The 110,760-nt window shown below is 47.9% G+C and overlaps 1 protein-coding gene across 1 annotated transcript; it reads right to left on the minus strand.

Moving 5' to 3' along the window:
* Positions 1–10,427: 10,427 nt before the first annotated feature.
* On the minus strand, positions 10,428–110,189 carry IQSEC3 (IQ motif and Sec7 domain ArfGEF 3). Its single transcript, XM_016142634.2, has 14 exons — positions 109,535–110,189; positions 78,792–78,875; positions 59,944–60,223; positions 47,465–48,588; positions 45,261–45,422; positions 31,484–31,606; positions 30,798–30,964; positions 26,902–27,041; positions 25,576–25,701; positions 23,516–23,615; positions 23,219–23,380; positions 19,921–20,013; positions 17,855–17,898; positions 10,428–14,343 (listed from the first exon to the last, which is right to left on the minus strand). The coding sequence occupies exons 1-14, from the start codon at positions 110,086–110,088 to the stop codon at positions 13,909–13,911; spliced, it is 3,594 nt and encodes a 1,197-aa protein (XP_015998120.2). The 5' UTR covers positions 110,089–110,189; the 3' UTR covers positions 10,428–13,908.
* Between the last annotated feature and the right edge of the window lie 571 nt (positions 110,190–110,760).

Raw genomic sequence — 110,760 nt, forward strand, 5'->3', positions numbered from 1 at the left:
GTGGTCTGTTTTAGATTGGAAGGGCACTTGACCAGGGGAAATTGTTCCTTATCTAGCCTGCTACCTCACTTTTATACCTTCTCCCACCCTGCCCTATGCAGAGCCCCATAAAAGAGGGCCTGGCTCTGGTTTTGGGCTTCCAGAAATTGCTCAACCTCCAGTTGACCTCCCAACCATCCTCTCTGTCCAGGCCACCTTGTGGCTGACCCTTTGCTTCTAGTCAGGGTCTCGTGTCTCTGCTGCTCCCAGACAGGAAGCATTAGATGTGCCCTTCTGTTCTGTCCCAGTGCTTCCCAGGGATACAGGCCTTGATCCCCAGGTCAGAATTGCCCCCACCCAGTGAGAGAAAGGGAGAGAATGTAAGCCGCTCAGCCAGTCAGCCTTGTAAGCCCTTAGCTACCTAGGTGAGAATCCGGGTTATGGAAATGGGATTTAGGACAGGAAGAAGGAACAGAATCATATGAGTGCCAGAGGGACATAGATTAGGATGCCTAGAGGAGAAAGGTATGGATTTGGGAATAAGGAGCCAGGACTCAGATTTGTGGGGAAATATAATCAGAGGGCTAAAAACTCAGCTCCTGGAAAGGCCAGCACCTTATCCTAAAATAGCCAGGGGCACAGAGGAGCTCCATGAGTAAACCTTCCAGCTCCATGGATAAACCCACCACCTACCTCCTTCTCCCCTCACGGCCCCATGATCCTCACCTCCTGGTGTTTATCCCCTCGATCCACAGTGTATGTAGTGGATGATGGTGAAGGACTTTCACCACTAGGTCGTAGAAGAACCTTGATCTCTTGGATCACTTGCTTTGGGGGAAGCCAGTCATCATGTCATATGAATACTCAAGCCTCCCAATAGAGAGGTTCACACAGAAGTTGCTGAGATCCCTGGCCAAGAGCCATCACCACCAGGTGAATGACCCTGTGGCAGTGGATCCTCCAGCCCTGGTCAAGCCTTCAGATGTCTGCAGGCCTGGCTAAAACTGACTGCGACCTCATGAGGGCCCCTGGACCAAAAACACCCAGCCAGGCAGGCCCTGAATTGCTGATCTCCAATGAGAGAGAATGAATTTATATTGTTGTTTAAACCACAGAGTTTTAGAGTAACTCGTTAAGCAGCAGTAGATAACTAATATAGACCCTTGGCTTCCCTGAGTACAAGAATCATCCTTGTTTGAGGGTCAACTGTGGCCCCTCATCAGAGTGTCCCTCAGCACTCTGGAAAGGGGAGGCCCGTTGCTGTGCTTCCTGTCTGTGCCCTTTGCCTTTCTCCCACTCTGACCCCTCCAGAGCCCTCCCAACCCTGGGCCTTGCTCTCTTCTCCCTGCTCAGAGGCTGGTGAGGACTGCCTGCCTCTCTCACGTGCCTGCTCTCTGGTGACCCAGCGCAGGTGGCTTCCCTGCTCAAGGAAGTAACAAGGGCTGAATGGACTTGACAGGGATGAAAAGCTTATTAACCACCTATCAATACAGAGAGGCGAGAGGAGGACAGCAGAGGGCTGATGTGGGGCACGCCTGGCAGGTTACATGGGGCTGAAGAGGGTTGGTGCCCTGGGCCCTGGAGCCTTGCATTCCAGCATGCTCTGCTTCTAGTGTGATGACCAGCGGCCAGGTCACTGCTCATGTGGTCCGAGGAGCCCTTCTGGCACCTGACGGGTCGGAGAGGCAAGTACAGATTTGCCAGGTGACGCAATAGACAGAGACAGAGGGTCCTCAATGGCCTGGGGCCCTCCACAGGATCAGCGCCCAACCCCATAGCTGAAGCAAGAGTTCAGCCAAAACTTCTGATGCAATCACGCTCCGCGGCTTTCTCTGCCTGCACCATGTCACCGACCTACTGAGGGCAACTGCAGTGGAGCTGAAAGGGCCCTGGTCCTGAGGCCGGAACTCCTGCGTTCTGTGTCAGCAACACCGTAACTAGCAGTGGACAAGTCCCTCCCAGTGCCACTCAGTTCCCTCAACTCCACTCAGACTCCCAGAGTGGGAAGGTGGCCTGCCTGCACCCTCCCTGGCCCACCTGGTCCTCAGAAGGCACAGTTGGAATCTGGGTCTGCTGTTGAGAAGTTCCCAGAAGAGAGTGGGGATGCAGGCCGAGCAGCCAGACAGGCTCGTGGGGCAGAGGAGAAACAGCTCCTAACTAGCTACAGGCTTTTCCTTTGAATTAATTCTAATGTTCTTTTTCCTCTTGATTCTTTAGGGCTTTTTTATGTAGATAATCAGACTGTAAATAATGACAATTTTATTTCTCTGATCATCATTCTTTTCATTTTTTTCTTGTCTTCCTTCACTCAGTAACTAGAAGTAGTGGTAGGAGGCATCCCCACCTCCTTCCTAATTTTGAAAGGAATTCTTTCACTATTAAGTATAATAGTTGATGTAGATTTTTTTAAAGATACCATTTATTAGACTATGAAGTTTTCTTCTGTTTCAAGGTTGCTGTTTTTTAAAAATCAAGAATGAGAGTTGATTGGATATTAACTAGACTTATTGTGTTGATCATTTTGCAATATATACAAATATTGAATAATTATTTTGTATACCTGAAACTAATATAATGTTATATGTCAATTATATCTCAATTAAAAAAGAGTAAGTGTTGAATTTTATTGATTGCCCTTTATCCATTTATTGAGGTGATCATATTGTGTTTCTCCTTTAATCTGTTAATGCGGTAAATTATATTAATAGATTTTCTAATATTTAACTATCTTTTAATTCCTGGGAAAAACCTAATTTGTTAAAGTGCATCATTTTTTTTGTTGTTATTCAACACTAAATTCAGTTTCTTAACAATTTGTTTAGAATTTTGTATTTATGCTCATAAGCAAGGGTGGCCAGTAGTTTTCCTTTCTCACATTGTTCTTGTCTGGTTTAATTTTTGCTTTTAAGTTTACACTAAACCTATTAAAAGGAGTTTGGGAATTTTTCTTTTCTTTTTTTTGGGAGAAAGGCATGTGAGTTGATTTTTTAAAATATTTTTTATTTTTTCATTTATAGTTGGCATACAATATTATATTAGTTTCAGGTGTACAACATATTGATTAGACATTTACATAACTTATGAAGTGATCGCTCTGATAAATCTAGTACCCATCTGACACTGTACATAGTTATTACAATATTATTAACTATATTTCTTATGTTATGCTTTATATCCCTATGACTATTTTGTAACCACAAATTCACACTTCTGAATCTCTTCCCCCTTTTTCACACACTCCCTAACTCCCCTCCCAAGTGGTAACTCTCAAAATGTTCTCTGTATCTGTGAGTTTGTTTCTGTTTTATTTGTTTATTTTGTTCTTTAGATTCCACACGTAAATGAAATCATATGACACTTGTCTTTCTCTGTCTGACTTACTCTATTCAGCACAATACCTTCTAGGTCCATCCATATTGTTACAGGTGTAAAGATTTCTTTCTTGCTTGCTGTCTTTCTTTCTTCCTTCTTTTCTTCCTTCCTTCCTTCCTTCCTTCCTTCCTTCCTTCCTTCCTTCCTTCCTTCCTTCCTTCCTTCCTTCCTTCCTTCCTTCCTTCCTTCTCTCTCTCTCTCTCTCTCTCTCTCTCTCTCGTTAGTTTTATGGCTGAGTAATATTCCATTGTATATGTATACCACCTCTTCTTTATCCATTCATCCATTGGTGGACACCCAGGTTGCCTCCATATCTTGGTTATTGTAAATAATGCTGCAATGAACATATGGATGCATGTGTCCCTTCAAAATATTTTGAGTTTCTTTGGATAAATACTCAGAAGTGAGATTATTGGATCCTTCTTTATCTCTTGTTATAAACTTTGTTTTAAAGTCTATTTTGACTGTTATAAATATTGCTACCCCAGATTTTTTTTGTTTCCATTTTCATGAAACATCTTTTTCCATCCTTTCACTTTCAGTCTGTGTGTCTTTTGATCAGAAATGAGTCTTTTCTAGGCAGCATATGTCAAAGTTTATTTTCTTATCCATTCAGCCACCCTAATCTTTTGATTAGAGCATTTAATTCTTTTTTCATTTCAAGTACTTTTTAATAAATATGTAGTTATTGCCATTTTATTATTTGTATTTTTGGTGTGTTTTGGTATAATTTGGTGTATTTCAGTATATTTTTTCTTCTTCTTAAAGAAGTTTCTCCAACATTTCCTGTAATACCGGCTTGGTGATGAACTCCTTTAGTTTTTCTTGTCTGGGAAGCTGTTTATCTCTCCTTTGATTCTAAATGATAGCTTTGCTAGGTAGAGTAATCTTGCTTGTAGGTCTTTGCTTTTCATCATTTTGCATGTTTTGTGCCAATCCCTTTTGGCCTGAAAAGTTTCTGTTGAGAAATAGGCCAACAGTCTTTTGGGAGCTCCTTTGTAGGTAATTGCTTTTCTCTTGATGCTTTTAAGATTCTCTCTTTGTCTTTCTATCTTTGGCATTTAATTATGATGTGTCTGGGTGTGGGCCTCTTTCAGTTCATCTTGTTTGGGACTCTCTGAGCTTCCTGGGATTATATGTCTATTTCCTTCACCAGGTTAGGAATCTTTTCTGTCATTATTTCTTCAAATAGGTTTTCAATTTATCTTCTCCTTCTGGTACCCTTATGACGTGAACATTGTTATGCTTGTTGTTGCCCCAGGGGCCCCTTAAACTATCCTCATTTTTGGGGGGGGGGATTCTTTTTTCTTGTTGCTGTTCTGATTGGGTGTCCTCCACTACTCCATTTTCTAAATCGCAGATTCGATCCTCTGCTTCATCCACTCTGTTGAGTCCTTGAACGTACTCTTTATCTCAGATATGTATTCTTCATTTCTCTCTGGTCTCCTTTAATGTTTTCCATATCTATTTTTCTGTTTTCTGTCTCTTGGTTAAAGTTACCACTGAGTTCATCTACTCTTCCTTTAAGTTCATTGAGCATCTTTATAACCAGTGTTTTGAACTCTGCATCTGGTAGATTACTTGTCTCCATTTTGTTTAGTTGTTTTTCTGGAGCTTTGTTATTTCATTTGGGACATGTTTCTTTGTCTCTCCATTTTGTCTGCCTTTCTGTGTTTGTTTCTATGTATTAGGTAGTGCTCCTAAGTCTCCTGGTCTTAGTAGAGTGGCTTTATGTAGTAGGCGTCTTGTAGGGCCCAGCAGCACAGTCTTCCCTGGTCACCTCAGCCAGGTGCTCTAGGTGTGTCCCTTATGTGAGGTGTGTGTGCCCTCCTGTTGTAGTTGAGGCTCAGTGTCGTTTGCACATTGATGAGAGGGATTGACCCTTGGACTGATTGGTTGTGAAGACTGGCTGGTGAGGGGCAACTCTATGGAACAAGATTCACTTTAGCAGGGCTCTGGTCCCTGCCCAGTCTTCCTTTCGGGTGTGTCCTCCTCAGATGCAGCCCTGGGTGGTGCTCCGACTCCAGCGCTGGTTTACAGAGGCCATTGGGTATGCTGGCCTAAGGGCCTCCTAGGAGGGGCCCAGCTGCAGGCCAAGTTCTGCAACAGCCTGTGCACTTCCAGGACTACCTGGTAAGAGTCACAAAGCAATCCACCTGTGCTGGGCTTATTGGTCCCTCGAGAAGCCAAGCCAGGAACTGAGGCCAGCTGCTACTAGTGCTGGGGTTGGGGCTGCTCAGCAAGAGGTATGGGCATGCCAAGGCCAGATAATGGTTTTTTAGGTTTTGTGAGCCTTTGAGAGATTTTAGGAAAGCACACAGCATGAGCCAAGACAGGTCATTTGTATGGGAAAACTACTAGAGGGAGCTTGGGTAGGCCCACAAGTTTAGAGAGGCAGAGTCTTAGGCAATCACCCGGGAAGAACAACCTATGTTAACCAGATTAATGGGGACTCAAATATGGTGGCCACCTGCATCTGCATGCTGGGAGATGGGAGGGCCAAGTAAAAGAACAATGGATACTTCTGTGCAGGGGAAAGCCTCCCCTCCAGCCCTCTCCCTGAAGTTAGACAATTCAGTTCCTCCTGTATGTCCCTGGCTCTCCTCAAGCAGCTGCCCCAGCTCTGGAGCTCAGAGTGAGTGAGTTCATCACCAAGTAAATCCGTGCTTGGGCCCTTCAAGAGAAATGTCTGCAACCCCTGAAGCACTGTGTTTTACGTAGCCACAATTTCCACTGGCTTTCACAGACAGAAGTTGTGGGAACTTCTCTTCCTGGCACTGAAACCTGGGCTGGGGGAGGGGGGCCAGTGTGGGGCCGGAGCTCCTCACTCCTCCAGGGAGGCAAGGGGGCTCTATAGTTAAGATAGCCCTCCCAAGTCTTGACCGCCACACATGGTTGTGGAACCAGGCCATTTCACGTCTCTGCCCCTCCTACCAGTCTTGAAGTGGCCTCTTATGTATGTCCCCTGTGGTAGGATATCTGTTCAGCCAGACCTCAAGCGACTCCCGGTGATGGTTGTTCTGTAGTTTTGTTGTAATTTTGATATAGTCATGAAAGGAGTTATGCACAGTGTCTACCCATTATGCCATCTTGACTGGAAATAATCACATGTGGGTAGATTTTTAATTACACAATTAAATTTCTTTAAGAGGTATATATCTCACATTGTCTATGTGTTATTGAGCAAGTTTTGGTAAGATATTTTTCTAGGATAGTGTTCATTCTGTGAAGGTTTTGAAATTAACTGTCATGAGTTTATAGTTTATTTGTAGCATTCTATTTAAGAAACATCTCCACAGTATAGATAGCATGTCTCCCTGTTTATTTATCTGGTCTCTCTTGTCATGATTAGTCTTGTCAGAGGTTTATAAGTTTTTAGTCATATCTTGGAACTAACTTTTGGTTTTGTTAATACTTTCTATTGTACATGTATTTTCTTTTTCATTGTTTCTGCTTTCACCTTTTTTCCTTCCTTCTATTTACTTTTGGATTATTTTGCTGTTCTTTTTGTAACTTCTTAAGTTAAATAGTCCTCTTATTCATAAAAGGAAGCAGTTGGACTAACAAACCTGTCTGTTTTCAGGTCTGACATTCAGGGACTCTGTGGTTCCCTGGGACTGTGGACATGGCTCCTTCACACCCTATCTTCTATTCCCTCTGGGGTTAGGGACAGAGGCTACTTCTTAGCCCAGATGTCATAGAATGAAAGGGAGTGGGGTTTCTTGGTGGAGAGGGGAGCATCGTGTCTGTTTGGGGAAGCTGGAAATATGGGAATGGGAGCAGCTCTCCTGGTGATCTCTGGCCTTCTCTGTGGCTTGTTCCCACAAGTTTTCCAGGGCCTGCTTTGAGGTTCTTTAGGGTCATGGGAGCAGGAAGTACTGAGGTGCTAGGGGCTGACTAGTGGCTTTAGGGCATTTGGTTCTCTAGGGAAAGAAGCTGTCCAGACCTGAAAGGGGGGTGAGGAGGAGGAAAAAGTTCCCATCCCTCCTCCTCATCTCCTGAGCCCAGTTCCCTCATCCTCCAGCCACTTCCGGAATGGAATTTTCCTGGTAGGACTCCACACTGGGGTGTGGAGCCTATCCCTGGGCCCTGCTACCTTCCTGGGAAGGCGTAGGGAGCACATAAAGACTTGGGCCACTGGGTTCTGTCTGAGCCTCACCTTTTCTTGAAGGGAACACCTCCCCTGCCCCATGAAGGGTCTTTTCCAAGGCCAGAAATACCTGGTTGTGGCCTCTCTAGGTTATACTTTGCCCTGGGATGAAGAGTCTTTCTGAGTACTTTCTCCCATGGCACCACTGATCTGCATCTGTGACCTCAGTGGCCATCTTGTACCTCAGCGGCTCAATCTGTGGGTCAGAAGAGAGGGAGTTGGTGGGAGGTGAGTAGAGCAAATGAGGGGATTCCCTGGACAGGGAGTTGACAGGTTGCCAGAGCAGTGTGGAGTCCTCGAAAAAAAGCAGTCCATGATCACAGTTGATGCAGAATGTTGGTAAAGAACAAAGTGGGCATTCCTTTCAGAGATGTTTCCGCAAGCAATCTGAGAACAGTGGGCCGAGCATGAGCAGCCCCTACCACGGGTCCTCACGGAAGCTTTCTTCCCAGTCCCAGGGTCTCACAGCCCACAGCTTTAGCCCATGCCTCCTGCTCTAAAACCACCTCCATCTGAAATGCCTTCTTTTAAGGTGGCTCAACAAAGACCACAGGGCTGGGTGGCAAGTTAATTTCATCCTGGGTGTTGACATTCATTGATTGATGATGACTTCTGGAAAGCTTTGATCAATTAGGCATGTTTGTCAAGGCCAGGGAAAGGAGGAGAGTCCTGCCAAGCCCCACAGCAGTGTGCTGCCAGCCTGCTATAGGAGAAATCAATCTCACTACAGTTTTATGTCGTTCATGCTGAGGTGGGAAGGGTTGTCAACCCCAGGACCAGGTGGGGAATAGGCTATGGGGCCTATCCTGTTATTCTTTTAAATAGTAAATCCGAGTTCATTTGGATTATAAGAGGCCGACCAGGCCCTAGGGTGGACCCCTCCTCACTAGGAGCTTTTCTGGGTACTTTTCCTGGTTGTTTGTGTTTGTCTTCCAGGGTCTGCATCGGTTGCCTGGGGCCTCCTGCTGTGGCCCAGCCCTTAACATTACCCTCACCCACCCTGCCTTCTGGAGCTATCAGACTACCTGCTTTCAACCCACTTCTTTTCCTACAGATCATGTGACCATCTGTCCTGGGTTTTCTAGAAGCCCAGTTTTATTGTTTCCTTAATAAAGGTGTTTTTTAAATGCATCAAAATAAGATTTAGTAAGAATTTTCACGTAAGCAAATTCATATATCAGGTAATAGTCCTTTGCAGACTGTCCCTGTAGAGGTGGTCTCTGAATGGCTCACCTGCCCTCAGACCTGACCTTAACCTTGTTGAATCTGCCTCACTGGAGAGGCCTTCCTTGGATATTCTCTCTAAAACAGCCCCTCCCCATCTCCTCTATTGCACCACCATCTGCTATGTGGAAATGGTTTGGCCATTCATTGAGTTTTGATGGTACCACCCCATGGGAACTCCTCAAGAACAGGAACGTTGTTTGTCTCATTCACTGCATATTCCAGTACCTAGATCAGAACCTGGTGCATGCCAGGTGCTCATGAGTTTGTTGAATTTTCTCTGATTTCTCTCACTGGCATCTTGTTCCGGCCCATTACTCTCAGCCAGAAACCCATAAATTCCAGCCGCCTTACTGAAAATATTCCAAGTCAATGGCTGATGATTTTGAGTTTCACCATCTAAAGAGTCACTACAGGGAAGCTGTACTGACTATAGCTCTGCATCCCTATGGCAGATGGACCCAGAGGGGCCTGGAACACCACAGGGTTCTATCAGAACAGGATGGCCTACCTCTCTTACTGGACAGGTGGCCCTTCCTTCTAGATAACCTGAGGGACCAGAAGACTTGGAGAATGGTGGCACCGCCCCACATCCTCAGACAGCAGCAGGCCATTTTGGCCTTTGGCCCTCTCCCAGGCCTGAGCTGAGCTGGGTCCCCTCAGGGATGCTCTCAAGGGGCCAGCTCTCAGCTTCCTGGGTCAAAGAGTTCCTGAGATGGGACAAGTCATAGCTGGCCCCAGACTTCTTGTGGAATTTCCTGCTTCCTGGAAGGAAGGTGAGGTCATATTGCTTTTCACTTAGGGAGCTGTCGAGATTCCTGGGTGTTCAGAGTTTTGGTCCCCAGAAAAGCTGGACACTCTCTTCGCAGGTGTCCCTGGACCAGCCATTCTGGCCAGTTGCTTTTCTCCCGCAGCCGTGCCTCTGATGCCTTAGCTTTGTTGGAAGGTTCTCTCCTCTCTCCCCTGCCAGAAGTCATTCTGTGTCAAGCCCCTGTTCATGGAACCTGATGTGAGTGTTGCACATAACTATGGATGCTTGCCAAGCACCTTGTGTCTCTTTCTAGCTCTGATTTCAGTTTGCTCTCCTGCATCATAGCCACTTGGCTGTTGCTGTATCCTTCTGCAGAATCTTGGCATTCCTTCCAGCAACCAGCAAGTACCTGGCACACTGTGGGGCTCACTAAACATTTGCTCCATTGCACTCTATGGCTCCATGCACTTTTCTCAGCAATATTCCCCCAATCCTTGCACCTGAGTCTGACGCCTCCTCCGTTGCAGGAAGAGTATACCCCAGGGCTTATTAGACCCTGTGATTAGGTCAGGCTTTGGGAGCTGATGTCTGGTGAAAATCACCTGAGGCTGATAATCAAACATGGTCAGTGGAATCCTGAGCCCACGGCACACTCACTCTCTATTACAAAAAGCCAGGCGGGTAGATGGGGTCCTAGGCCCTTATCTCTCACTCTGCTGGATGTACAGTGGCACATGGTGCTTCCCCCCTCCAAAGCTGACCCTGGTCTCCATTGTACCCTGCTGTCTCAATTGGCTCAAAGCTGAGTGTGTGTGTGTGTGTGTGTGTGTGTGTGTGTGTGTGTGTGTGTGTGTGAGAGAGAGAGAGAGAGAGAGAGAGAGAGAGAGAGAGAGAGAGAGAGAATGAATGAACTCCCTGGACCAGTACCCCCAGCTCTGACCCAGTGCCCACCATCAAATGATTCCCTGTACACAAGCCTCATTAATTTAAGACAGAGCTTCCTAGTCTTGTCACATTGTGGCTTAGAAGTGCCTCCTTCTGGGATGAAGAGATGATGTCACTGTGGCCAGAGAAGAGCAGCCGGGAAGCCCAGCTGCTCCTCAAACACCACAGGGAGGAGGGCATCACAATGTCCTCTTGCTTCAGATTCTCACCAATTAGACACGTGGAGAACAAAAGAAACACAACCGACACAGTTGGCTCAAGTGACATATTTCAATATAATCTCTAAAACTCTATGAATTGAACAGATAAAATACCTCTGGGCTATTTTGTTACAAAATATTTGCCATTTGGATTAGTCGCTGGGTACAGCCACCCTGCCTTTCCCTAGAGAGGTTTCTCTCCAGTGGGGTAAAGGGGTGTATGCAGGGAGGAGGGGTACAGCAACAAGGTATGTACAGCAGAACATAGGGACAGACAGACAGACAGACGGTTATCAGGGAAGCCTATTGGGCACAAAGAGACATCCTGGCAGGCTGTGGGGAAACACATGGGGTTGGGGGTTAAGAATTTCAAGGGTCAAGGGCCCAGGGCTAAAAAATGAATGTGCTTTGGACACAGGTAGGCAGGCAGGCTTCCAGGTCAAGCTGCCCAGGCAGGATCTTGCTCCAGGTCTGGAGGTGGGATTTGCACAAAAGTGGGTGGGAAAGCTAGTTTCATCTCCACTCTTGATTCTGGAAATGGGGACAAATTAGTAAAATTGAGGGAGGGGCCCAGGTCTCCCAAAATAAGGCCTAGAAAGTTGATAGAGTGGGGCCATGTTAGGGTTGGGCACACACCCAGGAGGCTGTGTCCAGGGACTCAGCACTCTACTGCCCCTTAGCTTTGGGAGAGCTGGAGGGCCCATGAACATCTCCAGCCGGCCCCTCTGCAAGGGCTGGAGGCCCTGACATGGCTGCTGCCATGGGAAGGGCAGGCGGCTCGTCCCAGGTTTCTAGGGGTCAGGCCCTGGGCATGGGTACAGAGTTGAGTTCCAATCTTAGGCTGTTGGCTGATCAGGGGAGGAAGGATGCAGACAGTGGGAACTCTTGCTTCCCTGACAGTGAGGCAGGCCAGCTCTACCCTGCCCCAGGCCACTGGGGATTAAAAGCCCCTCACAGCTCAGGCTTGGCCCCATGGGCTGCTGAGCACAAGCTGGTCTGCACTCTCAGCCAGAACTCCCATTGCTGCCGGTGGGGCTCAGGGGAGCCACCGCAAGACCCGGGGGTAAGGCCCTACTACCTGAGCGTTCGGGTCCTCTGAGACAGACTCCACACGCGCCAGTCCTAAGACTCTGCTGGTCCCCATCTGAAAAATCAGGGCTGCAGCAGAGGTGGGAGGTAGGCGCCAGAGTTGCCATGCCCATAGACAGGGAGGAGGGCACAGGTGACAAGGGTCCCGGTGGGCGAGACTACACTTTCCTCACCAGCCCCTGGCATTCGTGGTCCCCACCTCATAAGCATGTTTACCCACCTCAAAACCCCTCTTCCTTCAGGACTCATACTCCCCGCTGCCCATCCACAACTTCCACTCTATTACCAGTCCCCCTCATTCAAGATTTATTCACTCCCATGCCCGCAACTACACTCTTGCCGCCCCGCTGTCACCCTTTAGTGGGGATTCCTGCCCTGAGCAAGGGTCTGAAGTGTCTGAATTCGGGTGACCCCTCTGTCTGCCACTCCGTTCAGAGAGTCTGACTGGAGTGTCCCTCTTACACAACAGACACGGGAGAGGCGCCCGGGCAGACAGGGCAAACGCGGATCAGCTGGGGAGCCACAGTGGAGCAGACAGCAAACTGGTTACCAGGCTGACAACGACAGGGCCAGAGATAAACTTGCTGGGTGACATCATGATATGACATCTGGTGACCACACACGTACAAAGGAAACTAGGTCATCTGGAAGTTCTGAGAGTGGAAGAATCAGGGCCTCCTAGCTGGCCCAGGGGGCTGCAGTTGGGCATGTGGTAGGGGTCACTTTAGACCTGGCCCACATTCACTTCCATCTCTTGGGATGCTTTGCTGTTGGGTTCCAAGTACGAGGGGGATCATAATGAAGGACGGCAATAAGCTGATGGCACAGGACTGAAGAGCCCAGCCCGCCTTGGGACAGACACTTCCCAAGAGGGCACGATTGGGGCCCTGGTACCTCCTGAGGTCTTTGATGGGTCTGTCCATGCTCCATGGGGTCATATAAAGGTTGACTTCCCAATGCTGCTTGGCCCTGAGGAGGTCAGCGATCCCCACTTTGCTCTCCTCTGCAACTTTGAGGGTATAGGGACTCTTTTAACACCCCCAGCACGAGGCAGGTCCAGTGCCTTCCTGGGAGGTGAGGAGGGGGAGATTTAGAGGCTGAGGGGCGAGCTCGGGATGGCAGCTGGGGAAACGCAAGTGCCTGCAGAGCACCTGCTTCTCTCACCCACTTCTGCACCCAAATCCCTCATGGAGACCACAGAAGTCATGTAAGAGGGAGCCCTGACTCAGTCCCAATCCTACCTCTGCTGGTTGCATTAGCCTCTGGGCTGACCACCCATCTACTCCCTGTTTCCGCTCTGCAGTGGAAGAAATTAACCTGGTTCTCACGTGTGATATGTTTATGTTTATGCCCTGTGCACACTTTGCATTGGCTGCATATTACTTGGGTCTAGGGAACTAAAACTCTAAAAAGGTGCATTTTGTAGATATATGACCTCATGATTCCGCAGCCCTGTTGAACTGACCTAGAGAGAGCTGAGTGGTCCACCTTCCCTCCTCCCTTTCTCAAAGCTTTTCTGGAGTCTGGGTAGCCCTGGGCAGGCAAGGCCCAGCTCCTGAGAAAGCGAAGGCCCTGGGAGGAGAGAGAGGATGTGGTCAGCACAGCCAACATCCTTGGGGACAGACAGGCAGTCTCCCGGGACTGCCAGGTTTGGGAGGGGGCAGCAGAGGAAGCCCCCTCCCCACATTCCCACGCCCCTGGTCCTTCCAGGTATCCAGGGCCACCCACTGTGGCACCTAGTGCTGAGCAGGAAGCCAGACCACCTTCTGTCCAGTGCTCAGGTGCTGGCCCCCAGCCTCTCATGCCACCCTCCTGGCCTGAGGCCCAGGGCCCAACAGACTCAGGCCCCAGCAGCTGGGCAGGCCCTCAGCTCCTGTTGTCTCCTATCCATGGTCCACGAGGTGAGCGGTGGCAGGACGACGAGGAGGCCTGGCCACGTCAGGCTGTGCAGGGCCTGGAAGGGTGCAGTGGTGTCTCCAGGTTTAGGGGGAGGGTGCTCGACTGAGTGAAGGAAGCATGGTTGGGCGAGGCAAGCCCAGGTGCCAGGGATTGGGGTTCTCCTTCCCAAACGACGGTGATGGTGGCCAGGAGCGCAGCGTGCCAGGGGGTGAGGTGCAGCGAAGGGGCAGTCGGGGCTGCTGGGTGCAGTCCAGGGACCCTGGTGGCAGCCCTCCTGGGACAGCAGCACGGGGCCGAGTCTACACCAGGCTCCTGGAGCCGCTGGAGTAGCGGCGCCGGTGCAGCAGGGAGCCCGGCGGGCAGTACTGGTGCGGGTGGTTGTAGGGGGGTGGGGGCGGGGGCAGCGGGGGCTGGTGGATGACCTTGACAGGAGAGCCTGGGCCACCCAGGGGTGTGGAGCCACAGGAGTCGGAGGAGGAAGAGGCGTAGCAGGAGAGAGCCTGGCTTAGCAGGGGCTCCATGCGGGCCAAGCAGGGCTTGTCCAGGACAATGACCTTGACAATTTGCTGGCACTGCACCAGGGTCCCTGGGGGTGTGGGTGGCGGCGGCAGCAACGGCGGGAGCTGCTCTCTCAAGGGGCTAGGCTGCGGGTCTGGCAGTGGCACCGGAGCTCCCCTCTCGGCCCCCAGCCCGGAGTTGTGCTGGGACGTTTGAAGCCTGTTGTGAATTGACACCTAGTTTAGAAACAGCCAGAGAAGCATGAAATGTTACAAGACTAATTCCCAGCTACTAGGACTGGCTACTCTGAGCCTTCCTTCTTCCCATCCCTGGCTCCTGTGCCCGCCATTAGGGGCTCTCAGCCCTCACCTTGACCCACTCCCCATCTCTCTACAAGGAAAACTGGCTGCCGACAGAGGTTCCAACCCTGGGTGTGGTCAAGAGACCGATGTGTTCTGCCACCAACCGTGAGCAGCCTCAGTTCTCTAGGCCTCGGTCTCCTCATCTGTGAGATGGGTGGTTGGACCAATGACTCTCAGGTTCTGTACAGCTCTGCAGTCTGACTTCATGAGCCTGCTGGGCGGCTTTGGGCCATGGACAAACTTCACCCCCACCTTCCTCTCTACCAGCCTCAGAGCTTGAAAAGCAGGGTCTTTGCCCTCTCCCTGAATCTCAGGGATGAATCGAGGACAAAGGGAGGACATGGGGACAGAGTCGAGCACCCCTGAGCCTTTCCAGCCCCTCTCCTCCCACTGGTTTGGTTAAAGGGGAGCCTCATAGTCACTGCTGACATCACTAAGGCGTCCAAACCCTAGAATGCCAGAGACCCCTGAGGGGTGGTCTGGACCCACCCCATCCTGCCAGACTCCTTAAAGCCATGACCACACATTCAGGAGCAGCCCCGAGAGCCCAGCTGCCTTTCTGGCCCAACCTGAGTTCTGGTTAAATTTGTTCTGCTGTAGGAGGGGCTACCCAGAGAGGACTCTAATCTTCATCCCCTAGGTGGGGCATGAGGAGGTGGCTCCCTCTCTCAGACCGTGAAGGTCACTGTGAACCAGCTTGGCCTCCTCTTGCTAGCAGGGGGAGGGGGAGAACATGGGTAGAAGGGAGGTTCAAGATTCTGGAAGGAGAGGGGTTTAATTCCTCATCCCCAAGCTCCGAGCCTGTAGAAATGACATACCGTAATCCCCTTCTGACACCTGTGCCCTCTGGGGGTGGCCCCTCCCTCCGAAGATGCTGCCTACTGTTCTTGGTACGACCACCCAGTACTAGTCGCTCAGAGCATGGGCTAGGGGTGGGGTGGATCCAGGCAGCAGGGAGGGGACCTTATTCCCAGGCCTAGACCAGGATAGCTCATCCCCAAACTATCTCAGAGCCCTAAACGAGCAGATCCTAACCCTATTTGTTGGCAAAAGGTGCAATTGCAAGGACCACCCCCACCTCCTTCCTGGGTGTGTACACTCCCAGTGGACTGCACCCCTCTCCACAGTGCCTCAAGCCCCCATTCTTTGTCTGCTCTTCGATATTCACAAGCCATCATGCCATGCCATGCTCCGCTTGTTGCAGGCTTTACTTTTCATTCTCAACCTCTAGCCTTCGTAGCACTGAGATTTCACCAAACCAGTGACGGAGCCCCTGAGCCCCTCCCTGCCCTGGCCAGACACAGGGAGAGAGCATGGCCGGGGCCCACCTTCCTCCCAGGGAGCCCTCTGTGGTCCTCATTCAGGCAGAGCCCTTTGTCCACTGCTGTTGGAGGGGATAGGCTCCTTTCCCCACTTGCTTGTATTCTGAGTTATTCCCCAGGAGAAAAGTGGCTGAGACAGCGGGGGCGGGCTCGTGTCCCTTCTGCTCTCTACCCCCAGACTCTACAGCTGTCTCTCCCTGGGCAAATGCCTAGCGGCCCCAGCCCAGATTCTGAGCCTTCCTCCTCCTCTTCCCCATGTAGCCCGCAGCTTTGGCCTCGTCCTACACCTCCTCTTCACCTCCCACTTTCTGATTCCGCCTCCTCTGTCTCACCTCCCTCCTCCCCACCTCAGCCTAATCTTTAATAGTTAAGTGAAAGCAGGAAGTGATAGCAAAACATTCTCTCATTCTGACCCCCTTCTCACCTCCCTGCTGATGAAGGAGGGGTTGGGGGTGAGAGGGGGGTGGAGAGGGGGGGGGAGAGAGAGAGAGAGAGAGAGAGAGAGAGAGAGAGAGAGAGAGAGAGAGAGAGAGAGAGAGAGAGAGAGATTTTGAGGATGGAACATGAGTAGCAGCTCAGAACGGCTTGGAGAAGATGGAGAAGCGCCTGCCAGAGGGGCTTGGCCAGGCAATGACACAGAGAGGGCAGAGGACAAAAGAGCTCAGGTCTAGGTGAGAGGCTGGGGCGGCAAGGCTGCCCTCTGTGCAGGGGAGCAGAGGCTGGCAGGGCCCTGGGGCTAGCTGGGCGTGACAGCCTTGCAGATAGTCACATGGCCCACCGGGCAGGGTAGAAGGGGAGAATGGGCCCTCAGATTGCTTGTCCTCCCTGTGCAGGTCAGGCTAAGGCATGGGCAGGGCTGGCAGAGCAAACTGGAGGCCTGGTAACTCTGTGTTTATCTGCAAGGCTAGAGAATGGGCAGCTGCAGGAAGATGGGGAGTGGAGGGGGCAGGGAATGGAATACCCACCCTGGGGGCTTGTCAGCTGCTGGGGCAGGAAGCTCCTCGGTGTAAGGTGCCTCCTCCAGACACAGGTGTGTGAGGGATGGGGGGCCATGGAAAGAGATAAAAACTGGGCTCCCCTGGGGTATACTGGGGCTTCCCGGGAGCTTAGGCTGATGGGCAGGGCTCCTCCCTCAGACCTCTAAGTGGAGGCTCCTCCAGCTTGGAGAGGGGTTTGGGAAAGAAGGTATGAGCAGCTAGTAATCCCTGGAGGCCTGGCAGAAAAGGAGTGAGGGGGCTTACTGGGATTTGAGGGGAGCCAATGCAGGAGGACCGGGTCCCATCAAGGCTTGTAGGGGCAACTATGTGCCCCCAGGTGACACTTTTGGGGCCTTGGAAGGACCAGCTGTTGCTGCTACTTCCCCAGTCCCTTCCTATGTAGCTTGAGGATAGGCCGCCTTTCCCTGCAACCTTAACAGTCTTCAAACAGATCAGCTTTCTGTCCAGGAAACCCCCTAAGACAACCCCAGCCCCACTCTGCCTCATTTTCTCTGCACACATCCCTACCCCATGGCTGGCTTTCCATCTGTTCCAGAGAGAAGCACCACCCGCCCCGTGGCTCCCACTCTCAAGTCTCCAACTTCCCCAAGAGGCATCTGGGAGGGCAGGGTCCATTCTGGAAGGGGTGACTCCCGGAGGGCATGCAGGCTCCCTCATGGAGGATGGAAGGGCACGGGGGAGGAGAATCTGGGCCCTCTGATACAGCAAGTATTAGGGGATCCATGAGCAGTGTGACATGGGTCTGTGTGGGAGAGATCACTGTGGAGGTACATGGGCTTCGTGTGTATGGTGTCAGTCTGGGCACTGGACCTCGGGGGGGGGGGGGGCAATCAGCTGGGACAGGCCAGGCTGCGGGATGGGAGATAGTGTTGCAGCTAAATTAGGTTCTGGAACATTACCCATGCTAGCAGTAACTTTTAATTGTATCTCTTGAAATTGGTAAAATGGTGAGTCGGGCTGGGGAGGCATTGATTAATACCTGAGAAGAGAAACAACAGAGACGGTGAGAAGAAGGACAAGCGGGGGCACAGAATCACTCACCTGGGCAACCAGGCCTCCACTTACCTCCACCGTGCTCTCTGTAGGCCTCTCCCCCAGCGCGGCTTTGGCTTTGAATGCAAAGAGCACAGGGCTCATTCTCCACTTGTCCCAATATAAATCCCTGCCTTCCACCCCTTCCCAAACTGAGTACGGCCGCTATTGGAGGGTGTGGGAGGTAAGACTCTGGGTGCCATGCCACTCCTGACTGAGACGCAGCCGGGGTCAGTGGACTAGCAGTTGGAGCCCATTCTTTCACTTAATAGCTATGTGACCTTGGGCAAGATGTTACACCTCTCTGGGCCTTCACAGACTAGAAGATCTCTGCCATTCCTTCTAACGCAGAAATGTCATTACTGAGTCTAATTTACCCATAGTCAAAACCTTCCTGACGTGGACTGTGCAAGCTGGTTATGAGCTGGCATTTGCTCTCGGCTCCCAGAAACACAAGGTGGCTCTACTGGGTGTTTGTGGGCTCCATGTTAATGTCTTCTTCAAACACAGGCTCCTTGAGGGAGGAGCCACTTTCTTTTTTTGTTCCTATCCTTGCTGTTTAGGCAAGTGGTGAGCGTTCAGTGAGCTGAGGCCTGTACAGCACTGACCACAGGGCCCGGCCCTCATCAGAGCCGATAATGGCTGTGTAATTGCTACAAGGGTGTTCTGATTGGCCCGGCTCAACACCAGGGACCCTTTGGACACCAGGGACAGGCTGATAACTTTCTCTGGCTCAGTCACCCCCCTCCCACAGGCACCCCAAGGGCCCTTTTGCTGGAAGCCCTCTGATTTCTTGCACACCCCAGAGGGTGCTGGTTCCCAAGCTGTGCTCATACCCTTGCTTTCTGTAGCAAAGGAGGGGGCCATGCCAATGTCTGAGACCAAGAAGCCCCCATGTGGAGGCCCCTGACAGACAGGGCCCTAGAGACCCATATCCTGGTCTGACCGGGGGCTGCAGCTTAAGAGAGGCAGGCTGGGGTGCAGAGTATGTGGTGCGCTGTCAGGGAATCAATCACAGCTGAGATTTGGCTCTGAAGTTTAAACAGCTGTGAAAACAAGCAGCGACCCAAGTACTGTGACCTGATAGAAATGGAGGGTTTGGCTGAAAAATCAGGTGGGGGGCTGGGGGGAGCAGAATTGTGAATGTACGCTGGCTGGTCAGACCCATGCTCAGAAGATGACACCACAGCGAGACTCTCCATACAGTGAGAGAGTCCTAAGTCCAGCTTGGAAAATGAATCACATCTCCCAGCGGTGTGACCCATCCCGTGATGCTGTCCGTTGCAGCACTGTGGCCTCCTGGACGTCGCTGAGGGTTGTGGACCAGCATGAAACCCACTGGAGCTTCTCGGCTCAAGCCGACGTCTCGCAAGGACCCTCGCTTCCCAGTGCTTAGCACGTGGTACACAGCAGGCACTCAGTAAGTGTTTGTTAAATGTAAGAAAAAATGCCTGAGTTAATTAATGAGTGCACAGTTCTGGGTAGTTTGCTGGGAATTTGTTGGGAGGGGATTTAATTCTTATGCCACCTCTCCTATTTCTTTTTCAGTTTCGCTTGGGATTGGTAGCATGAAGGTGGAGGTAACTCTTCCCCACCGCCCCGTGCTCCCTGCAGGTAGGGGTCAAGAGAGGGCCAGGGGTAGGATGTCAGCGGGAGGATGGAGGCAGGTGTGGAGAGCATGGCCGAAGTGGGTACAAAGCCTGAAGCTGGCTTCTTCCTTTTCCTGGACTGAATAACTCCATCTCTTCCAGTGAACTGGAAGTCTTCAGAGAGCCCAGGTGTGGGAGGGTACAAGACATTCCCACTGGGGCAGGAGTATTAGGACTCTTGGCCTGACTCCTCCAGGGTGGATGGTTCTGTTTCGCGTGGATCCTGGGCATTGGTGCAGTTTCTTACCTTCCTCCTCACCCCGACTACTAAAGCCCATGAGGTTAAGCGTGGGGCTCCTCAGCAGGAAGAAAGGGCCATGGCAATGAGCACTTCCCTTACCCACGTCTTCCAGGAACCCAAGCCCAGGGGTGGTGAGTGGTTTCCATGTGGCCCAGGCCCTGGCCATCCAGGCCTGGGGTCTGGGACTCTGGTGCGGAGCCCAGGCTCACCTGTAGGTGATCCCTGCTTCGACTGTGGGTCCACCTGGGCTCCTCCAGACTTGAAGGAGAGTGTCTTTGCTCCCTGCTGCTTCTCCAGCTCCCCTAGAAAATACAGAAGCTCATGAACAGAGAGAAACCTTAACCTCAACCACACAGAAGTGATGAAGAAACGAAGAGACAGACAGAGCAGGAAGAGAACAAATTCCTAACACAAGCTACAAAATGTGGGCCTCGGAGCCTGATACCTCACCTCACGGCAAGCTAAATACCCTCTAGGGCCTTGATTTCTTCATCCATATAAGGGGATGATGATACCTGCCTGAATGTCAGATGGTAGAAGAAGTTAAGAAGAGGAAGGTGGGCTGTGTGGGTCGAATCCTGGCTCTAATAATTCCTAGCTGTGTAGCTTTAGGCAAGTTACTTAACTTCTCCACGCCTCACTTGAGGGACAGCAGTGCCCACTTCAGAGTGTCATTAAGAGGATTACATGAGGAAATACATTAAGGCACTTAGAATAAGGCCTGGTTTGTGGCAAGTGCTCAATAAATATTAGCTTTTATTACATTGTGTAAGAAGCACTTGGCGCAGCACACCTTAGCGATGGCTGGTGACATCTAGCCTGCCCACAGCGCTCCCCACGGGGCTGAGCCCCCCCACCCCTGACCGCTGCACTGCCACAGGGCGACCAGAGCTCCCCCCAGAAGGAGATCCCACGTGCCGGAGGGGCTATCGGTGCTGCACTGCCCGTGCAGCCAGGGCATCTGTCTCGGTCCTCAACTTGAATTTCTCACTAGACTATAAACCTGTTCCTTTTTGTTGTTGTCTCGGTGCTGCTAGAGAACTGCCAGCTACCATCCTCGGAGATTTGACAGTCATTATTAAATCACTCCTTCAGTGTCTCTTTTCCAGGAGACAAAACTCAAGTTCCTTTATTAAAGCTACTCTCCTGGGCCCCATTTTCTGCCTCTCTGGTTGTCTATAATCCAGGGACACCAGACTGCAAACCCCCAAACTAAAACAATTTATCCTGATTGCCTGAATCACACCATCAATCAATAGGAAGTACTCGTACAGAAATAAGAGTCATCCCTCTCCCCGCAGAGGGGCTTTCTTGGTTCTGGAGGAACCAGCATCCTAATTACGCCCAAGGAGTCCAAGAAACCTGGATGCAAATCTTGTTTTGTCACTGACTGGGTAAACCTAGAAAACTTCCTTAAGGTCTGTTAAACTCAGTTTCCTTATTTGTAAAATAGGGATAATGCTACTCACCTGATGGAAAGTTGTGGCAAGAATTAAATAACACAATAGGTTCAGCATTCAGCCTGGAGCTCACAATCAGCACTCAATAAATGGTAGCTGTTGCTGATTTGCATTTTCTCCTTTGTCCCTGCCTCCCTGACCAGCCCTGTATCTTTCCTCAGCTGCTCCTTCCTTTTCTCTCCATCTGAAGAATACGAGTCAGACGTGAGCCTCCCTCCCTGCTCCCCTACACTCTAGACCAGGGGTCCCCAAGCCCTGGGCCACAGACTTGCACTGGTCCATAGCCTGTTAGGAACCAGGCCACACAACGAGCGAAGCTTCATCTGTATTTGCAGCCACCCCCAGCACTAGCATCACTGCCTCAGCTCCACCTCAGATCATCAGGCATTAGATCCTCACAGGAGCACCAGTTCCTGGTGCCAAAAAGGTTGGGGACCGCTGCTCTAGATAGAGAGGATATTCACTTCTTGACATACAGATTCTGGCAATATCTACTCCTTTGTACTTTGGGGAGCGATATGATGTGCTACTCACAAGCTGATGGAGGAAAGGGTGTCTCTTCCAGCAATACTGGTGCCCACTGGCCCACTATGGCTCCCTTGGGCTGTGTGGAGCCACATGTGACATTTTGACAATGAGAGAACTGAACCCATTTCAGGGTGTGTCCTTGAGAATGTTCAAGATCAACAGCCGAGGCGGCATCTCTGAGCATGCAGCCCGGCCCTTGAAAAGACTCTGTTTGTTATACTGCCGAACTCACGTAGGTCTATTGAGTGCAGAAAGGGAATTTACATGCCCCCTTTACCCAGTTACCTGTTATACAGAGTGTTCTAGTGGGTTTTGTTTTAACCTGATTATTTGTTTTCTTCGGAAACTATCAACAAAGCCTCTTCCCTCACTCTCAGAATGGAAACCAAATGAATCTTGAAATCAGACTTAAATGCGAATTTCAGCTCCTCTTCTTCTGCTGTGTATGACCTTGGACATAGCCCTTAACTTCTCTGAGTCTTATCTGTCCAATGGGGACAATGGACCTACTTTGCAGCATCACTGTGAAGATTAGCGGAGTATAAACAAACTGCCTAGCGCAGAGTAGGTGACCCAAAATGCTGCTTAAAAAGCACCACTGTCATACTGGCTCAAAAACTCCCACTGCCTTTCCTGTTGCCTAATGGATTTACATGAATTCAGAAATACATTTTCAACTAAGTGGCCATATAAGGCAGGCCTGAAGTCTACTTTTATTTTCTGTTTTACTTTCTGAATCCATTCTTATTTAATTGGCTAACTGGAGCATTAAAGTGCTTAAGCAGTAGAAGCTTGCAAATGGGCAGAGGCTGCAGGTCATCACTGCTCTTAAACTGAAAAGCAACCGATAAACCACCCAGACATATGAAGAGACCCATGTATTTTCTAACATGCCTGAATTGGAACAATCAAGAATCAAGGCATTCCTTAGAGGAACAGAAAGGCCACGGTAACATGAGGGATAGACAGAAATCCAGCCTGGGCTCTTCAGAAAAAAAGTTATGAAAAATGAAGTACGAGGGGGCTACTATTCAAAACTGAAAGAGATGAAAGAAATGAGGCAACCAGATGTCATATGTGAACTTGGACCGGGTCCAGGGGAAGGGGCTGTACAAGGCAGCTTGGTGAGAGAGAAGTGCGTGGGCCCAGACCTGCTTGGTCTGCATGCCTGCCTTGGTTGGCTTGCTCAATTGTCTTGGTCAAACACAGTGGAGGTCTCTGTTCCAAGGTGCCCACAGGCAGTGTCATGGCTTGGCTAGGTGTGCACACACGTGTGCATGCTCTGGTCTACCTCACTTTGAGAAGAAATACAACGAGCAGAGTACCCACACAGGACCATGATGGCGCAGTGGGCTAGGGGAAGGGGAGGGCTTGGGATGGCAGGAGGGTCCTTGGTTCACCCCACACGCACTCCAAAGTGGGAGAAAGAGTCAGAGTTGTGTCTGTCTATCAGCAACTGGGAGCTGGTCTACCCTCCCCTTCAACCACCTCAGAAAGGCTGGGAAACACCATGTCTTACACTCTATCCGGATCTGCTCCAGCTCTGTCACCTCCGCAATGGACTCCTTCAGGTCCTCCACAAACTTCTGCATCTCGTCTGAGCCCAGGGCACAGAAATGCAGCACCTGCTTCTTCTCGGAGCCCGAGAGTGAGGTCACCAGGGTGATGCCATGAGAGTAATCTGGAAACCAGATCCCAGGCCCCACAGGCCGTGAGCAGCAGCAGGTGAGGCTGGAGCCATAGTTGCCCCTTCCCTATAGCCCTCAACTTCCCCCAACCACCCTCCGCCACATCTCCAAGTCCCACTGAGACTCACATTCATTCTCAAAAAGGTGAAACTGCATGCCCAGCAGGCCAACCGACTTGCAGAAGGTGTAAGTGCAGGAGCTCTTCTTCTTTGGGCAAAGTTTGAGAATCTGTCCGAGAGAGAGAGAGAGATGCACTGGTGGGTGATCACATGGTTGTACACACCTGGATGCATGAACTCCCAGGGGCAAATGTGAACATGCAGCAAACACACAGATACTTGCATACTCGTTCACACTTACATACTTAGGATACGTTCACACACATACAGATACATGAATATGCACACACGTGTGTATTCACTGTATCAAACTGGTTTTTTGTTTGTTTAACTGCATAAAACCCTCCAGTAGCTACTCCCACTGCACTTAGAAGAAGCAAAGCCACTCTTCCTGCCCCGCCTGGTCTCATCCCTGGCTTACTCTGGCTGATGCTCAAGACATAAGCCACAGCTTGAACAGAGCAGGCTCCGTCCACTGCAGGCCCTTTGCACGTGCTATTCCCTTTCCACAACTCTCACTACAGCTTTTTACGTGACTGGGTTACTCTCATTACTTAGATCTTGACTCAGATGCTAATTTCTTCCTTGACCATCCTATCTAAAAAACAAACAAAAACAAAATAAACAAAAAAGTCAGCTTTAACACCAGTCGCTCTCTATGCTATCATCCTGTTTTATTGTCTTCATAGCACCTTCCTCTCAATTTGATATTATCTTGTTTTCTCAATTCTTTTTTTTATCTTCCTCCCCTTCTAGAATGAAGGCTCCATCAGCCAGTAGCTCAACACGTAAATATTTCTTCAGCACCTTCTATGAGCTGGACCTGAGAATACAGGAGAATGGGAGACAGAGAGGGTCCTGCCCTCAGGGTGCTTATGCTATAGTGGAAGAAGACCATCGGGGTAGATAAAGCATAAGAAACAAACAAACAAAACAAAGTGAAGAAATGGATAAATAAGGTAATTTCCAGAACTGAGAAGTGTTTTGAAGCAAATGAAATAGGGTAAGGATTAGACAGTGACTGGGTAGTCTCCCTTGCTAGGTGGACAGGGAGGGCCTGTGAGAGGAGGTGATGTTTGAATTGAGATCCTAATGAAGAGAGGAAGGCAATAGGGCAAAAGTGGGTAGGGGGTGAGGAGGAGTGTTTCAAGGAGAAGGAGCAGCAAGAACAATGGCCTTAGATGGAATGAGCCTGGCCCACGGGAAGCAGCTTGGGGGGCAGGGTGCCAGTGCAGCCAAGGAGAGGAGTGAGGGAATGACGCCAGAGGTCCTGGAGGTCCCTAAGCAGGGAGGCAGGACTTCCTCCTCCTGCACAGGAAGCCAGAGTAGGGTCATCGTGGCAGACAGGCCTGATCTGCACTCTGAAAGGATCACTCCTGGCTCTGTGGAATGTTCCTTGGTTTGGGATCATTATATTTGGGATAATTTTAGAGGCTGTGCCAATACGACTCATGGATAGAAAGGATGTGGGATACGAAGAAAAGACAGACACCAAATCCTGTTCATCACTGTTTCCCGGCACTTAGAACAACGGCTGGTACACAGCAGATACTCATTAAACATTTGTGGAATGGATATCTATTTTCAAAGAGCAAAGAATGAGTCTCACATAGATGTTTGTGCGTGCACATGCACACGCACACGTACACACGTACCCCTCCCAAGCATCGCCCCCAGGCCCAGGGACTCTCCCCCCACGCCCAGCTGTGGAGCATGAGGCACATCTCTGTACCCTCCGTGCCCCAGGTTTCCTATAACACCGGAGAGGAGGGGGATCTGGTGTCTAGTTCATGTCCACTGTGACTGTGGAACCATGAACAGATAATTTAACCTCTCTCTGCTTCGTTTTGTAACTTATAAAGTAAGACTGACTCTATTTGCCTGAGCTACCTCATATCCCATGATGTGAAAGTACTGTGAAAAAGGTAAATCAGCCACTAAGTAGACAGTATTTGGTGCGAAATCTGGGCAGGCCCCTCCCTACTGCTACCCCTGTTCAGGGTCCCGCTAAGCCTGAGCCGGGCAGCGAGCACCTCAGCCCACCTCAGCCAACTGACTCATCCACTCACCACCAGCAGGTCGTTGAAGAGAAACACCTCCCTCTGATGTGCGGCCTGCTTCTGCAGCTTGTTCACGTCTGTCACCTCAAAGAGCCGGCTGCAGCAGACTAGGCGGCGATGGGGCACTGACAGCACCTGGAATGAGACACGCGCTCAGAAGGAGAAGCCCCAGAGCTCACGGCCCTCCCCACCCCACAGCACCCAACTCCCAGAAGAGCAGATGGAGGCCCAAAGCACCCAAACCTTCTCTCCTCACTGGGGCTCTCTCCCCTTCATCACGCTTCTTAGGGAGCAAGGCTTGGGGAGAAGGGCTCATCATTATGCCGGAGTAAATGAGGAGATAAAAGCATGTGGAAAGACAGCTGGCAGCGCTCTCAGACCGTGCACATCTGGTTGCTGTCAACCTGTTTCCCTCGAAGACCTTGCTGAGGGAACTCCGCATCCCAGGGTGTGGCCTGCCAGATAGCCCCCGACCCCTTTCTCTGCTACACACCTAAACACAAGTGTACAAGAGGGAGGAGATAACAGGGACACCTCGAATCTGCTCCAGGTTGTAAAACAATCTAGTACCAGTGGTATCTGTAAAACAGACAAACGCTAAAACCTCAGCCATACAGGCTGTGGGCAGAAAGGGCCACCCTGCACAGACTCGACAGAGGGGCCAGTGCACAGCCTCAGATGACGTCCCCAAACTGCCCCTGAGTCAGCAACTCAGGGAGGAAGATCTGGAGATGGATCCCAGAACCCTCCCCACATCCTTTACGGTATAAAGAGCCTCTGCTGACATATAAGTAGAGGAGTAAACTATAAAGAACACTCATCTTAAAAATCATTGCAAACTTGGAACATAGTGCCTGTGAGACAGGTCACAACTAAGGGGCATCCCAATGGTTTAAGACACCATAGTCTAGAGCCTGCTTGAGCCTACTTCCTGTCTTCTGTTCAGCAGGACCATCCAGGAACACTCAGTATTCATCCCATCCTAAACCTCCCTATCTGGCCATCCAGATGCTTCAACCCTAGAGCACTGGGTAGCGTTTCCCAACATCTCCCCTTAGTCTCTCCTGCTGTAGTAGCTAGGAGCAAGAGGCAATGAGGAATTTAGGCGAGGGAAAAAAGAGGGTGCAGTGCACGGTACAACATAGGGACTTGGTAACTCTTAGGTGGACAAGTAATAGAAAGGTGTTTTTGAAAGGCTTGGAGGAGAATAGGAGGAAAGCCCACCAGTCAGGAAGAAAGAAATAAAAAGATAGGAGATGGTGAGGGCTCAGCAGCCACAAGAGAGGAAGGAAGTGACCCCCACGGGGTTAGTCCTGTTCTGTAGTGCGCACTTACTGTCTTCATGCCCACGATGGACTTCTCCACCTTGGTGACATACGTGACATGGTCCTCATTGGACTTGAGCTCCTTCTGCTGTATCCTTTCGTAGATGCCTACTACAAGCTCCCTGGGGATGTCGGCGCCATCATCCACACCTAGAGTGTGGAAAGGGAGGTGGGGGAGGTGTCAGAGGTCTGGAGCCAAAGAGGGGAAGCCCCCTACCAGACTGATGCTCCTAAAGGGTGGCCTTGATTTTGCCCTGTCCCTGTTCCAAAGCCTTCAATGGCTGGTACTCATAGCCACTAAATTAAGGACAAACTCCCTAGCCAGGCACCAGAACTACTAAAACATGGCCCTGACACATATTTCCAGCTTCGTCTTCTGCTGGTCCATAACCAGAGCCTCTACTCCCACCTCCCAGGCCTCTTTTCTCAGCTCTAAATACGGCCTCCATGTTCCTGCTATGCGCCTTTGCTGCTGCAGTTCTCTTGCCCTCTGTGTGTGTGTCTAACCTCCCCCAACCCCTGCTATTAGAGCATCTCGAAGTCCAAGGTTCTGTCTTGTTCTCTTTCGAATATTCGCGCTCTCGCCCCTCCCCACTTCCACTAGGGAACATGGTCCTCAGTGATTAGTTATTGACAAGGTGACACGACTTTCCCTTCACTGGGAGTGTGGTGGGAGTTAGAGGTTCAGTGGAGTGTTGTCCCCTGTGGCAGTGCAGGTAGGGAGACTCTCTACCCACCTCCTACTTCATAGTAATAATAAAACTCTGGTAACAAAAATTACTGGGAGAAAATACACCAGTATGAAAACAAATTTCTTTGGAAGCAGAAGCATAGGTAATAAAAATGTCTACTTTTTCTAAATCTTTCTTTAATAACTATATGTTTCTTTGATAAAAGGGGAAAATTGAGAATAAGGCACCTTTGGCAAGCATCCTCAAAGGAATTTCCTAATGACTGAGAGGACATTCACATTCTATGAGTAACTCTTTGTACTGACCCTGTTTCTTTCACGTTTGTACTTGGTTCTTACAGGTAGGCAAATGAGTCATGCAGCACCCCTGGGGGCCTGAAAGAAATCAGGCTAAAGGCGAAAAGAAGCAGGGATCAAGTCTGAATACATAGAGACTCCCAGTTAAAGACAGCATGCTGCACACTTGCTCTTTCCAAATACCCTGATAAAAAGGAATTTTTAAGAGGGGCTATACCCACGAGGACAAAGAGAACAGGGGAAGAGGCCTGGAAAATGGATCAGTGAGTGGATGGGTTAGCAAACTGAAGAGTGGACACTGAAGCCAACAGAGAGGTCAGAAGCCACTCGACCCACTACAGAACCACGAAAGGGCTCTGGAATTAGTGGCAACGGGGGATCCCTCAGAATGAATGAGAATGTGGACTGGAAACAGGGAAATAGGTCGAAAATCAGTAAAGAAAGCATTTAGATTTCCCTATCCTTTCCTCTACTCCAGCAGAATGGTAGGGGTTAATCCTCTGGAAGTGATGAACTAGAAACTCTGGGCTGGGAGACCCCCAAACCCAGGCAGAGGTGCGAATCTATGCTGAAAACTAGGGGATGGAGCTGATGTCTATGTATTAAGAGACCTCTCAACTCTGTTTACCCACAAAGATCTCAGAATGTTGGCTACCAAACTCATACCCTCTAGGGAACAGATTGGACATTTCTCTTCTAGGGAATCAACCAGCACAAGAGAAAACATCTAAAGATACTGCAGTAGGGGCCCCCTGATGAAACAGCTCTACTAAAGCACCCTATGAGAAAGCCTACCGTCAGCAAGCCCCATCCATACTCACAGGGTATGAGCCATTTAGTGGACAACAAATTTTCATCATGTAAAAGTCTATAAAATGAAAGAGAAAAAAGTATGGGAGAAATGAAAAAAAGGAAGCCACAGAAATAGAGGCAAACAGGAAAACGCTAAAATAAACAAACAAATAAAAACATATTAATATCATCAGGGATACAAAATAAGATATTGCATCTACAAAGCAAGAATAAAATGCTGTAAAAGAGGAACATTTAGAGAACAAAAGAATTACTGAAAATGAAAAAAAAAATGACAACAGAAATGAAAAACTTAGTAGGAGACTTGAAAGATAAAGCTGAGGGACAGTGTCAAGAAAGTCAAAAAGAAGACAAAGATGGCAGATAGAAAATTTTAAAAATTGGAGGATCACACTAGGAGATCTAATATCTGAATAACTGGAGTTTCAGAAAGAGAGCACAGAAAAAATGGAAGGGGGAAATGAACAGACAAAATATTAGAAAACTTCCCACGACTGGAGGACTTGTGTTTCTAGACTGAAGGACCAACCCAGTGCCTAGTACGCCAGAAGAAAAAAGAATCATAACAAGGCATATCATCATGAAAATTCAGAACACAAAGGACAAAGAGAAGAAACTATAAATTTTCAGAGAGAGCAAGAAAAAGTAATAGTAAAAGGTCCGGAATTGCAATGACAGAGCATTCTTCAGCATTGACAGCTAAAAGACAATGGAGCAATGACTTCAAAATTCTGATTTCAGTGTTTGCAATCTGAAATCCTATTCCCAGCCAAACTGCCAATCAAGAGTGAAGATAGAAAAGGATAATGTTCAGACACACGAGTTCTCAAAACATTTGCCTCCAGTGTACCTTTTTTTTCTGGCAAAAGGAAGTGTACTTTTTCTCTCTCAAAGAGAAGACTATGAAATGTAGGAATCTAACGCAGGAGCAAGGAGATCCCCAGACGACGTTAGAGGGAGATACCAGGGTGACAGCTGTGCAGCTGTACAGATCAGAGCAGAACTGGAGTCTGTGGGAGAGACAGCTCCAAGAAGATGAAACTCACGGTATACCTCCCAGGGCTCAATGTGTTGAGAGGATCTTGGCACTTAGGGTAGAGGGGCTGGAGGTGAATTAATGGCAGCAAATAGACCAAGAACACGAATATTCGCTCCAAGGAAAATAGAAATAGAAAGGGTTTATAATCACTATGCACTTCAAAACAGCTTTGGATTTTGTTTACCTAGTCTTAATTACATAAACACTGATGTTACAAAAATGATGCTACAACTATACTGTTAAGCATGGGGCTGCAATGTGACTTTAGGGGAGATGGATTGGGGAAGGTGGATTATACAGGTGGATATAAACATAAACATTCATCGAGTTCTCAGGTTTATCCACCTTACAGCATGTATTTTTATACCAATAAAAAGGAATAGGAAAAAAGAAGAAGCAGAAGCATGTTATTTAGCGATATAGAGGACATACAATAAAGAGCAAAAAAAGTTGGAAGTAGTTGTCTCTAAGGAAGGAGGATAATGAGAGGCGCAGAGACTAATTTTTTGTGGTAGGCCTTGTAGAATTATTTGATTTTATTAAATTATGTTCATGTATAGCTTTTATTTTTTAAATGCTAAAAAATAAAAAAATATCACACCCTGCCAGCTTCCTTTGATCCCTGTCAGGTGATGTACTATATGAAGGACTTGGCTGGTAGATGCCAAAAGTTATCTGCAAGGCTGACTTAAGTGGACCCAAGACCTAAAAGCCCTCATAAGCTGTGAAGTGGGAAGGGCTGGTACCACCTGGGCAGCAGCCGTGGTGCCAGGGGCCTATAGGTCAACCAGTGGAGGACATTCCAAGTAGGGCAAGGGGCATTGCCCAAAGGCCCTTGCCGCTTGGTGCAGGGCAGTGGCAGCAGCTCTTGGAAACTCCCCAAATGCCTGGCATGCAAGCAACTTTCCCAGGCTGCCACTGTGACCAGGCCCAGAGAGCAGTGTCTAGTGCCCTTGGACTCTGGATTGACAATATATAATTGGGTTCAGACTCACAGAACCCAGAATTAACACTGACCAGAATGGGCCCAAGCAGAGGCCTCGCCCCTCCTGCCCCCACTCCTCACCTCGCAGGTTTCGAATGAAGTCCTCCAGCATCATCTTCCGGTCAGGCTTAATGTTGGGGCTGTACATATCGGTGTTGAGGAGGATGATGGCGAAGGCCAGGATGAAGATGGTGTCAGGGTTATGGAACTGCTGCACCACCTCGGGGTTGCACATGCAGTAGCGCTGGCTGTGTGGGGGACACAGAGTAGAAGCTGATGCCCCTCCCCACCCTCTCCAGTTCCAGCAATGGGGCGCTTGTGGGAGGTGGTATACTTGCTCTCTGAAGGCTTTAGGTCCTGGGAGGTTGCCCCCAACACCTGTTGATCTGCCCCACAGCATGGTCCTCTTCCCCAATGAGGAAACAGGGCAGGTGTCACACACCATGGATCCCCTGTGGCACCAGCCTTACACAGATGCTCAGTAAAGATTTGCTCATTGACAGGGATGAATGAGATGCATGCAGTCCACCTGAGGACCCAGTGCTACTTCAGCTTGGAGAGCTTGAGGAGTTCTTTTTCCTTTCCTTCCCTCCTCTCTATGCAGCCCACTCCTCTGGCCTCAGTAGGAGGGCTTCTCCCGGCCCCTGGAGGACCCTCCAGCATCCCTCAGGCCCACAGCAGGTCTGCTTTCCTATCCAGGCTTCCCCATGCCCCAGGTATGTGTCTCGGGGCATCTGAAGGGAGGAGGCTGCAGGAGTGGGTCCTACCTGAAGGCCTCTATGAGCCGCTCCACCTTCTGGGCTTCCCCCTGAACACGGATGTGAGCCTGGAACTTACGCAGGGCCTCGTCCAGCTCCGAGCTGGAGAAGTCCATCTCGTCTACCACGCAGCTGAGGGCAGGTAGGAGAAGGGGCATGAGGGAAGGTCGGCTCCCAAACTTCCTTCAACTCACTGGAGCTGAGGAGTAGGGGGCAGGCCACTGCTGGCTGGAGCGGGGAAGGGAGGGACTTTTGATCCCTGGGGCCAATTAGGGGACCGGCTCCTGCCTCCCAGGCCTTACTCACCCACCAGGGGTCTCCCTTCAATAGCCTAAGAGACCCTTTCTCATAGCTCTCTTCTAACGCAAAGACCTGTGAGGCAGATGGCTGACTGTTGTCTCTAGTTCACAGCTAAGAACCTGAGGCCCAGAGAGGCTAGCTGGTTGCTCGAAGCCAAGGAGCTAAGAGCAGGCTAAACCTGCAAAGCCCAATTTCTTTCTTCCCAACCTCGGAGCATCTCAGAGTCAAACAAAGGTTTAAGATGTGCATAAATACAATTTACTCTTCTATCCTTTCAAAGACCTGTTAGGAGCCTGCACGTCTCCCTAGCTTCCCTTTCCTGGTCCCATTTTGGTTTCTAGGTGATGGACTCTCCTCTACTGCCCTCCCAGATCTTTTGCAGCCAAGGAGCCCCAGCTCTCAGGGGAATCTGTGGCTATTGAGAGAAAACGACGAATCTGCTTAACATGGGAGAGGGCAATGTGAAAAACGCTACCAAATTCTGGGCCTGGGTTAACCACTGAATTTTTCATGACTTTGGGTCACAGACTCACCTCTTGGAGCCTCAGTATCTTCTTCTGAGAAGGGAGGAGGTTAGAATCCTGCTCCCTAAAAGCACTTACACCTCTGAAATGCCACCTCTAACCCTGGAGAGTTTGCCTTTGAATGTCTCCCTTCAGTGTGTGGGGGGAGGAAGAGATGGGGGAACATGCCAGTCACCCCCATTAGGCAGTCTCATTTTTCTGGCTTGGCCTGCTCCTGGAGGCCCACCCTTCCATAGGATCTGGGGCCGGGACCCTTCCAGCCCCCGCCTCATCCTGCCTTACCCTCCTTTGGGGTGCCTGTTCCCAGAGGTGTGAGTAGTGAGGCAAGAATCTTGGCCCAGCAAAGTTGCAGACCTAATTCTTACTGAGAATCACATGGGCCAACAAAGCTCTCCTTCTTCCCCTTTTTGCACCCACGCTTTATTCCCATCTCCTCTCTCCTGGTCATTTTATACCCAGCCCCTTCTGCCCCTGGGGATGAGCAGCTCCCTCTCTGCTCCCACGACCCCTGAAGACTCTGACACAGCATCATGACCCCAGGCATCAGTGGCCTGTTCACTGCGTGCCTGCCAGCCCACGAAGGGCCCAGCACACTGAGGGACTCGGGAAACATGGGGCCCCTGAGTAGGCCCCACTTCTGCCATCATTCCCGCTCCTATGCTGGGCCTGCTGCCTGTGCAGAAATCCCGACTCAACGCTGGCTCTGTTGTCAATTTTTAGGAGAATGCAAGGGAAGACACCCATATTGTGGTGGTCATGGGCCTGGTGGTCCATGGGCTCTGCCTCCCCCACTCCTTTCAGGTGAACCAAGCGGGGAGAGCATCACTGGAGACTCCTAGAGAGGGAAGGGTTGGTAGGGACTCTTCTCCCCCCATACCTGTAAGGGCAGGGAGAATGGCCATCTTTAGGCTAGGAGCCTATCCTAGGTCTGGTCAAACCCAGCCATCTCTTAGGCTTATCCATCTGGATAGTGAGTGAGTGAGAGGCTGGGGCTGGGAGGCGGAGGCAAGAATCTGGCCCAAACAGGAGAATTGGCAATGTCAGTGTCTGAACATCTGAGGTGGACAGCTGGGTAGTAGGGGCCTGTAGGTTTAGCTGGCTTTCTTGGCAGTTCTTGCCACCTCCTCCCCAAACCCCTCTTTAGTGGAATGTGAGCTCTGAGATCAGCTTCATGGGGCCCATATCTGCGTGTCCCCTTAGCTCAGCCCAGTTAGGACTTACGGATCTGGCACGACTGAGCCATGCAAAGATGCTACCTGTCCAGAGGAGGTGAACCAGTGTGGTCTTCTTGAGCCAGTGAGACAGGAGAGGTAGAGAGGGAAAAGACAGAGACTCAAAGACAGTGAGAGACACAGAGGACTCAGAGACTCAAGCGAGAGAGAAAGAGGGAAAGAGACAAAGAGAGTGAAAGAGAAGAGAGACAGACCAACAAAAAGGGGCTGGGTGGGGGAGGCGCGGAGAGAAACAAGAAAGAGAAGACCACAGGGGCGATGAGGGGCGAGAACACCAAAACCCGGACCGGGTGGGCCCGGATGTGGAATGAGGTGGATTTGGGGGAGCACATTGCAGCCTCTCACCCCAGGGACCCCCAGTCTGAGTCTTGCAAGGCCAAGGGCACAGGCAATGAATCCCAGCCGGCACAACCCTGATCAAGAGGCATGCCTCCTGGTGGACCCCAGAATGGTCCCTGGTTCCCCTGCTCTGGTGTCCAGCTGCTGCCCATGACTTGCCCCTACTAGTCTACCTACTCCCTACCTGGCCCCTGCCCTCTCCCTTCGGGCCCCTGAACCCTGAGGTCTTGGACCCTGCACCCCTCATCAGTGTCCCTCCGGGCATGCACCCGCTGCCTCAGTGCTCTGGACCAGGCTTCATTCCACAGTGATGGCAGTGGTGCCCGAATGCCCGGGTGCTGTAGGCAGGTGACAGAAGGAGGCGGTGGAGCAGCTGGGAGAGGGTGGGATCTGCTCGACCAAGCATGATGGCCTAGTTTCCAGCCCTTCACTCAGGTGACACGTAGCCTGCTCACGCTCACGCTCGGGGCTGTGGCTAAAAGCTCCCGTAATGAGCCCAGAGCCTGCGAGTCAAGGACTGGGACGGGAGATGCAGCCGGGTGGAAACGCCATCCCACAGAAGGCGGAGAGCTGAATTAATCAACACAGCTGTGAGCAAGGGGAGGACTTTTAGGTCTGTGGGCAGTAGGGCAGGAGAGTCTCTACATCTCATATCTTCGAGGACCCCAGAGAAGAGCTGTGAGGAGGCTTGTTAAAATGTAGAACCCAGAACCCCACCCTAGACCTACCAAATAGAATTTCTGGACTCACATTTTAAAAGCCTCTACTTGGGCCAGATCCATCTCCTACCCTTGCATTAAGCTCAGCCATTTGTTTTCAATTTTGAGAAAAGCCTGGAGAGCTTGTGGAGAATGCTGACTCCCAGGCACACAGAGCCCGCAACAAGGGACCAAACCCTTGATTTCCTACCTTCTGCTTTTTGCTTGCCCTCCCTTCTGTCCTCTTTCCCTCCCTCCCTCCCTCCCTCCTTTCCTTCCTTCCTTCCTTCCTTCCTTCCTTCCTTCCTTCCTTCCTTCCTTCCTTCCAACAAACATGAATTGAGTGCCTTCTGTGTGCAAGAAGCTGTGCTAAGAACCTGGTATAAGTGCAAACAATACAAACCCATACCCTGTCCTGATGAGAGAAATGACCATTAAACACAGAGTTAAAAACAATGATTTCATTATAATTGTGATGAGTCCTACGTAGGCAAAAGACAGGGTTCCATGAGAAGACAAAGGAGATGTAGTTCTTATTAGTGTGTTCAGAAAGGCCTCTTTGGGGATTTGACATTTGAGCTGAGGCTTGAAAGATGAGTAGGAGCTGACCAAAGGAAGAGGAGGAGTGGACGAGAGTTTTCAGGCAGAGGGGAAAGTACATACCAAGGCCCTGTGGTGGGAAAGAACTTTCAAGGACCTAGAAAGGGTCAATGAAGCTGCAATGCAGAGTAAAGGAGAGAATGAAGAATGGCAGGCCGTGGGGTTGGGGAGGTGGGCAGCGGCTTGACTAGTCAGAGCTCCGTGAGTCACAAGGAAGGCTTTGGAGTTTATCCTGGATACGGTGGGAGACAACAGAAGGGTATGATCGGAGGAGTGATACAATCCAGTGTGTTTTAAGAAGGCAACTCTGGCTGTTGGGGAGAGAATGAATGGAAAAAGGCGGGCAGGGAATAAGAATGAAGTAGGAGGCCCTGAATGAAGTTAGGGTGTTACTGCGAAGATACAAGTTAGAGATGACGGGGCTTGGGCAAAGGCGGAAGCACTGAATGAACGATCTGAGGGCCATCTTAGAGGAAGAACGGATGGGACTAGGTGATGGAGGGAATGTGAGCAGTGAGGAAACGGAGTCAACAATGAGTCTCAGGGCTCTGGCTTGAGCACCTGGGGGCCTGGGGCTCATTTTTCAAGGTGAGTCAGTGATGGGGTAGACACAGATGCTGGGGAAGAGATAGAGACTTCAGTTTTGGACACATTAAGTTTGAGATGTCCTTTCATAGAGTGTCAGTTCTTTCCCCTCTAATAAATCATTCTCATTAGCACCTACATTCTTGTCTTTTCTATGTTACAAATTAAAATCCTGCCTTGATCCTTCTTTGCTCTCTAGTAACCACTTCTCTTCTCCACTCCTCTTTAGAGCTAGAAGTCATCCCTAGCATCCCTAGCATGCTATCTCCCCTTTCTCAATTCCATTCGCTTTTCAACCTGCTCCAGCCAAGCATCTACCCCCACTATTCCGTTAAAACTTCTCTTATCAAGGCCACCACTGGTCGCCATGTTGCCAAGTCCAATGGCAACAACTTCTGTCCTTGTACCACCAGCCTCTTGGTAGCATCTATGTGGTTAATCACTCTCTTCCTAAAATCCTGTCTGATCTTGGAAGCTAAGCAGGGCAGGGCCTGGTTAGTACTTGGATGGGAGACCACCTAGGAAGACCAAGTGCTATAGGCATAAAAAATAAAAATAAATAAGGGATTGTAATATGTGAGGTCAACCAGGGGTTGCCTCACCTGAAAACAACAACAACAACAACAACAAAAAACCTCTCCTCTCTTTTGCTTCCATCACCCCACCCTCCCCTAGATTACTCTTTCGTCTCTGGAGGTGCCCCTCCTCTATCACAGGTCTCCTCTGGACTGCTAACTTAGGGCTGGCCACTAGGCCCCCTCTCCCTCTTAACAACTTTTCTCTAGGCAGCTCTGCCCATTCCAATGGCTCTAAATTCTGACTACATGCTGACAACTCTTGTATTTATCTCTTTCTACGAGTTCACCCTTATTATTTTATTATTAGTTACTAACGAGTTAATTTTCCTTTTAATTAATCTATATTGTTTATAAAAGACCATGTTAAGTAATGGTGTTGATGAATGTGAAAGGCTTATGTAAACTAGCAACTCTAAGCATTTGACCGAACTTAACCAGTCCACTTCTGAGTTCTCCCTGTTGAATTCGTCTGGGTGTTCCGGTCTGGAGATCATAGGCAATAGTCACATGACCATTGGTTGTGCTAGCATCTCTTGCAGAGAAGTCAAGTTGCCTATATTTTATGTTTTAACCAGTATTTAATATTTTAATTTGTTTTTAGTAAATATTGACCAATGTCTCGTTTAAGGAACTCTTCAGATTAAATGTCTCAAAACTCAGCATCTCCCTCCCCAACTAAACTGAAAATAGGTGTACATTTATTTAGTATAATTTGCACAAATCACTGTAGTGGACCTGAAACACAAACATATTCATAGGCAAAGAGTGCTCTCAAGTCCCAGCAGCTTAGGAGGCTGTCCACTGTCATCTGGCCACCTCTGTTCTCCTCCTGCCCCGGTCACCGGGCCCTGCTGCTTCTCCATGACTCTGGGCTCCTCTGACTTCTATTCTCCATGAGACTGCTGCTGAGGTTTAGGGCATCATTTCTCTCCATGATGTGGCTGCAACAGCTTCCTGAACAGCCTTCCTGCCTCCAAATCATCTTCCAGAACAATCCTTCTAGGAAACCCATTTGGTTCTGTCACTCACTCCTCTTATATTTTTTCAAGAGCTTCCCACATTCCTTGTAGAAAACCTGAGTTCCTCAGCAAAGCCAACCAGGCCCTATTAGCTTCCTAGCTTCTGCTGCCCTTCGGCACACTGGCTCCCCTCCTGCAGTCTCACTAACATGTCCCCACAGCTTTATCAAGGCCATCACTGGCCACCATGTTGCCACACAATTCTGCTTTCTTCTTGCTCCCCAATCCCAACCTTGCAGGTCTCTGTTTAGTTGTCAGTCTCTCTGGGAGTCTTCCTCGACCTCCACTGAACCTTGGACATACCTTCTGCCTACCATTGGAGTAGTGTCCCACACTCTGACATTTACCTGCCTCTCATCCCACTAGGATACAGACTCCTTTGGGAAGAGGCAGTTCTTTTTATCTCTGCATCCTTGGCCTATATATGAATTCAATAAATGTTTGTAGGATGAATGAATGAGTGAGAGACCAAGTGAATGAATGTGACTGTGAGCAACATGGTCAGCTGGGGAAGGAGCCTAGTGGCCCAGGATTGTGGGGCCCACTGGCCTGCTCTGCAAGATCATCTGGAGCTGATCCTGAGACCTGGACAAGTTGCCAGGGAAGTGGCCTTGTGGATTCCAGACCACGGGCAGCTTGACAGTGTGGAGTGCAGATGCATCCCTCTTCCTTCAGCTGCACATGCAAGTGAATGATTAGATCCGGGCAAACTGGGGATGATTAGACAGCTTCCAACCCAGCATGTCTGGACCTGCCTCAGCAGGTGCCGCCGATGGGCGAGTGAGTCACGAGTGGTGTGGTGCGGCTTCTGCTCAGCCTTTCTTTCCTCTTTCCTGTGGGTGTCTGCAGGGGCTGCAGCAAGCGCTTCACAAAGGTGGGGAAACAGCAGCACAGATGTTCTCTGCTTCTTGCATAAACAGGTACAGTCTTGCATAAAATGGCTTAACACTGATCTGTGCATGGAATCAGTTTGTGTTATAGTGAGATCAAAATAATCTGTGTTCAAAATGAATTTCATCATCTCAACTTTTTTTTTTTTTTTTTTTTTATAATAGCAAGACACTGTCTGGCAGACAAAGGACCTGGCTGGGAGCTGAAACTAGGTAATGACATCAGCAGGGATTTCTAATTGGCTGGAAGAGACAGCAAATAGCTGGAAGGTGAGGTTTAGGCCAAGGCCAGGAAGAGGTGTGTGCACGGTAGACGTGGGACTTGTGCTCCTGTTGGAGACTTGAGCCCAGGTTTCAGGATGAGGGTGGAAAATGAAACCGCCCACTACCACGGGATGTAGGAACCCTGGTTTTATTTCTGCGGTTCTTGGCTCATACAATTCAATTAAAAATATCCTCATCCGCCAGAGAGTTATTTTTGTTAGTCGGAACTCGTAACGTGCCCAACAAAGGTCAAGGCTTTTTGGAAAAGTGCAACGTGGCTAAGAAAATAGAGCAGAAGGAGGCTGATGCATGTCAGTGTTCCTGGCGATGACATGAGGATAGAGAAAACCTCTTTTGAGGGGTCCTCAGAGGAGATTCCTGCCAGTAACATCTTGAGGATGCACGAACCAAAAGAACTCAGTTTAAACTACCCAAACACATTAGAAGTCAACGTGGATGCCTGAGAGGATTTTCCTTTTGCTGGGCCTGGCAGCATCCATTTGCCAGCGCATCTCAAACTCGAGCGAGCATCAGAATCACCTGGAAGGCTTATTAACACACAGATTGCTGCCCCCAGAGTTTCTGATTCGGTGGGTCTTGGGTGGAACCTGAGAATTAATATTGCTAACAAGTTTCCAGGGGCTGCTACTGCTGTTCCGTGGACCACACCCTGAGAACCGCTACTCTACATCAATCACAGTGGGTGGAATGAGAAATCAGGCCTTTGGCGTCAGGTGCCCTTGGGTATGAATCTTGTTTCTATCATTTAGCTTATCAATTCAAGTCCCCCGCTGCCTCACTTTCCCCATCTGTAGAATGGAGCTAACACCTATAACATTTAATGGGCAGAGTAGTTATGAGTTTTCGAGGAGACAATGTATATAAAGTTCCTAGTATATAACAGTGCTTAACAAAGATAGTTTTCATTATGTACCTGGAGACCAAGTGTGAACTGACATACCAGGTGAGTAAGTGGACTTGAAGTTCCCTCTAGAAAAAGTAGTAAGACCGTTTCCCTCATCGCCAATTAACCCTGCCTGAAATTACACCATTAGACATTCATCCATTGACTCTGTTAAAATATACATATCTCAGAGAAAGGAAACAATCTAACTCAGACTTCTTGAGATTTATGAATCAGTTTCTTGGCTCTGCTTTCTTCTCAGGTGAGAGGCTCAGAGCATAGCAAACAAAGGTGAGTCAAGGGATAGTACCTGATTCTGTTCAACTTTTCTGCCACTGGCCAGGGGGCTAGTCATTTCTTCTCTCTGAGCCTCAGTTTCTGTCTGGGTAAAATGAGAGGGCTAGACTAGCTGACCATCCAAGGGGTCTTCTGGTGCCACGATTCACACCTGGGTCTGACAGGAACTATAAAGGCATTCAGACCACACTTCTTTTGAGGGAAGCATAGAGGCAGGATGGTGTAGGGTTAAGGGCTCAGGTTATAGAACCGTTCTGCCTGGCCTCAGATCTCAGTCATATTACCTTTGTTATTGTGGGCAAGCTACCGAAGCAATCTGTTCCTCAGTTCCTTCATTGGGCATAGACTAACAGTATTCACCTCACAGAGTTGCTGTGAAGATAAATGAGATTTTTGCATGTATGGGTCTTGGAAGAGTGCCTGCTGGCACACAGTAAATTCTTGGTACATACACGTTAGTTGTCATTATCGTTTCACAGATGGCCCTCCTGAAAAACCCCAGGAGAGTATAATTCCCAGGAAGCCCCTCCTAAAGTCCCATTTCAAAGAGTGGCCAGTTTCAGCTAATCCTGAATATCACACATGGATTGGGTGATAGATTTGTTCATTTTTGTGTATAAGCCCAATTCATGTGATAATGTGACCAAACCAAAGGGAGTCTCAACTCTGGACCAGTTCACTCCACCCTTGGAGTCCCAAGATCTTAGGTAAGTGGGTCTTAAACACTCACAACTCTTTACTGTTAAAGGGAATCTCTTGTCTATCTGTGTGTGGGGTGGGATGGGGAGTGGGTGTTCAGCATGGGGGAAGGGCACTGGAGAGGTAAGAGTTCAATCCCATAAACCCCCAAGACATGATTTATAGAAGAAACCCCCTCCTTCCACTCCTCTGGGTGGTGGCAACATCAAGTTTTCAGAGCAATGGAAATAATCCCTAGGTTATTGCCCCAGGCCTATTTCCACCTTCCTTCAGACCCTTAAGGGTCTGTCCAGGCCCCTGCGCCCTCCTCCTCCTTGTGGAATTCCTCAGGAATAAGTAACTGTTCTGAGGTTATGCCCGGCACAATGGGCAGGATGTTCTCAAAGAATTTCTCCCCAGTGATGAAAGGCCAGAGCTTTCCAGCCTGTTGAGTGTGACAGACAATCTGTCTTCATTTCTGAATGTCCCCTAAGAAGAACAAATCTGTTACACTCTGACCAACACATTTCTATGGAAATGAAATAATGAAATCTGACTAAAATGTCAAACTCCAATATCTAACAAAGAATGGAGCAGACACAGTGAGAAAAGAAATACCCAGGAAACTTTCTTCTGGCATCTCAACCCCAAAGCTGTTCTTTGTGCTGCCTGTGGAAATGACAGATACCGATGCCCTCCACATGTATGAGATTCACATTGGGAAAGATTACCCAGGCCAAACAAGAGGATGCTCATAGCCAGCATGGAACACTCCCCCATCCACTGGCCTTCAAACCTGCTGAAGCGAACATTTCAGAAAGGAAATAGAGCAGAGCCAAATTTCCCAGCCATGTGAAAACTGAGAGGGAGAAGCTTCCAGCCCCAAAGGATCTTAATCCTCACTGCTGTTTGGCTTCTGCTACCGAGCTGGCCACCACCCTTCTCTCCTCAGCATTGAGAAGACTTCCTCAGAGTACTGCATGGTCCCTGAATGAGCTCCCTTCCTTCCCCAGAACTCCACAAGTTCTTGTCCTGGGAGTAGACTATCTCAAACCAGACCTGCAGAGTCTGAGGTTTCCTTGGCTTGGGCAGGGCGGGGGTGGTGGTGTGTTTAATGTTTAATGCCTCATGCTCTCAAGTGGGAAAAATAATAATAGAAGTAGCTAACTTTTTTTTTTTTTTAAACCGTACTAAATGTCAGGTGCCGAGTTAAGCACTTTATATACATTTAAAAATTTAATTCATTTGAGGTAGGTACTATTGTTCCCATTTGATAAATGAGGAAATTGAGGCTGTCTTCTCCTTAAAAAAACAAAAACAAAAACAAAAACAAAAACAAAACCCTTTCCAATAAACAGGAATGAGCATAGCCCTTTGAGCTCAGAATGCCTTCTATTATTATTTAAACAAAGGCTGGTTGAATACATTCCTTTTTGGAGTGTGTCTTCTATGGAAGTAGGACAAAAGGGATAGAGAGGTCAGCTTCTAACTAAGAGCGCCAAGGGCCTGATTCTGGAGGCAAATGTCACAGCACCTAAGATGCTCAGACATTGGTCAGCACTGAAAAGGATTCTGCTAGGCCCCTCTTCCTGTCCCCCACAGGCACAAGAGTTGGGGGGTCCCCCCCCCCTTTCCCTATGCAGAGGCTTTTGGTCTCTCCCTTTCCTGTCTGGCTGCTTCTTGGAGAGTGCTGTGGCTTGGGTTGTCTCAGTCTCCAAGGGGATGGGTGATTTATGCCCTTTTATTCAGCAAACAGCTTTGTAAAGAACGGATGCGACTTGCTGAATGTCACCAGGCGGGGGCAGGGAATCCGTGTAGAATCCCAATGAAGGCTTCCAGGCCTGGGTAAAATGGCACCTGGTGACTCTGCTATTGTGTGTTTTCTCTGGTGGGAGTAAGGAAGCGGCAGAAGATCCTGAAAGATTCCAGAACGGTTGGCTTGAGTGGCAGGAAAATGCCAAAAACCACCAGCGTCTGACTCCCCTGCTACTGCCTGTCTCTTTCTGCTTCTCCATCTTCTTTCTCCTGGCACTTTGCAGGAGACAAACCAGGCAGTTAGCAAACCGTTGACCTGGGGGAAGAGGGGGCCCTTCTGTGGAGCTGTTGTGTGCAGGGAGACTGAATGTGCCCGGACCTCAGAGCCCAGGGCCTGCATGGCTGCAGAGTAAAGCACAAGGGACCAAGGCATTCACCGGGGGCAGTCTCGGGGCTCAGCTCTGTACTGGGCCCTCCCTAAACCCACATTACCTGCTGGAGCTTCCTCAGCCCCCATGCCTCCCTTTCTATGCTTCTCCATTCTTCTCTTCCAGTTGACACCAGGGCCTGTAAGTTCCCTGAGGCCATGAGGCCCGCCTACTCCTCCTCCCATCCTACATATACACAAAGGAAAGCCAGCTCAGCCCCATTCCCAATACACTGAAGGCACTCAGTGTTTACTGAATGAATGATGGGTAGTCATCTTGTTCTCCCATGAACTCCATCACCACCCTGGAGCCTCTGCAGGACGCTCTGGCAGGATGACAAAGCCTAGCCTTCATGTTTAGGGCAGATGATTCTCATGATGTCAGTGTGCCACAAATGCACTGAGGAATGGGAAAGATGATAGATTTACAGGAGTTGGAGTGCCCTCTGAGATCACAGAGTCCAACCCTTGTGCTTCACAGATGAGGAAACTAAGGCCTAGAGAGGTGACTTGCAAAAGCTACACAGCACATTAGGAGCAGAGCTGGGTTCAGAGGTGGGGCCTTTCTCTCAGGTCTAGCCACATCTCCGATCCCACCACACTGCCTCCCCATCCGCGGCCTGACCTTACCTCAGCCACTGGCTCAGTCCCCAGCCTAGCTCCCCTCCCAGCACAGGCTGCATCTGACCAGAGTATCCAGCCCACACACTCAGTCTCCTAGGGAAGACGGCAATTAGTTTTCATTGTGCCGCTCAGCACGACCTGGGCTGAAGAAAAACCGTGTGTTCCCAGCACTCCTGCCAGGTCAATGTGGCTCTGGCAGGTCGGAATTCCAGGGCCAGGCAACATGGGGACTGGGGAGGCAGAGGAGAACAGAGCAGACAATCAGGGCTTGTAAGTGAAGCAGTCACTCCTGTCCCCAAAGCACAGAGACAAAGCAGGGTCACCCAGGGAGTGTGAAGCAGTCTGAAAGAATGAAGCAAGAGGGTACATACTGTACCTCCACTCACCCTCCTACAGAATGTAAAGGGGATAAAAGCTAATGAAAAGGCCTCAGAGGTGAAACAGATGGAGGAAAAACAGGGAAAAGAAGGAGCCTGGAAAACTTGATCTTTCTCCTCTTTCTATCATTTCTTCAGGGCATCCCACACGGCAGGGGTGGTGGTAAAGGGAAAAGAGAACCAGAGGCAGGGTGAGAAGAAAGGAGGGTGAAAGAGAAAAGTTGTATGTTTATCTTGTTTACTTTCCTTTGCGAGACACTCAGAGCATCTCAACTGTCAGTTCTTGGAGAGACAGCAAATTGTCCAAAGCCACCGAGAGTCAGAGGCAGGAACTGGGTTCTGCTAACTGAGGGTCATCCAGGGATTTCGAGGTCTCTCAGATGGATCCAAGCCCGCACTCTGCTAACTGTACTCAGACAACCACCCTATCAGTGAATTTAGGAATGTGACAGGGATTCCAACAACTGGTCCATCCCACATAATCCTACATCCCTGCTCTACACGTGGACAAGCAGACCCAAAGGGCAGTGACTTGTCCAAAGAAACAGCAACAAAGACACTGATCTTTAAATGAAGCCAGGTCTCCGAGCTCCCACTCCAGGGACATCAACAACCTAGCCAGTTAGGCTGGGTGACTCTCACACTTCCAAATCCTTGATCAGGAGCTCCCTGCCCTCTGTAGCAGGCCCTTGCTGCTCCAAGAACAAAGACAAAAAGGAGAGTTTCTCCCAGGACCCCTGGGGAAACCCTTCTGCTGACCGTGCCCAAGGAGAAAGGGGAAGAGAAGTGGGGCGGCTCCCTACAGAATGGTGGCCTTCGGGAACAGCTGAGCCTAGGGGACCTAGTGGAAAAATAAAGGAACATCGGGAGAGTGGAAGGGGCCTGCAGCAGACCTCCCAGGGCCTCATCTCCTCTATGTCAGAGAAGGGGCGACTCCAAGGCCCTGCTCCTCAGGCCCCACATAATGCCACCCCACCCTGCTGCTCCAGATGGGGAGTGAGTGTGAAGACACTAGCCTGTACACACCGGCAAAGCTGAGCATTTGCAAAGGCAGCCAGGCCCCTCAGTATCCCTATCTAATAGCCTTTAAAACAATTTCCTTTGCCATGAGTTCAGGGGTCAATCTATCTTTGTGGAATCATAGTATTATCTTGCTCTAAAACTCTCAGTCTAACCCCTTCTTCTTTCTGCCTTATGTTCGCCTCCACCAATATGAGAACGAGCCTGTGCAGTTGTGGATAGGCAGACACTTGTGGAGGGTCTGGAGGATGGACAGGTGGCAGGGAGAGGCCGGCTCTTCACCAGGCGGAGACGGCCCCAGCACTGACAGGTTCCTTCTCTTACCCCTGAGGGTGACAGAGATGGAGGCTTTTTTTTCTCTCTTGACAATTCCTATATCAGTGGGGCCCCATACACAGGTGCTCAATAAATGAATGACTTTCGAGGGAAAACGGAGGCTGGTCGAGATGCAGTGACTGGCTAAAGGCCATGGGGATTCTAGTTCCTGGGGCCAATCAGGAAGCTGCTAGGACTGGAGTGAGGATTTCTGGGAAATGGCCAAGATTTCAGAGGTCGCTCTCCTTTCCCTGAGTCCTTCCCCAACTGAGGTCCTTACACTCCTAGGAGATTCTGGGACTGAGGGGGAAGGGTTAAATAGAAAGAGGGGGAGGGGAGCCCGGAGGGCTGGACACTTACTCCAGCACATCTCGGTTGAACTGCTTCTTGCTGTTGCCCAGGAACTCTCCAATCATCTGCCGGCTGAGGCCTTTACGCTGGAGCAGGAAATGGGCCACTCCGATGGGGGTGTCAGGGATGAAGCCTCGGGAAATCAAGAACTGGATGCCCTTGTCTGGGTTTCTGGGGGTGCAGGCAAAGGTGGGAGAAGGAGCAGAGAGTGAGCCAATGCCATCCATGACTTCTTCCTTTCTTCCATCCCATGGAACCCATAAAAGTGCCTGGAGGTCCTTGAAAAGAATTTCTAGAAAATGCCAGGATTTCTTCCACTGCAGAGGGTTCCTATGGAAAGCATCTTTTACCAGAACCTCACTCTCTTAAACTTCCCCACACGGTAATGAAGATAGTGGAAGGCAGGAAGCAGGGAAGGGGAAGTATGGCCAAGCCAAGTGAATTCCAGAGCAGATGAAGAGGTGTCCCTTCTTTCTTCCTGTCTCACTCCCACTGGATCTTACCCTGAGGTCTCTAAGGCCTGCCAACAGGTCCCCAAGGTCCTTTCTGCCTGTATCCTATTGTTTATAGGCAATACCCACCCCAGAATCTGGAGAGGATGAGATTAAGAAACAGAGGTGAGATCTTCCCCACAACCCCCTTTCCTTGTCAATGGGGACCACACAAGAATCTTACTCTATGGCATTTACTTTCTCTTTTACATAGCGTCTCCATGTGTGGGTGTGGGTCTGGGTGTCAGTGTGGGTGCTGTGTCTTAAGGCAAATGTGCTCACAGTGTGGTCTGCAAATTCATGCTGCTCCCTAAACTGTTTCTTACTGGTCCAGGAGAAGATGAGTACAGAAATAGAGGATAAGCATTTAGAACCTTTTAAAACAGCACTTTGACATTTTCAGGACAACCAAGCATGTGATTGTTTTTCTAGCAGTTCATTTTTATTGTATTTTCCAAAAATATCGGCCCACAGTGTATTGGGTAAAAACCCAAACTGGTCCTTCCCTATAAACAGTTTGAGAACCAGTGTCTCAAGGGATCCAAGTATGTGTGAGCATTCATGTGCATGCCAAAGTGACGTCATGGATGTGTCAGGTTGGGGCTGCGCTCCCCAGGAGGGCAGCTTGATGCAAAAGAAAGAGCGGTGGATTGGGAGTCAGACAAATTTAGGTTCACCGAAGTCTGCCGCTTACTAGTTGTTTCACAGTGCGCAACCCACCTTATTTGTGTGAGCCTGTTTCCTCTTCTGTAAAATGGCATAATAATGTTATCTTTGATATTGCTGGGAAGATTGCAAATGCTATATGAACAATAGTTAATCTCCCTAGGTTATAAGCTTCTTGAGACCAGGAGATGTGTCTTACTCACCTTGGTAGTTACTGTGTGTGGCACTCAATAAATAACATGGATGCGGGCAGGAGGGACATTGTGTTTCCTAGCTCAGGGATACGAAGAAAGGGATGCTTGGAGGCCGGAGATCAGTGCCTCATATACTCGAAATTTCCCTGGGAGGGGCATGCGTGTGCCCTCTGCTTACCACTGGTTGTATGCATTCTGGTTGCAAGGAAAGGTCCGCTTGGGGGCTCTGGGCTATGGCGGTCACTCGTTTCCCTCCTTCCATTCTCCTATTCTCTTTGTATTCCATCTCTGCTAGCTTCACACTTTCTTCCTGTCTCCCTCTCGCCCCCTTTCTTTTATTGAACCTCTTCTGCTTTCTACATGTCCTCCTTACAGTAGGTCTCTTCCTTTTGTCCCACCCCATCCCTCCTCCATTTTAATTCACCTCCTTTGCTCTCTGCCTGTTTCTCCTCTTCATCAACCCCACAGCACTGCTGTTTCTCTAACTTCATATACTATGGATTTCTGCTCAATCCTCATACTACCTGTACTATTATTTACTTAATGCTATATTTTCTTTTAAGTTTTCTCACTTTTCAAACCCTGGCTTCATCGTAAGCAGTGGCGAAAGCATGGGTTCGAAATGTTATTCTGTCCCTAATCCTTCTTAAAATAAATTAATAACGATTAAAACTAAAATGTGTATGTGGACACAGTATCTCGAGAAAAGGCGCGGCACAAACGACATCTGGGAGGACACTGGGATGATGTTGCTAAATCACCTGGCACTCTGCGAACCTATCAGTGTAGGTCCCGCCTCTTCTTCCCTCCCTCCCCGACCTCCCCAGGACGCGCTGCAGCTCCCGAGCCAGTGCTCACTTACAGGTTGAAGAGGTTGAGGCCGATTCGGTAGAGGCGCTTGCGCAGAGTGTCGGTGGAGAGCGTGGGCGACTTGCAGCTGGCGGGGTTCTCGCAATGGTAGCGAGGCAGGCTCAGGATCATAGCCTGCAGGGCTTCCTTGGAGGTGGAGGCTGAGACTTCCGAGCCTGACTTGGCGGACTTGGTGGACGTGCTGCTGCAGCTCAGCTGCTCCGAGTTGTCACCGGCCTCGGGTTCGGCCCCTTTCCCCACCTCCCCTGCCTCCTCCACCTCTTCCTCCTCTGCCTTCCCGGCCCCAGCCTCCTCCGCCACCGCCTCCCCCGTCCCAGGCGGGTTGGAGTGCTGGGCTGTGCCGGCTCCCGCCTCTGTGTACGTGGTCTCGGCTGGCGCATCGCCCTGGCCCGCGGCGGGGGCCGCGGGAGCCTCTTGACCCCGAGCCTCGCCCTGCTCGTCTTGGCCTACTACGGCCTCTGCTGGGGCCTGGGCAGTCTGCGCGCCCAGGCAGTTGGCCACTGACAGAGCGGTGGAGGAGGAGACAGAGATGTTCTGGTTGGCGATCTGCACGGTGACATCCCGGAAAGCCATCATAAGGGTGCTGCTGTGGCCCTGGGGTAGGCCGGCAGACTCCAGGGCCTCTTCCCCGGGTCCCGAACAGGCATTCTCGGTCTCCCGCATTTCTGCCTCCAGTCCCGGCGGCCCCGCGCCCGCGTGCAGGGCCTGGTGTATCTGGTACGCCCCGCTCTCCTGCAGGGAGCACATGGTCTTGAGGCTCCAGGTGCTGAGGGCGTCGTCGATGGACTTGGCGAGGGACTGCACCTGCTCGGTGAAGGAGTCCTCCAGCTCGGTGAGCGTGCCGGCGAAGGTAGGCGGCAGGGAGGGAGAGCGCACCAGCGGCAGTCCCAGGAGGCCATAGCCCTCCATGAGCGCCTTCTCCGCCGCCAGGCTCTCGGCCGTCGGCGCACGCACTTTGCGTAGGGAGATCCGCCTGGGCAGGCGGCTCTCCAGGAGCGAGTTGCGGATCTTCTCGAAATTCTTGCTCAGCTGGTACTGGCGGAAAGCGGTTTGAATGGTGCAAGCGGCGCGCCGGGACACCAGGTGGCCCCCGTATTTGTGTTCTAGCATTTCAATCTGTAACAAGGACGGAGAGGAGGAAGTGCGCAGTTAGGGAAGGGGTGTTACAGCCCTTGCGAAAGATGATGCCGGTGGCTGTCCGTCGGTGCAGGAAGTCACCTGGCTAAACTTTGCAGGAATGCACAGCTAGGGGGCGCTGAGGGGCTCAGGTTTGAAAACTGGCATGTTACGGTAGGAGATACTAGGCCCTCGGCAAGACGCCTAGCGGTGTAGATGTAGGATTGAATTCCCGGATTTGGTGAGGCCCCAGGGCAGGGGAGAGAGGCATTGCTGATGGTAGTGAGATATTGCTGGTTTGGTGGTCATTTTAAAATGTTCCTATCAGGGATGCATATGGAAGTAGTTATGGGTGAAATGCATGATACCTTGAATTTGTATTAAAATACTCCATCAAAAAAGGTGGAAGAGCTAGATGAAATAATATTAATAAAAATTGTTGGAGCTGGGTGATGATTGTAAGATAGTTTATTACACTATTGTTCCTACTTTCGTGTACATAAAATAATAAAACATCAAACGGAAATGCTAAAAAAAAATGCTGCTACTCCTGTTCGCCTGCTTTCTCTCTCAGCTATCATATCACCGCTTTGGGGCAGTCCCGGTCCCTGGGGGTGTCATAAGGGTTGGGACTGGGGTGTGATCATCTCTGTGTTCCCAGTATCCTGCCCAAGGGCTGGCAATTGGTAGGTGCTCAATTAATGGATGACAGATGGATGGTTGGATGGATGGATAATAGATGGCTGTTTTAAGAGTGGAAGTCCCTCCAGGCTACCCTGCTCCGCCAATGAAGTCACCTCCGTTCTCAACAATATCTGCTGTACGACCAGGGCTGTGCTGGGTGGGGCTGGCTGGTGGGGGCGTGTTGCTTCATCTGGGTCGGTCTGAACCCAGGAAAATGTCTGACATGGGACTAGTTTGTCCTCAAGGCCCTTACTCACCTCCTCTCAGCTCTGTCCCCTGTCTATGGTCTTTTCTCCCCCTTAGGTTGCTATGCTCTTTCTTTTCCTTTTTTATTAGAACATCTCAGGAAAGGACTAGAAAGATATTCCCCCTAAAATGTGAATGATCAATAACATGTAACCGTGCTCCTTCCTGGAAGATTTTTGCATTTAAATAAGAGACAAGACCTATGTTAAAAAGATGGACAAATGGTAACATTGTGGGCTCTGATAAGTCCTTAGGGAAGTTTGGGAAGTGAAAAAGTATTCCCGGGCCCTGAAATTATGTTCTATTCACAACCATACACTCCATTTACACATAGCATCATTCCTAAGCTAAGAATCAGGATAGGTGGGCTGAGATAAACAACTAAAGGCAAGAACAATATCCCTTCCATGTTCCCCCAGGATCGTGGTACAGATAGCAAGGCAAATTTTTATTCCTAAATAGAAAATACCCTTCTGTCCACTTCCTGCTTCACGCGACCCACCAGGGATTGCAGCCGGAGTGACTGCCTCCTCGCAACCCCAGCAATCGTCACTGTTCCCTCCCTGTGGGTACCCCACAGCTGGACCAGCACAGGCACCCTCCTAGCCCAGGAGACCTCACAAATATAATCCCAATACCCAGGGACAATCCTAGGTAAAAGGAATGTCCTCAATCCTGTCTTCAGCTCTCCTAGTCTCACCATTCAGTGACCTTATTCATTCTCAAACCTAGTGGCATTATGCTGTCTCCCTCCCCACATCCAACCTTCCTCTCTGAAGATAGTTGGAAAACTTATTCATATTAAGGTTTGGATAGCTAAAAGGCTTCCTTCACAACTCCTCCCAGAAGTATTTGCATTTTACGAGGTACTGGGCATTAAGCAGAAGGCAGAAAGCTCTCCCAGTCTTCATGATCTTCATATTGTAGGGGACTTCAAGGTGCTTTTAAAAAATCATACCAAGTATATTATTTATTGCTGCATAGCAAGTTATCATAAACTCAGCAGCATACAACAACTGCCATTTATTTTCTCACAGTTCTGTAGGTCAGTAGTCTGGGCACAGTTCAACTGGGTTCTCTCCTTGGAATCTCACTGGGCTAAAATCAAGGCACCACTCTCACGTAAGGCTTGGGGCCCTCTTCCAAGCACACAGTTGTTGGCAGAATTAAGTTCCTTGAGTTTAGTAGACTGAGGACCTCAGTTACTAGTCCTTGGCTGCATGGCCCTTTTAACAACAGGAGAGTGTCTCTCTGACGCTTTTACTTTGTTTCAAAGGGTTCACCTGATTGGGCTAGGCCAACCAGGATGACCTCCCTTTTGATTAACTCAGTGACAACTGATTGGTAACCTAATCAAAGGCGTGATCTCGCCTCATATTCTACAATCCTGCCTACACTGGCGGGTTAAGGTGTGGGGCAGGAATTTCTGGAACCCTCTTAGAATTCTGCCACTATGCCAATTGGACAGTTGCCTACGGGGTCTTTACCTAGGTATGGCCCCATGTACCCAGGAATTCCAGAGAAACACCTGCTTTCCAGGAATTCTGTTCCCACTTCTGTGGAAATCATGCCAAAAGGGAGAGAGCCTTGTAACTCAGCTGTCCTCCCTGAGAAACTCTGGCAGGTCCCCTGAAGCCTGGAATGGGAACTGGCCTCGGTTTAGGCAGGAAAGTTCTCCAAGGAGAAGTGTAGAGTGAGGGGAACTGACCAAATTAACTGCGTCCTTCTCTCTCAATTTCTGTCTCCTTCTTACCCTTCCCCAAATACTATGAGAAACTGACACCAGGCAGAAATTCATACCTCTTTCCTATCTGGCCTGTTCATACTTGGAGGGGAACCCCAGGCCCATGAGCATTCTTTTTAGGTTAGGAGATGCTGTGGAAAGTGTGAAATCCCATTGGCTGAAATGTTTCCAAAACAGTATATCATCATCCTGCTTGGAGGCAGAAGGCTGGCTGAGATAACCCTAGGAGAGGTCTTCTACCAGCCACTATCTATGCTTCCCCCAAGCAGAGAAGAAAATTGGATTTTAAATTCTTCAATCGGTTGCATCAAGTCCTCCACTAGAATATAAGCTGCGTGAAGGCAGAGGCTCTGCCTTCCATGTCCACTGTTTTATCCCCAGTACTTAGAGAGTGCCCAGCACATAGTAGGCCTTCGATAAATATTTAATAAGTTAAAGAATTAATTCCGAGTTATCTTTTTGACTCTCAAAAACCTTCCTTATCTGAACTGTACCTTTCCTATCCCAGAGATGATGATCTCACCCTCTCTTGCCTCCTTTGCAAGTTTATTTCAACCTCTGGTTTCTCTTTTACCAGCATTTCCAACCCAACCTTTCTATTGGCCCCTTTCCACTTGCCTATAGACTCTCCCAGATCTCCTGAGACTAAAACACAACTCTGCTTGCTGCCCCTGCTCTGGGGCACTAGCCCAGTCTCTTTCTATTTCCATTGACCCTCTTGGCCAGTCTATACCCGTTGCCTCACTCCATGAGCAAATGCCAAACTGCTGCTTTAACCCTGTATGCCCTGACTCCTTTCATTCTGCCTCCTGCTCCCACCAGTCTTCTAAAATGACTCTCGGGAAGGTCACCAATAATCTTTAATCACTAAATCCAATAGTTCATCCTCAACCTTCCTCCTCCCTCTTTTCTGCAGCTCTTGATATTTTTATCACCTTGAAACTCTGTCCCCAGATCTCATGTCTCCATAGAGCTCCTAAATCCTATATTTTGACTACCAAATTCCTAAGCATGCTAGTTACAATTCATATGTGTGTCATCTTCCATTCTCCAACCATGATCATTTTTCTGTGTACTCCTGGACATCTTCCATGACTTCTATGTTGGAAGTCATTAGAACAGCCCCTGGTAGCTGATAATTAGCAAGTAATTAAAAGGGAAACCATCTCAGACAGAGCCTTTGTGGCAACTCTAAAGATGGTCTCACCTCTTGTCTGAGAACCTAGTTCACACTGTCATAACTTCACTCTACTTTAATGGGTTGATAAGCAGTAGGGGAAATGCCTAGTCCCAGATCTACCTCATCCCTGCTGGTTGACCTTGGACAAGTTTCTTAACATCTCTGACTCTCAATTTTCTTATGTTAAATGAGGCTAATCCTGCTGACTCTGTGGCTTGTTGTGTGGCTTAAATTATTTCACATAGTATATGGCACATAGTAGGTGATCAATAAGTGGTAGCTATTTGATAATGACAATGATGATTATGAATGACTCAAATCTCCATTCCTGGCCTAATCCTGAATTTCGAACAGTCTATAAATCAGTGGTTCCCCCATCCACCTATGCAAAATCATTGTCTTTCTCTGTTTCCCCAAAATCAGCTCTTGATGACTTATTTGCCTAACAGCATCTTGGCTGTAATGCCATCTAGTCTGGGAACCTTTCATTTGTCCTTGGGTTCTCCTTTGCCCCATCCTCTACATATGCCAGCCTCAAAATCCTATAGCCATCCCCACCCCAACCTACTTCCCAGCCTCTACTATACAAAATCCATGAACACAACTGCTCGACTCTGCTCCTCCCCTAGCCCATGCTGGGCTCTCTTGCTTTGAGCATTTGCTCAGCCTGCAGTGTCCTCCTCATCCTCTACTTCTACTCTTGTCCCCTTCCCTCTAAGTAAAAGTTGTCTCCTTTCTTCAAGACCTGTCTCAACTGTGCCTCGTCCATGAAGCCTTCTCAGTCCCCCAACCAAACAGGGCCTCCCTGCCTTGGGCCCCCTCTTGGGGAATATTTTTTCATACTTCTCTTTGACACTCAATTTTCTCCACTAATCTCTGTGATATTTATCTAAACCCTTCTTCCCTCCCCCCCAGACTCCAACAGAGCACACGTTATTCAAGGCCTCAGATATGTCTTAGTCATCCTCTGATCCATGTATAGCACCCAGCACAAAGCCTGGCACAGGGCTATTGCTCACTGTGGTATTTGAATTCAGCTGTTGGATCTTCTCCATCTGTTGCAATGCATTTAATGCAACCATGTCTTGTACATTCCAGCCTCGTGCCTGCTACACTGCCACCCTGCAGTGTGTCTCCCTACTTCCTACTCTCAATGCTCTCTTGTACCCTCAGACTATACATACAGTATTATCTGTCTCTACATCCCTGGTGCCCAATGCTGAGCCAGAGCCATGGTTGGGGCTTAATAAATGTTTGCAGACATGAACTAAACTGAACTCTCGCCTATGTCCCAGGGGAAATAAAAATACAGGCTCTTTTCTGAATCTGGGCTTGCAGTCAAATGCTGCACCTTCCTCCCCCCACCCCATTTCCCATAGGGCTTAGGGACTTGGCAGTGCCCCAGGTCAGCTCCATCCACCCCAGCCAGACCTCTTAACCCTCTTCTTAACTAGGGCCGGGTCAGAGAGCTGAGAGATGGATGTGGGAGGGGAGGTTGGCCCCAGGGAGGGAGAGGCCTCTGGGCCCACTGGCCACAGAGCAGCTCTGCTCACTTCTTTCTAAACCCCATGAATCATGGGTAATTGTGGCCTCATCTCCTCCCAAGAGAGCAATCTCTCAGGTTCTGCCAGAAGAAGCAGTGAAGGGGGGCTCAGGGGCTCTGTCTCTCTAATGAGCCTCTCAGTGTTAATTAGAACATGCTCCCTCTCTTCAGGTTGCCACTGAGAGGCAGCTGCCAAGTCAGGATGGGGGTGGAAGAGCAGCTAGCTAGGGGGCCACATTGCTAAGGAATGAGGGGGAGCTAGACCTGGGTAGGAGTGGGGTGGGGAGCTTTCACATATGAGCGAGGATTTCCTCTGATTCAAGATTTCTTAACAGAGAACACTGAAGCATTAAATGATATGAGCCTGCAGGACTTGGCAAAGCAAACTGCACATGAGGCTGAGGAGTGGGGAGTGTGCAGAGGGAAGAGGAGCTTAGGTGATGCTCAGGGCGGCCCACAGGAGAGATTGGCCTGACCGGGTGGGGTGTGTCCCCTTTGTCGTCTCTGTGTGCCACCTCCCTGGCCATTGTTCGAGATACAGAAATGCTCAACATGGCAGGTCACTGAGGCCTGCCTAGGAGTGGGACTACCCCTGGGAACCTTTCCTGATGATAGGCAGGTGGGAGTGGGGGAGGCTACGGCTCAGCTACCCCTAGGTCACAGAGACTCCTTCAGGTGAGCTGCTCTAGGAAGCCTACTTTGAACCCCAGGTTGGGCTGCTGCCCTTGTTGGTGCTCCTGCAAAGCCCTGGGTGCCACCTCCATGGAACTACCCTTCGATGTAGCAGAGGAGATGGCGACAAGCGCTGGGTTAAAATCCTGGACTGTAGAGTCCAAATCTTGGCTACACGAGGGATGCACACCTGGGATGCATCTTAGGGCAAGTTACTTCACATCACTAAGCCTCAGACTGCTCATTCTTAAATGGGGATAGTAATAGCACCTAGCTCACTGGGATGTGGTGAAAATCCGAGGAGATAATTCATGGAAAATAACTAGTACTGTGCCCAACACGTAGTGCCGCTCATGCCAGCTAGCTAGTACTGGTTACATGTCAGCGCCTGCCGCTGGAAAGTGGGCTCCCTGAGAACTGGGACTGTGTCTTCTACATGGTGGTGTCCTCAGGCCTCACACAGAGCCCAGGACAGAGCAGCTGTGCAATGCCGTTCCCTGAACTGAGAGGAGGGAAGCCCGAGGCACCTTGCCTCCACCACTGTCCTGCTGGCTGGTCCCCTGGGGCCCTCTGTGCCCCTCGTAGAGCTCTCACCTTCAAAGTGGGAAGGTCCTCAGGTACCTCCGGTACAGTCCCTTGCTTCACAAATGAGGAAACTGAGGTCCAGAGAGTTGGAAAAGTAGCCACTACTCCCCTTGAGAGGTACCCCATGGCGAGGCTGGACCTTGAAGCTGGCAGGTGGGAGATTTATTGGAGAAGGGGCTGCTCTCCAGTGGAGAACACGGCTTCCACCCAGAACCCCGACTTATGGAACAGGGCCTGGATGCTACTGACTGCTGCCTGACTTAGACAGCATAGAGAGCTATGTAATTTGGACATACACTTGGGCTCCAGTGGGTTTCTCCTCCATGGTGGCAGAGAACAGGATATGACTCCCTAGAGAGCCTGAGTGAATCTGGAAATCACGCCTGTGCCCTCCATATCCTTGCCACAGCCACTTTCCTAAAGGGCCTCTCAAAGGGACCTGAATGTCCTCTCCTGTCCCCCAAGATTGTAGCCCCAAGGATCACTGTGAGGTGAAGTGAGAGAGTTGAGGGCAGAGGGAGCAGAGGACAAGAGAAGCCGTGCAGGACCTGCTCACAGTGTGACTGTGGGCAGAGAGAACAGGGAAGCCTGGGGCAGGCCCCATTCATTCATTCATTTGTTCATTTGTTCATTTGTTTGTTCTTTCATTCGCGTGTTCCTCCAATATCGAGCATTTCTTAGGAAACAGGAAAACAGTGGTGGGCAAGGGCGGGGCAGTACCTCGTGCACAGGTCTAAGGAGCGCTTGCTTCTCCACAGACTATAAAGTGAACAGCACCCCTGGTGCTGTTCAGTGCACAATCTGCTCAACTCTGCGACAGCCTTGAGATTAACGTAGTCCTTGCTCTTAGAGTGGGACAGCTACCAGACAGCACAGAGCCAGCAGTGGGGCACTCAGAAAAAGCACACAGCCTGACGTATAAGGAGAGATCACCCAGGCAAAGATGATTGGGGGACAGGTGGGGAGTATTCCCAGAAGAGGAAATAAAATACACTAAGACCCAGAGGCAAAGGATGGCTTAGAGATTCGGGAAAAGGCAAATAGGAATGGCTGGAACCCCAAGTGGGTGCCAGACAGGATGTGGGGCAGTAGAAGAGCCTGGAGAAGTGTTTGTCCAACACACGTGAGGGGTCATAGAAGGCTTTCATGCAGGGGAGTGCCATAATCAGATGTGTTCTTCATAAGGAGGACTCAGCTGCAATGCGGAGATTTTAGGTGGGAAGAGATGCAACTTGAAGCAGGAGAATCTGTGGTGGTGAGCCCAGAGGCACACGCCAGAGATGATGGGGGCCTAGACTAGAGTGGGGACAGGGGTGATGGCAGAAGAGGGTGGGATTTGGGAAATAGTTAAGAGGTAGCATCAGTGGGGTTTGGGGGAAGGATCAGATGCAAGGGAAAGAGAGGAGCCATGGAAAATCCTTGGGATTCTGGACTGGCTGACGGAGCAGGACTGACAGGTTGGTGGACTGGGGAGATGATTGTCCAAGATTTCTTCCAGTCCAAGGATTACAGGATTTGTGCGACTGGCAGAGATCACAGGATCAGAATACTAAATCCTAGATCTCAAAGAAAGCTAAAGTAGAGTTGATCCTGGCTAAAGGCCTCATGCCCGTGCCCATTCTCATCCCCCTCCAGGTCACTGAGTTATTATTTTTCCCTTTTCATGCTTCCAACATCTTTTTCATGCCAGGCACTGTGCCCAGCATTGGCATTCTAAGTCATGGGCCCTGCCTTCAAGGAGGAGTCAAGTAAACAGGAAATGGTGATATAGCACTGAATGGTTATGACGGGAACACCTGGGCTATGGGATCGCTGAGAAGGCGCATCCAGCACAGCCTTGGGGGCGGGGGGGGGGGGGAGGGGTGCAGCGCAAGCTGTGAGAGAGAAGGAAGGAGTGCCAAAGTGAGTCCCAAAGCAAAAGAAGGAGTGTTGGAGGCCAAGTGCAGGCGTATGGAGCGACTAGGAACGTCAGTGGTGGAAGCAAAGGGAACAGTATGTACAAAGCCCCAAAGAGATATGACACAATGAGGCCCAGAGAAGTTAAGCCACTTGCCCAAGGTCATAAAGTTCATTTACAGAAGAAAGAGGAGCAGAGCTCAGTCTCATGTGTGCCACATTTTTAATCACTTTGCTCTAGCTCTTCTAGCTTTTCCCCTTCTTCCTCCCATCCCCACCCCCAAGCCTACGTTCGGCTCAGAGAGATACATGAGCCAGGGGTGGTGAGCTCTTCCCCAGGACTGGATCCACTTAGTGTGAGGGCCCCATCACCCTCTACCTTTCCTACCCCTCTCCTGATGGCCTGACATGCAAACCTACCTATTAGAGTCATGTCCACTATAAAAACAAAAGTCCATGATACTGAGCAGAACACTGTACAACTCTCCACATCCCATCTTGTTGGTCTAAATTGAAGTTATTCTCCTGCCATCCCGCCCAAGCCAAAGCATGAGTTTCCTTTGCTGTTATTAACTGGATGCTCCTTAAATTGAACTGTAACCGCTTTGAGAGGCAGGTAAGGACCATCTTTTGTTTCTTTTTGTAACCCACTCCCTTGTTGCTTTGCATGTCTTAGTTATTCAAAAAGTATTCACTCAGTGAGTTCTTACTATGTCCAAGACCACTCTGCTAGACGCTAGGGGAAAGGTACAAAGATGAGTAAGAGATGGTCTCTGTCTTCAAGGAGCAGAGTCATGGGGAATTGAAAGGGCTCTCATCTTACCACCCATATCACAATGCAGTGTTCCAGCCCCTGTGTGGGCATGCCCAGTAACACAGAACTCACTACCTCACAAGCAGGACATCCTATATTTTTAACAGCTCTAATTGTGAACTGAGCTAAAATCTTCCTCTCCTATAGCTTTCATACATTAGTACCACTATTTTTGCCTGGAATGATAGAAAATACATCTAATCCCTTTTTCGTGCACCAGCACTTCTGTATTTAAAGCTTATTTTCATGTCTAGAGTTTCTCCATATGATGCCAGCCAATCCTGTTTTCCTTCTTATGAGAACCTCAGAACCTCAGGATTCTTATTTTCCCCCTTCAGTGAAGCCCCCGTAACCAATCAAAGGCTCCAGACAGGCCCTGACCAATAGCTAGCGTGGGGCTCTGGCTGGCAGCCCCCTTATTCTGGAGCTTTGTCTACCCTTCTGAGAAGGCCGCTGCACTCACGTCTTTGGCAGCTGCTCCACCAGCTGTTGATTCATCTCTGGTGGATGGTGAACTGGAGCCCCAAGGCCTAGGCCCAAGCCTGCTCAAGTTACACTAGTGCTGAGGGCTTTTCCAAGTCAAGAGCAGAACTTTATATTTCCCCCTATTTCATGTGACTTTTTCCATTTAAACCTTCTTTCTATCAGATGGAGATATTTTTGAAATCTTGGATTCTATCCAATATTAGCTGTCCCCCATTAGCTGTGTCATCAGAAAGCAATGCCCTGTTAAAATGATTGAACTGGACATGACCAAGGATAGCCTCCCACTTGACGACCCTGGAATTGGCTCTGATGGAAAAATAAATTTTTGAGAATTCTGTTTGAGAATAACCCACCTGACTATACTGTGATCTAATCCACTTTCTATCAAATCTACATAGATATCATGAGAGACTTCGTCAAGTACTTTATGGGAGCCAGATACAATGAATTACAGCTGGCCCCTGATCCAGGATAACAGCTTGACATTAATGTCTAAAGCAAGCGATGAGGTCGGTTTGGCTTGGCTCAGTCTTCGTGACGTCTACTAGCTTTCCTTCCCAAAGAAGGAAGATTGTCCTTGTCCAGTGGGTTAAAGATTGGTTCTTTAGAACCTATATGTTTCGAAATAAAGGGAACCTGAGGTAATCCAAGGTCTGAGTTCCAATTTTGCTGATGAGAAAACAGTGCGCAGAGTGCTTAACTAGCACTCCCCAAGTCACAGAGTTAACCAGAGCAAGAATAAGACTGGATGCCCTGTCTCTGGCTCCAGGTTCAATGCTCTTTCTTAACAACATCAAGTCGTAATGTCTTTCTTTAAGTACATTCATGTGTGCACACGCACGCACACACACACACACACACACTTATAGATTTTTCCTTCAGGGCTCTTAACTGGTCACCAAGAAAAACTGTGACATTATCATTTGGAGGGGTTCTGCGAGGACCCCATCACTGACCATTTTTTCTTCATGCTTCACAGAATAGAAGATGGAGGCCTAGAACCTCTCAATGGGAATTGTTCTCCAATGGAGGAGCTTTGGACTTCCCTGATCTGAGTTAATCTTGGGAATCCTCAGTGTATCGAGACCACTATCTTTGAATTTCATTTGAGCCCATGTGTGCCTAGGTGTGGGGTTTGCCCCTTGAGTGGGTACATAAACTGGACTATCTTTTCTTAGTAGCGGGTGGTGGTGGGCCACTTGTTTAGTGCTTTGTGGGGCGGTTTAGGCTTCCCGCACAAGGTGAGAGGAGCAGAGCCCTGGACACACTGCCTAAAGGCCTGGCATTGCAAGGGTGTGACCCTTGCATATAAAGGCTGGTTGCCTGAGGGACTGGGCTGCAGTGAAGGGCAGATCACTTAGCTCAACTTGGGAGAACTAGTGGCAAAAGAGGTTTGGCTGCAGCAGAGGTGGGCCCAGATGGGGCGATCCCTGGTACCCTGGACAGCTCCCAAAGGCAGGGCCCCTTCACCACCCTACCCTCCCCCCATTGGAGGCCCTGGGTACCTGTTTATTCTTTAGGTCAAGGGAGAGTTCGTAATCGGAGGCGGCAGGGGCGTGGGAGCAGAGCGCTGTCACCAGGGCAGGCTGCTGCCGGCCGGGGGAGGCCTCGCGGTGGGGGCCAGCACGTGGGGAGGCACCCCCCGCCCCTGGCTGCTCCTCCTCCTCCTGCAGCTCCTGGGCTTGAGCCTTCGGGGCATGGGCACTGGGTCTGCCGGCTGCCACCACCGCCGCTGCCACCACGGAGTCCTCCATGCCCCCACCAGTCTGGGTGCAGGAGCCATCACTGTGAACAAAAGGCAACGGTGCTCGGTTGGGGGAGGGGGACAGGGTGCATGTGGGTGTGAGGGTGAGGAGAGAAATTGGGCACTTTGGAAGCAATGGGCCTTTCTAGTGGTGGGGGCTAGTAGGGGTGTCTCCTGCAGTCCCCTCTAAGGAGAGGCTATCTTGGCAGGGACTAGCCCTGGGTAAGGAGGAGAATCTGAACTTGAGGAGGATATCCTAAGCAGAGGGAAGAACCAGCCATGGGCAGAGGTCATGAACCTCTGCTTAGAAGCAGTAGAGTAGAGTGGTTAAGAGTAGGCTGCCTGGGTAAAATCTGGGCTCTGCTTCTTATTAGCGATGGGACTCTGAGCAGGTTAAACTCACTGTACCTGTTTCCCAGCTATAAAATGGGTATATTAACAGTATCTACCTCATAAAGATGAGGCTTTATGGAAGACTTAAGTTAAAGTTCTTAAAACAGTGCCTGGTTTATGGTCACCGCTATACACAAGTGGTAACTGTTGTAATTATCAGTGGGCTAGCTCTCTGGCCATTGGCTTAGGAACCTGGGAGGAAGATAATTCACACCAAACCAGCTCCCACTATAGGTTGAAACCCAAGCTCTGACATGGTATGGCTTTTGGTCAAATGATTCTGGGGAGGAATTGGTGCTTATAGGCCTGGCTTGGGCATAAAGCACCTCCAGTGGGGGTAGACCTCAGCTTTTTAGGGCTGGGTCTGTGAAGAGGGGGGTTCTTGCCCTGATGGGTTTAGGAAAGCATCTGTTTTTCCCTGGCTCCTCCTCTTCTCCCATGGAGCCATCAGCAGGCTGAGCTGTAGCTGCTGCCCACTTGCCTACTATAAGAAGACACCTGCTAGCCGGACAGCCACACTCTAGACTGTCCTGGGGCATTAGTGCACTCAGGTTTCTCCCTTCCTCAGTCAGCTCCAAGTTCTGCCCTTCCCTCAAGGTCCAGTGTTAGGCCATCTCTCCATGAAGCCTTCTCAGGCGACTCCAGTTTTCACTGCTCTATTGGCTGGAATATTAGTTGCTGCTTTTAGGGAGTCACTATCTGTTTCATAGAGGAGAAGCATCATGGCTCCCACTATAGGTTGAAACCCAAGCTCTGACATGGTATGGCTTTGGTCAAGTTGCCTTTTCTCTGGGCCCTGGTTTTCTCATCTGTGTAATGAAGGTACTAGTACCTACCCTACGGGGTTATAGCAGGAGGTAAAGGAGTCAGTATATGTAAAGTGTTTAGTGCTCAATAGATGTTAACCCTTATTTCCCCCATCTGTCTCTTCCTAGAAACCAATGCTTATATTCCATTTGATTCCCTTCCCCTCATTTAGTGCTGGGCAAAAGATCAGTGCTCAATAAATATTTGCTGATGACAGAATTGAAGAGAACCCAATGGCCAGAGGATGGCCTCTTCAGTGGACAGTGGCAGAAGGTCGGGACAGGAAGAGACCCTGGGGTCATCTAGTTCTCCCTTTTTTACAAATGAGGATTAGGGCCTCAGGGGGGTTGGGTGGCTGTAAGCAGAGAGCTAGGCAACCTCAGACTTATTTCTTCTAAGGCTTCGCCTCCATATAAGATGCCCCACATTGTACCAGAGAGGAGACCTCTTCCTGTTGAGTCTACCCAACTTTGGAGTTTCTTGGTGCTAAAATAACCAAGGGCAGGGTGAAGACTTCTTTCTTCACTAAACCTCTACCTGTCCCCTGCTCCACCAACAAAGGAGAGCTCATTGGCTAGCCTAGAACCAGCAGCCTTAGACTCCTTAAGTCAACCCTCCTTGCTACTGCATTTTCCTTTGCTCTGTCATTTCTTGTGTGGCAACCAAAGAAGCTACATAGTTGAATGAGCTCTAGATACTTAATATGTTTTTAACTAGTATCACCAGAAAGTTCTTTTTAAGCTCTGGCTTAACCCCTCTTGCTAAATTACATGCCCATTCTTCCCACAGAGCACATGGAAATAGCCCTGTCCATCTGTGAACACAACCTGCCTCTGGGCCCTGGAGGGCGGCATTCGGTCTCGTCCATCTCATCTCCAGACTGTCCTTGGTACAGATGCCCAAGGCCTCTCTTCCTCAAAAGTTTTCAAGACTATTTAGAGAACTGGTGGCTACTCAGGGATATAAACACCTTTTTAAAAATAGCCTTTTGTCTTCTTTGATTGCTGTAGGATGCTTGGCAAAAGGTTCTGGGGATTTGATGCCACTCAACCGCAATACACAACCAAGGACAATAGAGGCTGGTAGGTAAGTAGACCAGTTTCCTCGTCCCTTGGGCAAAATGACTCTGAGGTACATCCCACACCATCTCCCAAAAGTTCCTAGTGGAACAAAGCCCTGGTTGGCCAAAGCAGTGACCTGATCATTAATGAACCTATGTTGGCTTCCTTCTCTTCTGTGTCTTATTCCTAACTCTCTGTTGACATTTCTTAGGGTCACCTTGTCCCAAATAAACTACTTGTGTTAAAACAAAACAAAATTTTGAAAGAGCATCCTTTACGGGCCACTCTTCTGGATATAGACAAAGGTTCCAAGGCCTTCTCACTTCAACTCATTCACAGGGCTTCGGAGTCAGGAGGACCCCACTGTCACCTCCAGCACATGCACACATGTGTGTGCATGCATGGGCAAACTCGCACACACTCATGCATTCACAATGCTTCTAAATAGCTGTGTAGCTCTGGGTAATTCATGTCCTCCTCCTGGGTCAGTTTCCTCACCAGTCACATGAGGGCAGGTTACTCATCTCTAAGGACCCTTCCAGCTCAGATGTTCTGGGAGCTCAGGTTGCAGTGCTGAGGCCAATCCACCAAGGCCCACCAACCCCATGGTTCCAGGCTCTCTAGTGGGTGGAATTAACTCCACCTTTACCTATGTATGTGCACAGGGATCCGAGGGACTGTAGCCCTCCCAGGTATATGATTAAGAATGTTGGAAAGGGGACCCTGTCATTGCCTGTTTTCTTTAGATTTCTCCACAGACTTATGTGATAGAAGGTGGCTATGGAAACCCAGAACTGTTGTCATCAATATGGTAACATTTAAGATTATATAGTGGAATGCAAAGAACATGGGTTTTTGTTTCAGGAAGACTTAGGGTAGACCTGGTTCTGATACCTACTATGTGACCTTGGGAAAGTTACCTAACCTTCTTGTGGCTCTATTTCCTCATCCTTATCTATAAAGTAGTATCTTAATAACTCTTTTGCAAGGTTGCTTTGAGAGATAAATATAACTTGCAAAGCACCTACTATGGTGCCTGGTACACAGTAGTCCTTGATAAATGGTGATGGCAGCGTATTCTGAACTGGAACCCTACAGCATGGCGTCTCAAAGGAATTACCGGAAAAATAGCATGGAGAATTCCCAAGTGGAGAGGATTCTCAACATTTAGCCTTCCTGTCAACTTTCACAAAATAAAACAATATGCTTTTTCAAAATCATACCTCCCGGCCTTTCCCAGCCCTCCAGACTAACTCGCAGAGTTTTCAGGGAGATTTGAAGGTGGACTGGCTTCCTTGAGGCTTCCTCCCACTGCTCCCACTGCTCCCTCTTCTCTATCACAGGAGCAAAAACACAGTGAAGGGCCTTGGTCTGGGGCGTCACCAAGTCTTGGGACCCACAGCCTCTGAGGAATCTTCAAGACTCACTCATTGCCCCTAGAAAGAATCAGTCTCACCCTCCAAAGTGCTCTAATGATTCTTGGTGCTTGCCTCTATTTCAGCAATGACCACTCTGTGCTTTGATTACTCATCGATATGTCTCTCTCCTCCACCAGACTGCCATGTACACCTTTTTCCTCACAGGCGCTTATCCAAGTAGGCTGGCTCATGAAGTATGTTTAATAAATGTTAAATGAATGGTTAGATGGATGGACATATGGGTGAATGAGTGGGTGGGTGGTTATCATCTAATCTATACAACTTTCCTAAGAGCAGAGATAGTGGGTGGGTTTGGTGATGCACCACCCAGACCCTCCTTCCAGGAAGGACTCTTGCCCAGCTCTGGGAGTGCTGTTGGAGGCTGCCTTCGGCGGTCAGCCCCATCAGCCACTTCAGGGATCGCCTCAGCTGAAGAGAGCTACTTGACACAAAGTCACGTCCTTCCCAGGGATGTCTGCATCCAATGGCTAATTGAAGTGGTGATATAAACGCTCAGCCATTTTGACCCAACACAGAGTAAGTTAATAGGTCATTCTCACTCTAGAGCCCGCCATGGGATTAGCCAAGGCTTTCGTTGTACCTCCATTGCATCTGACTTCTCCTGTTGCCTCGTGCTGTGTTCCTCCTCTCCCTTCCATGGGTGTTGATCCCAAGTGCATCCCTTAGTAAACATTCAGCACTCTGAACTCAGAGTCTGCTTCCCAGAGAACCCAATCAGTGCTGGATATGGAGTTTTTTCTTTTTTCTTCCTTTCTCTTGGCAGCCAGGATTACCCTGTTCTCCCTCCCCACCTCCCCAGACCTTTAGAGCCTTTTTGGGTTCTAGCACCTTTGATAAGAGCTCTGGACTCTCTTTCCAGAATAATCCACATTATTTCACACATGCCAAAATTTACCTCCATGTTTAGAGGCTTTAACAGATGTCATGGACCCAGGCTAAAAACACTATTCTGGAGAGATGATCGTGGATTATCTTCCACATGCTAAGAACAGTGCCAAGGGCTGTAGGTGACTCTGGTTGCACAGAGAGAATGTTGGGGTACCAGACAACACAGAGCTTTCAGACACTCACTGTTATTCTTGACACCAAGAGAATTCTTGCTTACAAGTAACAAAGCTTGAGTGAAGTAAGGCCCCTGGCTCTGCTACTGACTAGTTGGGTGATCATGAGCACCCAACTCTCCTGCACCTCAGTGTTCTCATTTGCAAAATGGAGATGTGAATATCTCCTTTCCAAGAGAATGATGAAGATGAAATGACTTCATGGATTGGTATGCTGGCCACCATAGGAAATTTAGCCTTTCTACAAGAGGAATGAGTAAGGAGGGCACCTGGCAGGACCCTGGCATCTGTGCTTACACAGCCCCTGCCAGAAAGCCGAGTCCCTGAGGGGAGCTGGAGGAGCCAGGAGCAGCTGAAGAGCTGTGCATGGAGAGGAGAGGATGTGGCTCTGCTTGGAGGAGAAGAGGGAGCATCAGGGACAGGGCGCCCAGGCTTATGTTCCCACACCTTAGGCTGGCCCTTGTCATAGAGGTGGAGAAGGAAATGCAGAGGACCCTAGAGGCCCAGCCCCTGAGGCTTGTTGGTGTTGATGGCGGCAGGTGGCTGGGGCGGCGGGGGGACGAGGTGGGGGCGAAGGGGGGGCGGGGGACTGTTTTCCCATGTGTGCAATGGCTAGAACAGTAACACTAGAGACCTTGTGAGGAGTGTTTTGAAGGCTGCAGGACTCCTCAGGCTGGAAGATTCCTACACAGGGCCTGACCATTTCTACTAGATAATCCCAGACTCTGCCAGCCTTTCTTAAAGCTTTTCTGGGACAAAGAGCTGAGACATTTTCCAGACAAAAGCCTTTACCAAGACACTTCTTTCTCTCCCTCATCTAGGCCAATAAAGAATCTGAGATGGCCAGAATAAAGTCACCAAACAAGGGAAGCCAAGTACACTTTGGCGTCCCGGGTGGTGCTGGGGAGGGTCGAGGTAAACAGAGGGCCAGTGGTAGAAACAAGTTCGCTCCCTGCCGATTCAAAGAACAAGCTGGAAAATGCTGTTCAAGGTACTGGAGAGAGTTCAGAGTCAGTGTCTAAGCTCACCTCTGCCTGCAGCGCTCAGTGTAACCTTAGGCATGTCGTTTATCTCTGGACCTCTGTTTCCTCATCAGGAAAAGGATGGTTCAAGCAAGACACTGTGACATCTGAAGGGGGGAGAGGCCCAGCTTCCTTCCTCTCCCCGTCCTTTTGCGTGGGTCCAGGGCCCACACTGCACCATCCCTGCCCACACCCACCACTCAGTCCTCAACACCCAAGGTCACAGCATAAGCCTCCCCTTGCCTCCCTTACATCATTTAATCCATGCCAGCACCTCCTCTGGTCATGGCTCCTTGACCTCCATTATCCGGGCCAGAAGCCAGGTCTCAGAATAGAAACCCCTGAAGGAGGGCAGCTGTGGCTTTCCCGGCTCATCCACTTGCAAAGGCTGTCCTGACTTCATTGGTTGTGACAGATGCTTTTCCCTCCCATCTCCCAAGGGCCCTGAGAGAGTAAGTTATTCTTTCTCTTGTTGGCTCCTTGAAGACTCCAGACTTTGGCCTCACAGCTGTTCTATAAGGTGCTGGCCAGTTTGTTTGTCTGTAGGGGTTTCCTGTCAAAGGAATCCTAGCACTTTTCTGGGCTTATGCAGTCCCCACCTCCAGGCCCACAATACCCAAGGCACTCACTAAAGGTGGGTCACAGGAGCAGCTCTGTAGCCTGTCCCCAGACATCCAATGCATAAAGCTCACCCCCCCCCCCCCACCGCCCTCCCGCCCCCTCCCCAATTAGCCCACCCACAGAGGAATGTTAACACCTGGGCACGTCAGAGCCCTGTGCGCTCCAGAGAGGCCTTATCTAGAAGTTTCCTCAGGACGCCTTCCTCACAGACTCCCAAACTGGCCACACTGACTAATGGCATCTCATTGCCCCTGGAATTCTAATATTTTTGAGCATTTTATTTTCTCACAAATAGGCATGGATCTGGTACCAAAATCAAGCTCTCAGGCCATGTTCCCCGTCCTGCTCCCCAACGCATTGCACATGATTTCACAAGCGCATGCTTCTCTTACCCTGGGCAGACAGAAAGAGCCCACTGTGCACCTGAATACACCTCGGAGTTTTCCACCTTTCATGTCTGCTTGCGTTACTGCCCCTAAGAGCAGATATTGCCTACTCCTAGCATTCTCATCTCACCTTAAGAGGAAGCTCCAGAACCGCCCTGTTTAAAACCGCCCCTCAACACACAACCTGGAGTCATCTCACAGCTGGTGTAGATAGCACTTAATATTTACCGACTAGTGAATTCTGGTGTTATTTAACTTTTTCTTTTATTATGAACTACTTTATAGATGCAAATATGAATAACGTGTGAGGTATAAAGAAAAACTTACACTTGTACCCAGCTCGAGAAATAGCACATTAGAAGGCTTTTAATACCCTGTGCATTCCTCCTTCCCTCCTCAGAGGAATCCCTGTCCTGAATTTGTATTTATCCTTCCCCGGCTCTTCCTTTGGGGCGAATTTCCTCCTGCCTTTATGTAAGCAATGGTGGCTGCCTAGCAAGAGCCCCAAGTCTTCTCCGCATGCTCAAGGGGGAGGCTCAGGAACACTCCAGGTCTTGCAGACCGCAAAGGGGTCAGGAAGCCTCTCCAATGGCGATGGCCTCACAGCTGCATGCTGGCAGGACTGCAAAGATGGCAAGGGGTCTGGCTGCAGCTGGCTGTGCCTATTATTTCAACAAGGAAGACTCTTAGGAAAGAAAATGGACTTGTCTCTTAAGGACCCATCCCCCGGCTTTTCCTTCGTGGTCTGGGTGTGTAATGATCTCCGAATGTACCGTGATGATTGTCAGGAGCCACACAAGTGATGCTGGGAAAGGTGTACTCAAGAGAGGCATCAGCCTGTGCGGCAGCTGGGAGCCAGGTCCAGGGTGTGAGTGCCTTTGGGGTCCCTGAGAGGAGGGAGTACATGAAGCCACGGGCAGTGCCAGGCAACTCATGATCAGGGTCAGCACCGTGGCAGCTACAAGTGTGGGCTCAGGGCCAGACTGCCCGGGTCTGAATGCGGGCTCTGCCCGTCCCCTGCTGTGTGGCCTTGGGCAAGTGGCTTACCCTCCTTGTGCCTCACTTTCCTCTATTAAAGACTTGGGTAGCGATTTGTGTCAAACGCTCCAGAAGTCCTATATAAGTAGCAACTATCTTTTTTCCTTTTTAGAATTGGCAACTTGCTGTTTTGCCAAATGAGAAAAAATTTCAAAAACACCCTTCGGTTTCCCTATAATATTATAAAAGAATATGAAAAGTAGGATGTGATTTCTGCATAAAGAATAGTCCTTTAACTTGAACTATCATTTTTTTATGTTCTCGGTCTCTTGTGCTAGAGTTCTTTAAGTGGAGATATGTTGGACTTTTCTACAAGGTGTAATTTCTGGAGCCCTGAGTTAGAGATGATGCCAAGAGAAGCTTAGCAGAAGTGGGTAAGGGTTGGGAGGCAGCAGAGTGTAACCAGTAAGAAGTTAAGAACCAGAAAGCCTGCTGCTGCTGTTGGCATTGGGCTAGTTCCTTAACTTCTCTGAGACTATTTCCTCACGTGTAAAGTGAGCATACCTACCACAGGATTTTGCTGGGAGTGTTAATAAAATAATGTCCATAAAGCCTCTGGCACCTATCTGATACTTGGTGAATGCAGGTTTCCTGGCTCTAAATTTCCCTTCGTTTCATCCTCCTTCTGGTCCAACCCAGATCAGCCCCACCTCACCCCAGCAGAGCAGACGTTTCTTTGATCCTGTGCCATTTTCAGGAAAGGATATCCTTCCAGCTCCTCACAGGCTCGATTTTAATACATGCCAGGGAAAAGGTCTCTAATGGCTTACAGGTGCTCAAGAGTATACTTGCCAAGTCAGCAGTCTTGTGATATGAGCGATGGAAATGGCAGAACTACCATTTGTATAGGACATTGCTCTGGATGTCCATTGAGTTACTGGACATACGTTTCCCTACCTGTTTCCCTACATCACTTTCCTACTGAAAGTACTTCCTAATGTCTAGCTTCAAGCTTTCATGCTGTAGCAGAAACCACTCATGAGCTTACAGTACCAGAAAGGCCATACCACTTCCCACATGTCTGTGGCTTTCATGGGTCATCTCCAAAAGTATTTGGGAGGAAGGGACAATGCAGCCAAGGGACTGGCTTTGGGAAGAAACATCAGAAATCACAGCTTGGGGAGTCCCCTACAGGCAGGGCAGGAGTCAGTGCCAGGCCATAAACCCTGAGGGGGTTAAATCATCTCCTCCTCTTAGGCGAGCAGGCAGTCAAACTGGCAAGATGATTTCCTGATAAAATGCCTCGGCTCTTAATCTCATCCTCACCTGCGCTGCGACAGCCTGGTGCTGGGTTAAATCATTTCTTCTCCTGGTCTGATGTCTAGAAAATCTCTCCTCCTGGCCTGTGGCCCTGCTTGATTGGCATTCATCTGGGCCTTTAGCTTCTGATTTTTTTCTCCAAATTGGTCCCTCAGTTCTCAGTTTCTCTCTCTCTCTCTCTCTCTCTCTCTCTCTCTCTCTCTCTCTCTCTCTCTTATGGATATTGGGCTCTTTCCAGCCAACATTCTGTATGTCATGGGCTAGGCTTGAATAGAAACATCTGAAAGACTGCCTCCTCTTCCATATCCATCGCCCACCATCCAAAGGAGGGACCGACCTCTCCCTGCAGGGCATGGCTCAACGACCCTGAACAACATGTGTCCCCTGCTGCTTGCCATACTGGGGGCTCTGCCACTAGGATCCTATCCCCTGAAGTAGTCAGCTCATTCTTTCTAAACAATTCCCAGTCGTACCTGAGTCTCTAGACCCCTTCTCTTGGGACTCCTTGATCTTGAATGATTTCTCCCTCTGTGCGCTTGAAAATTCCTGCTTTAAAATAGCTAGCATTTACTGAGTGTTTGTTTACTATATACCAGACATTTTGCCATGCATCATCTCATTTAATCCTCCCAATTGCCCTAAGAGGTAAGGGCTATTGTGATCCTCATTTTACAGTTAAGTAAATTGAAGATTAGAACCCTTAAGTAATTCAACCAAGGTCACAGAGTTTGTAAGTGGCCAAGCCAGGACTTGAGCCTGGATTTGAATTGCTCTTTCTAGGCTTTCAATTGCTCTACATCCTAATGCTTCTTTGAAGTCTTTCTGAACTGGTCTTCAAGCCCAGGGCACTCCTTTACCACCTCCTCACCTCTCTCTTCCTTTCCAACCCGGAAGGGAATCCACGAAAATCATTTGGTGCTCAGCCCTCTCTCTGCCCTTGGAGAAGAAAGGGGACTCTCATATTTTTAAGTTCTTCATTGATCAGTAATTAAAAGTATCCTGTTCGCCAGGATCACTTCTCATTATGAATGAATTCGTACCAATATGGTATGTCAGTCTTTTATGAATTTGTTTCTGGTGACTCAGTTCCCTTGGAATCAGAGGACCTCAGGGCAGCCTAATTGATCTCCAAAGATGCAAAACAGAAGCCTGGACTTAGAACACGGTGACCACATCAAGATCCCACCAGTCTGTGTGGGTGGTGGTATCTGGGGCATGACTGAGGCAACACGTTCAAACAGTGACGAGGAGGAAGCAGGCCCTAATGGCATTGCTCCTGGGGCCCCGCCCTCTGTGTGGGCTCTTTTAACCACCTCACTTTCATACCCTGAACAAGTTGCTCTTCTCTGAGTATTTCCTCGGCTGTAAAACGGACACAATAATTCTTGCCCTTGAGACCTTTAACGAGTTTATGGGGAGGATCAAATGAGTGGAAGGATGCGAAGGAGTTTTGTAACCCAGAAAATGCTGTATACACGAGTCAAGGTTATGACTGACTTTTCACTTAAGCCTCCTTCATTTCCCATCATGTCTGTCCTTGGAGTGAACAAAACTGCATCCAAGTCTAGGACCAACGCTGAAGCCTGCCAGCGCGGAGGGAGGGAAGTAGGTATCGAGCACATTCCAGCCCCTAGACTGCACTGTCCAAATGCATTGGAACAGAGAAAATAAGAAGAGGTGGTTGTGCAAGGACTGTAGGATCATGAGTGAGATAAGAGTTTTCTCTTTTTCAAAACTTCCTTTGCGTTTTAACAATAAGTAAAAAAGAGAAAGGAAAAAACACATGCTCTGGCCTATACAACACGTCTGTTTTCTTACATATGTTCATACTAGTTCAAGCGTTGTCTTTCCCATTCGTCTCTTGGGCCTACTGTCCGTTTGTTTTGCTTTGTGAATGCTCCTGGTCTCTCCACTTGTATGTCCCATCCCTGGCCAAGGCAGAGTGCCTTCTTATAGAATCACTGTTAGGAAGGCCTTGGAGATCAGACTGTTCTTCCCTCACGTTATAGCTGAAGACATTGAGACATGGAGAAGGGGAGTGCCTTGTCTAAATTAGGTGGTGCAAAGCAACAGCTTCATTAGGAAGCCTGACTTCTACCTTGTTCTGCACTTCACCAGTTAGGAGACCTTGGGAAAGGTAACTTCCTCCGGTCCTCAGCTCTTATCTGTACAATAAATGGCCCGTGCATGCCTTGGCTTGCTTCCAGCCATGATATCCTGTGGTTCTAAATCAACAGTCCGTTTCTCTTGGCTCCTGCTGGCATTTCTCCCTGCTGGAGACAGCAACACATGCCAGTCTTCCTTCAGAGACAGCTGTCTTTCCTGTTTTGTTTTTTAATTGTCACAAAAGAAATCTCTAAAAATTTCCTTTTCAAAGCTATTCTAAGGCCTCTCAAAGGCAGTAAAGTCTTTAAGAATGCCTGATCTAATTAAATTACTCTTGCTTTAGATTATCTCCTTTTTTATTTATTTATTTTCGGTTTTGTAAAACAAATTTAAAACCCTTTTTGTCATACATCGGACACACTTATTGGAATTATAAATTATTTTTATGGTCATATTATTGGTTAAAAGATAAATAAATAGGTAAACATGCCCTTTCGGAGGAAAAAAGAAAACAAAACCAAAAAGCACAGGAGGTAGTGAGGTTAGGAAAATCGCTAGGCGTACAAAGAGAGGTGACTTCAAAAAAAAAAAAAAAAAAAAAAAAAAACAATATCCAAAAGACTCAAATGAGAAGTTTTTGGTAAATGACATGAGAATTTGTTTCTCAGAAAATTGGACAAAACTCTACATTAATGAACACCAACTGAACAGAGATAGCCAGACATCCCTTGTGGTATGTTTCATTTTGTTCTGGAAGTATAGTTATATTTATTTCTTAAAATAATAAAGCCTAGAGCCTTTTTTTTTTTTTAACCCCTAAGAATATTCTCTGGGTCATCTCTCTCCTTGGCTTGGTTGTCCTGATATGTTTACCTAATTCGCCTGGAGTCCGCGAACAGCCTCATATGCAGCAGGGGGGAGGGACAGGAAAGAAAGGCCCAGCCTTCTCAATCCTTGGACTACAGAGCTGGTTCTGAGAAGAGCTGATCCTAAGCAGCCTACTTTCTGTGGCTGGGGAAGTGGGAGCTGGCGGGACACGCTCCCTGCCAAACTTTTATTTCTCATACTTGAAAAAACCTCCCTTTGGTTATCCAACTTCAGTGGTAGAAGCTGCCATGAATGCTTGGTTCAAACCCTCGCTCTGCCATTTACCGGGTATATGGTATATCATCATTTCTAACCATTAGTTTCTTTGTTTGTAACATGGGAATAACACTTTATAAGCTGTTAATGAGAATTAAATAAGATAATACTTGTGTAGCACATAGCAAGTGCTCAATACATGACAGCTAGTATTCTCTTTCCTTCTCTCATGGGACACAAAACAGGAATACTGAATGAGGAGGAATTCTCCAATCATCTCTAAATGCTGACAGGAAGTTGTTTGTCTTAATTAGCAGCTCTTTGAAGGTGAGCCCCAGACTGGCCTCACTCATACTGTGAAGGCCTCAGCACAGTTTCATGGACAGATGACTTTCCTAAGTTCCCTCTGGTGACAACCTAGGTCTCATGAAGAGACCTGTCTTAGAGGACAGCTCAAGGCCTGGGAGGGAAAAATGCACAAGGAAATTGGCCTGGACAAATATTTGACTCCAAACATAAATTTCACATCCCAGCTGAGGAAAGTCCTCTGAACAGAAAGTCACACATTATGAGAGGACAAAGCTTTTGTAACACTTTCTGGAATTAGTGGGGCCAAGGTATCAGTAATTTGCCATCTGCTTTGTTTTTGTGCTTACTGAGTCTGGCAGGGAAGAAGCAAGTGGGGCAAAAAGCACAGAGAGGTAAAATGACAGACCACACAATTCGTCAAGGGACAGATTTCACTAGCTCCAGGACCTAATTTTGCTGCAATCTTGTCATGGTCACCCTCGGTTGCGAAGCCAAGTCAAGGTGGACTCTGCTATAACTATACAGAGATCCTCAGAACACCAATGAGCAAACCTGCTCAAAAAGCCCAAATAAGAAGGAGCAGCCCCTGCCCTACCCCTGCTGCTCTGCATTTCAATGCAGGTTTGCTGTGCCCCACACCAGAGTCGTCAGTTCACATGAGTCCCACCTGGACCAAGATAGCAGGCAGGATGCTGCACTCCAGGGCAGAGCAGTATGGAAATTTTTACAGCTCTGGGTCAAGTCACATGATCCCAACCCTTGCAAAGGCCTATGGGAACTAACTGCTGGACTCTGAATGGCAACAGACAGCCTTCCCCTTTGCCTCACCTGCTGCCCACTGCCTTCCTGGTGTGAAGATGCAGAGACCCCAGAACCTGGGGGGTTGGGCAGATTGGGTGGGCTTGCCCCCCACCCTCACTCTGGGCCTGTGAGGGAAACTGAAGTTTTTCTGTCCTTGGGTGCAGTTCTGTGGCCCCAGAATGACCCCTTCTCGGTTCACGAGTGGTGGGGCATGTTTCCCAGCAGCCTCTGAGCCTCAGACGTGACAAATGGAGTAGGCGCTGATGCCAAAGCTCCCAAACCCAGCAGTTTGAAGACTAAACTGTATCGATTGAGAATTTAATTGCTTCATAATCGCTGAGTAAACACTGGCTGGTCCATTGATCATGCCTCAGACTGGGTGGGGAGAAAGAAAAGGCAGGCGGGATGCAGAGACAGTGCTAAAGAAGGGCTCCCCCTGACCTCCTTTCTTCAAGGGTGTCCCTTCCTCAGGGTATCAAGGCGTGTAGCCTCCAGCAGAACCCTCAGCCACTGTGCACACGCTCTGCACTCTAGTTAGCAGGTGACAGAGAGCCACGTGCCACTAGAGGGGTGGAGGCACGGGGAGGTTCTGGTTAAGACAGGAGGCTCTCTCAATGCATGCAGTAAGAAATGCAGGCTTTTTTTTTTTTTTTTTTTTTTAGTGAAGGGAAATGTAAAACCTAGTTCATAGAAAAATAAAACCCCAGAAGATTGCACACTAATACATTAACAATGGTTAATTCTATATGACCGGATTCAGTTTTTATTTTCTTCATCATATTCTTGTATTTTCCACATTTCCAACAACTAGCAAGTATAACTTATAATCAGAGAAAATAAATGTTATTTAAGATTAAATGAAACGTCTCAAAGGATTTCTCCTGCGCTATTAAAAAAATAAAAATAAAAATCCTAGCAACAGCTCTGTGGCAAGAGGCTGCGTTTTGGAGTTAGACCTGGGCTCACCTTCCAGCTCCAGAACTGATTGGCAGTGCTCCCTCCATCAGAAACCGAACTTCCATCCCAGATTCCTTATCTGTAAATGGGAGTAGCAGCTATCTCACAGAAGTAAGTGAGATAAAATGTTGAGAGTGTTTAGTACAACATCCCTGACATGTTCAATAAATATTGTGTTCACTAAATATTAGTGTCTCTTCCATCGTGGAGTAGGGCATGGGGTTTGAGGAGGAAGGACCAAATATCGGGGGTGAGTCAGTTTAGTCTCCTGGGGCCCAGAGTACCCCGCATCCCCATATCCTAACCTCTCTTGCATCCCAGGGGGCTAGAGATTATTTCAGTTTCCTCCCTAGTGACTCCCCTTTCTGACTGCCCCCCAAGCCTCCTGTCATTACCCTAATAAAAGTCAATCTTCCTCATCTTGTTCCATTGCCACCCATGGAGACAAATGGGCTGCCATTCCGCCAGATGCTGGGAGGCAGCTGGGCAGCTCCAGGGTCATTGTTCCAAATGTCACAGAGAGCCTGAGAGAGAGGGGAGCCCGAGGGATAGAAAATAGGACTGCAATTACTAGCCTATTCAATTCTCCAGAATAAAGCCTTGCCATTAGCTAACAGTGGGGAGGAGGTGGGGAAGGAGGATGAAAGAGCCTGACACCCTTGCTGCCCCCTGGTTGGCTCTGGGCCTAGTACCCCCAGTTCTCCCCTGTGGGCCTGTTACCCTAGTAAGCATAGGTTGTTTGCCTGGGAGTGTGTGAATCTAGGCACAATGAAGCCTACATAACTCTAGGCCAGCCTCATAACTGTTCCACTGTACCCCAGGCCCGGGTGCCCATGACTCCGCCTCTCCTCTCACAGACACCCAGCTTTCAGACTTGCTCAATTTTGGGTCTTCCCACTTCCGGGAGCATTGCTCCCTGGGAGGCTCCTAGTCCCAAGATAGATTTCTCCTGATCCCATCCCCCAAAAGGCTGCTCTGCAGGTGGCTGGGGAAGGCTGTCCTGGCACATGCTAACAAGGCTGGGGCTTCCCTGGGCTCCCAGGGCTCTTTCCTGGGCTGAGGGTTTGCCTCAGGCTGCAGCAGCAGCTCCTCTCTATCCATCTGATCTGCAGGGCTGTGGGCAATCAGTTTATACACATCAGCTGCCACTGCAGCCACTAGGGAATGAGTCTAGTGGCTCAAGGAAACGGATTCTTGTTCAGCCTCACAGCTTGGGGTCAGGCAGGGAAGGGACAGATCTCTCAGACTTGCTGATCTTGGTTGCCATTGGCTTCAGCCAGGGTGCATAGGAAGAATGTGAGTAGGCCTCTATAGCCAGCTCTGAGATCACACAGCAAAGGCCCCAGTGATGGATCCTGAGACCTGATGGATTGGTTTGGATTCCTTACTGGGGTCTCCTGTAGAGACCAATTAACTTATTCCTAGAAAACCTCAGAGAAGGTTGATTTGGCTGGAGCCTGGCTGAGCTGGCAGAAAACCAGACTGACCAGTGTGGGGAGAATCTGGCTTGCCTTAGAGGGCTCTGACCCACCTACCCAGTGCTGGCCCTCAGCCTGATCTCTGACCACTATATTCTTGTAGAGAAACTTCCGGGGAAATTTGGGCTACACTCTTTGGAGGTGAGACGTCTGGCTAAAGGGAAGGGACTAAGGGCTGTGAGGGGTCACAGACAGGGCTGGGAGCATAGATGTTGGGAGTCTGATGGGAGAAAACTTATCTCAGGATGGAATTCCCCCAAGAAACCAGGAATAGACAGACTGACTGACACGTGCACTGTTTGTCAGAAAACATCTCAATGGCCTTCTCCCAGAGAAGCCGAGAAACTGTCATCAGAGAGACAGACAGACAGACCAACAGATAGACAGACAGAAACACACTCTAGGAAGCTACAAACCAGACAGACAGGACAATTTGGAATAACTGGGAACAGAGACAGACAACATCTGGACCAACATGGGAGCAAGTCTCTGCCTCCCACAGTAGGCAGTACTTACAGGTCCTTCCATGAACCAACGTTCAAGAAAACCTCCCACTTCCCATCCTCCCTCCCCTGAGCACCTCTGACCAAACCTTGGCACCTTCCCTCCAAGGGGAAACTGGGATAATAGGTTTCCTACCATCCCACTCTAAATCTCGGAAAAGAGCGCTATTCTTTTGGAGCCTAGCTCCGTGAAGCAGGAGCACCCCTCCCTGCCCCCACATACACCTGCCTCCCTCCCGCCCCTTCCCACCAGCAGCCAGGCAGTCAGAGGAGTGTTGGCACGTGGAAGGGTGGGAGGGATGAGCATGAGAGAGAGGAAAGATGGAGGAAAACCCAAAGGAGCATTTCTGTTGGTGGGCTCCCCAGGACCGAGCTTTGTGATGACATGATGTTACCCATCCTCACCAATGCCTGGTGCTTGGGTGGCAACAATTAAATGTTTACTGGGTTGAGTTGGATTGATGGGATAGGAGGCAGACTAGACAGTTTTTCTTGCTTATCCTTCCCTGCCAGGGAGGACATTTTTAGGAAAAAGACAGCCACATGTCTGAACAGTGACAGCTCACAGATGAGGCCAGGGTCCCCTATCTCTTTTCCCCCAGACCACCCTCATGCCACTCTTCTCTCTGTCCTCTCTCCCTTCTCGCCTGCTGTTTCATTTTCCCGTTTCTCTCCTTCCTTTCAGTTTCCAGGAAAGCCATTTTCAATTTGGAGGCATCGCAGTGCCCCATTAGATGGGCAGCTCCTCCAGGATCCAAGTGGCAGCACCTGTCATTATGTCCTGGCACAGAACTTGCACAGAGACCACCCAGGGCATCACACAGAGCTTGGTCCTTCCCTTTGCTTTTTATCTTCCAACTTGGTCAGCAACAGGGAACAACCATGCCTCTTGTAGTCCTGGATTGAAGGATCTGGAGGTGTTATTGTGGTTTATTTCCCTTAGTCCCCTCCTCAGAGTCCTGCCTTATCCCTGACCTCCTTTGACACCCCTTCAAGGGAAAAAAGGCAGTAATTCCTTTCAGTGGGTGGTTTTCTGCCCTTAAGCTCAATAGCCACCATCTCTGATTACTATCTAGTTATTTTCCAAGGAAGAAAGGGAAAGATTAAATCTTAAACTTAAAAGGGGCAAGTAGTGGGAGTCAAATGTCCGAAGTGTGCATCTGGGTGTTGGCACTCACTGGCTGTGTGACTGTGGGCAAGTCCCTTGACTGCTCTGAACCTTACCCTCCTCTCACATAAGACAGGGATTATAAAACCTGGTCTTATTTCCCTAAGCAGTTGGGAGGCTAAGTGAGGTTATATGTAAATGTTATTTTCTGGAGGGACCAACCCCTTCATCATACAGATGGGGAAACTGAGGACTAGGGAAGTTAAGTAACTTGCCCAAATTCATTCTGACGACAGGAAACCAGATGGGGCAAATTTTAGACCAGAATAAAACTATCTCGACTCTAAGCGAAGTAAAAAAAAAAAAACAAGTAAAGAGAAATATGCAGGACTGTGAGACAGAAAAATTTGTGATAAAGAGAAAAAAATAAAGTATAATAAGGGACAGAGACTGGCAGCATACACAGATCAAGAAGAGAGAGAGTGGAAATTGATGTGGGCAAGGATGAGGATAAATGGAGGAACAGAAAGGCAGAGAGACAGATGAATATAGAAGGAGAAACATGAAAGCATGATGGAGAGAGACCATAAGGAAAAGAGACAGGAAGAAAGAGGGTATATGAATAACTCAAAACAAGATGAAGAAGAAAGCCTAGGGACAGTGACGCCAAACCCTGGCTTTGCAAAACTCCTCTTCCTTCCCAGGTTGTCAGCTAGCTCGACAAAGGTTGAAACATCCCTAAAATTAAAGTCAGTCATCTTGGCTCCTTTATGGAAGGAGAAAAATTAGAAAGAAAAATGTAATGTTTGATATAAAAGAAAAGATGGGCCCTATCATTGGTTGAGCAACTGCTGAGTGCCAGACAATCTATCATGTGGCATATATATGTAATCACATTTATTTCCCTTGGTGTTTAAAAATGTATTTTATATAGGCCTTTTAGAGGGGAGGAGCATAGATTTAGGATTTGAACAAAAAGGCACAATGACCTTAAAAGTTGGGAATCGCTCATCTGGGGTCCAGAGGAAGGAAAGAGAAATGGAAGTAAGAGAAAGGAGGTGAAAACAAACAAACGAAAACACAAGACATAAGAGGAAGAGCCCAAATGGCAAAGGCTTGCGAGCTTGGCTCTGAGGGGTGGGGAAGGGGGAGGACCACCCACCAATTACTTCCCACCTGTGGGGGGCCAGGTCGGAGCAGGCGGGCTTCTGCTCGGTGTCAGCGGCTGGGCAGCAGAACTGGTGCAGCACGGTCTCATTCCTGAGGGCAGAGCAGACAGGAGAAGGTCAGGGTGCTGCCAAGACAGGCTTGGCTCTCGGACGCCAAGGCTTTTCTACCCTTAAACCTTGACCCCGTGTCACCGCAGTCTCCAACACTGCTCCAGAGAAGGAGGTATAGCATCGATTCTCTGTCACGAAGGCCTTTCCAGTCATCTGTGAGGCCCAATTCAAACACCGCCTCCTGCAAACTGCCCCCCCCAATCTCCCATCAATAGAACTATTCTGATTTCTGCACCCCGACCCCCTCAGTAGGCTCCTCTACATGTATGTACTGTTCATTCCCTCTATCCTTTATCATTATCATAGTTCTTTATAACCCTGTTCCCCTCTAAGCTCTGGAAAGGCAAAACTAGGTCTATTCATCTGTGATGCACAGAATTGTATGCAGTAAACATTTTAAAGCTGATCATATGCAAAAATACAAAGCACTCATGCAGAGACTCATACAGTGTTGCCAGCTGAAAATCCAAGGTTTGGTGCTTGACAGATTTGTTTGATGCAGTTGAAAAAGCCATCCAGGAAGCAGAGATCTTGGCTTCTAGTGCCAGCCAGCCAGCTGTGTGATACCTAGCTCACCTTTTCTTGGTCTCAACTTATTTACTGGTGAAATCAAGAAGCTGAACTAGAGAAGTGGTTCTCAACCCTAGCTGCTTATTAGAATCACCAGATTTTAAAAAACTATCCCTACCTGGGCCCTAACCTTCAGGGACTGATTCACTTGGTCTGGCCTGGCTCTGGGGTACCCAGAGCACTTCTAAAGGAAGCTAAAATTGAGAGCAATTAGACTAAATAGTTTCCAAGGCCCCTTCCACCTCTAAAATGCTGTGATTCTAATATTCACTCTGAGCTAACTTGGAATTTAATATTGAAACTACTTTTGCATAAAGTAATGCTGTCCATTGCCTTCTCTCCCTCAGCAAGCAGTGATTGTACTCGGTATTTTGGAGTCAGAGAATGTCAGGCCCGGAAGGGCCCCCAAAGATTACCTGAAAGGGATTTTTAAACTTCTGTAGCTTCAGAACTCTTTGTCCAAACCCCATCTTTACTATCCTCATGGAAGAATAACATAGGGGCCTACCTTAAATTGACAAAAATAAATTCCAGAGATATAGCATGATTAAATGGGAAAAAATAAAACAAGGGAAAATATAGAAGGGAACTTAGGAATAGAGCCTATGTTTTGGAGAGACTTAAAACAAAACAGGAAACTGAAAAGCCAGTATGAAAAAGACAAACATATTTGACCCTATAAAAGAAAAACCTCTAGAATGGGAAAAGATATTAAGTCAAAAGACAAATGATAGAATGGGAAAATATATTTCCAACACATATGACAGAGGGCACGTTAATATCCTATATTGAATTCCCCAAAATTCATAGTGCAAAGGCAAACTCAGTAGAAAAAAAAAAATGGCCAAGCATACAAATTCCAGTCGATAGAGGAGGAAATCCAAAAAGCAGATAAATATATGGAAAGATGCTCCACCCTATAGTAAACAGGAAAATGGAAATTAAAGCAACACCGAGGTGCCCTTTCTCATCCATCAGACTGACAAACATTAGAAAGACTAATTACTACAAGTGCAGGGGAAAATGTGGGGAGTTAAGTGCCTTCATCCATTACCTGTGTAGGTGTGAATTTTTACAGCTGTTTTTGGAAATTAAAAAGAACACAAATCTTCTGACCCAGCAATCCTACCTCTGGAATTTTATACCCTAGAAATGCTAGCACCTGTTCATAAAGATACTTGTACTAAATGTGGCAGTTTTGTTTTCAGATGGGGGAAACAAAACAACTGGAAATAACCTGAGTCCCAATCCGTCAGGGAATGGATGAGTCAATTGTGATGTTTTATTCACACTGTGGAATTATGCACTGTATCTCTTGAGCTGGTTGGATTCTATAACATATAGCTAAAGGAGAAAAGCAAGTTGTAGAGAAATGTATATAATTTTATAAAATAAACAACGGCCACTCTCCCCTAATTGCAAATTCTGTACATTGTGATATATTCATATACGAGTGTGTGCATAACTGAGCTGTTAACATTGGGCACCTCAGCAAGACAAGAGTGGGCAAAAGAGGGCATAAGTAAGAAAAGGAGAAGAAAAAACTTGTTTGGTGTAACATTAACTGAAAATGTTAAACTGAAAATTTTACTTATGCTATTACTGTAAATACGTTAAAATTGAATATGTACCTGGAAAAGGACAAGGAAGTGTCAGGAACCAACACAAATATCAATGTCATTTCAGGATGGATCACAGGCAATTTTTATTTTGGATTCTTATTAATTTAATAGATTAGTGATTCTAGATTATAGGTTAATATTTGGTGCAACGAATACAGCTTTTTTAAAGGGCAATAAAGCAAGTAATTGAATCTGACTCCTCATTTTACAGATGAGAAAGCTGAAGGAAGTGCTTTCTCAAGCACTTCTAGACTCATTTCCTGACCAAAGTCCCAGGTCAATCTTCCAGTCACCCCCACTGTCCCCACCCCAGCCCCAGGTTTCTGGAGCAAAACAGAGCCTTTAGAGAACCATCTAGACCTCGGTGTTTAGTGGCCCCAAGAGCTGCTTGGCAAGCGGAGTAAGGAAGAAGAAAGGAGGAGGTAGGGCAGAAGGGCTGAGAGCCTAAGCAATGGAGGCAGGCAGACCCAGGTATGCAGACAAAGCAGAGAACCCACCCCGAGGTCCTACCACCAGGTATACCTGTGTCCCAGCATGGGTTCAGAGCTCTGACAAAAGCCCCCGAGAACTGAGGCAAAGAGGCACAGCTTGTTCATCACTTTCTGCACACACATTTCAGGAAGGAGAGCGCACCGAGACAGTCACAGGCTGGCACAGCGGTGCCTGGGGCCTCTGTTTTGATCCTGCCTCTGTTTCCCAGAGGCATCCTCCCAGGGCTGGGAGCTGCTCCAGGCACTGAGGCAGGCTCCAGGTGGTTTTCCCAAGTCTGCAGATTCAGCTATGTTGGACCATGCAGTAGGCAACATAAGCCTAGCTGTCCCCCCAAGTCCTTCTGTACCTCAGGCTTGAGATGGTGATGCTATTGGAGTTACACTCTCTTTCGGTTCATGCTGATGGGGTCCCTCAGGACAATCCAGCTGAGAGGGGAAGTTTGCCTCCAGCCCTTCTCCATGAGGCACAGTTCTGGAGACATGATTCATATTGTAGTCTGTGGGGTTCACACCTAAGGCTATATCCCTAGTAGTTCTGGAGCTGGAAGGGACCCAAGAATGTTCGCAATACGAAGGGCCCCTCTGAAAAAGGAAAATGACCCAGTCTTTGGCTCTTGAAATTCCAAAGAAGGAAAGTTTGTGGTATAAGGCCAAAAGCTTATTTCTTGGATTCTTAATTCCAGGGCCTAAGATGTTAGGCAGAATTCAGTCCCTTCCTGGCTTTAACGATCCCAAGTGCTCCAAATTGATGAGTTTTGATGGAGAAGCTGGAATGTGGGTGGATGCAATAAAACCTAAATGGGGCAGTCTGGACCTAGAATGAGGATTCTGATGTGTTGCTTATCCCTGGTCATGTCGGGAGGAGGGGCAGAGAATGAGAGGAGCAGAGTGAGGAGCAGCCGGCTCAGGGAATTTCAGGCATCACTCAAGCAAGATAGGGGTTGAGGGTCTTCAAAGAAGGCAGTGTGGACCTGAAGGAAGAGGAACTTAGGGCTCAGCCAGAAAAGGACTCCATTTCTTAACTAGGAAGCCAAGAGAAGAGTGGTGGTGCTGCCAGAGGAAGAACAGAGACCCAAGGGGCCAGCTGGCCGGCTGGAAGGAGAAGAAAACATCAAGTGCTGCGAAGAGCTAATTAAAGCTTCAGCCAGGGCCAGGCACTTGAAATTATGGGAGGCTGTGCACCTATAACTTCCCACATCTATATTTAGTTTGAGACTCAGGATTCCACTGCAAGACCATAAAAATAGTTGAGTGGTTTAGAGGGACTGATGATCTGTGCAATCTTGCAGTAGGTGAAGCTGGCAGAGGGATGGAAAATCAAGGAGGAAAATCAAGAAGGAAAAGCCAAGATCTCAGTGGGGCGACTTTGAAGGATGAAACCCCCCTCCCCTTCACCGAGCTGAAGACAGCAGATTTAACCCCTAGTCTTTGGAAAGAAGCAGCTGGAGAACCCTTCTGAAGGAGCTGTCTTGAACTCCAGGAAGAGGGACAAATTATAAAATAATTTCCAGTCACCTCCCCATCCCCACTCATCCTGGTACCACCATCACTAGTGCTGGTACAGCCTGAAGACTAGGTTCCTTTTTTTCACTTTCTCTTAATTTTCTCACCTTCTACAGGCAGTCTTTTTCATCTAAACATGATGTATAGGGGGAAAAGATACCCTTATTTCCTCAGAATTCACTCCTAGTCCTGGAGATGGGCAGGGGTCGGGAGAGAGCTAAATATCCAAAACAACTTTGAAAAATGAGAACAATAATAGAACTTAACAATATGTACTTTCAAGATGTAAAGCTACCAAAATTAAGACAGTTTGGTGTGGTATAAAGATAAGCATACAGACTGATTGAATGAAATAAAGGGGCTAGAAATAGAATCAAATTTGTATTGATTCTTGATGAAAGTACCAAGATAATTCAATTAAAAATGATAACCTTTTTAATAGATGGTGCTGAAACAATTATATATCCATATGCAAAATAATCCATACCTTGCACAATATATATAAATTGATACAAAATAGATAATAGATCAAAAATAACAGATAAAACCATAAAAGTTCTCAAAGAAAATCTGTGACTTTAGAATACATAGAGATTTCCTAGATAGGACACAAAAAGCACAAACCACAAAAAGAAAAAAATTTATAAATTAGACTTTGTCAAAAATTTTAAAAATTTTCTCTTTGATAGATACTATTAAGAAAAATAAATAACTCTTAAAACTCACTAATAAAAAGACAAAAACTTTATAGAAGAATGTACAAAAGATTTGAACAGATATTTCACCAAAAAAATATACTAATTACATTATTAGTCACTAGGGAAATACAAATTAAAATCACAAGATATCACTACATATCCACTAGAATGACTAAAATTAAAAAATCTAACAATACTAAGTGTTGAAAAGGGTGTGGAGCACTTATAACTCTCATATACTTCCAGTGGGAATGTAAAATGGTGCAATACTTTGGAAAGCAATCTGGCAGTTTCCTTTTTTCCTTCCTTCTTTCCTTCCTTCCTTCCTTCCTTCCTTCCTTCCTTCCTTCCTTCCTTCCTTCCTTCAGCGAGGCAACACTTGGTTGACCTCACAGATTGCAAGGACCTTGTCAGTTTACAATCCCTTATTTTTTAAATTTTTTTCCACACCTACAACACCTGGTCTTTCTAGGTGGTCTCCCATCCAAATACTAACCAGGCTTAGCTTCTGAGATCAGATAGGATTGGGCTTGTTCAGGGTAGCATAGACAAGCAGTTTCTTATAAAATTAAACATACAGTTACCATATGCCCCTGCAATTGCATTCCTAGGTATTTACCCAAGATAAATAAAAGCATATTGACACAAAACTATTCATAGCAGCAAATGTTCACATTTGCTGTAAAAAAAAACAGCAACTCAACACATATATGGTCGATTGATTTTGACAAGGGTGCCCAGAATGCACAATGGAGAAAAGACAGTCTCTTCAACAAATGGTGTTTGGAAAACTGGATATTCACATGCAAAAGAATGAATTTGGGCCCATATCTTACCAAATGTAAAATCAACTCAAAATGGATTAAAGACTTAAACGTAAAACCTAAAACTATAAAACTCATAACATGGGTCTCGGCAATGGTTTCATGGATATGACACCAAAAGCACAGGCAACATAAGCAAAAACAGACAAGGGTGACTACATTAAACTAAAAAGCTCCTGCGCAGCCAAGGGAACGATCAACAGAATGAAAGGCAGATGATGAAATGGGAGAAAATATTTGCAAACTGTATGTCAGATGAGAGAGGCTAATTCCTAAAATATATAAGGAACTCTTGTAACTCAATGGCAAAAAACTAACTCAATTAAAAATGGACTAAAAAACTTGAATAAACACTTCTCCAAAAAAGACATACAAATAAATGGTCAATAAGTATACAAAAAAGATACTCAAAGTCACTACTCGTCAAGGCTATGCAAATCAAAACCATAATGAGATATCACCTCACACCTGTTAGGATCGCTATTAGGAAAAAAAAAAAAAAGACAACAAGTGTTGGTAAGGGTGTAGAGAAATTGGAACCCTTGCACACTGTTGATGATAATGTAAAATGGTGCTATGGAAAACAGTATGAACATTTCCCAAAAATTAAAAATAGAACTATCATGTGATCCAGAAATCCTACTTCTGGGTATTTATCCAAAAGAATTGCAATTGGGATCTCGAAGATATATTAGCACCCCAATATCATTGCTGAACTGTTTACGATAGCCGAGATTCATAAACAACTTAAATGTTTATTGATGGATGAATGAATTAAAAAATGTATATGCATGTGATGAAGTGTTATTTAGCCTTTAAAAAGAAGGAATTCCTGCAATATGTCACCATGTGGATGAGATTTGAAGACATCCTAAGCAAAATAATCTAAATGGAATACTATTCAGTAATAAAAAGGAATGAGCTTACTCATACATGCACCAACATGGATGAATTTCAAAAGCGTTATACTAAGTTAGGGAAGCTAGACACAAAAGTCTTCACACTGTATGATTCCATTTATATGACTGCCATTCTAGCAAAGGAAAAACTATAGTGACAGAAAGCAAATCAGCCATAAGGGAGGGGAGAGGTTAAACTACAAAAAGGAACAAAGGATCATTTAGGGTCATGGAAACTTTCTATAGTTTGATTGAGATTGTGGTTACACAACTGTAGACATATGTCAAAACTTAAACTATACACTTAAAATGGGTGAACCTTCTTATACGTAAATGTACCTTAATACTTTTAAAAGACTCAAATCTTTTTCTTTTCACTTCTTGGTATTTCATCAAAAGGCTTTAATTTCTTTTCTAACTTCCCTCCTCCCATTACCCCCAGATCACCTAATTATTAACCCCCCGCCAAGCAGCAGGGAAAAACCACTGTATTTTCCCTTCCTTTCAACTGCTAGATTGTATTTTCAGAGACCAGATGGCTCATGACTGAGCCAAAGGAGTCCAGGGGGCCAGAAACTAGGACAATGAGAAAATCAGGGGTGGGGATGGTTGAATGGGGAAAATTTTGGACCTGTGCCTAGGGGCTGAGAGTCCCTGGGAAGTGCAGTAGTAATAGTGCTGAACAGCAGATGGAGACCCAGCCCCCACTCCACTACTGCTGGCCCTTAGAAGGGTCAGTCATGGTAAACGAAGCTCTTATTCCTGCCTGATTTATCTCACTGAGTTGTGGGGATTCAATAAGACTTTGAATGTGAAACTGCTTTGGGAGAAACATGATAAACCCTGCACAGATGCAAAATCTTATAATGACTATTACTGATGTTATTAGTCTTTGCCATCAAGGAACTCAGCAACTACAGCTCTGTTACAAGCAGAGACCTCCCAGGATGCCATCTTGACTTCCTTGTCCCAACCCCTCCTCCAGGCTTGGGAGCTATGGGAATAGATTTCCCTTGCTCATTGGTAGAATCTGCCACTGCATGGTCTTCCATAGAAAGTTCTGGACAGCTCTTATTAAGGCAAGTGATTATAGATGTCCCAGCAGCCAGGAGCAAAAGGTGGTATCCAGGTCAGGGTAGGACAACCGGGTTCAGCATTCATTATCCAATCCTGACAAAATCTCAGATCTCTGTGTGGACCTCCCATTGGCTAGGTTTGCTTCTCTTTCATTCTCTGCTCACCTTTCTTTGGGGGAGTTTAAGGGTCATCTAGTCCATGCCCCCGCAGCCAAGGAGTAGAAGGTCACAGAGTTCTAGAGTTGTTTGCCTCTTCTTTTCCCTGAAAACACACTGAAAACTCTTCATAGGTTCAACTTAAGAAAATGAGCTTGATCTTGCAGTAACCTTGTTTCTCTCTTGTGTTCTAAGGAGGCTCAGCACCCCATCAGTTGCCTCAGGGGTTACACTGGGATCAGAGGGTCGTAGAGAAGGCAGAGAATAGGACCTTACACTTCAACCAACTGCAGCTCTGATTTGGGCTCTTTAACATATGAGGAATGTCCATTAGGTTTAATTTTTTTCTTGTTTTAAAAAACAGCTGGGAAAGCATTCTTCTAACCCAAAGCCCTACTACTGCAACTACTGAAGCTCGTATGATCCCATCCATTCATAACTCTTCTTGGGGAGGAATTGCTTGCTGCTCTCCTTGCAATGGCCCTTCCTGGCTCTCTCTGTCTAACTCCCTGAAGAAAGACCTCATGAGTAATCCTATCTAACTCCTCTGTACAAACTTTGCCTTGGATTCCTCATCTGTAAAATGGGATTAATAACAGAACTTCTTTAAAGTGTTGTTTTCAGGATGAAACGAGTTAAAACATGTAAAGCACTTAACTTGGCATAGTACATAATAGGTGTCGGCTATTATTAATATGTCCTATTTCTGCCACCCTTTTCTATGTCCCTTTGATCGCAGGGAAAAGAGGTCCCCTCCTCTTCAAGAACCATCCAGTCTCTACAGCTCTTCGTCCTCTGCTCTACCCTGCTCCAGTCTTCAATGCTGTCGTTTTCATAGGCCTTTTCTCTTCAGCATATAAACATGCTCAAATCTCTCATCCTGAAAACATTTCTTCCCCTACAATTCCTCTCCCTTTTCTTCTACAGGCAGTCTTCTGGGACAAGTGGTCTGCTTGTGAGGGCTTCTTTTCATCTTGATCTCTTGCCAACTTGCTGGAATGTGGTTCTTCCTCTAGACCTCCAATAGGAAAACTCTCACCAAGGAGGTCTCCACAGGTCTGGTTGCCCAATCCAGTGGGAATTCTCAGTTCCTAAGGGACTTTTCTGCAGTATTCATTGGCTAAACCCTCCTTCTTGAAACACCCTCCTCCCTCACCTTCCAAGGAAGTGGTCTGCCTGCACTTCCCACAATAACTACCTTGTTTTCATGGTAATAGGGGAAAACCAGCCACCATGCTGGGAGGAGTCCATGGAGAGAACCATGTGGGAAGGAATCAACAACCACCACCAGCTCACCAGCCCTTAATTGAATCTTCTAGCCTTAGTCAAGCCTCTCCAATTGATGCTATGTGGGCAGAAAAGAGCTGTCTCTCACAAACAGATTTTTGAGCAAACAGCTGCTATTGTTGCGTAAGATTTGGTGTGGTTATAAGACACTAAGTTTGAAGTGGTTTATCATATCAGATTATGGTTGTTGGCCTCTCCGTCTCCTCACTGGACTCTAAACTGTTTTGGGGAGAGACCACATCTCTGCATCTGACATTGATTGAATTAAATAGCACTTCCACACTCATTACCCCTGTGAGGTGGGCACTATTGTTGCCATTATTCCCATTTTACAGATAAGAAAACTGGCACTGAGAAAGGAAGTGTCATATACTTACTTATACGCAGATTTTGCAAATTTTCTGTTCCACTTAAACTGCAAAGAGTGGACCCCATCCCCCTGTCGCATTTCCTTAGAAAGGCATCAAGATACCCTCTCCCTAACAGAAAAGATCATCTTTCCTCCTTACTCGGAAGACAACAAACACTCCATAACTGCTTGCTTGTCCATTTATTTATTGAGCACTTATTGCCTGCCAGGAACTTGACATACAGTAACTATAAAACAACAGACTAAAGAGGTGGATATTACCATCCCCATTTTACAGATGAGTAGAGAATTATAGTAACAAGGTCTAAGTCACACTGCTAGGTGGGACTTGAACCCAGGCCTTGCCCCAGCCCCTACATTATTCTACTGCCACAGAAAAGGCTGTGGTATACAAAAGACCAAACAGGAGGCCTGAGTTCAAATTTTAGAGAGACATCTAGCTGTGTGGTTTAGGGATAGTCACTTGAGCCCACTGAGCTTGTTCCCTTGTCTGTGAAATCCACTACCTCATCGGTTGCTTTGGTTGTCATAAGAGGTAACTGGCAGCACGGTACAGGCAACATGGGACCGCTGTTACTGCCATGGTCTCCTAACTGCAACTCCTTAGCCCAGACTCCCCCACCTCCCAGCCCATCTCATGCACCAGCCCCGTGCCCTTCTGAAAATGTGATTTTGTGTCACGGAGGTGGCAGGGGAATGATCTTGCCATTTATACTTGTGTGACTTTGGGAAAGTTCCTTAACCACTCTGAGCACTTCACTTACTGGATAGTTGAAGAATTAAATGAGAAAATACACCTTAGGAGTTCAGCCCACAGCCTACAATATTATATAATAAATGGTAGTCACTCCATTCTTGTATTAGTTGCTGCATTTCCCAAAAGGCAAACTCCACATCTTGTGTGTCTCTGTATTCCCATGCACAAGCCTGCCACTGATTATTTGTTCAACATTTGCTGAACTGATAGCAGAGTCTACCTGGGTCAAATGAATTTCTTTTTAAACTTTGACTTATGCAACACAGTGTTACCAACTATGAGCATCATGTTTTACATTAGATTCTCAGACTTTCCATCTTATATCTGAAAGTCTGTAACCTTCCACCAACCTCTATTCCACTACCCCTCAGGCCCTGGCAACCAATTTTCTACTCTCGATTTCTGAGTTTGGCTTTTTCTTCCTTTAGATTCCACATATAAGTGATATCGAGCAGTACTTGTCTCTGTCTGGCTTAGTTCACTTAGCATAACACCCTCAAGGTCCATCTCTGTTATCACAAATGGCAGGATTTCTTTCTTTCTTGTGGCTGGACAATATTCCATTGTATTTGTGCATATATTGTATGTACGTGTATATATATCTCACATTTTCTTTTATTCATTCATCTGTGAACACTTAGGTTGTTTCCATGATGTCTTGGCTATTGTGAATAACACTGCAATGAACATGAGAGTGCAGATATCTCTTCGAGATCTTGTTTTCATTTCCTTTGATATATGGCCAGAAGTAGGATCACTAAATCATTTGGTTATTCTATTTTTAAAATTTTTGAGGAAACTTAATACCATTTTCCACAGTGGCTTCCCAATTTACATTCCCACCAACAGTGCACAAGGGTTCTCTTTTCTCCACATATTCACCAACACATTGTTTCTTTTCTTTTTGATAATAGCCATTCTAACAGGTATGAGATGATAACTCATGGTGGTTTTGACTTGCATTTTCCTATGATTAGTGTTGTTGAGCAACTTTTTCTGTACCTATTGGCCATCTGTATGTCTTTTGAAAGATGTCTATTCAGTTCTTGACTGTTTTTTAGTCAAGTTGTTTGTTGCTAATGAGTCGTCTGAGTTCTTTATATATTTTGGATGTTAACCTCTTATTAGATATATGATTTGCAAATATTTTCTCCCATTCCTTCGGTTGCCTTTTCATTTTGTTGATAATTTCCTTTGCTGCGCAGAAGTTTTTAAGTTTAATGTAGTCTTACTTGTTTGTTTTTGCTTTTGTTGCCTAGTGCATTCCTTATCACATTTACCACAGTGGTAGGGATGCAATGCAGCTATCTCTTCCTCCCACAACAGCACTTCACAGTTTATACAGCGTTTTCTCACACATCTTCTTTTAATCTTTGTAGGACCTTATGAGTTACACCTAGTTATTCCCCTTTGCAGATGGGGAACAGAGATATGACCTGGTTTCTCTGAGGTCCAACAGCTGGTAAGGGGTGGAACCAGTATTGTGCTGAGGTCCTCTGGTCCTAGCAGGGCCCCCGCATGGAGCAGCAAGTGAGGCACGAATACTCAAAGAAAGAATTTCATTGAGGCCCTTCCTTAAACCATAAAAGATAGGTAGCATAATTCTACAGAAAGCCAGCGGCTATAGGTCTGGACTCTCAGGCAGATTATCTGAACTTTTTCATCCTCAGTTTCCCCAGCTGCGAAGGGGCGGTCATAAAAGAAATGACCTCATAGAGTTGTTGTGAAAGTCAAACAAGATAACCCATGTCATGCTTAGTATGCAATGCGTAGCATGTAGCAGCGGCAACACAGAACATCTGCGTCTGGACCATGCACTGATATGGGGCACAGGAGTCCAGCATTCCAAATCCAGTTTTGCCACTTTCCGGTTATCAGCTTGGCCTGCCTGAGCCTTAGTTTCCTTATCTGTAAAACAGGCTACCAAAAGCATCTACCTCAAAGTGTGATTGTGAGGATTAAATGAGCAAATATATCTAAAGTGTTGAGAACTGTACCTGGCCCAGTTGGTACGCCCCTGCTGCCCCTAGACCCGAAGTTCCTTACCCTCAGCCCTGGAGTTGAAAACTCAAGAGCTTCAAAACAATGTTATGGGGGTGGCATAGCTTCTATCTACATCGGAATTTTATGATTAGGAAATTGACTAAAGTGGATGGAAGCTTCAACAGGAGACCCGCAGCTGTGCCGGTCTCCAGCTCTCCAGATTCCGCCCACCTCTCAGGGCCCAGTGCCAAAAACATTTCCCCTCCAAAGTCTTCCCCAGCTGGTGCTTGTGCCACCCCACCTCCACTCCTGCTGGTCTCGACCTCTGCCCCTGCCTGGGCTGGGAGCGCTCACCTCTGGACTCCCGCAGTAGCCTCTTTGTGACAGTAGCAGGCTGCAGCATCGATTGTTTTCCAGCTGCATTGCCAATGTCTATATACATGTTGCATCTCCCTATACTAGAGTGAGCTTTCCGGGGCAGGGCCGCGCCTATAACCAATTCTTGTCTGCATCCAGTACGGGATATAGCCTGGCTCATGGCATATAGTAGATACCATCTGTTGACTCAACGTGTGAATAAGTCTCTATTACTGAGGACGCTAGAGAGAAAAGGGGAATTAAATGTATACATACGTGAAATGTGCACGTGCACAGAAACAAAAGCCCAAGTACATACGACAGAGACACCATCATCAACATATGTGCGAGGCAGTGTGCAAAGCCCTTTCCATACACTCCTTCATTTTAATCCTTATTTGACAGAGGAGGAGGCTCAGAGAGACAAAGATACTTGCTTAATATTACACAGCCTTGGTATCAACCTGGCAGTCTTGAGGAGGCTTAACTCAGACCAGGAAACTCAGCCTATAACTTGAGTGTGCCCAGAGGCCCCAAGTTGTTCCTCCTCCTCCACGCTCACCACCCCAGCCCAGCCCTAGAACTGTCAGGTTTCCTCTCAGTCCCAGAGCTGCACGCTGCCTTGCCTCCTTCCTGCCCAGCTAGGGAGTACTGCCACCAACCCCAGAGCCACTCAGCTGCCTAGCTCAAAGTCTATTTGTTTGAAGTTCAGCCACCTTTGTAAGGAGCCAGGAGGGTGCCTAGTGCCAGGCAGGGCATCTCAGTGTGAATGACATAGCGGAGAGTTTGGCTACACCCTGCCAGCTTTCCTCACAACAGACCTCTTTATCACCTGGCAGACGGGTGCCTGGCTGCTGGGCAAAGCCAGCTTGGGAGGACGGATCAAGGCCATCCAGCCCATGACAGACTCAGAGGTTGCTTTGTGCCATGTCTAGCTCTTAACGCCAGAGCAGCACACCCATATGGCGTAACTCATCCACCCATAATCAATCGTAGGCATGCATTGTTTTTCCAGGAATAGTGAAGATAAATTCTAATCGATAATAATAACTGTATTTGTGTAGTGGTTCTGATTATGAAACACTTCTGAATACCTTAAGAATAATCCCCATGGATAATGGTAGTAGTAATAATATTATAATTATAACAACAATTAATGTTAGTATTAATGCCATTTGACTGATGAGGAAACTAAGAGAAGTCTGATGACCTTCTGAGAACCCACCACTGAGATTCGAGCCCCATGCCCTTCCACTGCTGTATGCTGCCCCTGAGACCCACTCTCACTACACTGCTCCCCATGGCAGGCATCTGCAGGGGAGGTGGCCACTGGGCTATGAATGGAAGAGTCTTGAGTTTGTCTCCATAGCACAGGCAGACTCTTGGAGTTAAACAGAAACATAAACCCTCATCCAGCCAATCCTCAGTCCCACAGCTTCAATTGATGTCCTAGCCACCTGCTCATGTGTATGCACCCAACTCACATACCTACAGAAACACCTGCCGCTTCTGGTAAACCAGCTACACGCTAACACTCAACATACGTTTATACACCTGCTTGGGTATGCAGATTCATACACATAAATATACACACGCATCCTCTGATGCACACACACGTACACACTCATTAACATACGCACTTTGCTTCATAAACATATCTAGAACTCTCATAAAAATACACACATAGGTCCTAAATATACAGTTGTCCCTTTGTATCCTGGGGGATTGGTTCCAGGACACCCCATAGATACCAAAATCTTTGAATGCTCAAGTCATTTATATAAATGGTGCAGTTTTTGCATATAACCTACTTACATCCTCCTGTTTACTTTAAATCATCTCTAGATTACTTATAATACCTAATGCAATATAAATGTTATGTAAATAGTTGTTACACTATATTGTTTAGGGAATAATGGCAAAGTCTCTACACATTCAGTACAGACACAACCATGTAACAGGTCTAACTAAATCTACACATCAGCAATGATGTAAATTTTTTTCAGTAAATATTTGATCCACAGTTGGTTGAAGAGCCCACAGATACAGTGGGCTGACTGTATTACCAAGCTCACATTCCATATAAACTCCCCAAACCTATACATACATGTGCATGAATGCACACACACTCACTCTTGGATATGCAGATCTACATATACATATTTTCACATAAAATCTTGCATGTGCAGGTGTGTACACACACACACACATACACACACACGCACACACACTCAGGACTGAGTCCATGTGGGCCACAAGGACATGCAAATCATCCATCTTATGGCTACATGTGGGTAGCGTTCTGCCAGTCCTCTAGCCCAGTCCTGCATGACACTACAGAGACCAGTGGGCCAAGGGCCAAGTTCAGAGCTGCAGCAACATGAACAACTGTCACATGGGCATGATTCCTTCAGCCTTTCTGTCCCTGAACATTGACCCATGTTCAGGATCAGACCTTACCTAGGGGGAGCACTTCCTACACCACAAGAGACCCTCCTAGGGTGGGGATAGCTATGTCAGAGTAAAAGAGGCTAAAGCTCGTACATATGTGAATCTTGAAGATTCTACTTTAGCCATGTGACCTTGGGTGAGATATCCTAAACCACAGTTACCACATCTGTGAAATAGGGATAATAATACCTTCCTATTAAGACTGTGGATGAAATGAGATAATAAACATACATAAATGCCTAGCAAATAAAAGAAATTAGTACGTGGATACTGAAAGAAAGAGTGAATTTAAATAAATATCGAATGATTGCAAGTTGCACTCTCTGTACTGAACTACTCTCCTTCTTCTGCCTTTTGAACCGTTTTCTGTAATCCTGGGCCACATTGCTCCCTGATTCAAAGTCCCCACCCCCACGACTTCTCATTATTATGCTATTATTTCTCCCAATTAAGAACAATCTTAGTCTTGAACCTACTTCTTTCTCCAACCATTGCCTCATTTCTTTACTCCTCTTTGTAGCAAAATTCATCAAAGAGTTTTCTATACTTACTTTCTACAATTCTTCTCATTCTGTCTTCTTTTAAATATTTTATTAGGGAAATTTCAAACATATGTTTTGCCAATCTTCTACCCTCAATTTTTTTGGCTGGAGTATTTTAAAGCATACCCCAGAAACATCATTTCACCCAGAATGTATCTCTAATAGGTAAGAATTTTAAAAAGATACATCAGTATCATTATTACATCTAACTAAATTAACAATAATTCTCTAATATCAGCTAATACATCACCTGTATTCAAATTTCCCTGATTGCCTTAAAAATATTCCTTTTTCAGTTGCTTTGTCTGAATCAAGACCTAATCAAGGTCCATATATTACATTTGGTTGATCTGTATATTAAGTCTCTTCTCTCCTCTCTCTTAAACTCACACTAATGAAGCTCCCATACCCATTACTCAACCAAAACCACACTTTTCAAGGTCACCAATTACTTCGGTGTTGTTAAAGCCAGTGGACAGTTCTCATTCCTCTCCCTCCTGCTCCAGTGCTTGACGTTATATTCCTGTCCTCCTCGCTGAAACATCTCTTCATTAGAACACCAGAATGGTCCTCCAGCTTTTCCCCTGCCCCTCTGGGTGGTTCCCTCTCAGCTTCCATCCCCACCTCTTGAAAGAAAGGTGCTCTAAGGCTCTATCCTTGCTCCTCTTCAGCTGTCTTTATTCGCTCCTAGGTGCTGCCATCCAGTTTCAAGGCTTTAAAAGCCATCTCAGATTTATAACTCCAGTCCCTTCCACAGCCTGATCATCTCCGTTTGAATGAATGGCTAACAGGCATCTCAAACTTAACAAGTCTAAAAACCCACTCCTCATATCCTCACCCCAGACTTTCCCTCTCATCTTTCCAGTAACTTTGGCTCAAACTCTTGGATTTGCCCTCACCTCATCTTTCTCTCATACCCTACATTAATTTCCCAGGAGGTATTGTTTCTTTGACTGCTCATCCCCTTTTGCTGCTACTTCCATCTCTTACCTGGACTTTGCAACACCCTTCTACCTGATCTCAATGTTTCTAGCTTTCTTCCACCTTCACTCTATTCTCAATTCAAACTCAGTCAAGCAGCTGAAGTTCCCTGTAAGCATTCTCTGCTCAAAACCATCCAATTGTTCCCAGTTTTTCTTAAGTAATAGCCAAACTCTTTACAATAGACTCCAAGGCCCTACAGTGTTTCTCAACAAGAATCAATGATATTTATGGTAGAAAAATTCTTCATTGTGGGGACTGTCCTGTGTACTATAGGACATAGCCCTTGCCCCCTCAATGCAGTAGGGCAACATTTTCCCTTCTTGTGTCTGGTATTGTTTCGCTATAGCATCTTTGTCCACAAGCATTTTCACCACAAACATTTTTGCCGTGTAACTAATTGGTCATAAGGTAATTCTGCTGTAAAAAAGATAAAATCACAACAAACAAAAGAGGAAAATTACAAATGAATAACAAAATTAAAAAGACTTTATTGTAAAATACAAAACATTTGAATATATTTAAAATGCGTACAGATTCATGGCGATACTGAGCAAATAACTGATTTTGTTGTGTGGATTGTACCTAAGCATTTGTCTTTGTTCTATGGGAAATGTGGGTTCAACTCTGTGTCCTCACAGAGGCCCCTCAGAGCCTCTCTTTCTCTTCTTACTGTAGTGTTTTTCAAAATAAGAAACCAACTAACTTGTGGGGAAAAACTGTCATCTGAAAGAAATGATAACTTTTAAGATCACACTATTTAACTATTTTCTCCACCACTTCATCAATGGAGAGATGAAACTAAACTGACACTAAAAACAAACAACAACAGCAAAAACTATCAACTAGTTATTATATCTCTTTTACAGCAAAAAATACCTTATGGCCAATTCGTTATGGGGCAAAAATGTTTGCAGCAAAGATGTCTATGGCAGAGATGCTACCACGAAAGTATCTAGAACCTCCTCTTCACCCTGCCAGCCATTATGACAACTAAGATGTCCCCACGCACTTCCAAACACTGCCTGGTGGATTCGGAAATCTCAGCTGAGAATCCCTTACAAGATTGGTGCTGCACCCCCGCATTCTCTCTTCACCCTACATCCCACTGACAGCTCTGATTTGACCTCAGACTACTCTCCCTCCACTCCCCTCAATGGGCCTCTGTGCTGGCTGTTGCCTCTGCCAGGAATGCCTTCCAAACCCCTTTGCAGAGAACTCCCTTCCCCAGGTCTTCCCAGGGCACCCCATTTTGAAGCTGCAAATCCCTTTACTCCAAGGCCCCCTTCTCTGTTTTATTTTTCTCCCACTTATCCCATCGGAGGTACTGTGTGTCTTAATTATTAATCTTGTTTTTTTTTTTTTTTCTGTAAGCTTCATGAAGGATTTGGGAGTTTAGGATTCACTGCTGTACCCCAGTGCCTGGAACAGTAACTGGTACACAGTAGATAATCAATAAATATTGATTATCACTTAACAAATAAGTGAAAGAAAAGATACAGATGCCATGAATATAAACTTACATAGAGGAGAAAACAAGCACTTTTAAGTCACAGGAATAAAGAATTAATTTCATACTTAGAAAGGACTGCAGTATGCTCAGCTTAGGGTGATAAGTAGTGAGAGAGACTATGAGAACCTTGCTTTATTTCTCAGATCACTTCAGGACTATTTCCTGAAGGAGACTGGGTTTTAGGATTCATCCCCAGGTAGTTTTGAACCAGATTATAATACCCTGGCAGCTCCCCTAACCCCGGGGAACAAAAGTGAGCCATGCTAGAAGGGTGGTGAAGTTTTCAGGCTGGGAAATGTGCTGGATCAATCTTATTTCTACCACAATTTCCCAATACCTGTAGAAGACTACAGGAGCATGTCAGCACCTGCAGGACCATGTTCAAAGGGAGCGCCTAGATAATGCCTGCCCACGCCCAGCCCTGGATCCTCAGAAAAGCCCATCCCAAATGATTATACAGATAGGCTTTCCAGAGCTTGCGTTCCAAAATCTCAGCAGAGAAGAAGAAAAGACCTAGAGTCACAGCCACACGTACAATGGAATACTATACAGCTATTAAAAACAATGAGACAATTATTTTTATACTGAAGACGGAGGGATCACCAAATAGATTACTAGGAGAAAAAAGCAAGGTGCAAAACAGTGTATAATATACTACCACTTGTGTAAAAATATGTGTGTGTGTGTGTGTGTGTATACAGAGACATACACACCTGAATGTACATAGAATTCCCTGTTCAGATACATGAGAAATTGTTAACAGTGATTGCTGATAGGGTGAAAATGGGGGTGAGTGGGTCGGAAACAGGGGTGGAGAGACACTTTTCATTGTAAACTCTTGCATCTTTTAAATGTTGTACTATGTCAATATATTACCTATTTGAAAAGAGTAAATTGAATTTAAAAAAGAACAACCAGATTGACAAAATGAAAACCGACAGGGCCATGTGAACAGCTCAGCATTTTCAGTGTTAAAACAAAAGCCACCTGCACTACAGGTGGCCTGAAGTTGGAGGACAGAGTCCTTCAAGTAAAAAGAGCCCAGGGGCTTTAGCTCATCTGTCCTGTCTGTGGCCAGGGCTGAGAAAGCCAAGGGGTTCCTAAACACCACTCAGAGACAGGCCGTGTCAGAATTTGGTCAGGTCCAGGCAGAGGGTTGGGAGAGGGGGCCCTGGCCATACCCCCTGCACTCCAGGGCTCACTCCTGGATCCTGTTCTAGGGGAGCAGTGATGAGATGAGGCACAGCCACCCACAAAGCCACGTGGAGTAGGAAGTGGTGGGCTTAGGAGAGATCCCCTGAAAGAAAAGAAGACTAGGAATGTGGGAGATAGTGGACAAGAAGGCCAAGAAAGGAAGTATGACTATCTGCAAATATTCAAGGGGCTGCCCGAAGAGGGAAGGAGTCCTGTTCTGAGCCCTCAGGAAGACACAGGAAGGCAAGGAAGTGCATTCTACCTTCAAAAGGCACTTTCTGGCCCAGTTCTTGCCAGAAGATTCCCCAAATAGCAACTACTCTGAGTTCTCTCTGTGCACCAAGCACTTTGCTTGCTCGGTATATTGGCATCACCTCTTAATTTCCATAGCAATCTTATGAGGTTAGTACTAATTGCGTTCCCATTTTACAGATAAGAAAACCAAGGATGCTACTGCTCAAGATGACAGAGGAAATACATGACCAAGACAGGATTCAATCCCAGTGACACACTCTGAACCATTATTATGCTTCGACACAGGTTGGCCCAAACTTCTAAGACCATGCAATCCTATTAAATACAAACAGAAATACTGGAAGGCTAAAATAGAGCGGGGCTTCTCTTGTGGAGGTGTCTTAGGGACAAAGAAGGCTAAGAGAGGTGGGTGCTGAGTAGGAAGGAGTTAGACCTCGGTCACACCACCCTGATCCCTGACCCTCTTAGCCAATACTCCACCACCACCACCACCACCACCTTCTCCCCTTCTTCTTCAAAGGGAACCCACTCACAGCAGCCTGGGCTGGCACCTACGGAGGTCGGGGAAAGCTGCCCACATCGGCCCAGAGGGCCCTCACCCGGAGCGTAGGGTGAGCGGGTCGTTGTCTTGGGCACGGGGTGCTGCCAGAGTGCTGAAGGGCGGCGGCAAGAGCCACAGGGCTGGGTGATGACACAGCACGGAACCCCTTCCCCTCGTTTCTGGGCACAGGCGGGAGGCTGCGGCGGCGCCCGGGGTGCTCTCAGACGCCGTGGGCGGGCAGGCGGCGTGCGCGCCAGAATGAGCCGCGAGGCCGCGGGGGCGGGGAAGACCGAGGGAAACAGCTAGACTCGGGAGACGCACGGGGCGCTAGGGCCCGGGAGCACGGGCGGGGACGCGGGGCGCGCAGCCTCTTCCTCTCCCTCCCGCCCACGCGGGGTCCCCACAGCCTGAACGCCCAGGTGTGGCGCGAGGCGCGCAGCGCGCCAAGCCGGGCTTCCAGAGCGAGTGACTCAGCACTGCCTCGCCGGGTGCGGGCGCAGGGGCGCGTGCGCGGGGCGGCGGGGGCGCGCGGCTTTCCCGCGCTGGGGCCCGCCCCGCGGGGATGCGCGGAGGGGCGCGTGGGCCGGGAGATTCCGTCCTGCTTGTCAGCAGCTCGCCAGCCTGCCCACACAGCCGCAAGCCTGACTCCGCGTTCCCTCCCCACCGAGAAGCCCCCGGGGAGGCGGCGGGAGGAGGAAGGGCTTTCCCCAGGCTTTACGAATGAGTCTGGGGTCAAAGGGCAGGGACGGGGACCCGAGCGAAGGAGGAGGCTGGATCCTCGGCTCTGCCTTCCAGCGACTCCCGGATTTTCCGCATTAATGGCCGGAGGGAACCGCGTGGAAATTCTTGGGCTATTTAAAGCTGGAAACCCCTGCAGAATTCACATCATCCTTCTCGGACCTGCAGGGCAGGGTCGCCCTACACTGAGCCCACAGGAGTCCGTTTCCTTTTTTTAAAAGGGAGAATGAATTCAGTCTTCTTCCGTCCCCAATCCTGAGCTCCCTTCCTAAGACCCTTATTTTCACATTTAAGCTAGGTCCTTCGTGCTGCAGCAACCTCTTAACAGCTCTCTTTGCCGCTAACTTGGTGAGCTGAGGGGAGAGAGAGGCAAAAAGTGATTGTCCCCATTGGCCCAGAGAAAGGGAGGGGTTTGCTCCAAGCTTACACTTGGGATCTGTGAGGGTGGGCACAGGACTCCTACTTAGAATGATAAGATCCTCAACGAGTGCCTTACCAGCCTGTGGAATTTTCTTTGGCCTTCATGATAGGCTCTTTTGAGCTAAGTAGCTCCAAGAATGTCAAATATGCAAATGAGCCAGTTTGGAAGCATCCAGGACTTCAATTTGAAAAGACCAGGCTGTGCACAGGAATCACGGAAACTAGGATTCCCAACTGCTTTGTAGAGTTTTTGTTGCTGTTGCTGTTTTTAACTAATCATTGTGTTAAGCAAAGATTGTGGTAGATTGGAATTATTTATCAAGGAAGAAATTGTAGAATTCCGTTGCTTCTCTGCCTGTGATGTGGGGTGCATTTCTGATTGGAAGCAGGGAGTCAACTGGCTTGACCTGATGTATCCAAAGCCCTGAGAAGTCATGTTCCAGGCCCTGGCCACTGTGGACCAAGTCGGGTTCAGGGAAACTCACACTGCAGCTTTCCATGCATCTCCCTGCTGCTGGGTACCTGAGCTTCCAAACGTATGGGCTCTACAGAGGGTCCCAGGTGCCCCACCCCTGCACCCACTTACCCTCCCCCAGATGGCCTTCTTCCTAGAAGCTCACGGCCTCCAGAGACCTGGTCTCCTTCCTTGAGACATAGTGAGGAATAGAAAGCCTAGAATGTAGGTACTGCAGACTTACTCCATTTTATAGAGGGGAAGACGCAGGTGGAATTGGCCAGCCAAGAAAGGTGAAACAAGCCATGCTGAGAAAGAAAAAGGAACCCCAAGTCCTGACAGGGCGACAGACCAGAGCGTCCTGGGGAGGCTGGAGGAAGGCCTATGCTGAGCTTTGCTGTGAGGCCCACAACATCTTTTGCATGGTATGAGTTGTCATCCATCTCCCCCACCTCAAGTCAATGACATACTCACCCATGCGCAGCTGTACCCACTCAGTCCCACATCCACATCCACACCATACCCACACCTACTCACCCTCCTGTCAGTGTCCTAACATTTCCCTGAACAGAGCTGGCACTGCCTGGTGGAGAAATAGGTTGTTGGTTCCTGTTTTATCTCCAGGCCAGATGATGACCCCGGAATCCTGCTCTCTCTCCTCTATCTCTTTCCACCTGGAGACATGACCACAGTTTAGGCTTGCTTTCCCTCCCATCCTCATTGACAACATTGCGCATTTCTAGTTCAACCTCTGACAAAGCTGTGTGTGTGTGGGGGGAGGGGGTAAAACACTCAAAGTGCTTTTTCATGCTTAATAACGCAGCTTCCCAGGCTGAGACTGAATTGGGCACACGGGGAGAGGATAGGGTTGGGGTAGGATCTGTTAATTGAGAGGAGCACCCATGTCTCCCTAAGTCCCCAACTGGCATTAAAAGGTGAGCCTCTGATCCAGCTTTTCATCCACGCTCAGCTGCAGAAACTGTGCTGTCGAGCCTAAGCACAACCTACTTACCTGGTGGGGCCTCCCTGTAGCTGACATGTTCTTCAGCCCTGACGCCATACCCTCCTCTCCCTCCACCCAGATGAGCTTGCCTGGGCTCTACATACTAAGAGTTTATTCGTTCAAGCAGTATTTATCAAGTACCTCCTAGATGCTGAGTTAGCCTCTCTCATCCCCCATCCTCTTCAGGCTCATGCAACACCAACCTCTACTGCCTGCTAGCCCTTCCCGCCCACATCTCCCTGCCCCATAGCAAACCCCAACAGAGTTGTGTGAAATTTTGCCATCCAAAATATTACTTTAAAATCCTAGAAAGGGTCAAACGAGCTTACCAAGCACCAGGATTCTCTTTAAATTCCTGTCTTATGACTTTTACACATGAAACTCATTGGGAAAGTATCCCAGATAATTGCTCTTCCAATACAAGCCCATGTGGGAGTACCCTGGGTCCCTCTCTTTTGCTTGCCACGTCCAGGCAAGGCAGTTCCAATTCTTTACAAAGTATAGCAGAAGTAAAGATCGTTTAGGGTCTTCTCCCCCATGAGCCCTTCGACTCCTAATGAGCATCCTGCCCTGGCCCTTAGTCAACAGTGTCACCATGGCATCCTCCTCTTTTATCAAACCTGCTCTTGGACATGGCTGAAACAAACTCTTTCATGCCGAAGTGTAAAAGGCTAATATAGCTAAATGTGTGGTTTTTCTCCTGTCTTGGGATAATTAGCATTTTAACAAGAGGATAACTCTGAAGTACCCAAAGGATTCCCTAATTGTAGACTATCTGGCATAGGCAAGCTGTTCTGGAAGGCAGAGAGACCTCCCTGGGTCCCCTAAACCTCCATAACTAGCTGTATGTTTGGCCCTGCACACCCATGGAGCAGTCCTGACTGGTTCTTTTGGTCCCTCACTGTATACTGTCAAGAGGTCTGCATGAAGAGTTCTAGTTCTAGTTCTGCCACTAGTTACTTTGGAAGCACCAGCCACTTCGGTCTCAGGCCATAGTTTTCACATTTGCCAAATGAGAAATTTGGATCAAATAAATGACCTTTTATGGGACCTTTCCAGGTCTGACATTTGCCCAACTTCCCAGAAGGGCAGGGGAACTCTAGTCCATCTCCTAAAGCCCTCTAGCCACTGCAGCTGTGTGAGGGAATAGTCTGATGCCAGCACAGAAAGTGGATACTTGGACAGGCCCACGTGCCCTCTGTCCACAGTAGCCTGTCCTTCTGCAGGGGATGAGAGGTACCACTCAGTGCGTACGCCAGTCTTGCAGAGTTACATAACCCTCCCGGATGGGATATTCCAAACAAAGAGCAACAGCAAAACAGCTCTCATCACACCAACCACCCCACCTGGTGTACACACACACACACACACACACACACACACACACACACACACAGAGAACAGTCTTTGCCTATGGTGGCCTCACAGCCATAACCACCTGAGAGAAAAATTTAGAAGCCCACCACCTTTTCTCTTCCATTTGTTTTGTTTTTCCTAGAAGGTATTTCATCTAAAAAAGGCCTGATGAGAAGAAACTCTTTTGTTCTCTAAGCTTGACCAGAAAAGGCAGAATCTTCCCCTAAAGCCCCTCCACAACCACCACCAAAAAACACACAACAACACATCATATCTCCCCTTTTTTTGGTCCCTCTCTCTTCTTTCTAGCTTTCTGACTTCAGAGTCCTGCAGGTGTACCCTTCCAACCCGAGGATGAAAGAATTTGGAGAAGTGGATTTAGCTTTCATTCATTCCAACTGGGAGGCATTCTCCTGGTTCTGGCTTCATTCCTCCCATCCTCCCCTATTGTCCTTGACAAGTCTATATACTAGATGAAACTATAGTTTCCCTATTTAAAAAATGTGGTAGATCATTCTTATCACTAAGGGGCACTGGATGATAACTCAGATTCTTCTGCTGTCCTTAAGAAAAGTGCAAAAAAAATCATAAAATGCAACAGATCAGATTTAAGTGGGGCTTAAGGAAACATTTCCTAGCCAGTGAGTTGTGAGCCCTCCTCACAGATCACTAAGGATGGTGGATTTGTCCTGCCTGGCTGTATTTCAGTATAAGCTCCATATTCGTGTACCTGGAATAGCTTAGATACCCATTGTCCAGAGGTAGAGGGGCAGATGAGAAAAAGCACATGTAGAAAGCTGGTCTGGAAGAAGAGAAGGAATCCTGAATCTAGATTCCAATCTATTGCGGTAATCTGACTTTAGATGAGACCTGGGCCCTTGTTTCTCTATCCATAGAAATACTACTATGTATTCAGCACTTACTATATACCCAAAACAGTACTAAGCAAATTATACTATTTAACTTTTAAACTTCATAACAATCTTTCAAAGTATATATTATTTCACATTTTATAAATGAAAAAACAGAGGCTCCAAGAAGATAAATAATGAATATAAGGTCTCATGCTGGTAGGAGGTGGAGCAAGATTCATACCCAGCAATGCCTGACACCAAAGCCCAGGTTTTTAACCATCTAGACTATGAAAATTCTGTGATTCTATGGTTTCCTTAAATTCCTACAGCCTGAAAAATCTAATTTTTCCCTCATTCTATTCTTAATCCTGTTTTGCTTGTTTGTTAATTTCCGCATTGCTTGAAATGAAGACGACTACCCTTTTTCTCCGTGGAAACAAGAAACCCTTTGCAGCCTATGTGGGAACCTGTACTTTGTGCTTTTTCAGAAGCAGAGGAAGAAGCTGCAGTGGTCCAAGCCTCGGAAATCCTGCCAGATGGCCTTGTATTTGGGGAACCTGCCAGGTGCAACGAGAGTATCCCCAAGACCTTTTACTATGAAACCTCTTACTAAGCGGCTACTGCCCTGTGTCCAAGGTCACTGAATGTATGCTTGGGCCCCAATGAAAAAATGTTTAGGCTCCCAACAAAGCCAGCGTGCCTAAAAATTTTTTCATGGGATTTAAATTCAGGATCTGAGTCTCTTTCTGTACCATGGGTGGAGATTTTTGTCCCAGCTCTCCTCTCCTTTTCATATCACCTTCTCTTTCATTGGTTCTCTATCCAGACCTGACCCCATCTGCCTTTTTCATAAGTGACCTTTGAAACTCAGACTGCACAGATATTTGCTGAATCAGCAGAACCAAAGGCTGCTCCTCTTGCTTGGTTTCAGGCCAATGGGAAAATATTCCAGGATACTTTTGTGAGGTCCTATGGTGTTACTATGTGGGCTTGGTAAGGGCTCTAGAGTAAGAAAGGAGAGAGCAGGGGCGCAGCAAGGCAAAGGGGGCTGGTGAGGAGGAGGAAGGCCATTGGCATTTCCCAGAAGCCAGGGGTGACTTGTATCTCTTGAATTGTGTTTTTTTTGAGGACGAAAAGGAGGGGAAAACAACGGTCAGGGCCCTTGGAAAGGCAGGGAACAGCAAATCTTTACAAGTGCCCACTCCGGGCCAGCTTCCAGGTGAGCAAAAAACACACACTCCCTTTTCTCAGTGAGCCTTCATTCTGTCCCCACTTCCAGTTTACTACTAGAAGTCTTCTCCTTGCTGAGGATAGGGGAAGAGAAGGATAGGCAGGTTGGTGAGGATTGGCCACAATGCTGTTTCTTAAGCAACCAGACCTTTTAGGCACAAGGTAGACAAGGACGCTGAGGTGCTGAGGCTCTCCTTACCCTATTGATAGGGTTTTGGCTGATGGGATAGGATTAGCATAGTGGGGGACTGTATTGTCAGAGGATGGGATGGCATGCACGTGCAATACAGATATCTCTGTGCACCGAATCTTCAGGCTCTTTCCCTTATCCAGCTATCCTTGACTCTTCCTGTTCCTGATATAAACCCTTGACTCCAACCAATAAAATCTTCTCTCTGGGTTCTGAATGTGATTTGTATGACCATCCTTTTCACCCTACTCTGTTCTGATAGAGGGTAGCTCTATGCAACTACAATCTGCTTACACTTGCTTAGATGTTTCTAGATATGTGTTTCCTGTATGTTGATCTAGGAATGTTTGCTTCTTTTTTATCTTTCCACAGCACAGAGTGCAGGGATTTGAATGGACTAGACACTTGATACAACAGAGTTGACTCACTGACAGATCTTCCTATTCTTTAATAGCTCCCAGGGTGGCCCAGTCATGAGTTCCTCCAAGCAGAGATATCTACTCCAATCAGCATCTTAGATAACAGGGTGAAAAACACATCCAATGATCTTCTAGCCATATTCTGGCCTCCAGTCACTGTGAAACCATGGAGCTCAAATTATGTCCTAAGATTTATTTTATGCTGAAAGAACAGGAATATAGAGGTGGAGACATTCACATGCAGCTTAAGTAGAAGCAAAAGATAAGAAGAAGAAAATATGAGAAAAAGAAAGTGTATGAGGGGAAGGAAGAAAGGGGTAAGAGAGGAGGAAGGAAAAAGAGAAAGGGGGAAAATAGTGAGGAAGAGGATGTGTATAGAAGGAAGACAAGGGAGGAAAGAAGAGAAAAAAAGACAGGAGCTACTGAGCCATTCAGACTTCATGGCCACTTGGAGGTGAGGAGTTTGGGGTAGGAGCTAAATTTGAATTATAAAGCAAGAACCTTACCCAGCTTCCAGTAATCCTCTGCCCATGGGCTTGGAGAAATAGGGAAGCCCTGGTATCCATGGTTGGGTGGGTGGGCAAACATGTGCTCAAACAGAGACAGTGTGGTCACACCGAAGCAAGTACCTTCAGGTTGGATCATATACTCCCATGGCAAGTTAGATTGAAGCTCTGGCTCTAGCCAGGAAAAGGATAATCAATTCTGTAGATGCTGTGAGCCTTGATTGAAAAAATAAAGAGGACGAAGCCACAATTCCTGCTTTCATTAAGAGGCAAGAGCAGTGGGGGCTGGAGCTTAACAAAAGCTATGAAGCATGCAGAAAAAGAATTTTAACCCCTTGAACATCTTTTTCTCTATGATATCTCTGCACTCACCCATCTTCACATCATTGCTTTCTTGGCCTGACCTCCAAGGCCACTACTTTTCTATCTCCCTCAGCTGAAGGAGAGAGAGAGGCCAGCCTGCATATTAATGCAGGTCTGATGACAATTAAACAATCCATTATTTCCCACTCCCAGGTTCCCCAGGGCTCTTGTCTTTCCTGGATTTGGGCAAGAAGAGGTCTGGGAATAAGAGATAAACTGTGTGATGAGATAATGCATCTAACAGTGCCTGGCCCTGGTAACCCTCACTCACCTCTCAGCAACCTCATCAGGGTCACATCTCACTATAGTGAGGCCAGAGAAGGGAAAGTAAGAAGTGAGAAAAGATTTCAGTGAAATTATAATCCAAAGTCCCCCTTCTGCCATCTCTTCCTCCTACTTCAGTACCCACAGTAGAGAACTGACTCATTAGGGACCTCACCAGGAGAAACGCTAGGGAGAGGGCTGCTGGTTCTGCTCTTCTCCTCCTCACTTCACCCTGCCTATGGAGATTTCTCCCTGCTTGCTGGCTTCATTTAGGCTTGCACCATTGAGAGGTATAGGCAGATGAGGACAGACATACAAAATGGGGGTCATTGGTAGAGAGCGGGATGGGGTCAAACATGCAAAGATAATTCCTGCCTGAGGTTCTGTGGGGGAAACTTGGGTTAAAGTTAGGCAAAACGGTGCGGAAAATGATTGGTTCAAAAGGCACAACAGGCACTCATCAAACCAAGATGCCCACGATTTCACATCTAAGGGGAGAGAGAGCTGCAGGAAGGAAGTGAGGCATGCATGTTCATTCTCAAGCTCTCTAAGTCACTAGGTGTTCAGACTTGAGGAGCAAGAGAAAAAGCTAGAGTATCTGGAGAAATCAAAGAGCTACTGGTATTAACCTCTTAGTGTCTGGCACATCTTCCTAGGTGAGAGATTTTCAACAACTTCCACTCTCTTCTACCATTCTAATTATTTCTTATCTTTGTTCTGCTCTCTTGGGAAGCAGAAGCAAGACATGGATATTGGGAAAAGGAAAGATAACAGTTCCTCTTTGATTTTGCCATCTGAGGCTGGATAGGAGTCCAAGTGATTCCTAAATCCCTGAATTATCAGCAAGAGTACCTGGCAGGAGAATTTGGGCTAACTACTTTGGGGGCCACAGCAAAGTTCTTATCCAAGAAAAATGATATTTTCTCAACCCTTCTTGTCCACACAGTCCCCTACAGGGATGTAAGGAAACCAGGGTACAATGAAAGAGAAGGAGATGTCAAAGGGCATGAGGAGAGGAATGAAGTGAAGAACTGTCATTACCAGGAAGCTGTGGCTACGCTACCCCCAGGGAAGTGGAGTGGAATCGTTCTTTTCTCACTATGTAGAAAAAGCCACATTATATCTTGAGCCTTTTGATGAGCTATTGGCATGAGGGAAGACTGACTTTCTTTTTTTCATGCCAGATAAGGAAAGAAAATAGTGAAACTGGAGGGAGCTGAGGAAGAAAACTGCGTTTTCCTGGGACATGAATCAAACGCTTTAGGTCTGCCATGTAAGATCATCCTAGATCTTTCTCCTTAAGATCCCATGGTTCCAGTCAAATCTAGCCTGTGAGCTAACATGTCCTGACCAAACTTCTCTAACCTTATAGTGGATGTAAGAAGAAAATGAGTTTTTAAGAAATACATCAAATCTTCACAAATATCCCCAGACCTAGAAGATGAGATTTTTGGCTTTCCTCTCCCCCTCTGCACCCCACGACCCGCTTCTTTAAGCATCATCATTGTCAGGGTCAGGTGCTGACCAGGTGATTTCCCCTGAGCTGTTCTCCATGCAGTTCTCCCATCACCTGTCTAATCAGAGAAAGGAAGTTAACATGATCACAGCCTTCCCAATACAGAGGAGAGAATATTCTAGCCCCCTTTCATCTCTTCTCATATTCCTAGTTCATGGATTTGGGAGTAAAGAAAGAGCTTGAGGTCCTGGAGTCCCTTATGGGCGGTTAATGAGCATGTTTCTCTCAGGACCCAATATGAGATTCCAGTTATCACTCAATAATGAAAGGGAAACAATATTTGCAGTCACCAGCCATAATAGAGAGATTTAAACAGGAATTACATTCAAATACCAACTCTGTTTGCCAACTGTCTCTCTCATCATTGTTCCCTTTCCATGACTACCAACTACCCTGCACAGATATCCTCCTTGAGTCAGAAGAAAAAGCTATAACCAGACTGAGTGCTCACACTATAACCGAGTCCTCCATTAGCTTGGTAGGTTGTTACCTTGCATCTCTTTGGTTCTGTGCAGATTCAAAAGAAAGGTGCCCACTCAGGTCAGAGCAGAGTAAGCTTCCCTAAATGAGCCACTCCTGGCTTTGAATCCCACTGCATCAGTTAAAGATCCAGCTTGTTCCCTGGAAGATGCTTTCTCCCACCCATCATCTTCCTCTGCATTCACATCCCCCCCCCCTAACTTCTTATATCTTTCCTCTTTTTCAGCCTTATCCTCTGCCTCTTGAATTCTCTGAGATCCCAATTCTACTCTTCCTGGACCCTAGCCCTTTTAGCTCTTTACATGTCTCTTTGCCAAGCCTCTGTCTTTTTCATGTCTCGCTCTCTAGTCAAATAATTTTACTACCCAAACTCCCGTTCAAATTTTCCCTAACTTAAAAACATTTTTTCAATAGTTCTCCTTTCTTCGGTTTAATATTCACCCCAACTTCCTCCAAATCTGTCTCCTTTAAAAAATGTCAGTTCCTAATATTCTCAATCACTTAAACCTCACTTCTTTCCTCATTTACCCCAGTGATGGTCTTGATACTCCCTTTTGCTCCATCACCCCCCAAAACCTCTCAAACACTGATATGATTTCCTCCTTTCTTCCAGATCTCCTTGACACACTTATACCCCCAAGAATCGTCTCATCCCTTCACTCCACATTATCCCAGTCCTTCAGACTCTTAGGTGCACCCGATTTCCCCCTCGTGTCCTCATACTCATTTGCTTTCCTTTCTCCCACCGCAGTCCCCATCCCCTCTTCTCCACTCACTCGGGTCTCCTGCTCAGGACGCCCTTGCTGAGGGCAGCGGGGGATTTGTGCTGAAGGAGGGTTCCAGCGGCAGCGCAACAACTCGGAGGACGCTCCTTCTCCTTGTCGGCAACGGCTCCAGGAGCCACCGGGTGCTGGTGGGGCGACTGGGGTGCGTGAGCCCTGGTACTGGGGCCCGGCTGGGGCTGCACCAAGAGCTGTCCGTGGTGCTGAAGCGGTGTTTGCTCCGACGCCGGCTGCGGCGAGGCGGACAGGAGCTGTCCGTGGTTCTGGAGCTGTTCGTGGGCCCCGGAGGCGGAGGTGGCAGCAGTGGCTGGGGTAGCCGGCAGCGGGGCTGGCGACGGGGGAATGAGCCCCGGCGGAGGCTGGGCTTGCAGCAGCTGCTGATGCTCCCACAGGCTGCGGTTCTCGGCGCTTAGCTCGTCTAGCCGCCGCTCCAGCTCGTCGATGCGCTGGCGCTGTGTGTGGATAAGGCTCTGCTGGTTCTGCACGATGGCCGTGAGCTCCTTGAGGTAGAGCACGGCTCGCACCGGATTCTCCAGCAGGCTCTCCATGCCGCTCGCCGCCGCCTGCGCCCTGCCTGTGCTTCGGCGGGCGACAGGGAGCGCGCGGGCGCGCGGGAGCGAAGCAGCCCCAGCGATCCGCTCGCTTCCCTCTTCGGCCGGCCCAGCTTCCCTCCCCGCCGCCGGCGCCGCGTCACCGCCACACATTCACACACGCACCGAGGGGCGGGGCCGCGGCGCCAGGCCCACCCTCCCACCTCCAGGCTTCGTCCTCCCACCTCCAGACTTCCCGAGGAGTCTCGGCTTCCTGCAGGGCTGACAGGAGAGGAGAGAGTGGGTAGGTGAGCAGGATAAACGAAGGAGAGCTGAGATGGATGAGGTAAATCTGGAGAGAAAAGGAAAGCGGAAGAGGCGGAAGTAGAGGTACTAGGAAAGTGCGGTGGGACGGGTAGGAAAAGAGAAGCCGATAAGGAAAGAGGGAAAAAAGGAGAGACTGGGAGCACAAGGACGTTCAGAAAACCTGACAGTGGCAAAAGGAGAGAGAGATGTATTCAAAAAGAGGAAGCTATGGGACTCCGAAAGGGTCACAAGTTCTTTTCCCTATGTCCAGCTATCCCAGAGGCTAGGGATCCATCTTAAAGACCCCCTGAGGAGAGACTACACTTACTTCTTTTGTACTCAACAATCTATCCTTCTGGGGAATTTCCTGGAACACTATAAGGG

The sequence above is a fragment of the Rousettus aegyptiacus genome, unplaced genomic scaffold (assembly GCF_014176215.1).
Source record: "Rousettus aegyptiacus isolate mRouAeg1 unplaced genomic scaffold, mRouAeg1.p scaffold_m13_p_2, whole genome shotgun sequence".
NCBI classification, from domain to species: Eukaryota; Metazoa; Chordata; class Mammalia; order Chiroptera; family Pteropodidae; genus Rousettus; species Rousettus aegyptiacus.

Coding starts and splice junctions, on each gene's coding strand:
- IQSEC3 (XM_016142634.2), bottom strand. CDS start 110,088: ATGGAGAGCCTGCTGGAGAATCCGGTGCGAGCCGTGCTCTACCTCAAG. Junction 31,607..45,260: donor TTCAACCGAGATGTGCTGGA/GTAAGTGTCCAG, acceptor ACCTGCCCTCAG/CTGCGTGGTAGACGAGATGG. Junction 20,014..23,218: donor GGAGCAGATCCGGATAGAGT/GTAAGACATGGT, acceptor TGTATTTTCTAG/GGGAGCTGGAGAAGCAGCAG.